Below are 116,561 nucleotides of genomic sequence, written 5' to 3'. Positions count from 1 at the left end.
TGTAAAGCCCTTTGAGACTATTAACAGTGATACTGGGGTGATGCCATAAAATTTGGTAAGGCCACTAAACACTCACTATTGAATACCACAGATAAGTTCCCGGTAGTTTTATCAGAATATTATTCTGATAAACTAACTTGCTATTACAAATACACTATAAGTTCCTGTCGGGATAGGCCTATGTGCAGAAATAAACAGGCAAAAATACCATGAAGTTTGACCTTTCAAGTTTTCAGTGGTCAGTTAGGTTGTTGACTGATGGAAGTTTCATGGAATGGCCTAGCAACCAGTTGGCTGAGAGAGACAGGAGTTTTATTTTGCAATGCAATATTTTGTTCCTAGTGTAAGTAAAGCTCATCTGTAGTCCTGATGCAGGATACATGCAAGGAAAACACATGAAAGTGGACTTCTTCAGTGGCTGCCACTGACAAAAAGCTGCACTGCACTGCATGTGATTTGCTATCAGTGATTTTATGGAGGTAAATCAGCATGGCTGATTGTGACTTACAAGCAGCACTGAGAATGATGCTGCATGTTATGTTCAAACATGAACAGAAACACCACGACTCTCTGACAGCCAAAGCCCTGGATGTCAAAACACAACAGGGCTGAAGCTAAAACTAACGCTAGCATCCCTAAAAATGCCGGCTATTTTGTCACTTTTTGTTGACACCACATCGCACCGTGAGTATATCCAATCAGCACCAAGTAGCCTAAACCCCAAGCCCCTCCCAGGAGTTTTTTGGGGCTGTTCTGAGTACTTACCCCGAGGCAGGGACTAACCCTAAACCTAACCCCTGTAAAGGTTCCTGAACTCTCTCCTTCGGGGTGGTTCCGGCATTGGAGACACGCAACAACGGCCACGGCCCCGTAAAATTACCCCGAAGTTCCTGTGGTGGCAATGGGCCTTTTGTCAATTCCAAATTTCAGAATAAAAGCTGCATGATGAAAAACTGCAAATGGTTGATGGAAGCAAGACCCATTTAGACTCTGCTGGCAAATATGTGGAACAAGTGGGGGAAATGATAATATCAGCAAGCTGGCCTGATGGTGAGAACCATGTTGACTCAACCATCCTATTTTGTGCTTATTTCACATGTGTCACTTGAGTCTACAGGGTCCTCACTTTGGTAATTTTGTTGAATGCCCCTTTAAAAGCAAGTAGTTTGCAGCATGTTCTCTCTTCCTTTTCTAACTGCATGGAAAAGATCACAGCTTACACAGTTACTGTTTGGAAAAAGGAACTCAGTCACTTTTACTGCCAGGACATTTGAAATAAGACATTTTTTACTTTTACTGCAGTAGATTTTTACAGCACAGCTTCGACTTACTTCTTCGGTACTTCCACTTGAGTGACAGTGTAAAGCACTCCTGTAGTACTCCTTCCATCACTGACTGACATAAATCTCTGCTGACTGGCTGGTATGAAGCTCAGTTGGATGGTTTCATTCAACACAATATATCCTTAAGAAAAACAAAAAACAAAAAGCTATTGTGAATATTTGGTAGACAAAGGCCTTAAAATAGCTCTTGAAAGAGGGATTTTTGACACACTCCCCCATGAAAGATTGCAGGCTGTCTCAAAAGGCAAAGACGAGCTGTCTCTGGTTTGGTCACCTTTTCCAGTTTATTCACCCTTTGACACGAAGACCTTATGTAAAAGGGGTGGGCACTTTTCTCAGCCTCAGTTACAGGACACGCAACATGATATGGCTTCTGACGACTGGTTACTCTAAAATTACATATACATACAGTGGACAAACAGTTATTTTACTTAATTTCATTTGATTTTTTAATATAATAAATAACAAATAACTTAATTAACATTTGATAACATATTCAGCATGATAGCATTTGATGTTTGTTTAGGCGTATATTTTGATCTTATTATTATTGTTATTGCTATTGTTATTATTTTATCCAAATACTAATCTGTGGTTATGCTATATAGCTGTTATCTATGTGCCAAAAAATTGGCAAACAGATATTATGAGTCTAACATAACACAGTTATATTTGTTGCAATACATTTTATTGGTTGCAACAAGACAAACTTGGTCTGTTAAGATTTAGGGTGATGGACTGCTTTTAGCCTTCATCACCTCCAATAAACTGTCCTCCTTTCTTTAGGGTATTTACACAGCCAACACACAAAATATAAGCACCATGGCTGGGGCCGCTGCACAGATTACAAACAATTGCTGTACAAAAAATGCGAATGCGACACTTTTCCACTGCGGGCGAAATTTCCTCCAAAGGTCACAAATCTTGGAGCGGACGCGTTTCCACAGGCTGCCCTGTTTCTGTTCGCCTTGCTCTTGCGGCATCCTCACATCCAGCCTTTCCTTGCAGCGGGTTGCCATGTCCAATATCACAACCAGACGCTTCATCAGCTGAAGTGTGTTTTCTGCATTCGTGTATTCTTGTGATATTATGTGTGCTAATGTAAGCGCACGGCCCATTACATTCTCAATGATTTCTGCCCACTTTTCTGCTTCTCTCTGCATGGCTGCGGCTCTGCAGCGGTCCGCGAACCATGTGTTTCTATAGGGGGGGTCGAGCTGGAAGATCCTAAACGCCGCCTTACGCATGAACATCTCAAGGACATACACTTGGTCTGCGAGTGTGTCCACGCTGGCGAATTGGATACAAGTGAGCATACTCATGCTGGCCTTAGTGACCAATTCTTCTTGTATGTCACGCTGTTTGTAGAGGATGCTTTCACGGCTGGGCACTGCGGCCTCTACTTTCACCGTGTTTTTACCGGGTGTCTCTTCTCGGTTTCCCCCGGGGTGAGGGCTTCGGGGCTGCGCCTCGGTGGGTGTGTTCACGGCCTCATCCGGAGGTATCTCCGGATGGACCATTCTGTTTCTCTTCAAGAAGGGAAGCTTAGAACAAAACCACTTCCAGTGCTTCATGTTGTTGATTTTGCCCCTAGGACAGAGAGCACCTCCCAATTTATAACCGCTGGCCTGTGACGTAACAATTGGCATCTTATTCTGCTCTGAACTTGAGCGGCCACCTACGTCACAGAAGCCAATTATGACGTAATTGGCCGCTCAAGTTAAGAGCAGAACATTGCAACCGGACCTTATTTGGGGGTAACAGACAAACTGAGCACAAAAGTATTTACAAGACAAGCCACAGGCAATCAGAAATAATTTGGTCACAGGTGTGTTCAGTTTGAAGTCACTTGTGCTCAGATTGTCTGGAAGCTTTGAGGAAGGCTCCACCAGAAACATTGGTTAAATATCTACATGTTTTTGACAAACGTTTACTTAAATAATTTCCTAAAGCCAAATGTGATAGAATATATAACAACCCCCTGATCCTTTACTGCTGTTTCTTTTATGAGACAGCTTTACAGACAGACCCACTTCATGCTGCAGCTTTCAGAAAGCAGACAGAGCTTCCCCCCGCACGATGAATCTCTCCTGATAATGAGATTCTGAGTGGCCCCGCATATAAAACATCCAACGGATAAACCCTATTTTGATTTGATTTGTGTTATATGTGTATATATGTACACATATGTGTGTGTGTGTGTGTGTGTGTATGTGTGTGTGTGTGTGTGTGTGTGTGTGTGTGTGTGTGTGTGTGTGTAAGACAAAAATTGAAAAATACAGTAGTTTACTATTTACAGTGTCATACTGTCTATTATGATTTTCTTTACAGTAATACTTTGACTACTGTGATTTTCTACAGTAATGCTTTTTTTTTTATTGTAAAATGTGAAAATTGGTCACAGTAATGTTACTGTGTTTAATACAGTAACTGTTGATTTCACAGCCATTTTTTTTTTTTTTTTTACAATGCATGTTCATAGTAGATTTGCGCTTGTGCATTGGTGGTTTTGGGAGAAAAAAGGGACGACATGGTGATGGCTATCCCTTTTGGAATAAAAATCAGTGTAAAAATGCTTTCAACTGTAATTTTCACATCATACAGCTAGCCAGCAGAGGGCGACAAATAACTGATACACCCTCGTAGAGACTCATGACCTGCAACTTCCTTTTGTCTTTTTTCATGTGACTCTTGTGGGTGACAGGGGCATCATATGCAGTGCCAAAAGACAACATCAGCCTTATCTTTCTATCTATCTATCTATCTATCTATCCTATGTTTCCCACTAAAATGACCTATATTACAGTCTAGAGTTAATAGCTCCAAACCACACAAAATCCTGAAGGCTGTCATAGTCAACCTCTTCACATTATGCATCCATTGGTTTGGTTATGTACTCCGTAGTTTCTGAGATCCAGTTATATGTATGCAAAAATGTGTTCTCAGCAAGGATGGCTGTCAGTGGATTCATGGCCTACATGCATCGGACAGATCATTTGCATGTGTCCTTATTCTGCTGCACAATAAGACAGCTTGGTTCTATAGGAATCAGTGAGCTCCACCACCCCTCACCCCCCTCCTAAACTCCCTCCCTTACCCCAAGGCTTCTGTCTGCCCGGCTGCCATGGCCTTGGCGTCACTATTAACATAATGACGCTATAGATGTTGTTTCTCAGTGCTGCAGTGAATGTGGACCATATGGTGCTGACATGAACAGGAGAAAGTGGTTTATATGAGCTTAGCCTTCTAAGAGCACTCTTCATGTAATGATTATTGGGCCAAGCAATGCCAGAAGGGTTCGCTTTGAAAGGCCGGTCAATATTTGAGTTTTCATCGAGAGAACTTGCACATTTCTCCCAGTGAGTGTTTTCATCTGTATCCTTTGTTGGAATAACAATCCCAGCCCTGTCCATGCTTCAATAGTTTAGTAAACTGCAATGTCTCGGCCTCAAACCACAAATCTCCCTCTCCTCTACTGGGGCTTTCCCAGCTCCTGCTGTCCCGACAGGCCTCTGCAGGGACAGACAGTACTGGGAGGTGGGAGGGTCCATGGGTGCTCTGTGGATAACAGGCCCTCTCATAAACAGACACCCCAGGGAGCAAGAGAGCTCAGCAGGCCACCCAGCCCACATGAGTCTGTGCTCCCAGAGAGTGTTTGTTTGAGGGCAGAGGGTTGATCCCTCAAAAGGTCAGAGCAGCCATAATAAACCTCCTCCGTCACAAGCTGAGGAGTGATGAATCTTTGCTGTTATTGGGTTTTGTTAATGTAGCTGATGGTTATCTTGTGACCACTGTGATTTTTTTTATAATTTGTGCCAGCCAACCAGTAGAGGTAAAATGAATTTGTGATAATGAGAGATGCTGAAAGAAGTAAACTTTCTCATCTTGGCGAATTTGAACAGATGATAGAATCATGAGACTTAAATTATGTTTTCTTAAGCCACATTAAAAAATACAACACAGGGAAACAGTTACAGCACAAATGTGATCTAAGACTTTCAGTATCTTCATGAGAAAGAGCAAAAGTGTTTCAGGAGCATGTTTTTGTTGTGCAATTAAACAATGTTAAGCTCTGGTAAATATGAACTCTTATCACAAGATGAAATGAAACTATTGCATTATTATATGTGTATTTATCTGAATCCTAAGATTCACCATCCTGCAAATCACAGGGTTTAATTTTTGTTATATTTTTTATCGTCCGTTTGATGTATGATTTAATTTCACTCCTGCAATAACAGTTATTGGCTGGAAGGATTTCTTTTTTAATCACCTGTAATGTAATCTTCAGCTGTGGGTCAGGGCCCATTTTGTTGCAGGCTTATTGCCAAATGGTCTCAACATGATACATGACAAGAATAGTAACATGTTTTATTGAACCTCTGATACTCAGGGTGAGGGAATAAATGTAATGTATTGGTCTCAGGTTTATGGAGGAACACTTTGCTGCACAGCCGGTCCACGGCACGTCTCTGCCCTCACATGTTGAAAGAAAATCCGTTTAGTTCTCCAGGTGGTGATGTGGTTCACTCTGCAGGAACAGCCAGTCTTTTCCCATCCTCATGCTTCTGCTGAAAAACAGCCCACATTTTCCATTTGGAGGCATTGCCAAAAGGTGTGGATTAAGGTTTAGTGGACCATCAGTTCCAAGCTGGAGATGCAATCCAGGCCACCAGCAGCAAGGTCAGAGCAGGCGGGCCTCTGTGTGTCGGGAGCAAATCCACTCTGTAAAAAGGAGATCACTCAAACGTTTTTCAACCAAAATATGTCATGCTTTGAGGCTTAGAATTTATATTTCTTGGTGATTATGCATGGATGAGTTACAGCTGTGTTGATATACATGAAAGATTCATTACTTTTTTTCTTTTCTGAAACATAGAGGACACTCATTTTTAGTTTTTCAGTGCAAAGAAGAATCTGTAAACATGTTAAAAATGTGATAATAGTATGCTGACCTATTGTAAAATGTATTCACATTATCATAACAAATGTGTTGATTTAGTTGTAATGAAGTGGTTTTAGGATGTTGTCACCCACCTCTAAAACTGATCACATGGAAGCATTTTGGTGTGCATTGCTGTCTACAAACAACTAATTTGTCAAATTTGACTTGACACCAGCATCATATTTGAACATTCAGAACACCACAACTTTATTAAACATTGCAACACAGAGCCCAGGGTGTTGGTCTCCCCTCTGGCCGAGGCAGAAGGCAAGCATTTCTTCGATACGGCTTGTTTTCTTCTTTAGAAATTGTCTGCCACTTTACTTTCCACTGCTCTGCCAGCATGTTTACCCAGTGTCGGCATGTTACAAGTAGGCGTGCGTACAGGCATGCTTACTTGTGTATCTAATGGCAGCGATGTTAGCTCAGAGGGTCAGCCCAATGAGGTAATGACTGCTATCAAAACAGAGACCTTCTGGTGGCCCAGCAGGGGTTTGGGCAAGAGGGGGTCATATGCTGGACCCCCATTCAGGCCTGTTTGGAGACTGTCAGTGGCACCCAAGCTGTTTTCCAGCAGCAAAAGCAGCATCAATGGACCAGGCCTGATGAGCTGAGCAGATGGCAGCTGTGATGTACAGGAGCCTGGATGAGTCTGGTAGATAAATGCCCTGATCCTCTGCCCTGTCAGCTCTGAACAGCAAGCCTCAACTGTGGGGCTGCGCTGGAGGCAGAGCCGGTTCTGGGTAAAAAAAAAAAAAAAGTGTAAAATGACCGTAAGATATCTTGACAGGAACCAGTGCCTCTGATTATTTCTGGCTTTCACATCTTGAAGGCCTATACACAGTTTATAGTACCTTCTCACATTTTCAGCAGGACGGCTTGATGAGCAAGACAATTCATCTGTGAGCAATAATAAACCTTGTCTTCAAGCAAAAAAAAAAAAAAAAAATCAAATGATAAACATTATTATTTTTCCTAAAGTATTTGGCATTGTGATATATTATATCTTCACTTCACATTTCTGCAGAATCTCAGCTCTTGTTAACTTGTTCAGTCAAGTCTGGCATGAAAATGTAAATTCAATTTTCACGTCAGTTACAAGCCAACAGAATCCGTGCCAGACTTGCTTAATGACCTTTTAATGTCAATCTTCCTCATGAAAGATGGACATGTTGTTGTCAGTAATGGCTTTGTTCTCGTTGGTGTTTTGCGATGCAGTAAAGTATGCAACTCTTGAAGGCATCAGTGTGCAGCAGCGCACTGCCGGGGTTCACAACAGGAACACAGCGGGCTCCGCTGGGGGTCGGCACACGGTCACTGTCCAACATCTGGACAAGCCATCAGCCCTCCAGATCTGCACACAGACATCCAGACTTCTTGGACCAAATCACTGTCTGCTGACTGATCGCATCTTTTTGAAAAACATGTTGCAACAAAACAAATGGTCAAACAAACCAAATGGTTGCGTGCATAACATGCAAACTGTACTTACACGTATTAAATGTGAGCCTCTTAGAGTCTGTGGCAGTAGATGGCAGGGCAGATAATTAGCATGTCATGATCTATTGCTTTAAGGTTAGAGGTGCTGGTCATGGTTATCAGTGTCTGATATCCACAATAGCACCGTGAGCTTCTTAACTGATTTTAAGTGATTTAACAGATGGGGTTGCTGCTCTTGCATTACACATTTTTTCCCTCATCTAAGTTTTTACTGCAGAAATGTGTCTGCCTCTAACAGACTGAATATTTCAGATTGCTAAAATAGTCATCTAGGAAAGCCCAAGTATTAGTTACTCACCCAGTAGAGATGTGAATCTTGGTCTAACGGAGGTTCTTTTTCTGAGATTTTTTTTATTGTTTAAACTGCATTTTGAACCCATACTGTAGCCTGGTAGCCTGAATTTTATCTATTAGATAAAAGTGCAGTGGTGTTAGACTGTAGTTTTTTGTGTGAAATGTGAACAAATGAGACAACACAAGTACTTTAACATTATTTATTCTATAAACTCATAGTAGACTGGGTATACAGAATTTTCTTTTTTTAAACTGTGGATGATTCAAATAAAATTGTGTCATATTAATTCACTTCAAAACCAATTCATTCTGGTTTTTTTTATTTTTAGCAGACTGATGCAGTTGAATTGGCTGAGTTTATAATCAAAGCATCAGTGCCATGAATGAATTATTACACAATTATTACACACTCAGTGACAATCATTTGGCTGGCAAAGTTTCCTAAATTTTGTTTGCTCTCAAACATTGGGTTGTGTCCTGTATAGCTCTGCATCAGTAAGAGTCCATTCCTAAACCTTGATTGATTGTTGTTCACCTGGCCTGGCTCGTAAGCTGAGAGCCGTTTCCACCACATCCTTACAGATTTCCACGACAGCCTCTAATTCAATATTCTCATGTTGTACCATTCCTGCCTGTCAGTCAGACTGGATGTCTGGCATTTGTGGGTGCGGCGGGCATCTCCAATTTTACACCATGTTGTCAGATCAAAGTGGCGCTGGTCGCCGGCAGGTCACAGGACACGGTGTTGCGTGCAGCAGCTCCCTTAGGTCATGTGTGAACCATCCAGCATGGCTGTCATCAGAGCATGTTCTCCGTGACTGATGGCCTCACACCGGAGCCCCGAAACCTACATGCTTCACAACGGACAGGATCTGCACCACATGTCTAACCAAGAGATGACAGGCACTATTTTCACTTCTTCATGGATGATACCAGGTGCCTTGGGGCGGTAGATGGAATACATCTGACACTCGTTGTGCAGTTTGACATGCTCTGTTATTCCTGCATAAAACATGCTTTTACAACTTCAGTGCACAACGAATAGAGCCAGAATGTAGTAAATATGTGCAATAGAGAGTATACTTAAAAAAACAACAACAACAAAGCTTTACTACACAAATACCAGAGATCTCACTCCTTTGTTGTCTGCAGAGGATTCATATTCATCTAAGGTTTCCTGTGTTTGCGCTTTAAACTGTAACAAAAGAGCTGAGAAGTGTAACAATTCTCTCTATAAAAGGTAACAGGAGAAACTCCAAGCGACGCCCCACAGCAACAGTTTGGGCTGCTATTGAGCGGCTCCTCTACAGCAGCAGCAGGAATTCTCCCTGGCAGATGGCGAGGCTGGGCCCTCGAGGCCCTGAGGCAATGCTACACCCTGGGACCCGGATACCTAATCATTCCCTGTTGAGCCTCTCACCTGCTGCTCTGCCGCTCACAATGTTATCTCATCTCCCTGACCTATTGTGGCTCCCATCGCTGATAATAAGAGTGGAGAGACCCACGCAGCGGAGCACCAGCTCTCTCCCTGGAGAGAGACAGGATCATGGGAACCTCAAAGTAATCGGTCTCTCCATCTTGCCTCCTCTGGTGTATCTCATTTCATATCACTACCTGCACATGGCTACTGTGTTGCTTGTATTTTAGGCTACTCACAGATTACTTAGATTTGTTGGGGCTCTAATCCTTTTGCGTTGCATGTGCTATGTTGTTTTTTGCATGTTGGTTCACTTCTTTACCCTGGTATATCATAGTGAAAGTGGAAAGGGGAAGTAACTAGCAGACGAAATTAAAAAAAGCATCGTTAGTTCCTGTATTATTTAGCTGCAATGAACATCTTATCAGATTGCAACAGTTTTGAACGCTGTGAAAATACAAGACAGTGATACAAGATAATTATTAGTATGAGCTATAACCTCATTAATTTTCTCAGACAACAAAACAATGTTTATCAAGGGCACACCAGTGCACAGTTTGGCTTATGTGCTATTAACTGCAGCAGTTCTTCAATTCCTGGAGTGGTATTCCACTTTCAGGGAACACATTAACTCTTTAGCATGCATCCACAAGTTCATAAACAGCCACTAAATGCGCTGCTGCGGGTAACCACAGCCGTATCTCCCAGCTGCTTTGGCTTCATTTTGTAACTTAGTTTTCATAACCTACTTCTAACAAATAAACCACAGTGTTTTGGAGAGTGATACTATTGATTTAATTTTCTCTGTCCACGGTATGAATTTTAATATTGCCCATTCTCAAAGTCCACCTCCATAGGGGGGCTCATGTGATATATGTGTGGTAAAATGTGACAACTTTTACTTTAATGAGAAAGCACCATCCAGCTCCTGTGTGACCTCGGTTCCCACCATGTGAATCAGATACTGTCACAGTGGCCCAGTTCTCACTGCCCTCCCTCCCATCATTAACTGGGCTTCCTTTGCTTTATCCAGAACAAGTAAAATCCCAGTTGGGAATAACTTGATGATGCCACAAGCTACTATACAACAGTAATAGCTTGGCAGCAGCCTACATGCTAGCATTGTGTAACAGTGTGTTGATATGTAGAGCGAGGGCTGTTGTGCATGCATGCAGCAAACAAAAGAAGGGAAGTGAAGGGAGCTGCACAATGGTCTGTTTCATTACCACTTTCTGCATGAAAAGAGGAAAAACAGATATGTTCTTGCAGAGTAAATTGTAGAGGGAGAGAGAACAAAAGAGATCAAATGTAAAGAGCACACCCAAGCACCGTTTGAGAGACTTTAATTATGTTCCCTTTGTAGGCACACAATCAACATGTAACCAAGAGCAAGGAAATGGATTTCTTTTGTCCCAGACAATGCGAAAAGAAACTGTGTCATGTTCTCACAGAGAATGGCAAGGCAACACAAGATGCAGGGTTTTTTCTAAGATTATTTTTATGGCATTTCTGCTTTATTTGACGGTCGAGAGAGACAGGAAACGTGGGAGAGAGAGAGGATGATATGCAGCAAACGGCCTGAGGTCAGATTTGAACCCAAGGCGCTGTGATCAGGACTCAGCCTTAACAAGTTGTACGCACGCTTACCTGGTGAACTGCAGGGCACTCACAGATGTAGATTTTCATACCAAATTGTACAACAGAGTGTTAAGGTTTTTGTTTTAGATTTATTACCTTGCCTTCAAACAATCAGCGAAATGACCTGGTGGAGTTTTTGGTTGGAATGAAACCCTGCAGCCTCTTAATCCTCCAAGGTTCGACTCCCAGAGGGAGGATATGATAAAACCACATGAGGTTTTAAGACTTGTTGAGGACGATCTAACTGGATTATCAGAGCCAAATCAAACCATCTCACACAATTTTAGAACATCAGCTCAAGATCTTGTATCACCAATTTTCTCTGTGCATTTTTCAACTTACACTGAACTTTAATGTGAACGGGAGCAGGAAATCTGCAGGAAATTTTGCCGTGTCTCACTAGTATACCCTCAATCCTTTTCCCAGCCGATCTCCAGGTTTTTTTTCTCTTGACCACAGATTCAAATCTTAGTTCTCTCATTTCTAGCTTTGGCAGAAACTTATTGATACGCTCATAGAAATAACATATGCCTGTTTTGAGGGGATTTTTTTGTTGCCGAGTTTTGTTTGTGAGGTTGGGAAACCAGTGCAAGCTCAGGTTTGACTTGAGGCCACAGATCTGCTTTTTAATGGCAGAACAAGATAGGATATTACCGCGAGTGGTGCAAAAAAATGATTAATAGTTTCCATGGCATGAAGATTTTGTCTAAGGCATGCTGCTCCTGTAGCCAAAACAAATTTGGGAGCAGGACCCCTTCACCAAGAGAGCGAGGGAGTTTCAGGACATGCGTGTCTGTTCAGATGGTCTCAAGAGAAGCCACAGCGACGCGGCTGATAACCCTGTGCCACTGTGTGCCTGGTTGCCACAACATCTGTCTTCCTCTGTATGTGTAAAACACGACAGAGTTAATCGCAAATCCCAGACATTCCCAAAAGAGCTAACAAATCTTACATTTTTCCCCCGCTAAAACAAACAGCAAATCCCCCTATCTTAAGACAGATTGGATCTCTGGGACCACCTCATTTCAAAGCAAGGGAAATTAGATGTTTTGTAACTGTTTTGCCTCCAGGGACAATTTGGCACGTTCTTATTTGCTGGTCGCAAGCTATATAAAAATATACATTCTTAAAAGAGGGAGCACTATGGCTATGTGTGTTTGTGTTTTTATCAAGCCCAAATATGGAAAACCCTGATGGTCCGTGGCATTGTAAATCCGCTATTTAGTTCTAATGCTCCATTAAAAAAAAAAAAAAAAAAAAACTCTCTGAAGAGTGAGAGGATAGTGTTATTTGCTGATTTGACATTTCCTGCAGAGAAATGCGGAGGGAAAAAAAATACATATCCTGTTATCAACACCTTGGCCACATTCCTCCTAAATAAACCCAGTAAAACAATCGACTTTCCCATGTGGTTTAGCTTTCCTCTTGAACTGTCACATATTTGAGCAATACATATACACTATATTACCAAAAGTATTCGCTCACCTGCCTTTACTCATACTATGAACTGAAGTGCCATCCCATTCCTAACCCATAGAGTTCAATATGATGTCGGTCCACCTTTTGCAGCTATTACAGCTTCAACTCTTCTGGGAAGACTGTCCACAAGGTTGAGGAGAGTGTTTATAGAAATTTTTGACCATTCTTCCAAAAGCGCATTGGTGAGGTCACACACTGATGTTGGTCGAGAAGGCCTGGCTCTCAGTCTCCGCTCTAATTCATCCCAAAGGTGTTCTGTCGGGTTCAGGTCAGGACTCTGTGCAGGCCAGTCAAGTTCATCCACACCAGACTCTGTCATCCATGTCTTTATGGACCTTGCTTTGTGCACTGGTGCACAGTCATGTTGGAAGAGGAAGGGGCCCGCTCCAAACTGTTCCCACAAGGTTGGGAGCATGGAATTGTCCAAAATGTTTTGGTATCCTGAAGCATTCAAAGTTCCTTTCACTGGAACTAAGGGGCCAAGCCCAGCTCCTGAAAAACAACCCCACACCATAATTCCTCCTCCACCAAATTTCACAGTCGGCACAATGCAGTCTGAAATGTACCGTTCTCCTGGCAACCTCCAAACCCAGACTCGTCCATCAGGTTGCCAGATGGAAAAGCGTGATTCATCACTCCAGAGAACGCATCTCCACTGCTCTAGAGGCCAGTGGCGGCGTGCTTTACACCATTGCATCCGACGCTTTGCATTGCACTTGGTGATGTGTGGCTTGGCTGCAGCTGCTCGGCCATGGAAACCCATTCCATGAAGCTCTCTGCGTACTGTACTTGGGCTAATCTGAAGGTCACATGAAGTTTGTAGCTCTGTAGCAATTGACTGTGCAGAAAGTCGGCGACCTCTTTGCACTATGCGCTTCAGCATCCGCTGACCCCTCTCCGTCACTTTACGTGGCCTACCACTTCGTGGCTGAGTTGCTGTTGTTCCCAAACGCTTCCATTTTGTTATAATAGAGCTGACAGTTGACTGTGGAATATTTAGGAGCGAGGAAATTTCACGACTGGATTTGTTGCACAGGTGGCATCCTATGACAGTTCCACGCTGGAATTCACTGAGCTCCTGAGAGCGGCCCATTCTTTCACAAATGTCTTGTTTCACAGTCTGCATGCCTGAGTGCTTGATTTTATACACCTGTGGCCAGGCCAAGTGATTAGGACACCTGATTCTGATCATTTGAATGGGTGAGCGAATACTTTTGGTAATATAGTGTATGTTAGAGCTCCACGGTGCATGCCATCCTCTCAGGGGAAGTTACAAAAGCCAGTTTCTTATCAATGCTGCAGAAAAAAATAATAAAATAGAAAAAAAAAGAAAATATGCAAAGGTTACATAGGCCTCCATTGCATACTACACTGATGCATTTTGGAGTATGGCTCATTGGTCACATGACCCAATATCTGATGAGATGACTGGCAGCAGAAATGTACTTCTCATGATCAGTGAAGTCACAAAAAGCTATTTCCCCATCTGACTTCACTTTCTGTGTGCATGAGGTCTCTTGGGTTTGTAGTTTTTGTTTTTTTTTGTCAGATTTGATCTGCATTTTACCAATTCTGCAAACCAAGCAGGTTCTCATAGTCTCACCTTTATGGTAAAAGGTCTCACCTACAGTTGAGACACAGAGATGATTTTAATTTTGGTATTTTGGTGCTAATCTTCTGGTCGGATTGACTCAGTATCAGTTTGGTTAGTGAGACGACATTGATAATTTCATTCCGTGAAATCCATCTCTTTGGTTTATGCACGAGTCACATCCTGTGCTCCATCGGCTATAACTGAATTAATTTGTTTTCTGTGCACTTATCATGTGGAAAATGTGACTCATTTAATGACACACACACGGGAAAAAAAAACCAACAGCAAATCAAAGCGGCTCTGCATCCTTGTGAGGCGGCCCCAACATAAACACTGATCTGTTGAGCAGCAGAGTAAACTTCCCCTGCTTGCACTGGTGCGCACACTTCCTGAGGGGATTGAGAGATGCATCAGATTGAACTTCATTCTCCATAAAGATCGGAACTGTTTCCCTCCACAGTTAAACACAGCAACCAGGAAAATTCAAGCCACATGCTGATCCCATTTGTCTCCTGTCCTCATCTCCGCTTGTCACTGTATGTGAACCTTTAATCTGTGCAAATCCTCCTAAAAGGAATAATGAGAGCATTAGTGATTTTAAAGTTGTTTTTATTACATAATGAAGCAAAAACTGATCATATCATCTCTAATTATATCAAGTATAAGCATAACATGTGTTGCATGTATTGGGAAAATTACAGTTTTCAACTTAAAATCACAGAATGAGATAAGCCAGATCTTAAATCTAATCACTTTTCTCTAAACAGCTCGTAATCCGTTCCATGTGTTGAAATTGCCGAGATTACAGCAGTTTTATGATAAGTCTAAACAGCAAAAGCTAGGTTTCGGACACTGTCATTTATATTAAACTTAATATGAACTTTGAGTGAACTTTAACCCTAACACTAACTGATACAAAGTTGTTACTATGTTACAAGTTAACTGATAGTCAGCTGATGGTGAGTTAGGCATTTACATGAGACTGGTTAATATGAAGTTAAGTGTCTTTGTCTCAGCTGATGCAAAGTTGAAAATTAACCCAATATAGAGTCAATATAATGTGACCAATGATTTGTGTCCTGCTATAAGATAATGGAAACAGATGATCTCTTTGCTAAGATGCATTTTGAGAAATTTCAAAGATGTCAGTGCTTTTTTTTTTTTCTTTTTTTGCAAGAACTGGATCTGTTTTCTATAAACAGCTTGTAATCTGTGCCATGTATCGAACTTGCTAAGATTATAATTGTTTTATCATGGGACAAAACGCAGCAAAACCTAGATTCATTACATAATATCTTTGTCTTAAGATCATTTGTTATCACTTTCTTCTGGCTGTCTACTGTAAATATCCAATATAGTACCAACTTTGTGTCAACATAGCATCAACCTAACAGGAGATCCTCTCTGATAACAAGTTGATATTGAAATCAACTGGTACAAAGTTGAGCGTTTACATTCGACAGATTGATATAAAGTTAAGTGACATTATCTAATTTGTGAAGCTCCACTGATACAACATTGACACTAAGTTAAAAATGAACATTGCACCGCCAAAACATAGTGTGATCATTTTCCATCTAGTGCAGTACAGTGAGCGAAGATGATATCGGTGCTAAGATGGGTTTTGAGAAACAAGGCTGCTCTGTTATTGTTATGAGGAAAGTGGATTAACTAGCTGTTTGCACTTATTTAATGTGTTCTACAGCTTATTTTTCATTTCCTGCTCCGTGACTGCGGATTAAAATCTCTCGTGGCAACAGCCCAACTGCAACAAACCCCCCACTCCTCCAGCCAGGCGGTTAATGTTATCGTCCCCAACACCAGCGGCCTGGGAAACACTGTGGCCAGTGAGGAGGCATAGCCGGCATAATTGGAGACATGATTGGGGAACAGTAGATATGTGTGAGTTTTAACGGCCTGTGGGAGGGCTGGGGGGTCCCACCCAGGGAGGCTGGAGAGGAAGCTGTGCAGATGGAGGTCAACGTTGGGCGGGTCACATCCTACTCACTATTTATCCTGTTATTCCCCTCTCCGCCAACACACAAGCAAGATGCCGTCAGGGGAACTGTCTCAAAAAGCCTGATTTTGTCTTCGGTTTTGGTCCCCAGGACACCTTTACAGTCAACAGTAACTGTCTTGTGAAAATGAAGGCATGTTCCTACCACCGAACTGTTAGGAAGAGTTGTGAAATGCGGTCATCAGGATAAGCCTGCCATGTAATCTTATAAAAGCCTTTTAAATCAGGATAATTTGCAAGAGTTTCAGGGCTGAGCCGGTATTAGTCATGTACAAAAGACCCAAGAGCAACGTGATGGCATGGTTGGGCTGGTGGAATGCCTTCAAAGGCTTTGAAGATCTTCCAGCTGATGCTCATCATTTCCATATATGAGCCTCTTTCTTTGATTTCCTCTTGGAAGTCTTGGTGGTATTATGTTTTTCTTGTTTCTTTCCAGACTGTTACTGAATTTGGCATGCGGATGCTGATACTGATGCTGGCTAATGTTATGTTTTTTTTTTTTTTTTTTTTAAATGACTAAAACAGGCAAAGACCATCCTCAGATGTTAAATATATCTGTGGAGTGAGACACACTTACATCCTCTGAAGTGATATCTTTAACAGTGCCTTCTTAGGACAGGCCAAGAATAGTCTGAGACTATGGTAAACATCATCTAGCAGCGTTCAAAAATCCTGCAACAGGAGACAGTGCTGCACAACAGGATGCATCAAACAATGAAATCATCTTTCACTGCAACAGGTTGGTGTTACCCCTGAAATTTTGTTCTTTACAAGCACTGACATCATATGACATTAACGCTCTCCACTGAAATGAGTGTAAATTAAATTATTTTTGGTAAATTTGCTGCTCATTGTGGCAAAGCGACACACAGGAGATACTTTGAAATGAATAATTGTGCAAAAAATATAATTAAAATGAAATTCAAGGTGCACTGTGCAAAACTGATGGTCGACAGCAGTGAGGACCATTAAGACTCAACTGAAACCAATGCAGAACAAGCATGAAATCCATCATCCGTCAGCTGAATCCAAACTGTCCTCACTTCAATCAGTCTGCAATTTTGCATAGTGCACCTTTAATTAATAAAATCTGTGAAGACGATTCAATTCCACTGTAGGAGGTTAGTTTTTATGGAGCTGTGATCAGGGACAAACCTCCTATCATATCAGCAGGGGTCAGCACCAACTGGCAAATACTGATATTTAATAAAAAGCCAATATTGGCTTCAAGGAATACTCCAAAGTTATGGGCAAAATACCCTTTTTCCAACTTACCCAGACTGAGACAAGATTTTGGATACCATCACCTCTGTACATGCAGTTCCTATGTCTATTGTTGCTATATTCCAGTCATTTCAGAAGAAATTAGGCGGTTGGAGCTTTTTTTCCTTCTGCCTGTTGCAGGGATCTGCACATCACTAAAGGTACAGGAAGATTGAGCACCAATGAAATTCTCCTAAAACAACTCTTGCTTTTTTCTTTTTAGATTCACATGATAAACTATGTAAATAAGACAGCCATGGAGTTGCTGTAAGGTTTATTTTTTCAATTTGATGAAGCTAGGCTAATGACTCCCATAGACTTCGAGTCTTTATGCTAAGCCATTAAGAAGTGCTATCCACAGGGACTGAACCACTGGCCATATAGAGGTGAAGATAGTATTAAACATCTTGTCTCAGCCTGGAAAAGTCAGAAAATGATATATTTTGCCCAAAACGTTGGACTATTCCTTTACTGTATCAGTCCAACTGATGAAAATCTGCATGTCTGTATTCAGGAGGATGTGTGAGCAGCCTGTACACACAGAGGTAAAAACAAAAGGCCACATTTCACAAAAATAAAATCACAGTGAGTGCTCTTCTCGGGAATGTGCCGGTGATCACATTGTGTCTCTGAGGTCGGGGCAGGACAGTGAGCCAGGTCAGACAGACTTTGGCCAAAACCAGCAAACCACCAGTCTGACCTGGGGAAGTAAACATCTTTTCCGTCAATACTGCAGACACAAAGGGATGTCAGGGGACGATGACCCTTTCCCGCTAATCAGAGGGAGACAGGCCGAGAGGAAAGGACTCCGCCTTCAACTCCTGGACACATAGTGATGAAGTTTCCATGTTTTTGCTGGCTCAAAGACAACGGGGAGATAGGTACCTGTATCCTTTCTGGCAGAAAACTACAGCTCCTGGCTTTGTCTGGAAAAGAGGGGCTCGTGAGGTCCAAGCTCAATCATTCAAACCTGTTTGTAATCCTCTACATTTTGAAGGAACTCTTTGTTCAAAACAGCATGAAATTACTTGCCTGCCCTTAAATGTGATCTTTCCCCTTTTCTGCAGCATTTTTGTGCAAAATGTCAAAGTATGAACCTTACAACTCTATTCATTTTGGTTTTTTTCTGCTAAATAACTTGCACCCATAAGGCGGTCAGTGTTTTCATGTTTACATTTAATTGACACCAAAAGCAAAAAGGGTGATTTCTCTGCAATTTTGAGAGTGGAATATGTGTGAAGTATAAATCATTTCATGGACATACTGTAGATATTAATGCATGAAAGCCAGTAAAACTCCCTGTGTCCTTCCAGGCAGCAGCTGCAGCTCTCTCAATAGGAGATGACCAAGAACTTTGAAGGAGAAAAAAAAAACGATTTTCAAACACAATGTGGCCAAGCCATGGGTAAAGATGCATATCTAAGTATTATTTGACCTGTGCTTTCTTCCTGCCGGCTGAAGTTCAAGATTTGTCCAGAGGCCTGACCCACTTTCTTTCTTCCACCCTGATCATTTTGACCCTGGGCTGTGACCCCTGTAATGTTATACAAATGTCATGTATCACGGGACTGACAGCTCCCCTATAAGAGGCAAGCTTTTGCCCTGTGAACATTGTCTGAGGGCTCTTTGTGGCAGGACAGAGACCCCTGGCAAAACGAACAATGGTGTTTTACCGACAGGGTCAGGCAGAAAAAAACAGCAGGACAGTGGAGCTATGTTCCCTGCTCACAACCTCCATTTCAATCTGCTTCAGCAGGGCTTTTCCTCTCTGTTCGTGCAGTCAGGCAATGTGTTTTAGAGGTAACCACTTCTGTGAGCGATTCCCTTTTTTTATAATGAGGGCAAAGTTAATTCATGCTTGTTGCAGTTTATGTTTTGGCATAGTACCGATATCCCATTTTTATAGTTATCCATTAGCTTTAATATTTATGGTCAGAGAGACAAAAAAATTCATGTAATATTGTATGCAATATACAATCCTCTGGCCTATGTATTGGCATTTGGCGTCAACACTGCAAACATCTCTGTTTTTAGAAGTTATTTCATCTCATACTGAGTCTTCAAAATTTTGTTTTTCTTCAAGCAAATGAAAAACTCTGGCACTGGGATGAAATAATCCCTCTTGTTTCCAAAACAGTTAAACTCGTGTTAGGAATTTTCTCTGCGAACAAGTATAAATATGTTGAAATAAGGCAGATCAGCTCACTAGTATCAAGAAAATGACACTTTAAAAAAAAAAAAAATCTGGGAACAGGTTGATTAACATTGGAAACATGTGGGATTACCTCTGCCAGTGAGATGAGATAAGATTTAAGAAAAACAACATTTTTAACACTGAATGTTAGACTAAATAACTTGTTAAGATGGAGATACTGTCTTTCAGTGCACTGGCTTGGCATTTGTAGATTCAGGCTTGGCAGCGGTTTCCTCTGATATGACAAGCCAAACCCTGTCAGAAAGGATTTCAGCTATGTTGAGCAATAACACCACTAAGTCTGCTCCTGGAGTTTTACTGCAATAAGGATATGATTTGCTTTGGTGTCTCACACATTCTAACTTTGCCAGAGAGAGTGGGCTATCTTTCAGACTATTGAAGTGAACGGTTTATTGCCCATTTATTGCATACTGAGATAACCTGATGAGGCCAAGGTTTGATCAAAGACAGTGACAGGGAGTCGCATTCCTCTGCAGCCATCACCTCAAAGGAAATGACTCGACTGCAGTAAACAGTCAGGACAACAAGCTGTGCTTTTAATCTCTCTTATGTCTGCTGCACCCTGTGGCTTTGAAGCTCCGCATCTCCGACTTGAAACTGTCCCGCGATGCTGCATTCCGCAGTCACTCTGTCCCCGTTTGTTGGTCAAGATTCAACTTTGTGTCTGTCTGGTCTTCAAACCACATTGTTGGCTGTAGCTTCTGGACGCCGCACGACACTGCAGGCAGGGAATGACAGGCACAAGGCAAACATATTGCTCTAGGAAGCAAAATAGTCTGCCACAATGAAGCACTTTGTTTCACGCATGCAGTATTTGTACAGACAGGCACATGGCTTGTTCGTGACAAGTCAGGCAATAAAATTACAGACACTGAATTTTGTTATTTTGTCTGAAATATCGATTTCATGTTTTAGTCATATGAAAGGTAAACATCGAGCTACTGTGAAGCTAAGCGAGAAATATAAGATTTCTCTGCAGCAGAAATAGATGTGTGCTAGCTGTAATAAAGGCACATTTTGTGAGCCATCCCAGGGTCCAAGTCCTATTTTATGTCCCACAGAACAGACGGCTTAGTGATGCCGGCGCAGCAACAGGCTGCCATGGAAACCAGAGTTGTCTGTTGTTGTGCGACTGTGTCACAGATCTGCCCTTTTGCTCTGCCCTCCTCCTTTAGTGGCGGCACACTTTCCCTGGGGGATTTCACATACAACATCTGTCCTATCTTCCCCCCTCTGCCCCCACCACTGACCCACCCACTCCAAAAGCCAGAGAGGGCGCCTCTTTCAGTGAAGGCCAGCCACACACACCTGCTGAGAGGGTTAGAGGTCACCATCCAAGCATGAACACATCACCATGATATGGCAGGACTCCAGCCTACATTGCGTCAGTGAGGGACTTTCCTATTTTCACATACCATAAGGCAAAGGCTACTTTTTGGTTCGCATGAGGTTTTTGAAATTTTAAGTAGAGATTCTCACACATGCACTGAGAAATAACACCATACAAAAGAACAATGGCTTTCTGATGAACTGTCTTCTGATCAGAAAACCTCCATTGTGCATCAATGAATGCTCTCTGGTGCAGCATAGGACTGCTTTATCAAATAGTATTTCCTTGTGTATGCATGATGGCTTAATTTCTGTTTCATCATGTCTGGGTTAAGAAGTCACCCCAGTGTAATGAATATTCCCAGCCAGGCTTAAAATAAAAAAACAAAAAAAGCATCTTCACCTCTAAGCGTTATGCACACAGAGTTTGACAGTGTTGGCTACTGAGAACACAAGTAGCCAGGATTTTGTGAGTGATTACTTCAGCCTCTCAAAACAAATGCACTTTCTGTTTTCCCAGGCTGTAGCGGCGAGCTGCTCCATCATGTCACCGGCAAATGTGGAGACAGAGGGAGAGGGAGTTCCCTGTGGTGTGCGTTCAGCCTGGTGGACTGCCTGCAGCCTCACAGAGCCCAAAAAGGAATCGCCCGGCCCTCATCAATCTGGCCGCACATTCCACAATAGCTGACAAAGGGACTCCACTCTCTCCGTGGCAGATGGCCTGCCTCGGGCTGTCCAAGCCAAGCTCCCATTGTTTGCACTCAGGGTTTTGATGCAGGGACCTTTGCTCCTCCTCCTTCAGAGTCACAGAGGGATGTTGGGGCATAGGATTTGAATTCAACCTCTCTGTATTTGGCTGAATAACACAAAGTGTTTTGCGCTTATTGTGATCTGAGTCACACTGTACAGGAAACCTCTGAACTCGTGTAAACAGGCCGTTGGCATAATGACTTGTCAGAGTTGTATTTGCATTTTCACAACAGTTGCGATGCCTGTGGATGAAGCTGGGCTTTTATTCCCACAGGAATATAGGAGGCAGGCTTGAACCGCGACAGGCTCTCACCATCCAGCATCACAGAGCGGTAGCCGTGTTATCTATTGTTGTCTGCAACCAAGACACATCAGGCCAAAACATAGCTATTTTTGGGAGGGGGACAGGAATACGCTCGAAAGCCTGATCCTGACTTTGTTGAAACAAGATATTATTGTAGCTTTGCACCCAAACAAAATTAGAAAGTACACAATAAATGCTTGGAAGCAGGCTGTGCAATGGGTTTTGAGGCCTTGTAACAGTTTTATGACGTTGGGGAATGCCTCTTCTGTGTACCATTCTTCACAGTCTGAAAGTGGAGGGAAGGGTGGCTACTCTCTTCTTTGTGACGCAGATTTCTTGAACGTGCACACCAAAAGCGCACAGGATAAAGCAGCTTTGACTAACTCTATTCAGCAATTAGCATAAAGCTGCCTCACCATTAGAGAGCATGCAAGCCCTCTCTCGGTGTTTTGTGAGAGAGCAGGCTATGTTTAACACATCTGTTGTCTCCCATGTCTGTGCAGCTCACAGACAGGTCTGTTCACAGTGATCCCTTTATTCGGCTTTGAAAAGACCTATAGGGGCTCCTGATAGATGGCCTTCATTCCTGTGAAAATTGCAACCCGGATAATGAGAAGAATGGAGAGCCACCACTCCAGCACACCCCCTGCTTCAAGCCCCTAAACATCCTTTTAAAAGGCTCCTCTTAAACAGTCTGATGCTGAGCCTAATCACGTTGAAAAAAGAAACCATGTCTAAGCAAGTTTTATATCCCGCCTCTATAGCTGGTGCTTTTTCCACTGACACCAACAATTTCAAAGAAAAAGGTTGAAGCAAAAGGAAGTGCCTATCTGAAGTGACTGATGCTATGAAAAGTGAAAAAAAGAGAAGCAAGAAGACCTGTGACACATCAAATTATTTTCAACTACACAAAATAATAGGCAAGGAAGCATTCTACCTATGATTTCATGTGTCAAAATACTGTGTTTAACTCTCAATTCACATGTCTGAGCTCTTTTTCATTTCTACATTCAGTGTTTCGGGGCCCTGGAAAAGAAAATTAAATTAATTAACCCTGGCTGTTCGTGATTATTCAAATTTGTATGACTAATATTTTCATGCCAAACAGCAATTCGAATCAAAAGTTTCCATGGAAAAAAGGAACAAGAAAATTGTGGCCTGGGTAGGATTAAGGTCAGGGAGGCCAGAGCTTCTTCCATGAGAGATGTAAATTATTAAGTTTAGAGGATGTTTACTGCTGTGCTTCAGCATCATGCGGTCAGGACAGTACCAGGATGGAGAGACAATTAGACAAAACAATGTCCTATTTATAGATGGGTCACTACTATTAATAAACCAGTGGAAAATCCCGCGAGCAGATGACACTCGAAGATATTTCAAGCTGTCTTGGCCATTGAAGATCTATCTTGTCCGTTCTCATTTCAGTCATTCTCCATATATATTAAATGTATTACAGCTAATGTGCATTTTTATGTGTTATATTGGGTCTGGGTGGCTCCGCTTACATGTGAGACATTCTTTCACTAATGACTTCTCTAATGCTGTTATCAGAGCAAAGCCAGGGATCCTGATGTGTCATCCATTTATCTTGCTAAGCTGTTACTCCAACATGTGTAAGAGGCACCACAGCGCCTGTTAACATCGGTTAAAATCAAAGATAATGTCAGCCTTTTCAAGCAACTGCAAAGGGAATCAATCTAAAGCTCAGCTGATGATAGCTTTATTTCTTTAAAATGTATATTATACTCATATACCAGCTGTGAAATGAATCTAAAAGGCCATGAGGTATATACACTGTTTCTTATCTTCCTTCTTGCTGAGAATCACATTGAAGTACTGTGTTCATTATTTTTCCATGTGCCATAACTGTCCTGAAAGTGGAGTGTGTTATTTCAGTCGTCGGTGATATTCCCTCTGCATTGTCCGTCTGTAGTTGGTGAGATCCCCCCTTAAATCAGAATGGACACTTCTGGATCGACACAATGGGGAGCATTGTTTCTCTGTGAAAGGGGAGCATGTGCTTTGCTAATGCCGCACTTGCAGCAGCCAACCTCCGGGACAACTTCTACATTCAGCCTTTGATAAAGGAGCACAGTTAGGCATGGATGACTTCCTCCAAGGTGCCTGGAGGTTGTGGGAAAGGGCCAGTGAGCGAGTGTGGCCTCAACTGGGGGCCGGCCGCGCCTTACTGAATGGGCTCCAAGGACCTTAATGATACGGGGCTACCTCCAGCTGAGCCCGTGGGTTCACTGGAGATCACATGACCAGGACTGTCGGGACATGAGGGAACCAGTGTGATGAGGATTGCTGGTGTGTGTGTGAGAGAGAGAGGTAGAAATATAAATAGAGATAGCAATGTCTGTGTTTTTTAACCTCTTCAGCTCCGCCTGTCCCATCAGTGGGTACGTCATTACAAATGCATGCTGCTTGGGTCAAACCCACAGAAATGTGTTTTCAATTCAAATGGAAATCCAAAGGTTTCCAAAGATACCAAATATGTCATGCTGAATTGCAGGGAGATGTGTATAAAATCACACACAAGACATCCAAATATTTTCTGTTTAATTTAATGGTACAGCCATAAAACAATGGCGTCTTGGGTTTGTGTTTGGGCAGCAGATCCAGAATATGTGTGTGACACTGTGCCAGCTGTGGGACCATTCTCTCAAATTTCTCTGTTTTCTCTTATTTTCCTGTTATGAGAAAAAATAAGAGAAGTCAGCTCCAGATTCACCAAATGTTTCTAACCATCCAAATCTGCTCTTACCCAGGTGTGCTGGATGAGGAATCCCACCTTTTTGTAAACTGGAGACGTGTGTCTGAGCATTTATTATTAGCATAAGGTAACGCCCCCTGAACACTATATAAGTGCAGCTGTCGTGCTGTGTGCAACATACTCTGGCACACGCCCAAGAATTGGAGAATTCACCAAAACAAGGCTGTAGGAAGGAAAAGAAGTTTGACAGCTGAAATGAAAATTCATTGTGATTGGTGGCTCTTGATGCACTGTACCATTCAAAACTACACTGCCTTTCCTGTCTCCCTCAACTGTGACAATTGGCAATAATACCCCAAAAATATTTTTTAAAAAATACTCTACAACATGAAATAATTTAAATATGGTTTGCTGAATGCGTTTTTTATGTTCTTCAATTTTAAAATGTATGTTTCCATGTGTTGATGAACCAGTTTTTCGGACTGTGACAATCAGAGATTATTTTCTTGGTAAAAGTGCTCCCAACCCCTGTGGGATTTTTTTCTCTTAGCTAAGATAGAAGCCCAAATAGAAAACACTGGTGGAATCAATAGATACTCACAGAAATCAATGGGTACTAAGACCTAAAATAAGAGCAAATTGTGGATACAAACAAAAAGAAGAAATTTGTTTGTACACCATTTCCTGCATCTGTCCCAATGTCACAAAATATGGAAAAAAAGGAACTTTGACCTCAGAAGCTACATCAGCTAAGGGGAAAATTTAAGGGAAATCAGAGCTTTAAGGGGTTAAAGAGTCATGCCCTTGCGTGCATGATCATGCACACAGACACACAGTCATAGACACAGGCAGCTTAATTATCTAAACTCTAAACAAAAAGAGAAATTTCCCATCTCGAGTCTTTTTCACCCTACTGTACAGTGCAGTTTCAGAAGGCTGCCATGTGTACTCAACCCGGTGAAGACAAGTTCCTGATAGCGTGTCCTTCACCATTTATGGATAGGAACTTTTTGCATACCTTATGGCTTTTCAGATTAATTTCTGGGCATGCTGTCAGGCCTAACACAGGGTTAACAGTGTGCCCAGACAAGGCCGGGGCCTGCAGCTGGGATGGGGACTGGGGGCAGCAGGGGCTGAGCCGAGGTCAGGGCTGTTTGTGCCCAGCCTGATCTTAGGCACATCTGTGGCGGTATGAGGGCCGGCCCACAGACGGCCTCCTATTAAACAGTGTGATTAGTGTGGCGCCCGTATGGAAGCCGGCGAGGGGTGAGGGATGGCTGCCTTCTGAGGGAGATTAATATAAGAGCACAGGCAGGGTGGAGCACCTGCCCTTCGTCTACTGAAAGCCTAGCAGAGCATGAGATCTAACACTATCTGATCTGTTTTTGGAGTGTGCCTCAGTGTCTGCTGCTCATACCAACCCATGGCTGTAAATGGTATCAAGTAACTCCTGAGAAATTCTCGGTCGAGGCATGTGATGTGCAAAACTAGTAGAGCAAAAACTGATTCTGAGGTAAAACCTCGTAAGAGCAGTGTTAGATCTACGGGAGGAGTGCCTTTCTGGTATGTAGCTGATGTTCAGGGTGAACCTTAGCTCATCATGTGATTTTTTTCTCTCCCTGAAATCTGTAACTTGATCTACTCTATCCCAGTCATATAATAAGCCATGCAGCAGTTGGGTCCTAACATAACCTGCTTCTCATGGATGTCTCCCGTGGGAAATCAAAAGGCTTGTAACCCGCGCTAATGCTACAGTTTCCCACGGATACTACAAGAGCTAAACAAGGGGGATACTCACAGAGGTCAACTCAGCATCATGTTTCTGACACTAGTCTGCTGAAACGCTTCTGCATAGGTGGAGAGATTTTAATGATTCACACATTTTTTGCACAAGCTAAGATTTTTTTTTACATGGAGATCCTGTTTTTTTTTTTTTTTTTTTTTTTTTTTTTTTGAAGTTTACAGTTAAAAAAACAAAACAAAACAAAAAAGAGAACATGCTAAATCCCTATTCTTTTCACCAGTCCCTGACAGTAGAACAAGGCATCTGCTAATCCATTTAATATGAGAGGATCAGCCCAGTTGGACCCACCACAAGGGATAGACTGCTGCTCTGTGGGATGGAAGCTGCTCTTATTCCCCAACTGGAGCCAGGCCAACGCTGGTGCCAGGAATTAATTCTGCTAACACACAGAACAGATTCCTTTAGCTGATCAGGTTGGCTGGTCTGGGAAGTAGGTGTGTGCGTGTGTGTGTGTGTGTGCGTGTGTGTGTGTGGCACTGACAAAGATGCAGGTTGCAGTCTTTCCCTGGCAGGTGGCATGCTCAGTGTATGCCATGTGGCAACCCCTGCTCTGTGTTATTATCCCTCATCCCTTAATACAAGGTTCTCATCCTTTTGCTCTCATTTAACACCAATCCCCTCTGCTGTTAATAGCATTTAACTAACGAGAAATTAAAGGATAGCAGGAAACCTGGAAATTTGCTTGACAAATTAGAAATTAAGAGACGACTGACAGAATTACAACATGGTGGTAAAATTAAGTCAGAAAGACAAGACTAATTGGTCAGTAATCTTGATAACATTTAGACAAATTGACTTCACTGAAAGGAACATAATTAAGAAAAAGAATCAAAATGTCCCTGCTTCAGCTGCTCATGTAAATTCAGCTTCCTATGTTTGCCCAATTACCAGATAGGCTTAGGCAATTAGCTATCATTCACTATCTTGTCTCTTAGTGTTTTCACAAGGCAATAAAGTAATTTACCCGCCTTACAGTCACATCTGCTTTACATTGTCAGGGCTTGGTTTGTCTGGCTGCCCATGTTTTTGTATATCACCCCACTCTTTGTTTGAGCTCACTCTTGCTAAACAATAAGCCATTGCAGAACTTTGCTACTCTTCATATATTTTATGAAAACACATATTTCACATTTGGACACAATATATGAACCAAAAAGTCAAAAGAGCCATAAAACAGCGACCACAAGAAAACAAATTGGAACTATTTACACTGTGGAGACAATTAACCTAGATCCTCTGGGGATAATTCATCTGTATGGAAGTAAAGTTGCTTGGTAACAGACCTCTGACAGAGAAAACATGCATTTAGTCACAACTACTAAGTTCCCAAATAGGTTGCAGATGCAATCTGATATTACTAATTGTGTGCATGATTGACCTTGAAGTCCTGGCCCATCTGTTAATGTTGTCGTCTGTGGGGTATCACAGTATCAGAGGAGAGTGCAGTGATAGAGCTCAGACCAGTTCAGGGGCCCACAGCACCACAAAAATGTTAGGGGCCCCTGCTGATGGGGGATGTTTTGCAGTAGTTTCCTTTCAGCCCGTTGGGAGCTACCAAAAGGCCCCGAGGCCAGGAAAGTGAGGAGGTCACAGAGGTTTGGTCATTTCTAAACAGATCGAGTGTCGGTGCACTCTGAAGTGCGAGACTCGAGGGAAACCTCTGTCCTTTTTACCTGCAGTCACGTGGAGACCAGTGGCAATCAGAAAGGACTTCTTTTTTTGGAGTTCACACACCTCATGCAACAGTGACTAATGAAGGAAAACTCTTACCTTCTTTTATTCTCAGTCATAAAGAATCTCAGGTTTCTAGGGATGTTTATTGTCACAATTTTCCCACTTGGTTAGTATTTTATGATGTAAAAAACATTATGAGGTATTTGCTTCTTGACACACCATCCTATTTTCTTTATTCTTTAAATTTGCAAAGTCACAGTCATTTGTACCCACGCTGTACTTTAGGGAGTATCCCACTTGTTTATATTTTGCTCTTGCCGAGATCGTGTTATTCATAGTTGTTATGTATTTTGGTATACATTCAGATTCAGTATAAAGCCAGGGGGCATCCGGATTTGAACCGGAGACCTCTTGATCTGCAGTCAAATGCTCTACCACTGAGCTATACCCCCACCTTGTCTTATCTTTTTTTGATTTGAAACATTTAAAGGAGTTGTAGAAAGGACAGGCTTCCGTGTGTTTTTCAGATAACCTAGTTTGAGGGAAAATGGGAAGCTTATGCAACAAGGGACCAGCCATAACATCTAATCCAAGTGATTTTCACATAGGCAGTTAACACTAAACCAACATTTCTACAGCTACTGTCGTCTCCCTGTGAAATAAAGACAGCCACACAATACACATACCACCCACATAACACACCCTAAACGTAACCTCAGCAGTTTCCCATCGGAGTCTCTCACACAACAGTAACACTCTGCTCGCCGTCCCGTGAGAGTCTGACACATCAGCATGCCCTGTCATTTACACAGTATCAGATCCCCGAGCCCTATTCTTCCACTATAATACATGGACAGATCAGATCTCTGCATCTCTGCATATTCCACATTACACACACACACTCACACACAAACACACACCAATATAAAGACCTCCCTGTAATACTGGTGAGAAAAAGGAAAACAAATAGGAAACTGCGCCAGTCTCCCTAGCATTTTTAATTGGTGCTGTCCCACTAATCACATTTGTGTTTTGCTCTTCCCAAGAGATGTATCTGTGAAGCTGTAAAGGCTAGACTACACTAGACTACAGTCCTCCCAATTTAACATGCCAGTCGTTTGATGTAACCAGAACAACAAGGGCCGACACAAAGGGACAGCGATGGGAAGCATTAGGCTGAAAGAGTGGAAGTAGGGCAGAGGCAGGGGGTGACTATTAGCTCTGAACAGTTATGCAAATAGCCCCTGTTTGCCTCTATTAGTTATGGAGAGGAGAGGAGAAAGAGACCAATTATGACAAGGGGCGAAAACACTGGGCCCACTTTAAAATAGGACATCACCACCGGCCACGATGTCGCCTTGAGTTTCCTGATATCTCTTGCTCAGCAGTCGCATGACTTTTTAAATGTTTTTAATCTCACATTTATATCTCTGCTACCTCAGAGTGTTGAGCTAGTGTATTGAAGTGAGGCATTCACAGCCACAGCTTTAATCTATGAGGATACATTCCCCCAAAATAAAACAGTCAAAACTGTGATGCAATGATGTGATGCAGTGATTTTAAAAGATATCAAACCTCTGGCCGAGGTGTACTGGCCAGCTCATTGTGCTGTGCTACATTTAAATGCAAAAAGCCCTTGTGACGGCACACAGTAGACAATGCTTTGGGTACTTGAACGACTCCAGTGTTACCCCTTTTGTCCGCTGGATTTCCCATTGTGTGTCCCAGTAAGGTAGCTACTGGCCACAGACAAAAGGAGACTGTATACTGGCTGAGTAAAAAACGTCATTTATCCCAACAGAGGAGACTTGTCCTCAGGCTTTTTCATGAGAAACAGAAACTGCCTATCACTTACCCATTTGCATAAACTGTAAATCAAGGTTGTCAACACATTTCACGAGTCCCTCGAGCTCAATATTTTGTGGAAACACAAATCGGAAGAGTCAACAATGGAATATTGTGTCTCCTGTAGCATTCCCTGGGTTTGTACAGCATACAGCCGACCACGCTGTTGTGAAACACAAGAAAGATGAGGATTGCTGATATGACAAATCATGTTTTGTATTATTATCGGGTTTTGCTTGGTTGTCACAACTCTGATGCTTGCAGGCAAATTGGAAATAAGAGAGGATTTATATGCAGTCCTTATTTTGGCAAAAGGAAAAAAAAAACATGCCCAGACTTGCCAGCATGTAATCTGACCGCTGCTGGTTCTAGTTTGACCATCAACCGTTTGACAAAATCAGTTTGTTTTGGTGGAAAAAAAGAACATGCATCACTTGCAAATGGCAACATTCTTATACTTACTTATACTTAAATATTCGCATTCTACTACAATTTGCTATTAGAGATGGAGAGTGGCCATAATGTCTAACCATATTTTTACAAAAAATAAGTTGCTACTAAGTGATAATATGGCATGGCTCTTCATTGATGAAAGGTTTGCTTTGACTCGTACTAATATAGCATTAGGTGCATTTGGCCACTTGATTATTCAAGAATATTTGAATTGGTATTGAGATCATTGATTACAGTAGATTTGTGAGTAGATGAATTGAAATGGGGCACAGTTAATAGGGAACAGACATTTTATATACACTGTATAATTGTGTTCATTTACATTAACTTTGTTATTACTTAAACATGTGTTATCCTTATTTCATTGTCTAAGTTCAGAAGCAGCACAGCTCAAAGCTCAGTTGGGCTTCAGTATTAGGGAGGTATGTATGTGTGTGTGTAGAAGTGTGTGTTTCAGACTTGCCCAGTGCCCTGCTTTGCCCTGTTTATGTGCAGGAAGTCCATAAAGGGAGCTTTATGTGCAGATCAATAAAAATGGTGTGTATTTATTTGTCTGTTGAGCGGCGCACCGTTTTGAGCTGTAGTCCTTGGAGAGCATCCTCTAACGCTGCACGGAGGGCGAGGGAAACTGAAACCAAGTTCTGAGGGGCCGACGGCTCCCTTGGCTCCCACTTCTGGTGTGACCTGTAATCCTATCAGAGCTGGTGTGTCCACGCAGGGAAAATAAACAGAACCAAAGACTGATTCCCCACCTCCCTGCACTCAATCACTGATCCTCAAGAGTGCAACCATGTCAGAGACGCAGGGATGAAGACATGATGAGCTTTAACGAGGAGCATCTCTGAGGCCTTTTTAACTTGATGTGGTCTTAGTGCATTTACACCTCTGTAACTTAGCAGTACTTGTCATTATATGACACTTAGAGAGTGGAGTACAGTGACAGCAGAATACCAGTCATCCGTATTACAATCAACCAGTATGTAATGGAGCAATGGAGCCTTAGCATTCTGCAGAATATTCCTGTGACCCTGGAATGAATGTGTAAAAGAAAAGCGGTAGGAATAGAAATAAAAATAAGAGCAAAGTAGAGAGTTTGAGTGGATTTTTAAGAGAAAATTAGAGCAAGTAAAGAAGGAAAATGTCTTATAATTCAGTGAGAGGAGTTTAGCCTGAGGTACCTCTGGGAGAGGCGAGTTTCCAGTCCACCAGGGGTGATGGGGAGTGACTTCACCTTTAGGAGGCCACGAGGGAGAGAGGTCCAGTTAGAGTTTAGTGAACTTTGGGTTGCTGCAGGGAAGGGAAAGCAAAGCCGACAGTCATGTCAGGGCTCACATGGAAAAATAGATCCAACTAGATACAGTCGAATGAGTCACAAACCTAATAAACTGTTTTTGTCAGTAAAGTTAATGTCGCTTTTCCAAAGGCAGAAAAAAGATTATGAAACCATCTGGTGGAATGTGAAACAGCTTGAAATCAAAAATAAATAGAAACATATTGACTTCAAAAGCAAAATGTAGCCTTGTGCTAATGCTTTCCATGTTTCTTTTATTTTAACCAGAGAGCGTGCTGGATCTATATGCATCACGCAGGGTATCCAGTTATAGCTGACATCCTTCAGGGCTGTATGCACGTGTTTTCAAGTTTCTGCGGCGTGTATCACTGAATAAATGACATACTCCGGGCTGTAATCATGTTTTCTGTACATTTTTCGGATAACCACAGATATACCGTACTTGTCCTCATGTAATACTCCTTCATGTCTGAGCTATACAGGGATTTTTTTTACCTGCTGTATGTGCATGCATGTGAGGTACAATATAAATCGCAGCTCTTTAATCATGGCCATCCTACTGAGGCTTCTCGGTCTTGCTCATATCCCTCAACATGCTGATATGATCAGGAGAAAATCAAGCACTCTGACGTGTATTTGTGGGTTTGTGGGCACTCTGTCGAGGAAGCGGGCTTCTCTGAATAAAAGGGATTTAATCTCACTGGAATTCAGCGGTAATGTTGTCTAGGGGGGATTCAGGGATGAGGTTGAGAGGAGGGGGTCGTTTTAACAGGGAACAGAGAGAGTTTTTTTTTTTCCCCTCCTATTACCGGTGTCAGTGGAGGGAACACAAGGATGAAAAGGAGAGGTGGGGGCATGTAGTTGATACAGAGGGGAGAACCTTACTCTTTACAATTCACCGCCATTTTTTTTTTTTAAACAACTGACATTAAGACGGCGTTTGACCAAAGGAGTTTCAAAGGTGGGACGAATGCCTTGCAAAGCCCAGCAGAAAGACCTCGTTGATCCAAGAAGAATGAAGGCCAGAGGGACAACCCCCTCTGCCTGGTTTCTTACACTCGTTTTCACCAGCCTCTCTTTGGACACTTTTAAAAGGTGAACAAAGAGTCTTGTCAGGACCAACAATGCTCCAAGCTAACTTATGTCCAAAATAAAAAAAAAAGAAGTTGATAGAAAGTTATTCTCTTGCAAATCCTTTGGAAAGATACCATTTCTGGTGCAACGGCAAACTAGTAAAGAAAGATGAGTTAACTTGTAAAGCAAAATGGATGTAAGGAGTCTTGAGCCTTTCTTTTGAATTTTATGCACTGTTTTCATATGTAATATTTTTACATACTGTGTTCTTTGTAGTTTTCTCTGTGTGGTGCATTATGCCATTGTAAAGCATAATGCGACCCATGTCTGTGAAAAAAGCACCATACAAATACATTTTACTTACTTACTTTATTTAACTTAAAGTACTACTACATATTGTTTGTTAAAGTGGCAGCAGGCACGTGGGGCAGAGTAATCTAATGGAAAAACACAGATGATTTTGCTGCCAATCCTCTTGTCACTCGCAAGGTGATTGATGAGCTAACATCCCAAAAAGTCAGGGTAGTTTTTGAAGGTCTAAGTTAAACCAGATAATTGCTTGGAACTGAACTGCCTAAATCTGGGCGTTGTTGGGTGTTGTGGTTATTTAGACTTCTCTTCACCAGCTGCACGCCGCGGTTTAAATGGAGCTCATGTCATGTCTTTGGTCAGGCTCCCAGCACCAGAAGGCTCTCTGAATAACAAGTGTTCAGGAATGACCGCCTGTTTAGAGCCCTCGCAAGGTCAACGAGGAACAATAGAGTTTGCCTCTCTGGTGAACACCCAGCCCACACTTGGATGAATTTAAATAGCCTCACCTTAGAAACCCAACAAAGAACCGCTGATTGGTGAAAAAAACCAACAAAAAACACTGGATTTCAGATTCAGATTATAGGGATAAAAGTTTAACCAGGAGATACAGTGTGGGGTAAAGGATGCAGAGTGTCACCAGGTGCGGTTTGAAGCAGCTCCTCCCTGGTTACCACCTGCAGCTTTGTTTGCTTTTGGCCAATCTTTCACTATGTTATCTGTAAGAGGCAAAATGAACTCTGTAAGGGATTTCCTTGTGGCACACACACACACACACACACACACACACACACACACACACACACACACACACACACACACACACACACACACACACACACACACACACACACACACACACACACTGGGTGCGTCTTCCAGTCCCCGCCCTGTGTGGCGGTCACTGGCTCGCGTGCAGCTCTCAGTGACCGCCCACGAGGCGTGGCCGGCATGGGAGCTTATATATTCTGCCTTGTGATATAGACAGTATTTGCTTCTCAGCTGTGCACCCTGATGGGACTACCACACAACTTCTTATGGTCTACTGAGAAACAATATACTGTATGGACTTTGCGTACGAATACGCCGCCGCGTAAAGCATAGATTTTAGGATTTTTATTTTTATTTTTTATTTTTTAAGATTTAATCATGTTGAAAAATAATGGGAAAAAGATAACTATCTCTATAGCCAGCACAGCATTTCTCTGCCTTCTGTTGGTCCTGGTTGCGGTGCAGCATCACCGGGTTCAGGTGAATGGGGGGCCGGGTGAGGAGGACACGGGGACGCGCTCTCTCCAGGGTCCGGACAGTGTCGCTGCGGACGGAGCGCAGGGGGACGCGCAGGTCAAGAAGGGATTCTCCGCGTATTTTACCAAACTGACCCGCGGGCGGAGAGAGGCGGACAGGCCCGCGCAGTCCTCGGTGTCCGCCACAGACGCGCCTCCAGCTGAGGACATCAGCGCCAGTGACATCTTCATCGCCGTGAAGACCACCAAGAAGTTTCACCAGTCCAGGCTCAACCTCCTTCTGGATACCTGGATCTCAAGAAACATGCAGCAGGTGAATAAAAAAAAAAATCCAATTCGTGAGCTACTGTATTTTCAAAAACAGTCTGAGTTCACTTTTTTGCCTCATCTTATTAATATTAAATAAATGCTTACACAAATGCACGATAAATGGAAAAGTCTTAGTGCCCCCTTTCTTCTCTATGATTGTTTATCTCTGAGCTGGTGTCATTGTTGCTGACCCTGTCCAACAATAAGCCAGTGTACGCTTGCAGGTGATGCCTGTGTGATAGCAGCCTACAGTGTTGTATTGTTTCCCTTGTCACTGGATGACACACTGAAATGGCCAAACAACCCTCTCCTCACTACGCTGAACTTCCTAGGCTCTGTCACTTTTTATTCCCCTTTGAGTGATGTCCCTGAGAACGGAGGGAGCAGTTGGAGGACTCCCTCTTCTCCCTCTCTCAGCCCCCCTCTCTCCCCTCTTTCTATTATCCCTCCTCTTTTGGGTGTCCCTGTGAATGCCCTGGTGCAATGGATGCTTCACAGCAGCGACTCCAGTGCTGTCCCCCTTCCAGGACTAACAAAGCGTCTTTCTGAAGGGGGAAGAAAAGCTTTCCCAGCCCCTTGTCTCACTCTCTCCATGGGAACGTGGGAGCTGAGTCTGGGTCAAGCTACCGAGGGATGGGAAAACGGGGGCTTCGTTCAGGGGATGCCTGGGACAAAGGGGTGCATCTATAGGCAAGTTTGTGCTGGGAATAGCACGCTGAGTAGGAAAATGTGGCCTTGAGAACCAAGCTCCTTTTTAGAAGGTGCACAAAGGCACGCACAGCTATAGTCCAGTGAAAAACAGTGTCACAGTGATTTTATCCAGCATCTACAGCTGTCACGCACAGTTTTCCAAAAGTCAATTTAATTTGCCTCGGGCATTATCACAGAATCTTTAGCCACAGTTTTAAAAAAAAACCTCGCTTCTGCATTCAATGCCAAACACCGCTGTCTCTGAGCTTTGGAATTTGCAAGCTTGGCGAGAGGAGCGCTTCTTCTCTTTGTTTGCTGATAAGGTTTAGAGGTGTGCTGATGCCATGAAAACTGGTGTAAACGGATACAAGACTGTCAGACTGTCACATACACTTGCCTTCATTCTCACTCAGGTCTTGGTGTTTGGGCAGGCAAGATTAAGATTATCCCTCAAATTAGACTCCAAAGTAGGCTCTAGAGCAACAGCAGAGAACTCTTATATTGAAGTTGTATTTGCTGTAGTGGATGATGATAGACTAGTTAACCCATCCTATAGAGTTAACAGCAGGGCTTAGGCAGGCAGCTGGTGGGAGGCTGGGCAAGCATAAAAGACAGACTGAGCCCACAATGCAAAAGGGAGTTCCTGGAGGAAGGGTGCCAGGTGGTCAGAAGAGACAGAACAAAAGATGGCCTTAATATCAGCCATATGATGCAGTGAATTCCCACCATCTACATATGGTCATCCTCCACATTCACAGCACCTGTGGAGATTAGATCACTGGCGACCAAGGGGCCACAAGTTTTATTTAACCTTCTGTCACAGCAGCCAGTGGGAACGGATAACTCCATGCTCTGGTCACTGGATAGAAAACCTGCTTTTGTTGTTGTTTGCCCGCTTTTACCTTTATTCAAATGTAGATAGACTTGCTGTCAGATGCTGTTTACACTTGAACACAGAGGCTAGATCATCTCCGTGATAACGGTGTTGACGTGAGACACAACAGCTCGGGGCCTCCCCCATCTGACTCCTTTTAAATGGGCCCATTCAGAGTAAAGATAGCAGACTTTAGACTTTTTTGATTCCCCAATTTGGTATGTTTTTGTAAGTGGTTACCCTTTGTGGCTGACAAAAGACAAACCCAATAATGTCAGTATGTGAACAGACTTTTTTTTTTTTTTTTTTTTTTTTTTTTTTGAGAAAGTCTAGTCTACATTGTATGCTCCTTTTCACCACTGGTCATTATGTAACTTTTTTTTTTTTTTACATACCTCTTCCTGTTTTCTAGTGTTTCACCAAATCATCCCCTGGAACAATGTAGCTTCTTAGTGAAAGGGGCCTCAAGACAATAGGAACAAAATGTACCAGAGCATTCCCTTCTCCGTGGCACCCAGGGTCTAGATCTGCAGCAAGGACAAACCACAGCTTCAGAAACATCACTTCAGTATCTCAATATTATGTAGAGCTAGAGGAGCTACACCGGTTCCCCCTCCCTCCTTTCACTGATTTTGTGTAAATGGCACATAACTACCTTTATCAGAGCTTTTATTTGATTTTGATGGTGTCTGGGCAGCTGGCACCAATGTCTTCATGGTGGTGTGCCATGCATTCCATTCCTAATTGAGAGTGCAATAATTAGCCAGCAGTCCAACAATGAGTGCCTGTATGGCTAGCAGTCGGAAAAAGCCTTGGCACCATAGTTGAGTTAATCAAATAGCTCCACTATGAAGGAGTCGATTTGTGTACAGCTGGCCAGAAAGCCCTCAAAGTGGAATCTGGCTAAGTCTTCAAGGAGGAAGACTGATGAATTACCGAGAGGCATCCAGAACAGTGAGGAATGGTTGAGTGTCCGTGTTATCAAACTTACTTTTGGTACAAGAAAATGCAATGATTGTAGCGAGTGTTATTTCCCAGATTTAGTCCACACTGCAGTCCACCTCACCTTATTTACTTAACCATGCTCTGTCCAGGTTGTAATGACTCCTGCTCTGCTATAGCAGTGCCAACAAATCCCCTGTCCTAATAAAAAGTGCTGTAAAAGTCATACTTTGGGAGCTGCATGTCAGGGACAGAAGGGGGAACAAGGCTGGGTGGAGGCAGTTGTTGATGGAGGGAGGGGAGGCCGTGCAGTGCCCTTCCTTCCCGTGGAGTTGGAGACAGTCAGCCAGGCACCACATTCAACTCAACAGGGCTGTGCCAGGCCTTCCTGCGGTCAGGAGTGCAGCCACCCCTCCAAACTCTCATCTCCTTCCCCTCCTCACCTCATGCCCTCTTGTCTCTCATCTCTGCCCCACACCGGCAGCATTTTGTTTAAATTCAAGCAGAGAGTACAAATTAATATTCCATGAAAGTTACTGTTCTTTTTAGTTTCAGTTTGGACACAAAGACAAAGACAAAAAAAAGCTTTTCCCTATGGAGGCGTCTCTTTAGTTAACTCCTGCAGCTGTATGCAAATGCTGGCAAACATATTTAAAATTTACCCAGTGGAGACTTTACCCAGCATGAAAACTCACAGCATTGTTCTATTGAAGAGGGCCTGGCTGGGTATGTGGCCGGGGGTGCTGGGGGTGGGGTAGGGGGGTGAAGTGGGAGTGAATGGCCACACACGGATTTCAATTTACTAATCAGCAGTGAGATCCCCCCACCCCCGCTCCCTGCCGCCTTCGTCTCCAGCCTCCCTCCCTCATTCTCTTTCTGTCAGTACCCTGGCAACTCTGGCAGCTGCCCCCATGATTAGGCTGTCTCTTCAACGGGCTTTAAAGCAAACAGCGCCAGCCTCTGATCCCTTTACCAGTGAAACCACTACCCTTCCTTAAACAAATACAGGCTCATGGCTCTTGCATCGCACAACATCTGCTTAAAGTTTGTTCCACAAACAATTCAAGCGGCCTTGCCTTGTGCAGAAATAGCAGGGAGGACTAGGGTGAACACAGAGAGTGATATGTCTTTTGATTCTGGTGTTGAATGAGCAGGCTGTTAAGATTCAAATCACAAATCGCTGTTGCTCGGCAGCAGGGTGATCAGGGAGCGGGAGCGTGGGTTAGTTGTCAAAAAGTCCTCCTAAATACACAAGCACAGGGAACTGTCAGTCAATTGCAGTGAGGACTGAGGTGCCATGAGCTGGCCTGTTGGGACACGTGGCGCAGATAAGGTAGCATGATGTTCGGCAGGTGCTGCCTCACCTGAGGTGAGGAGTAAACAGACCAGTGGCAGTTAAAGGCCCGGGGCCAGTGGCGTTTTTCATTAACCATTTTTCTGTCTGAGGCGCAGCACCTTGCACCTGCTCTGCCTGAGCCGCCATAAAGGGGCACCTAATCCTTATCTGTTCTTTAAAGTGTGTCGCCGCAAGGTGCCTTTTGTTCTGAACTCCTTTTATTCCCAGCTGTTACTGTTACTGCAATCTTGTGGGGGTTTTTTTTGAGCCTCATTATGTTACTGTCTCAAAATCAACTGTGTAGTCTGCGTCATATAGTACTGACAACATGGAAGATCATGTTGTTGGTTTTGATGCAACATTGGCATTCTAGCTGTGTGTTGAGGCATTAGCTGCATTCAACACACTGAAGCATGGCAGTTGGTGCAGGGGAATAAAAGTGGCTTAGCCAGGGGGTGGGATACAAGGGTGGGATGTGTGTGTGTATGTGTGCGTGTGTGTGTGTTTGTATGAGGGGGTGGATAGTCTTCCTCCCCCTTTGTTCTATGTCTGGGATGCTTTGTGGTGGGGGCTGCATAGTTGCCATGGAGAGAGTGAAACACAGGACAAAAGGCCTTTATTAGAGCAGGGGGTTGTTTAACTCAATGTGTTTTCCACTGCATAAAAGCCTGTTGATGGATGCTAATCACTCCGAGTTCGATGTAAGGAACAAGGACTTAGGACACAATGTGAAACTGGGTTAATCATGTGACCACTTCACACAATCAGCCGGGGAGGGTTTGATTTCAGGGACGTAATGAGCAAGTGGACTTACCTGTAATTTCCCATCTTTGTTTCCAGACTTACATCTTCACCGATGGAGAGGACGAGGAGCTGAAAAAGAAAATTGGTAAGTTTGAAGAGGGACCGTTCTATCCTAGAGGCAGAGGTGGGAGTCGTTTTAATTGTTTCAGGGGCAGTTTTGAAATAGTGAAAAACCACACCATATTTTAAAGGCCATAAAATTTGGTATTGAGTAAAATCCGGTAATCAGTGGTCTCTGTGGGAGATGTTATTGAAATACTTAGGGCCCATGGATGGTGCTAACTTCTAACTTGGTATTTCCTCTCATTCATGCCACAGGGAGTCATGCTATCAACACCAACTGTTCTGCGGCCCACAGCCGGCAAGCTCTATCCTGCAAGATGGCGGTGGAGTACGACAAGTTCATCGAGTCTGGGAAAAAGTAAGAGTTACCGTTCTTGTTTCACACAAGACACAAGTTCATTTTTTCAGTAGCAACCGTTTTATTAGTGTGATTCTCTAACAATGTTCCTGCTTCTCAGGTGGTTCTGTCACGTAGATGATGACAACTACGTGAACGTGCGCACTCTGGTGAAGCACCTGTCCCAGTACCCCCACACCCAGGACATGTACATCGGCAAACCCAGCCTGGACCGCCCCATCGAGGCCACGGAGAGGCTGGGGGACAACAAGATGGTGCGTGGATGAACGTTGGCTCTTGTTTACGTAATCTCAAGGTCATTAGTTGTTCCTGGATGTATATGAAATAATATGCTAACGAACTTTTCTCTATCCTCTTATAGAGACCAGTCAACTTCTGGTTTGCCACTGGAGGGGCAGGCTTCTGTGTGAGCCGCGGTCTAGCGTTGAAGATGAGCCCGTGGGCCAGGTAAGATCCAGTAAACATGCATCAGTAGCCATGAAAAAAAAATGCAATGTAATATGTAAATATGAATAGTTTAACAAAGCTAAACTAAGGTTTATTTCCAAATTTAGGTTACCGTGACACAGAGAGTTGTCCTGTCTGTGGTGCTAGTCCCTTTGTTACGAGTCACTACTACAAAACACTTCAAGTTATAGCTTTACAAGCACCAGTTAACCTCAAGAAGAGATTCATGAATTGTTAATAAACTGCCCCTAGATGTTACCCAAGTGGCAGATCTAACATGTTAACCTTAACAGCAGCCATGATGACATGAAACAGCGGGTAAACACAGACATTATCAGTGACTTTAATTATAGTTGTGCTCCATTCAGGGTTGACAGATCCTGGGGCCCTGATATTGTTCACTTAAAGGACCTTAGATAATGTCAGCAGTAACACCTGTGTTTACCCTGTCATTTCAAGTCAAAATAGCTGCTGTGCAAAAAACAAGTTATCTAAGCAGATACTATTGTTTAACTAATTAGGTGACATTATGTAAAAGCAGAATGAGCTGTATCAGAGGAGAGATGATCAGTTCAGTACATTGAGATATTCAGAAATGCAACCAGCTGTTCACTGTGTCACTGACCATGCGTATATCCTGTCTCCTCAGCGGTGGCCACTTCATGAACACGGCAGAGAAGATTCGCCTGCCCGACGACTGCACCATCGGCTACATCATTGAGTCGGTGCTGGGGGTTCCTCTGACCCGCAGCAACCTCTTCCACTCCCACCTGGAGAACCTGCAACAGGTGTCCCGATCTGAGATTCACAAGCAGGTGAGAGGCTCAGCTCCTATTCTGCAGCATCAGTGTCCTGTATGTCACATCCCTGCAGGGAAGCGTGAAGCTTTTTTTTTTTGTTGCACATTGCTCATGTGCTCTTCTTGTATTCTTCTTGTAGATCACATTGAGTTATGGGATGTTTGAAAACAAGAGGAATATCATCAATATGAAAGGGGCTTTTCCTGTGGAGGAGGATCCATCACGGTGAGAGATTATTCTGTAAATTTAATGCTGGATGTTGTGGACAAAATTAAATAAAACAATATTTTTGACCAAATGCCTCAGTATCCAAAATCCCAGATGATATTGATATCGCCCAGCCCTAGTTTTAACACCAGGACTGATTTGTTTGCAGCTTTGGCCCTGTGCCATAAATCTAAATCTAAGCCGCTCTTTGTGTTTGTCTTTCAGGTTCAAGTCTGTGCACTGTCTGCTGTATCCAGACACCCCATGGTGCCCCCCTCAGGTTGCCTTTTAGGGCGACCGCTCCTTTCTTATCCTCGTCCCCGTCAAGCCTCGGTATCTGAAAGGCTCGCGGGGACCAGTGTTTGGTATTAGACCACGTGGCTGCTGTATTTTTGCTGCAGTGGCACATGGTCTTTAATGGTTTTACTGGGCTGCTGTGCGGCCCGCCTTGGGACACTTCCTTCCTGTCCGGTGCCTGGACCTCGTCCCGTGTGGCAGGGCAAGAGGAGCCAAGCTGCTGGCAGGAAGTCGCTTTCAGCATTAAGCTTTGCAGGCAATCAGTTGAATTTTGTGATGTATATGTTGCTTGTAAATGTATTTGCAATTCTCATAGAATGTATTGTCATATATTCAAGCCTTTTTGCCAGCTTTACATAGTCATTTTGTTCATTTCTGGTTGTTTCCTTTTCAAGAGCTCAATTCAGGTCAGCCATTCAGGTCTATTTGTATAGGCTTTCTTGGCTTTTTATCACAAATTGGCATTTCCAGGATTGTGGGAGAATTAAGTTATCTTTGGGCATTTACGTTGTTTCTTTTGATCTTTTAACTCAAATGACTCCGGACAAATTCTCTAAATATGAAGATATTTTTCTGCCTTTAAGTTAAATGTAAGTGTCAGTGTTATTACTCTCACAACTTGAGCTGGCAATTGGCAGTTTTCCAAATGCATCCTTGGGAAATCTAATGTGAGGTATTCCAGGACAAAGCACTTTTTCTTTTTGATGTTTTAAATGAACTGACTGAATTTACGTCCATTGGTGAAATGCTTCAGATCTGTGTCAACACCAACTAATTCCCCCCCAGAAGTCAATATCTCTTCATTTTAATGTATTTAATAACGCTCCTTGCATTTGTTACAATCAGGGAAAAGTAATATTTGGCAGAGATATTGATTTGGGGTTACAATCGACTTTTGCCTTGCTTCAAAAAGTTTTTTTTCTTTGTTTGAAAATTGCACAGCTGGGTTTCAAATGAACTGATGTTTGCTCTTGTAAAGAAACTCACCTCAAGAGGCTCAACAGTAGAGGATTACTGACCTTTATATTAGATGCCATGTGAAGAGAACCCAAAACAACAAGTCCTGTTTGAATCAATGGCATCTCAGTAATAACCACATGTGTAATATGAACCACAGTCTGCAATAGTTTGCACAAGACAGACTGATGAGCTTCCTGATTGCTTTTGCTATTATCGACATGAATGTCCCTCAGTTCCACGTAATACTGGAGAGTTTTATTGCTGGTGGGAGCTTAACAAGAGCAACATCTGTGTTTCACAGAGGCTTTCCACCTCTGTTTTCTCCGACCCACATTGGGTAACTCTGTACATTTGATTACAGTATTGTGTACTGTGCCTCTGTTTAAATCTGTAGCAGCTGTATATCTTTAGAATGTTATTTCACCTTGAGGTTTACACATGCTTTTTGTCGACCTCGACCGTGATGTTGTACTGCTTTGAATTGTGCTGAATGACTGTGGATTATTCTCCAGTATCTGGGGGATTGACACAGTTCATTCCAATACTGGCTTCTCAGGGATTATGATCTGATCCTGGTATTGTTACCGTGGGAACCACAGTGGGACCTGAACTTTTGAATAAAACTGCATAACCACTGAGAAACATTATATATTTGTTCATCTCTTTATTTGACTCACTTTTGAGTGTATCAAGTCATTTTAAAGGTATTACAAATTTGCAATTCTCCTTACTTAACACTTTTTGCATGATTTAAAACAGGCTTTTTTTATATATATATATATATATATATAACAATTTCATTCTTTGATTTCACACCTTCCTTAACCCTATAAAGCCTGAAGTATGAAAGAATTGGCAGAAAATTCTATTTTTTTGAAACTGAAAACTTTATTTAGTCCTATAACAAAATGTAAAAAAAAAAAAAAAAAAAAAAAAAAAATTAAAAAATATGTTATTACATACGATTTTTCTGTTGTATCATATATGACAGTACTTGAAGTGTCAATGGTATGGTCCAGGGTGAACAGGGGAAGTGTCCAAAGGTATACAACAGCATTTTGGTCAAGTATTGATATAAACTGAAACTGAATGTGTTATTTGACAACGTGTATCATATATGATACAAATAGCTTTATAGGGTTAAACCTTTTCAGGGTGTAGTGGAAGACAAGAGAATATCCCAGCATACATTAGAAGAAAGCCAGGGAACCCGCCTAGGACAGGCTATCAGGGCATCACAGGGTTAACATGAGTAGAAAAGCTAATCCACCTGACTTGCATGTTTTCAGAGAGTGAGAGGAAACCAGAGTAAACCCACATTAACGCATAAACATATGCAAACTCCACACAGAAAGAGTCAGGATCAGGAACTGAACCCCGATCCTTCATTCTGACAGCCGACAATACCGGCCACTGAACCTCCGCACCGCCGGTTATGCCAGGGCAATCGTTGAAAAGTTGAATTTAAATAGTGTTGCCCAAGAACTTCCTCTTCTTTGTCAGAGCTCTAGCCTCTTACCAAGGCATTTGGTCAAACTCTGTGTGAGGCTGTAATCTTGGCCTAAACCCAGAGTGCAAATTGAAATGCTAATGGCACTCACTTACAAGTGCTGGCTCTCAGTCAGACGATATTTATTATTCTTGAACTGTGGGAATGGGAGCGGGCAAAGGTCCACCAATGAACAGTAATCATGTGGCTAACTGTCATTCAGCTGGAGTGGCACACAGGTGTGATAACTGAGTTTGCATGAAGGATTATGGATGAATTAGGATTAGCTCGATGTTACCAGAAATATTGCAAACTCACATGCATGACTTTGCTCCCCTTTATTGCAACACCATGCCAGTGTGATGTGAAATAGACTTCATAAAATTAAGTTGAATTAAAGATTACCGCAGCAAATACAAACACCACCACAACACAGTCCAAACAGTGAGAAATGTTCCCTTCAAGTTACGTCTCAAGACATGGTGAGCCGTTTTTCACAGAGGAGTGAAACTGTTAAGAGCCTAAGATAAGAATCAGATTATTCCAGTACGCTAATGTTATTTATGCAACACCTCTCCTTTTTTTTTGCAGTAAAGGAACACAACTGCTCCGACAGTGTACATCCACAGCCTGCCAATTTAATAATACAAGAGTTTTAGTCTTAAGCCGCACTTCTTCTTTTCCCATGGGTGCAGAGCCAGAGGAGGAATCTCCCTCTTCCTCTTGTTAACAAGCTGAATAAAGAGAGAAGACGATCAACCATTTCTCACTAAATACAAGGGTGAGGTTACCACTGGAATCCGCTGTGATAGTTTTGTTTCATAAAGTATAAGATATGAAGAAACCCTATACAGATTTATTGGAACCGTCTTATGAGGCACCAGAGGGAGAAGAAAGAGTGAAGAGGGGGCAGCAGATGATGACTGATGTCTGTTTGAACATGAGCTTTACACACATAAAAGCTCCCAGCTTTTCCCAGTATACATCACAGCGAGGCAGAGCTATGATTATGGCTTGTGGTGTGGCTGTTTGCTCGAGTAATTTGTCTCCCATGCAAGGCTTTTTGCTGATGGATATCGTTTCTGCACTCAACCGATATGGGCTTTTCAGGGCTGATACCAGCGCCGATATTTTTGGGCTGAAACTGCTTGACTAAAGTAGCTGATATTTTGTGCTGATAAGCCTTTTTCATGCCAAACAATACAAAACATTATAAGTATTTTGTTTCTCGCAGCAGTTCACTCTTGGTTGAGTGGAAAATCCTTTAAAACAGCATTTAGACAACTATCCACTACAACCCAAAATAGATAGATAGATAGACAGACAGACAAACAGCTGATCATCATTTCTAGACTTAATAAAAGTGCTTAATTAGATTCTAGTGTGTCAAGCCATCTCTGAATGAGTCTTCTGTCTATTGCATAAATCTGAACAGATGAGTGCTGTCTGGTACTTGTGTGTGTGTGTGTGTGTGTGTGTGTGACGGCAGGTGGGAGATGACAAGGCGCCACCTAACTGGAGAGATGTTATCTTGGCGGAGCGGCGGTGGGATGCTGCAGCCCCACGCGAGGGTTACACTCCTGTTCCAACACCTGCCAGTGGGCTGCACTGAAACAAGACCCGAGGCTGTTGCTGCTGCTGCCGATTATCTACCAAAGATCCCAGCACGCAAATGTCTATCACGCTCTGTTTACATAACATAAAAGTGGTGCATGATTTGCATCTGTCTGTCTCAGGGTGAGTCACACTGGTGGAGAAACCCCACTTCTCTCCATACTTATGCGTTTAAGAGAATACTTATGGGAGACAGCAAATGAGCAGTCTTTGGTGTCTTGTCTGTCACCCATGTAATGACAGCCAGTGGTAAACGCTGACATCAATTCACGAGCAGTAAAGGCTTTCATGATTGTTTTGACTGCTTCTCCTCTGTTTCTGAACGCAAACGCTTTAATTTAAGAGTCTTGTCCCAGCGAAGTATTCTGTATATCATGTAGTCATTACAGCTGTAAATCCGCCCTGTGATAAATGGGTAGTCGTACAGTCTATATACAAACAATAATTACTTCACTGTTTTGAGCATAACGTGACCAGTGGCAAAATGCTTGCCACACCAATGAACATATTGAGCGTCAGTTCCCTTCATGCAGCTAAATCTAAATTAAGCAGCGAAACATTTTTTTCCCATATTGTGTTCAGATACGACACATATTCTGTTCCTGCTGGTTGTAATGCTTCACTGATGATGCGTCATGCTTATGCTGAGTATAAATGTTAAAACTCAAGATGACACTATTTTAAGGCTGCACCATTACATCAAACAGACAATATCAAGGTGTCTAGTGCATCATTTTATACACATTTCCCCATAATTCAGCAGGACATGTTTGTTATCTTTGGAAACCTTTGGATTTCCACTTGAATGTAAAATAAACTTCTTTGGGTTTGAATCAAGAAGCATGCATTTGTAATGATGCTTAAACAAATTTAAGCTGAGGAGGTTAAAGGTGCTTATAAATAATTATTCTGACCTTGTTTTTGGTGCATAGAGTTTCCCCGTTGGTCATGACTTATTTGTGCTCTGCCACTATATTGTGTTTGGTAGTGAAAACAGCTTCAGGTGTGTACAGGCTAACATGCTTCGAGAGCTGGTCCTTTTCATGCACAGTTTGCATTTTTCACTCTGTGTTTATGTGGATTTCCTCCTCCAGTCCAAAGACACACAGGTCAAGTGAACTGGTGGTTCTAAATTGCCCGTAGGTGTATACGTGTGTGAGTGTGTTTGTCTTTGTGTTTGCCCCGTGATTTTGAACTTATCAAACGTGAGCTCTTTCTTATTATAACCAACAGCCGTTAGATTCATTTTCATATTTCAGCCTCTCTTCGCCCCGACGTCTTCCTGCTTCGACACGTTTGGATTTCAGGGGGTGGAAGTGGACGTGGGAGCTTTGGGAAAGCTGCATGATGACAGACACATCAGATGGGATCTAATGCACTTTGAGTCACATAAGACATGGGATAAAACAAGGCATGATGACCCATCACTTGAGAATACAGTGGATTCACTCCCATTTAAGTGAGAAACAGAATCTTAAAACCACAGACTGTTATTATGATGTGGAAACTCCATGTATTTTACCAAGCGGAGAAAATGCACTGGAAGTGGAAATCCATATTTGGACAAAGATGTAGTCAACGTTATGTTTGACCTATTGATTGTAAGATTAAAATGCGTCATTCATTTGGCTTGGAGGCCATGAAAGTAAGGCAATATTTTCATGTTTTTAAATGTTTCTGTGAAATCCCAAAAGCTTTTAAACTATGTGGGTCTGCCAGGTCTCCTTGAACTCCAGTGCCAATATGTATTCTCTCTTTGGTAAGCCTACAGAGGTGGACAGAGTGAGGAGACCCAGCCATACGATTCAGCAAGGACACAGAAAATAATCTTCACTGGAGCCGTAACAGAGTTTCCTTGCTAAAATCTGCAAAATAACATGGAATGACACTGCAAATCTATTTAGGTAGTGGTGAGATTTTAGGGTGGCATCTTGAAAGATTTCCAGTTAACACCCGCCTACTGTCTCAAGAAAGCCCCAAGCATTGTTTAAAGTAGAGATCCTATCTTGCACATACCTATTCAAATCTCTCACACCCCCGGTAAAATGCCTTTGCATATGCGATATTTGATGATGCATCGATTAAGCTCTGAAACTGCGAGTGAGATTTGAGTAATCCTCATTCATTTTGTGATGGTGCCTAAAGGTCTTGACTCCTCTCGTTTTCATTCTTACTCAAACAAGCAGCTGGACTCAATGATTTTCAGTTACACTACACTCGCTAATCTGCCTTCCTGTGAAATGACAGGAAACACTTGATCTGCGCTTGTCAGCCTGTCAACTGTCTGCACCCTGCTGATTGAAACACAAACACCTAGGTGTGCTTTCCTGCACCTCCCGCCACAGCAACGGATAGAATATGTGAAATTTCACAGCCGGTTAAGGTTGCTTCATTTGAATTTCTTTCGTTGCTGCTGCTCAAAAACAAATCGCCGTCTAACTGCCAGTGAATCTCAAAGCCCCAGAGAAGGAGATGTCACAATCCTGACACCAAGCCCAAATGTACTGACGTATGGACGGCTGCCAAAGTGGAGCAACTGCCAGAGAGGAACATTCCTCAGAGTGCCGGGGATTACAGAGACGGTGGCGACTTGCACATTGTCATCATGACTTTCCATGCTATATCAGCCAGTCTCCAATTAACAGCCTGCATTGTCGGCGGGATTAGGAGCGGTGGGACAATTCCCATTGCCCCACAGGGAGATCTCCCAACAACTGGCACAGGCCTTAATCCTCCTCAACATGTGCTCAAAAGGCTGAGGAAGTGGGAATTTACGCTAATCCAGGTATCACATATCCCTACAATAAAAGAGCTTGAACCTCATAGTTATCAGCACTTGAATCGTCTTAAAGTCTGTGACTCTAGGAATTCTGCAGGAGGACCAGCCTGGCTCAAGCTGACCTGCTCATTTTTTTTTTTCTCCTTTTGGAAGATGCACTGGGTATTAAATGGCGGATTTGCCTCAGTTCTTTTCACACAGGGTGATTTTGTTGCAGCCCTGCTAAAATCGAACCCATTTAAACTGCCTGTCTCAATAGTGACTAAGCAAAAATTTACTGGTCACATGTTATTCAGATGATCTGACGCAGATTCTCAACTTAGCAACTACAGTGTGTCCCTTCAAAGTTTCAAGTAATTCCCATAACAGTGTGAAAAGCAGCCTATTGGTATTGAATGTTATCTACAGTGTGTTAAAGGAAAACTCCAGCGTTTTGGGCAAAACACCCTTTTTTCTGACTTACCCAGATGGAGACAAGACATTAGATACCATTTTCACCTCTGTGCATCCAGTGATCCCGTTCCTATGGTTGGCATTCCATGTTAGCTTAGCATAAAGACTTGAAGTCTATGAGAGTCATTAGCCTAGCTCCAATCAAAGTGGAAAAATAAACCTTATAGGAACTCTGAAGCTGTCTTCTTTACACAATGTGTCATGTGTGTTTATAATACATGTCTTTGACGGAAAGATTTAATGTTATCCCATCTTACTTCTCCTGAAATAACGACAAATATTTGTGTTGAATCCCAAGGTTTTGTACCCCTCATCTTCCTGGTTATGATGGTTATTGGTGCTTGCTGGAGAAATCCACAGGAAGCAGATGTGACGAAGGCACAAACATGACTGACTGACTTCAGAACCATTTAAAAAAAAAAAAAAAAAAAAAAAAACTGAAACAGGTAATAAAGAAATGTAAAAGAAAAGAAATATTGATCATTTGTTTAACCTAGACAGTGTTAGACGTTGAAACTGGCACACCACTAACATTTAGCATGTGCTCTCCTGACTGGATTTGAATACCGTTACTTGATTATAAATACAACAGAGTTAAATTTGTGTGTGAAAAATGTACATCATCAGACATAGCCGAGTCATCATGGCGCTGCACAAAATGCAAAGCAGGATGCAAATGACTTCAGCTGGCAGAGCTGTCCGGGCCTCGCCTCAGCTCAGAGTCGACCTCAGGCAGTGGCCTCTCATCGCTGTAATTATAAGTAAAACTTTTCCAGCCACCTGTCAGCAAGGAGATTTTGGGTTTAATCACGTATACCATATGGACACAGTTATATCAGGAGATTTATAGGATACATAATCCACGCAGTTGGTCCAAAGGCATGATGGATTGAAATGGTCTTGAGGAAACTTTGGATTACCCTTATCGCAATATTTTTGCACCACCACTAATAAGACAGCTTGGCTGTGTCTTGATGCAAATGACCTCAACTGTCTCCCTCTTGTAAATTCTGTTTTTGGCAGCTGCTGTGACGTTGGTAACATGGAAACATCAACGTCCTGGCAGAGTGCTGAGATAATGCGGTTAAACCTCTAATGTGGTTAATGGTGGAGGTGGCGGTGAACCACTGGATCGTGACGCACGCCTCACAAAGGAGAAGACTTAAGATGACCTTCAAAGAACAGGAAGGAAAGGGATACGCTTTGAACAGATGAGAAAATCTTTGAGCGGAGAGCGAGAGAAGGCCTGAAGCATCGCAGCGAGCGGGAGGAGGGGAGTTGGGCAGAAGTTAACTGCCATGAACGAGCACGCCGGTTTGCTCTGAAACGACTCGCTTTCCACACGGCGGAGGAGTTAAAAAGGTGAGGGTGGGGCCAACCAGACAGCTCCATAAATCCTTCATTGGGATGCATGCTCCCTCTGACTGGTCTGGAGCGATGCGCACAAAGGAGGAGCCGAGGTGTGAATAACGTGGGCACTGACTCCCCGCATACAGCTGCCTCTCTTTTGAGCCACGCCACAAAGTAGTCAAGAAAGGCAGCCTGTTCTTTGACTCCCACTCCTCTGTAAACTCATCTGTCCCAGGATGTCGAGGCAATGTGCAGAAAAGGGGCAATTAAAGTGGATTCTAACATTTTTTGGGCATTTTCAGGCCACTTTGCATACTGGCACAAAGGATGCCAAACAGATGAGAAAGCTTACTTGCTGCTGTTTAGGAGGCAGTATGAACTTTAGGTGCACGATGCAGAATTACAGAGAGACGACTGAAGTGAGGAGCCCTTAGGTTCAACTGACAAAAAATGTGGAATGTGTGTATAATTTGATGGGTGAGACTACACGCATAGTTGGTCCGACTCAATAAGAGATCACATGCTTATTCCAGGTTTTTTTTTTTTTTTTTGTCAGTTACTTCTATGCAATTTTGCACAGTGCACCTTCTTTCGGATACAGAGGAGACAATATCCAACATTTGGGCAACCATGATTAATCTGTGAGAATCTAAACTAGCGGGGTTGCTCTTGTTTATTGCAGTCCTGCTGTGTGATTAATGTTGGTAAACAGATGCATTTGACATTAAAGTCTTGCCTAGTGCAGCTTTAAATCTCGCATGGGGAATGGAGCGTCTTCTGACTGTCTTGCAGCTGCTTGGCATCGAACAGATAGACGGGTTTAGGAGAAGAGCTGTGGTACTTCCACCTGGCAGCGAGCCCAGCCAGACTCAGGAAGTGTCTGTGGGGGGGTCAGAGGGCGCGAGCAGCCCGCTCCCCTCCATTCAGCTCTTCACCTCAAAGAATTAGTGATGCATTCCTCCAGGCCAGCAACGAGCAGGGTAATTCAATTTCCTCAGCAGTAAGACCGTGTGAAATTTCATTTGCACCTCTTCTCTCCGTACAAGTCGGGTTGTTAAGACCCGGCCGCCTCCGCGATGCTTTGTTTGTTTACTGCCTAGTTTAGCTCAGCCTCGCCAATAAACAGCAGGGAACCCAGGAGATGATGTAATGTCCATATTCATCTCACTAGAGACACAAAATAGCTCAGAGAGAAGGGTTAGATAAGAGGATCGCTTTTACTGCCCAACAGTATAAGAGGCCAGAATATTTTGGATTGCAATTGAGCTGAGGCCCGAATTAAAACACAAATAACATTAATCAAAGGCAGGGATGCTAATCAAGAGAGATTAGCATTAGTTATCACCCAGCTTAAAAACTAAAAATTCGTCTTAGCAATTTGCAAGACATAGTTGAAGTCCCTGATGCGAGATTCTTTTCAGTTTATTTATCTCAACTTTTTTGTACGCAACATATTTTGAATGCATGTGTTCTGGCAGCTGCTTATAGGAACACTGAACATAACATCGTATTGATATGGGATATAAATTTTAAAACATATTACAGATATCCCTTGATTCTTTGTATGGGAGACAAGGGTAAAGCTCACTGTGGCACTAATAGTTCAAACTTCACTTTGACCTTATTCAAAACAGTGAAGCGTTAGCTGTTAAGTGTATGCAAATCATATTAAACTATGACTAAAGATTCTCCTATATGATAGCTTCACAAGGCGTCTCCCTTTCCATCCTCTTTCATATTCCAGTTCACCCCCAGCTTCCAGATGAGATGCAGGTCTGTGGGCAACAGCAGCTGGCTGGCAGGACACAGGAAGCAAAACCACAAAAAACAGACTTGTGGCCTGGTGATGACACTGACCTCACGCTGGCAGGCTGCCCAGAGAGGTCAAAAAGCACAAAACTGCCTTTCTCCTCCAGTCAAAGGGACATACATCCAGGCCTGTGGTCTTTCCTCTCACATCACTGCATCAGATGGAAATAAATAGCAATATACATTTACCCTCTCAGGCGGGAACATCATTTAACTCTTACGGCAGCATATTTATCAACCCAAAAGGAAAATAACCAGCATCTCTCAGGCATATGGAGGCAACAGTGAAACTGGCTGTGCGAGGCAGTGAAGTTATGCTGCTACCTAGTGTCTCTAGTCAGGATGTCAGCTGAGAAACGCAGCACAGACATCCACCGAGAGATTTGTCCATGAAAGTTATCAAAACTCAAGAGACCGAAGAAGCGAGTGCAGTACAGTTAAGATCTGTTTAATTTCGAAACACAGCATTCAAGCTCAATTTAACCACAGGTTTTACATGTACACATTTTAGTGATCGCAAAAAATGATATGTAAAAAAAACAAGATTAAATCTACAGTGATCTTTTTTTTTCCTGAAAAACAAAAACAAAAACAAATCAAAGGTCAAATGCAAATGCAAAATGAATTCTATTTACCATATTCACATGAATAAAACAATACATCGTGCTTGCTACAGATTCTAAAATGCAATAAAAAAAAAAACTAAGCAAACCAAAGGAAAAAAAAGCATAATCACAAATAGTGAAATAATATTGCTTAAAATGAAATTAAAAAGAAAATGTCAATGTCACCATTTTTTCTTCATTTTGCAAATGTTTATAATCTGTACAACAGCCTTGCATAACAATTAACAAAGAGAATATGACCACTACTCAAAAACAGTAAGATTGCATCAGTATAATAAACAATGTTTTACAGAGCATAAATGTGTATCAGTTCAAAAAGTCAGGCTCATTTTATTGTGTGATTGCATGGGCAATCAAACAGGGCTGTGAACTTTACAAACAGGCCTAAGGAAAGACATTTAAAAAGATAAGATAGGAAAAGGGGTTGTGCTTCGTCGCCTCAATAAACACCTCTTGTACTGATCACAACGCACAGCTAAGAAGCAAGTTGAAGCAGCAGTAGTACAAACATTTCACTCCACATTTGAAGGATCGTCATGCTTCAGGAGGGAAATAAGCCCAACAACAGCCTCCAAGATTAGGTGGCACTCTAGGAAGGGAGGAGTGGCAAAAGAGAATGCTACTAAGAAAGCATCCTCTGGATTTTTTTTTTTTTTTTTTAAATCTAAATGCTAAAACACATTTGTGAAACATCACTGCCAATGCATAAAGTTTCTCTTTGAATTTCTCCTTGAAGTTGTGACATGCATAATTTTGAATAACAAATCAAACCTACTTGAAGACGTCTGATGTAAGCGGCCCACACAGGGACATTTAGTGGGAGTATTTCTCGTGCTAAATCATTGGATTCAGCGGAGAAGTTCAAAGCCAGGCAGCGTCTCAGAGGGTGTGGACGCTTCCCAATCCTGCGGAGAGACACGAGGCTGGCAAACGAATACAGTGACCACTTTATAAACAGGAACATGGGCACGACAACAAGAGATCTGGCAGAGAGGACATTGTAAATGAGCTTAGAGAAAGTCTATAAATTTGCAGATGACAACATAAATGGACTCCTCTGTCCTTCTGTGCTTCACTGTTGTCTTCAGTGGGCTGTAGAAAACTTCGTGCTTTCAGTAGTATAAAAACTTCTCCTCTGTGACAACCTCAGTGCGGTCTCGTTTGTTCTGGTGAAAACTCTTGTCCTGCTGAGAGATTTGTTGTCCGTCAAACAAATGCAATCCCGTCATGCAGCTCGTCTTTGTCCATATCAAAATCGTCCCAGAGCGTGCGCCACAATGTTGTTCCGAGTTCACAGCTTCACAGCACACTTCAGTTCAAACTGTTGCAGTCACTGATGTGGAACAGCGGCTTATCAGTTCATTGTAAATAAAAAAAAATAAAAAAAAAAAAGCCACAGGAAATAAGAACTTGTACCCAAAGTTGACAAAAGATCAATAACAGATCAGTAAAACATGTGCAATAATGCAGGATTGCTGGTCCCAGACACAGTCAGATTTAAGACAAAATGGAATGACGAGCCAATGTCAAAGTAGCCTAAACTTGCTGTGCGCATGTAATGATATGTCAACATTTTCTGGATAGTGACCCAAATTCTCATGTTTAAGATTAATGTAGCAGATTTGGGTTCCAAGTCCCTCTGATGGAAGGAGCTGAGATGTTGCGGTGTCGAAAAAAAATGAACGCCATTTAGACAGACTGGACAAGCCGTCTTCCTTGAGATTCACATTATGGACTGAACCCCACCAACTGTGATCCGTGAGAAATTATGTCTACATTGTACGTGTGGTTGGGGAGGTGGGGTCAAGGGATTTCTTATATACTTATGTATAAGGCATTTCTCTTGCTCTCCTACAGCAATGAGAGAGAGAGTGCAGTACAGCTTTGTACAAAAACATTAAAAAAACAAAACAAAACAAAAACAACCAGTAGTATCCATGTTAGCGTATGAGCACTTCCAGAGTCCTCACAGCAATGCCTTGGTTAGATGTGATATTTTAAATGCCACGATGCATTGATGTTAAAAATAAAAACAACATCACGAAATGACACAAAAATGGTCTGAAACTCAGTCCAGGCTCCCTCACATACCAGAGTTAGAACATAACAGTATATGATTCTTGAGTCCTTCAGTGAATTACAAGCACCAGGAATGATTTTTGTCGTGGTAAACATCAGCCTGGACACTGTAAAACAACTGTAAATCTGTGGGAGGCCCAAGAAGAATCTGGCAATGATAAAAAGACATATATGCTGACACTGCTCAGGATGAGATTTGATGGACTCTAGGGGGTCATTTGGCCGTGACTCAGCCACCCAGAAAAAAAAAAATCAAAAACATATTTGGTTTTCCATCTTAAGCTGAGGGAGTGAGCCGGTAGCAGAGTGGGAAGCAGAGTGCATGGTGGATGCCTGGAAAAACGTCTAAAGGACAAGATGAATTATCACTGGGGAGGAGACTCCTGCGGTTAAGTGGCTTCAGACCGGTCGATGCTCAAGAGAGGACAATCCAGTGTTTCCTATTGTGCCGGAGGGGTGTTGGTCTCTGGTCGGCTGTTGGCCAGGTACTTGGCTCGCATGCTCGAGGTGTACTGTGGAGAGAAAAACAAAATGAACAGACTCAGGATTCCTGTCGATCTACACTTAAAGATTTAAATTAGATGTAGCACAAAAGAGAGGGAAAACTACCTGTTTCTTTCCCCCCTACAGAAATATTTGTAAAATACTTTCCAAAAATTCTGTGCTGGATTTTCTCTTTAATAAGACTGAATTTAAAAGAGAAGGTTTTTCAGGACAAGGGAAAAATAAGACTGTTGCAGTTGCCACTAGTATTTTCAAAGCTTCATGCTTTTGTTTGGCTCAGTTTGAGACGAGTTGGGCTCAACGCCGGCGAAAAAAGGAAGAGAACTCTTCTGGATGAATGGGAAACACATCAAAGCAGCAGGAGGGGAAGAAAATAAAAGTAATACGGATAAAACGCAGATCATGAAGTGCTGCAGAACATAGGCTTATGTTTTTTATTTTAATTCATTTAACAGATAGGAGAAAATCCCACACAGATGAACTTAAGTTATATGGTTGTCTCCAAATTGCATTTATCTACAGAAACCACAGAGAAAAGTGATTCAAACAAAAAAGAACATCACAGCAACAGCTATGGTGTTTAATTTTTTTTTTTCTTTTCTTTTCCCCACAGTGTGTGTGTAACCTTCATGCACGGTGGCAGGGCCAATCATTCATACACATTTAGGATGCACCCATGCATACTGCAATACAAGCAATTCAAGCACATAGAGTTTGCAGTCCAACCTGTTGTGGAAGTAATTTTGCATCACTGCTTTCATTTCCGTAGTATACAATAGTGTACAATACTACATTTATATCACCCCTGAGAGCCATTTGGACAGCCTGTGAACATCAAGCATCAGTAGTAGGATGAAGCATGACTTACCTTGGGTGGAGATGTGCATTAAGACTTTTACCAAAAACTAATTACATGCTCAACCGGTTTTTGCAAAGTAACACACTGAGCACAGAGCCAAGCCAAGTTCCTATTCCTTTGACACTGTATTGTTTTTGTATTGTAATAATTTCCTGTAGTCAAAGAGGAAAACTTTGCTCCATAGTGATACCAATGCGATCTAACACCAACTATATTGGCAACAGAGCTCTATCACAAAGTACAAAGATATGATTTGAAAATATCCTCGAGGAGATCCACTTTACCTACTTTCTCTATTAATAATGACAACCATGCCAGCGCCAACAACAAACAGCCCAACGGCTTCTAATAGCAAACACTTTTGTTTAATCTTTCAGTCCTCAGTGAGTTCTCCCTCAAAACCAATGAAGACAAAGAAAATCCACACGATCACTGAAAAGGTTCAGCAGCAGGGCTTCTTAACTTGATGCTGAATTGTTGTTCACTTATTGGTCATGGTGAGCTCATGGGCAGATTTACAGCTTCACATGTTCCTCCCGATACAGCTGTGATGCAGAGTGGGGGTTGGGAAACATGCAGCCTGGGGCCACAGGGAACACACAGGAGGTGAGAGGTCAGGTGGCACACGTAGCAGGAGTCAAGACAGAGGGGGAGTGAGAGATCCAGCAACTCTGCTTGCACGTGGACGACAGGGTGCATAAAGGGCTGAGTTTGGGCAGCAGCACAGAGGGGGGACAGGCCAGCGGGTGGGGGAGGTGGGCATGTTTTGTACCTGTTAGCATAGCAGACTTCAGGTTACCAAAACGATCTCGAACTCTCCGAGGGCTTTAACTGCCAGCTGTGACGGCTGTTATTGTCCGTGGCAGTCAAATACAACTGTGTGGATTCGCAGAAAAGAAAACGACAAGAGAGAGTATAGAGAAGATACACAAAGCAGCGTCTAGGTCGAGGCAGACAAACAAGACACCAGGAAGGGGCGGGATCTCCGGAAGAGGATCAGGTCGGGAGCGGAGGGGAGCAGGATGGAATGATTGAGGTTGCCTCCTAACACACAACCTGGCAACAGTTATGAAAATGTTGATATCTTTGCAACCAGTGTCGACTTATTTCAGGTTAAAACACTGCCACCAAAAATGAGCTATTATGAAATGTGCCAATATGACACTTTATTGATCCCCATATAGAAGTTAGCTTTACTCTTGCCGCCATTCACATTGTGGTCAGGGGTCAGGTCAGTTGCAGAGCAGCAGCCCCGGAGCTGATGGAGATTCAGCGTCTTGGTCTAGGGACACTTCAGGACGGCAGATGCTTGCAGACACAAAGGCCCCGGGTCCTCTCATGGATCTGGCTGGCCAATGGCCACTGGCCACCGTAATGCTCAATAGTACTGTGATAATGGTACACACTGCTGTAAGCATGCCATGCAGAATGCTATCTTAAATAAGATGGTTATTGCGATGTTCATCTGTGTCTCTAAATTCATATTTCTAAGGCACCAATGTATAAATTTTAAAATTTCCCTGCGCTCTACATTGATTAAAGATCAATCTTGAGTTTTTGCTATGGAAACCCTGTAAGTCTAAGGTTATACGGCATTAAATGGAGGATTATTAAGAATAAAAAACTGAAACCTTGTTGGCGTTTACATTTTTCTGGGTGGTACAGTAATACAAAGAGTGGGCCTCTATATCCTTGTTTCAACTGCAGGGGCTTTACCCCGGGACTAGGAACCTTTTGAGGAACTCACTGTTTCCACCACAGGGACCAGAGTCTAAATAAAGTTTCAGAGACATTTTACCCTCCAAAAAGGCGCTGCTCAAGGGGTAGCACTTTCCAAAAATACACAAACTTTGGGCGTGGGGCTTTCAGTGCTGAAGATTTCTGATTGGTCGTATATATGCAACATTTTATTTCAACCGCCATTTTCCTGCAGCCACAAAGTTTTTTTTTTTTCACCTTAACACGTTAACATGGCGTTACAGAGGAAGTCAAATGACAGAAGGACTAATGTGCCTAATCATTGCAGGTCGTCAGACCGTGGGGGAAACGCAAACAACAACAGGCTAAAGGAACCTTTCAGTTCCTTGAAAAACTGTCCCTGGAACTAAAAGTTCTGAGGACTTTTGGTGAAAACACAAGTTAAGTTATTATAATCCTTTCCTCACAAAGACTGCCAAATAACCCAGAGGCGGCCTGTGGATCAGTGTTTTTTTTTTCACTTACCGAGGGGGGAGGAGACTCTCGTCCTATCAGTGGCGTGTTTTCACAGCGTGGGTTTGGGAAGTTGGCATTCTGAGCCCTGTGAAATGAAAGACGCACACATTGACATCACAATGTGGCAAGGAAAGAACCACACAACCCCTTGCCTTAAGTGGCACTGTGGAAACTACATAATTCATGCGCATACACCCACACACTGCCTTACAGATATCTAACAATCCATACATGCAACCTGCTAAGTCACAGTCCTCAGCCTTACATTCCACACCAGTCCAGTCCAGCAGAGCCAGAGACAGATTGAGCCCTTCCTCCACTTTCCCTAATCCTGAGCTTCATTTGTTAGGCGGATGGCCTTGGGTTTCAAAAGGCACCACAGCTGGAGAGCAACAGCTGCATCTGCCAGCCACCACTTGACTTTCTATGGGAGAGCTAAGCTCTTCTCTGGGGACTCTTAAACTGGAGCCTAAATACATGAGGTATCTCATATTCCTCAAGGCACTGCCTGCTCTGAACATAGTGCTGAGAACACAAATTTCATCTAGCACTTACTGCTGCTCTCCACACAAATTTACAGTAGTTTGAAACTGTTCTGTCTTACATGTACTCTGTGACAGGTGCGTTGCTGACGGTGTGGGCTGCAGCGGGGATGCTGGTCTCGCTGCCATAGCTGCTGCCACAGCTGTACAGGCTGGGCATGTGGACCCTGTAGAGGTTATCGTGGTTCTGCCTGCCTCCGTGGCTCAGCAACTCATCCTCACTGTCCTCCTCGCATCTGCAAAGCCCACATGAAACAGTTAACCACCACCAGAGGGACCCCCTCTCCTACTTTACTGATGACAGAGCAACACAAAAGTGCCACGTGGTCACGTTTTGTGTTTATTCTCAGTCACGTTTTGATTCAGTTTTGTCACTGCCCAAGGGAGGAAAAAAAGATGAATTCTCGGCTGTTTGAAGTAGGGAAGATGCAGTTTTCCAGCAAGCTTAATGGAATAGAACAAAGACTGTAAAAATAGCCTCATGTAATTTGTTCTGTTCCTACAAGAAATTTAAAGGTCTTAATTTTGCATTGGCACAATACATGTATTTGTCCACTTTGACATGTAAAAGCTACCCCCTAGGGTTGCATAATTCATGTAATTCCACTCTTTTCCTTTCAAACAATAACAACATTACTGTGAGTGAGATAACAATAATGCACATAACAAAAGGCTGTCAAAGTAGAGCAGCACATGGTGCAGTGAGGCTGACATCATGGAGCCTGTCTCCCCCTTGTGTTCATGGCACCCTCAGGGTATTTTCCTGCATAACTAATCCATGACATCATAGAATTATATCCAGTGCAGCTTACAATACATTTACCCAGCTGTGCACTATAAGAGAAGATAATTTGACATGTAACATTAATCCCTTCATCTATAATAATAATAATAATCTAGAAATTCTCACCTTGAGCAAACAATTAAATGTTCATAACAACCTCCTGACTGGAAATGGAAATCCAGATGGGGTAGAAAAAATTAGCGTGCCTGGGTCACTACAACACTAAAAACATAACAAGCTTAGTGATGAGTACTTAGAGAAATACACTGGTTGCGTGTAAGCTTTCGCTTTATGAAGGGAAGCTCCAGCTGAGATCAAACTGAGGAACATCCCCCCTGATGGTTAGGAGGGCTCTGTTAATTAAATGGTGCAGCTGAGCTGAGCTGAAGGCTGTGCCTGGGAAACACTTTCCTTATAGCCATCTTTTGCAAAGCTCATCTGCTACTGATAGGACAAGGAAATCAGATTGATTTCACCCCTATGCTGCAGAAAATGACACTGGTGCAGGCAGTGGTTATGACAGATTTAGGCAGGCTCTGCACAATTGAGGGGGGGTAACAGGAAGCGATCTATTTGAGGAAGCAGATGGAGCCTTTTGGCCGTGTCCCAGTTGCAAACACCGTCTGTCTTCGAACAGCAAGGAAACACAAGTCTGACGCTGCTCCGTATACTCATCAAGGATGCAAAAATCATCATGTTACCCTGTTTCTATAGAATTATCCCATCTTCCAGTGTGTGTTGTTCCATGTCATGTAAAACCGAAGAATGTTGTTCAGAGCTTGACAATTATGGCTGCAAGGTTGGCATTTGCAACCATATTGAGAAAATAGCAACCAATTCTTGACCTTTGGTTGTCATCAGTGGCACCCAAAATAAATACATTTTTAATATTTGTTGCATTAGTATTATAAAAATATTAAAGTTGGAAGTGGAACCAGACAAAACTGCCTATGTGTTAGTACATTTCCTCGTGTGCACACAGGCATCTGTTTTAGAGACAAGGGCGAAGCAAATAAGTTGTTTGACTGCGGGGTGAAAACTTCACTAACCTGTCCAACATCACAAATGAATGTGCAAACTGATTGAACTGATAACGAACGAGATGACCATGAACAAAAACTGAAAAGGAAATTTGTGAAGTCTTGGGAGGTGAAGTATCCCAGCATCTTTGAGCTGGAGGGAAAATTATTTTGCAAAGCATGTACAGCATACACCTTGATAAGTGACACATCAAGTTCACTAGTTCATGTACCGCATCCAACAGAACCACAGGGCTAGACAAGCACCAGAGCCTGAAGCAACATGAGTGGGCAGCTCAACAACTTAATGAGGTGGAGGCTCCAAGAGCTTTTTATATATGAGGAATTGAGGGTGGACATGTTAACTGATAACACACACACACACACACACACACACACAAAATAACAGATAAAATATAGACTACTAAGAACTTTGTTTGGTTACTGTAATAAAGCTTTGAACACTGTTCTATGGAACATTTTCATTATTAAGCCAATGTATCACTGCGATGCATCTTAATGACTCAAAATATAAGGTGACAAAAAACGGCAACCATATTTTCAGTTTTGGCAACCAAGAGCTGATGCCTGGTTGCCAGCCTGGTAACTACATTAAACAATAAAAGCTAGGGTTGAATGTCAGTGTTGTGTTGAGCCCTGTTGTTAAATTAGAAACTGTAAAACTACATGTAATTGATTGGTTTATCCCCTGAATCCCCCTTACTATAAGTACTGCAAATAATTGAATTTTACAGGCTTTCTGAATGGATCCTGTGTGTTGTGGTGACAGAGTCTCTGATGGTGAGTGCACAGCGGCAATTAGCTGCTTTACCTCTTGCCCTGCCAGGTGTGGGGCACACTGCAGACAATGGAGCTGAACATGAGAGCAGTGACAAAGGAGAAGAGCACCAGGTAGATGAGGCCCTCCAGTCCATCATAACACAGTCCCGTCATGGCCTGGACGTAGTCCTGCAACAAAAACAGGAAGGCACCGCTTTTATTATGACAAGTATTAAAAGATCATACCCAATTCAACAATTCAACATCTCTTTCAATATATGATTTACACAATGCACTGGTTACTATGCTGCAGCAGCCTGCATGCCACAAGAGGAAAGAGAGCTCAACATTCTGGGAAAACCATTATCATGGATTTAATAGAAATCCAGAGTTGCTTACTGCTATAAAATTTTGGTGTATGGCTTTTGAGTGGATTTCTAAAATGCATTCACTGTGGTTTCTCTTATTAAAACTAGGTCAAACCAATGGGTTCACAGTTGCTATACTAGGAGGAAGAAATTTGCACATGGGCTTGACTGGACTACACAGATAATCTCACACTACGGACATTTTTACTCTTTTCTGCATGTCCCCTGATAAAAACACATATAGGAGATACTGCATTAATAAATAAATAAATGTATCTTGGCAGTGTAACAGGCTGGAAGGGAGGGCAGAGCAGACAGCAACAAAAAAAGAAGTCCACAGATGCGCATGTGTGCGAGTTTGAAGGCACTGCAGGACAATCCACAAAGGCATAGTGTTAGCCAACTACTTGTCACGCAACCATCTCCGACTGGATGCACAGGAAAGCAAATATTATCCAAGCTGTGGTTGCAGCTGACTGCATTCTAGGGTTGCACAATTAATCAAAACTATATCGACATCACAATATGGATAAGTGCAGTATCCAAATTGCAGCAGCAGCAATTTTTTGATTAAGGTTAAATGTGACTGTGCACCATTGTAAATGAAGTATTTGTGGAGCTACAGAGATGCCCTAGCCAAGAAATAATATTTTCCAGACCTACAAAAACATGATCATTTGGTGCAGACCCCAGGAAAAAAAAAGATCATCACATCATCCTCATTTTACAAGCTTTTTCCAAGTTAAAATGAAAATTATGATGAAAATCGCAAATATTATCACAATCCCAATATCGTGCAGCTCTACTGCATTCACACAATTGGGGAATCTCTTCATATACTTAAACTGTACCAATTCCCAGACCCTCTTTCGTCACCAGACACAGAGCCACCCCTGAAGTCAGGATGTCTCAGTTGGCAGGTCGTCTCGTTCCAGCTCACCATGTGCAGGCTGCGGCAGTCCACCAGGGCAGTGAGTTGATGCAGGCTGATCTCTGTAGTGTTCAGAACCCCCTGGATCTGTTCCAGATTCCCCTAGAAGAGACAGGCATAAAATTTGCAAAGCTGAAACAGGCTTCAGGCTCTTTAATGTGATCTATGAGGCTATGTGCTTTTGTGTCAATTCTCTTTGATTCTATGACAGGATACCTCTCTCTCATCTCCCCTCTGTACTTTATTCTGTGTATCTAATCACATGTGACATAAATGGCTTGGAGACAGAATTCTATATTGATATATTGCTGGTTTGCCTGTTGTATATGAAAGCCTTCAACACCAATCAATCAGTATCCCATTTTCAGCCGGGATAATGGTCAACTGTAGGAATTTAAACACAATTCAGACAAACAAGAGGCAACAGAAAATGATGCAATTCAGCCATGGCAGCCTTGATAATGATGATACATGGCACTGTCAGTCATGACAACGAAGATGGAAAAAAAATGACTGCAGCTCTCACCATCTATTTTATATAAACTACCTACAGTGTATGCATGGGTGCTATGGGCAAAATCAAATATCAAGATGTTGTTGACACGCTACCTTAATATTTATATTAGGCTGCTATTGATATTGCTTTCATAAAAACTTTAGACACAGGGGATTTCTGTTAGCCAATTACTGGCCATCATTAGTGATGTTGATATGATGACCACAGAGGTTAGTAAGTAAAGTAAGTAAGTAAAATTTTATTTGTATAGCGCCCTTCACAGTACGAATACACAGAGTGCAGTAAAAATAGATAAAACAAAACATTAAGGTGACCGTCAACATCATTATCAACATCAACATCATCATCAACATCAAAAACATCATCAATAACATTGCCATAGCTGTGTGAGAGAGGCAGTGCGACATAAGGTAAACAACAGAACAGATTAGTCTAATAAGTTCAGAAAATTGTGTTCCTTTACTGTAACGCAGCCTTTTAAACCAGGAAAAGACGTTTATGCAAATGCCATAGCATGATATTATGATATCCAACATACCACATGCTATCTAGTTCGATATCATGATACCAATATAATCCTGACATTTTGCCCAGCCCTACTAAGTGTTAGTTCTTAATGATCTCAACTATTAAACTCCTGCCTGGCTACAGTGCGTACAGGCAAAAATTAGATAAAGTGAAGGGTGCTTTCAGCTGAATTAATCGTATGGAAACATTTTACAAACATTTGGAAAAGGGCAGCAAGAGGAGGCTACAGTGAGCAGTGAGCCACTATTTATTCATTTTTTTTATATTTTTAATAGTGAATAAGTCATAAATTATGCATTCCATGACTGAAATTTTAACTAGGATTTGCCTTTCATCAAAATATAACTTTACACACCAGTTCCAGCTGAAGCAAAGCAAACTTTAACGATACATTTTACAGAGGTGACTTTAACCCCATCTTCCCTTCTTCCTCTGCTTATCATCATCATCACAGCTGAATTGGAAAACGTATCTGATTGCCTGATATGGATGTTTCCACAAACTCAGCACATTTCTCTCTGGGGGTATGTGAAGTGAAGTATGCCTCTCTGTATTCCAAATGTCAGCTCTCATTTGTCCCTCGCTCAACACAGTGGAAGGATCGGGGCTGGACAATAGCACCGTGCTGTATTGACAAGGGCCAGTGAAAGCATAATGCAGTTAAATGCACATAATACATGTCCTAGGTGGGTTGTCAGCAGACCTTTATGTGGACAGGTGCACTTCACCTCTCTGCAAGTCAGTAATTTGTTCCCATTCACTAGGGTATTCTGTCATCACAAATATTACAATACAGTACGGGACAGCTTGCAGACTCGGGTAGGAGCGTATGTGTAGCGACCGCTTCATTATAATGTGGCATTTCTGGTAGGCGGTGGGGGAACGAGGAAAACACACACACCTTAGTTTGTGCATATTCTCTAGTGGCAGAGCGCAGTAGTTCAGACACGTCGTCCTGCATCTCCACTAATGCTTTGTGGCTCCCGGAAAGCTTCTGAAACAGAGTGAATACACAGCACTTAATCAGCCGAGCACATCTCAACTGAGTACTTCATTGCTTTTCATTTCTTTTTTTTTTTTTTAAATCAGCAGAAAGTCCCATCAGTCACTTGTCCCCCTTTGTAGTCAAACCAGCACAAGCACACACACATTCTCTAGTTGTGAGCTGAATGACTTACATTATACATAGCCTCCTTTTCTTAACAGATTTACAAGGAATAGATGGGCTGAACTTCAGCACCACTCACACTGTTAACTTTATTTATGTCAAATGAAAGAGAAAATATAGACGAACTATGAAAGCAATTTTGTGTTAAAGCCATATTCTATATTGTCGGAACATCTCTACCCTCTAACGTGCACTGGCAACATATGCGCTGATGGAATACTGGCTTTCCTGTGTGTCTGCAGTGATAGCATCTGCTTGCATCTGTCTTCCTGCTGGCAGAATGGCAAGTATTGTGCTGCTGCCTGAAAAAGCTTTTTTGCTGCCAATAAGAGTGAGTCATCTTGCTCGCTGCCATTTGTCGAACCCATTACAAGGTCATAATTCAGCCATAGAATTTGTTCATATATTGTGTCTGTCTGTTTTTGAGATGTTCGAGCTCTTAGCTAGACAAAGTCAGTTTGGTGCAAATGGTTTGAGGGAACTTGCTAAACAGTGACACATGCAGAAACCGATTTAGTTTCAAACAAACCTGCTGGAAGGGGTTGGTTTGATCCAAACTGCATCTCAGATAGTACTGCAGGATATCTGTGAAGAAAAAAGGACAGTGGGAGGAGAACAGATATTGTTAACAGAATGACTAGAAACCACATGAAAGAGTGACCCATCAATACATCATTTCAACATCAGAAGCTGAGCTGGAGCTCTCACTGTCACTGTGCTGGCCTGACATATCATTGTTATGACATTTCAAAGAGTTCACCTTGACATCCCATCACTCTTACTACAACTACTACTTGATTAGACTAGAAAATTGAGGTCTGAAGCCAGCCTGCCAGTCCAGTAACCTGGGCATCAAGGCAGGATGATGCTGTGGCATTATAGCCTGGCTGTCCCTCAGCATGGAGGTTATTTTGGCTCAGTTCCTATAAACACTGGTCTGGGACTGGAAAGTAACCAGTGCTCGCTCATTAGCCTCTTAACAAGGTGAAACACAGGGTGAGCGGGGAGAGGCCAGAGCTTTGCAAACACTGTTTATGGGCCGGAAGGAACATGAGCACAAATGAAGTTCATTTTATTGTGCTCGGTGATGATTGCTGCCACTGATAGTTACGGAAATTAAGTTGATTATCTCTTGTTTTTGGCGTGTACAGGCATCTGATACCTGCATTGTGCAAAATTTTCCCCAAGCCACTGTTGAATCCAGTACTTTTCCCCCATTATTTTTCTGATATACAAACAGTCAAATCAGAGACCTAAGCAGACACCCCCCTTTTGTTTTTATTATGTGTTTAGCTCCGTCTGCTCTTGTTCCCTACTGCCACATTGGAGCTTGAATGCTTGTACTGTGGTGCACCTTCTGCACAAATCCTGTGCTTTGAGCTGAAATGTTCCAATAGATTAAAGTTAAGTGCAGAATTGCTCATTGCTAAAACTAAATGGCTTTCCCCTTTTACACAGCCTCAGTGTTGAGCAACAACACAAACGGGATACTCTCACCTTTGAGGAAAAACAAAACAAAACTCATGAGAAACAGCACAAAGGTCTTGTGATACTGGTACAAAACTACATGTCCAAACTTATATGCTTGTATGCACAATAAACCCTGAACCTAAAGCAGATTGTAGACACCACTCAGTTATCCTCAGTGGACCTCACTGCAGTGTGTGAGGAGGAGTTGATGAGAAACCCTTCTTACGTGTGTGTGACTAAAAAGCTACAGCAATGTCCCCAAACGCAAGCTGTGAGAACACCGCCACCAACCTAACACATGGTGTAGTGACGTCCACACACATTGCTGTGTCGTGAACTGCCTTCCCACATGGACACGTGAACCCATAAGACGAAAATTCCCAGTGGATAGGAGTATAATGTCATGCAGTGGCTGTGTCGATCCCACTCTCAAATACGCCCACCCAGACATGCACACAGATAAATACTGGGAGCAACAGATTTCTTCCTGTCTGACATGATCATGGATGGCACAGTTTGCGTCTGACATAGTGCTTGGTTCCTGCCCCGTGCCTCGTAGTATCAACATGGCATCGACACAAGAAATAAACTTGGCTGGCAAAAATTTAAGGGATTGAATGGAAGACTCTTTTACTGCTTGTGAGTTTAAGGCCACAAATTTATCTTTTGTCCTAATACAGGCTGATTTCTATTAGCTGCCATTCAACACTGTACCATTCAGACAAAAATTAATTTGTTCTGACCATGATTCAGCAATGATTCACCAAAGAGCAGTTCCACCTGAATGAATCAGAGAACTTGGAAGAGATGGATATCGTTTGGTTTTCACATTCAGATTAATTATCATGTCTATGAGAATATTAATTAGGGTGTAAAAAATCTTATACTTTATACCTACATAGCGCTGGCTGATATATCAATATAATACTGATACTGTGATATGAGACTAAATGTCGCCTGGGGTTTTAGATTAGAAAACTGTGTTTTCCTGGTTTTAAAGGCTGCATTACATTAATGAGGTGCAATTTTTCTGAACTTGTTAGACTGTTCAAGCTGTTTTGTTATTTGTCTATCCGCTTGATCATCATATCTATATTACTAATGACCGTTTAACAAAAATATCTTGTATGGAATATCTCATGGAAGCACCATTAATCATCCCTATAATATTGTACCAGTACCAATATCAACGTATTTCGTAGAAAATATTGTGATTTTGTTAGTATTATACAGTTCAGTTCAGACTTCAGTGTATAGAAAAAGGATAAAAGAAAATCACATGGGGGTGCGGAGGGTTGGTTCTGATACCTGCAGTTGGCTACTATTAGCGTTTATTAGCCTGATAGCGGGAGGAATTAATGAATTTGAGTAGCGATTTGTTTTCCGTATGATGGCACATTAATAGTGCCAACATGAAAAGTTCTACAATGACTGTTTTCTATTTCTCGGGCTTTGAAAGTGTTTGGACTTGCAATGACATGGATACAGGTAAAGTTCCTAGAAGCTAATTTAGTCCCTGCTCAGGCGGTGGTACTAAAATCGGAGCGTTTGTGACTTGGCAACACTTCCGTGAATATGAGCTATCAGAGGACTACAGCACTACCCTGAATTCCTCATGTGCACAGTTTAACAAACAGCATACTGGTAATGTCAGAGTGCTGCCACTGTCCCACAGCGTGCAGGTTGTAACGGGAAAACGTCTCCTCACCGCGGCTGTACCTACAAAGCAGCGGGTGGAGGTGGTGGCCGGCCTCTGCTCACAGGAGAAAAACACTGTAAATAGTGTCAGACGCTGTTATAATCTGACAACAAGCGGGGATTAGAATGGGTTAGTTAAACAGCCTGACATGTGACTGTTTTGATGTGATTGACTAGGCTTTTAATTTAAGTTTTACAGTATGCAGTGGCACCATGACTCGGCTGTTAGAAACACTGTTCCACACAAAAAACCTTATAGATCCATAAAAAACATACTGTAGATCTGTGGTTAGAAAAGAAAGAAAAATGTATGTAAAAAGTTCACTGCATTTGAGAGAGCTGGACCTCCAGTGCACAGCCAAACAGTGGGGAAAAATAAATGAAGACTACAAAAAATATTGAGCTTGAAACACCTCCTATCCTCCACAATGAACTTCACAGGACTTCAAGTCTCAGGTTAAGGAAAGTTTCAGATTTTCTCTTGACAGTGGGAAAAGGGCCAATAGAGTCTCCGGTAGCTTGTTTATTGAACAGAGGTTCGGTAACTTATCATACTGTCAGCTTAGAAATTCTTGCATTGGGAGATGCCAAAACAAATAAACTAACAGGTGCTGATATAAGATGATGATATCAGCACCATGATATCATTGCTTTTATGGTCTGTAGCGTCGACAGGGACATATTCAGGTTTACAAATTTGAATTCAGCAGTGTTTGGTTTGGAAAACTAATATAACAACATAAATCAGAAATATTGGTTGTAGTGTGAGGGATTGCAGTTATCAACTATACCTTTCTGTTTGGATCAAAACAGGCCGATGAACATGCTGAGATAATTGGGCAGTAGGGAGCAAGCAGAGACGAATGAAAAATAAAAATGATGGTTATTAAAATTATTCATTTCTAAGGAAATGTACTGGCCGCAGGGCAGAGCGGGATGGGACAGCACAATAAATTCAGTTTGGCAATAACATGCTTCCAGAGAATTTGCAATTGCAAGTTCCAGCAGGTGTGAAACAGACCAAAAAAAAAATATACCAAGTACTGAGCGAGGACACTCCTTACTTACTGTACCTTTTCAAGCCTGCTATCTGTAGACAAAAGTAACCTAAATATCTTAGGGACCTAATCATGTGCCGTCTTTTATGAGAGCAATTATTTGTCACACTACCGAAATGGCAGCATAATAGATTCATTCATCAAAATCTTTCCATTGCTGAGTAGTTAACAAGGGAATCTGAGGAAAAAATAGAACAGGGAAAGACCCTCACACTGCATCAACCCTGAGGGAGTGGGGGGATGAACAGCACAGTGTAAATCACACAGGATTAGATGGTGTTCATGGGTCCACTGAACCAAACACCATACATCTGCAGCTGATGCACCCTTTCCTAGAATGGCAGAAAGCTTGCCTAACGTGTTTGCAAATCACAAAGACAATTAAGATAAGCATATCTTGAAAAAAGGACAGCAAGAGTGGAGGGAGGGAGCCACTGGTGACTTCTTTTCCTGGCGCCATCTTCTTATGTCTTTCAAGGACTGAAGAGAGCTGGAACAAGCGCATTGTGTCTCTGATCCTCTCCTCCACTGCTCTTATCTCCTTCACACACCCTGCCTCACGCACATGCACATGAGTCTCTATCGTTTTTCCACTCACACACACACACACACACACACACACCAACTCCCATCAGGGGACCAGATTGGGCATTTACTAAAATGAGGCATATTGGGAGAGGCTTGTGTGATGCTTAAAATGCAGCCCATTGCCCTGCCGACCCCGTCACAGATGTAGCAGTAATTTTTAGAGGCCTTTTATGCGCCACGGAGAAGGCCAAGCGCCGCTCCATAAAACAATGTCGTTTTTACTGCCGCCCATGAATTAGGGTATTAGGAGGTTTCAGTGAAACGTGTCCTCCACATGATCAGTATTCATCATTTGCAATAATTGTCTGAGTGCATGTGAAAGGAATTCAGATAAATTAGCCACATTATTATTAAGGTTACTCTTCATTGAGACTGGGCAATAATTCACTGTCATTGTTTATTGTGCTCCAATAAAATTAGGTGTAATTATTATGTGTTTTAATAATGATAGACTTATTACAATGCCTGATTTTGTAGTGGTCATTTATTTGAGTATTTGACTGAGTTTTAGACTGATCACAGTGCTTACAGTGTTTAGACACGGTCGTACCACGGGGTGCTGAGGTTTATTTTAAATTGTAAAGCTGTTGCCCATCATTGCTCCCTTTAAACTCATGTTGGTTGGCCTGCATTAACTTTGAGGACACTGTGCCACTGGAACATCTTTATTTATAAGGCTCTCTTAGGTCTGCTTCCATCCTATTTGATCTCTTGCATTTCACAGTAAAGTAACCCTAACCCGAGGCCATGTTAACAAAACTTACTTTTACTTGAATTACCTGAGGTTGGAGCTGAGATGGGTAAGTGAGCTTTTAGCCTCTGTGCCCCTTTTAAATGAAAAATGCTCCAAAATGAACTGAAACTTAAAGTCCTTGTCACTCTGGGTGAATTTAAAGCCCTTATAAATGAATTAGGAGCAGACTCCATTCGCAGGTGTTCATGTTTTTCTTAAAGTCTGTGACATGGCTGACTCTCACACTGTAAATCTGTTTTAAACTTTGAAACACATTTCTTTTCCATGTTTTGTTTGAATGGTTTGTTGGTAACCTCTGTGTTTAATCTTAGTGCTGCTGACTCTTGGCTAGCTCACACTTGAAAAAGAGATTTTGAATCTCAATATGTACTCACCTGGTTTGGTTAAATAAAGGCTTCATAACAATATGATTTTGCTTTAAACCTTCCGAGCACCAAGTCTCATGATGTGTATGCTGTAACCCCATGGTTTACACAGTCCTCTATGGGTTCAGAATATTTTACAATCGCTTAAAGGCCCTAAAAATTCACTGAATTAAAAAAAAAAAAAAAATCATGGTGCTTAAACTAAAAACAAACCTTAAGCTCCTTAAAAGTTGATATTTGAGCAATATAAGGCTTCCAACCAATTTGTTGATATTGCCAAATTGTACTTTTCACAGAAATTTATGCTGTAATTCAACTTATTACTTTGAAAACGTAAGATATATTTACTGTTCTGCCATCAAAATGTAAAGATCAACCTGTATTTACCCCTTTTTTGATGAAACCAAGGTCTCTGATACTTGGAAACTGATCTAGCTAATCAGAATGAGTCAAAACAAACAAAAGGGAATTGCTTATTGACTGATTTCAGTCGATACCATGTAAATGTGCCCTGTCAATATTTTACTTGTTGGATGCAATTCGTACCCTGATTGATGACTCCATACTGGTCTGCCACTTTGGTCACATACATGTCAGGAGCAACACAGAAGTCACTGGCAGTCTGCAACAGGAAGAAAACTCAATTTCAAAATGATTTACTGGCTTAACTGTCATAACTTAATATAGAAGAGTTTATTTATTTATTTTTTTAAATCTAAAACACTGCAATACATAATAATGATACTAAAACATACAGATAAATGCATGTTAATTGTGATTTAGCACACAATAGTTGGTTAAATGGTAACACTTGCAATAAGATTGCAGAAAATTAGCTGAAAACTCCTCACTCATTTCTACTGTCACTGTGCCTCAGGCTGGGGCAACAAACTTTAGGAGCTTTTGAAAACAGTCTTTAGCCCAGGCTGACTCAGTCGATGACGACATCTTTGTTGAAAGCAAACATAAACACTAAATCAAGCACGAAGGTGTGAAAAATCTGATTCATTTGCAGGGGAGGACACTCAACCACGTACATGCAATTCGTATAAATAGACCTCATGAATAATGCACTCAGATGTGCCCATTTGAATCAAGTTGTATGCAAAACAACATACAAATCATCTCTGACTAGTCTTATGCTGCAGCACTCTGGACTAAAGGCAACTGCCAGTATTCAAGCTGACAGTGATGAGGTTAGCTTTAGGAAGCAGGTCTCCATGACTGTGGCTAAAATGACAACCCCGATTATTTTGTTTGATATTGTGTTCACGGGTTTTAATCACAATCATTTTGTCTTGAGGAATGGGCAAACAAAATTAGTTTACTAAACTTTTGCATCTTGACTCTTTTCAGCTACAGTGGGCACTCTAAGCAAAATAAAAGCAGATGTTTCTTAAAAGCCAAATTCTATGCTTATTAGCTACAGAGGCTAAAACTGTGTTACAAAATTAGACACGATGAACTGTGCAGCTCTTCCTGGAAAACAGGATCATGCTCTGATGGAGACACTTACCACAGAGACTGCCAACTCCAGCCCCAGGGAGGCCCAGCTTATTACAAGAGTCAATACGCCAAACAAGCACACTCTGGAGAGAAGAGAAGAGGAGCTTAACCTGCAGTTATACTTACATTCCAATTACACTTCCTAACACTGCAGAGGATAAAATGTTTATCATAAATGAGTAGATCCCCTAGAATCTATAAGGCCCTGAGATACATGAGAATGGACCAGAGAACCTGAAGTGAACTGTTGTTGGTCCTGCAGAGGTCAGAAGGACACAATACTCAACACTATTGAGGCTAATTACAACCAAATAGAGAACCTATTTGGAAAATCTAGTGGGCCAAAAAATCTGGTTCACCAAACTGCTAGTTATGTTCCTGTGACAGTGTATGAACTGCCACATTAGTCACTGTTAGAAGAATAAAGCATATGGCAAACATAAGCAAGACAAATGAAGTCGAAGTAGCTTAGCTAGAGCCAACCTATTTCCATTGTGGTGTGTGTAACAAGGCATGCTCTAATTAATTGAGTGTTTGCATATCCGGCATGGAAACATGTTTTTCTCTCAAGCTGTCTTTAAAGGAAGAAAATGGATCTATGTTAATGAGTAAATTTCTTTGAGAGAGCATCTTGCATTTTCTGGATTTCATCTTACTGCCTGTGATATGCAAATTGCCCATTTCTAGCTGCCTTTGTAAAAACTAAAACAATAGGGGAATAAACAAACAGAATGGGAGGAAAACCTGTGGAATAAAGTGTGATTTATAAAAAAAAATAATAGTAATAAAATTGTCAGCATACTGATTATATTTCAAGGTTATACTACTGCCAAATGCAATATGATTGGGTCAGCATCTGATGAAGCCTGAATTCTCGACTAAACTGTGATGACCAGGTGGTTTTGATGAGTGGGGGGTGGGGGGGATTTCATATAATTGCCAATCATTCTGCAACAACAGCTAAAACGATTTCCCCGGGCAGAACTGTTTTCCCTCAAGTGCTCTTGTGCACATGGTCTTGTGATGAGGCTCACCCTATGAGTGTTCCCTTGGAGTTCCGAATGAGGCCAAACAGCACCAGAAGGCAGATGAGGACATCGAACAGTAGCAGGGCTAAGTAACCCAGCCACCTGTGAAGACAAACATCTTTAACAAATGGCACTGAGGTAAAAAGCACACAATCTCTCGCTGAAAAAGAAAAAAAAATTAGTCTTAAAGCATGCACAACAATTTAAACATATGTCAATAAGCAACAGATTTTTAACTACACAGAAAAGTATCCAGACAAATACATAACAGATAAATTGGTCCTCTAACGCTACAAAACACTGCTTTATAATTTATTTGTGATTAGGAACAGGCCTTTAATCTGTTAGGCACAAAGTACATCTCAAGTCACTGATGCTGTAAATTACTGTTAGTCTGTGAAAAGCCATAATGGTATAATGAGTGATATGGAGAGGAATCTTGATTTATTGTCTCACATCCACACTGATAACCCTCATCATAAACGTGAGGAAGCTCAATAAAACAGGCAACACCCTGCCTTCAACCCAACTGGGAAAGGCAAGTTTGAAATTCTTGGCTAGTCAGCAGCTGAATTTTAAAAGACACTGAAAAACAAAGACTCATTCCTTGTTGACTATTCTCATCTGTACTTCCTACCTCTAATTCAAATTCAGAAATTTATCCAGTGAATAATGCTGTCTCATGAGGGAAGAGACCAACATCCAAACTATGCACCCAAACGTAGCGCACAGGTAAGACTTGTGTCACAATGGTAGGAGTTGCTGATGTGCTGTATGTGTGTGTGTGTGTGTGTGTGTCTGCTACATGAATCGTTAAATTTATACTTTTGTCAACACCCCTGTGGCTGAGCTCAAGTGAGAGTGATGTGCTAATTTACACTTCTGTTGCTGCCACTGCTGGCTCTGCAGCATCTGTGTTAGAATGGACGCGATCACATTTTTACTGTGTAACTTCATGTGTCAGTGCAGATGCCTGGCAGCTTCACAGCTATGTAAATAAGGCAGCAAATACAATATGTGCAAGAGCCATTGTGCTATTGCTTCAAAGGCATGACAGAGGTAAAAGACCAATTTGAAACCACATCAGTGGAACAGAGGGACAACAGGAGTTTTATTTTAGTTGTAGCTTGTTGTATGGCACTCTTTATCTTAACTCTGGTGCACTTGGTTTCTTTTCAGCGTCTCACCTGTACCAGTCATAGAGCTCAATCTTGACAGCCAGGTCCTCCAGGGAAATGTTAGCTTTGTCCCAGAAGGGAATCTCCGCCATCTGTCTGACCAGCTCGCCCAGCTGGCCCTGCAGCTTCTGGATGATGGACAAGAAGTCTGTGTGCTTTGCATACTGACCCTCAAGCTGTTGCAGATTCTTGTCCACTGTGTTGTTCAAGGAGGACGTGCTGTCATATACCTGGAACCAGCAGGGGCACAAACAGGGTCATAAGAGTGCTCACAGGAGCGACAGGGATTAACTGCACAGCTCTCCTGATCTGGACAAACAGGAATGCCCCTGGCAGTAATGACAGGTGTATTTTTAAAACGTGTTGGACTTTTTTATTTTTTTTGAGCATCTCACCAGCTTCTGCACTCCTGTGATTGTGCGGTTCGCATGGCGCAGAGAGTACGTCAGCCGGTTCACTCCATCACAAGTCTCGCCGTTCCCATAGAAACCAACAGCTATGCCAGCGCTGAGGGGAGACAAAAGGAAGGGAGGGGAGAGAGGGCTGGTGAGGAGGAGGGCTTAGCTAAAAAGAAACAGAGAGGAGACAGAGAGAGAGCGGGGGAGATAGAGAGATGCAGAGAGAGGCGTGTGAACTCTACATTAACCCCGTCAGCTCAGACGCCAGTGAACGGGCAGCATTGAGCTTCGGCAGAAAGCCTCCATACAGAGCCATAGCAACCTAGAGGAATGGGCCAGCTATGCACCGATCCCCACACTATGACTGACAAAGGAGCTCTCACATTGTAGGAAGCTCTTCCGGCAACCACAAAGACATAACCAGTAATGTTACATATATCTATATCTATAGATTTGTGGAAAGAACAACACAAGTAACAAGGCTTATCAGCTGCAAAGAGGTCCAAAACTATACTGTCTGTTTTTAGCTATTTCATGATCTTGTGTACAGATAATCAACATTAAGACAATGAGACCTAAAAACTTGGTGGCATTGGTGATATTTGTCCTTAAAACCCATGAACTATTTAGCTACATAAATTTGTTGATAAATAAGCTAGATCACGCAGGACAGAAGATTTCAAGATTTTCTAAACTGTGTGCTGATGTGGGTTGTATGTCCTTATGGAGAACATGCAAACACCATTACATCGAATTCCTCTAACACCTGAACAATCAAGACAACCTTCACTTTTCTCTCTGTCCCTCTCTCTCTCTCCACTTTAACTATCCACAAAAGCAGAAATGCCAAAAAATATCTACAAAAACAAAACAAAACAAAACAAAACAGAACAAATAAACACATAACTAAACAAATCAACCACCACCCTCATCAACCCCACCACCAAGGGTCACCAGAGAACATCTCTCCATCTCTTACTGTCTGCATTGTCACTGAAGACAACACAAACAGACTGTACAGAGGAACCTAATTTACTAAATAATGGAAATCCAAACTGACGGCTTAGCAGGCATAATAGAAATGACCTGCTATGAGGGAAGATATTTTCAAAATACTACAAAAAAAATATGACAATTGCATTGTGTGTAATTGTTAGAATTTCTTTCCTGATATAATGAAGGATTTTCAACAGCAAACTAGTCTGTACTGCATTTTGAAACACGAGTTGACACTTTATTTTTGTCACTGAATTAACCTCAAATATGAGTGCACTTTAGTCAATTTTGAGAAGTGAGAATGGAAAAAAAAAAATCCTTTTCTGGCCAGCACCCATGATTCAGTTGAAATACCTCTTCCTGTGGCGCAGCTACAGCTCTTTCTGCAAGCCCCATTGAAAAAAAAAGATAAAGAAAAAAAAAACATGGGACCATCCTATGTCAGAGAGGATTTTATCACACAGCACGTTGATAAGCGAAGCACTTTAAGCCAGGCGAATCTCACGCTCTTCATCCAGCAGCATTCAGTGAGTGAATGTTTTCCATTTCCTGCACTGGAGTGCTGCTAATCTCTTCCTCTCACACTCAGAGGAGCGAAAAAGGTGAACTGGAGCAGCGGCTAAACAGTGGAAAAATGAAGTCTGCCTCCCTACTGGGATGGTGAACTTTTGGAAACTTGGTGGTCCTGTCCTGGAACAAAACGCAAGTGTTTAGAGGCCTAAGAAAAATACTGTATGTCACCACAAACACAACACAACTGAGCAATAATTTCACAATAATCTCCAGTGGCTCATTGGCAGTGCTGTAATTGTAGCTCTTTGCCTATTTAAAAGGATAGTGTCTTGTGAAATGAGGCCAAGCACCTCAAGTGCTGATTTTTTTTTTGAAACATACTAGTCTCTCTAATCTCTCCAACTCAGTTTTTCCAGCTTTCACAAAAACACATTTGTGCGTGGGTACAAGCACACACACATACACGGTGATTGTAATGCAATCCTTGTACTCGTCAAGTCTCTGCTTTTTTGTGCGACTGTGAATCAACCGTGATGGCTCTCCGGTGGCTCATCAACAGCACAGGAAGCATAACAGGAAACAAATGCAGTGTTCAAGGATAGATAAAAAAAAACAAAACAAAAAAACAAAACAGATGGTATAGTTACAGCAACTGTTACAATTAAGGTCCTGACTGGTTAAAAAATAATAAACTACAGTCATAATGGGACACCAATTCACATCTCCATCCTAAGACTCAAATAAGCTTTTTAAATGCCTCTTAACAGCCTTTAATATTTGTAGGGCATCACAGCTTCCTGTATATAGAGCTGTTCCTTCTCTATTCCTTACATTCATTCATTGGTAACTAATATCTTGCAGAACAACTCCATTTCAGAGGACTGAACTCATAATAGATATACGCAAACACCATTTCCCTCAGCACTCCTGCAAGGAAACACAAGATTAGCTGTTGGCTGGTAACGTTTTCATCCTTCAAGCCTTTGGTTAAGCCAGTGGGAAAAAGAGACCTTAAGCAGGACTATTATAAACCAGACCACTGTGAATGCTTTCTCCATAATTACACTTGGGCAACTGCTGCTTTCCGGACTCTTTTCAATTTTCTGACAAGCAATCAAAACAAGCATTCATGTCGAGTAGCCTGAGCTGTTATAACCACTTACAGAGAATGAATGATGAGATATTACAGGTGCACGCATGAGCAGAGAGCACAAGTGCAAATGTGAGTGAATAGAGGAGACAGACAGGCAGTGGTGGAACGGCAGGAACTGAGATCTTCAGAAAGCTGCACAGGAGGAGGAGAGACAAGTTATGTACAGTATGATCACTCTTGTCTTGCTCTTCTCAGTTGCTGCTGCGGTGGAGGCGTAGTGCTGGTCAACCTCAAACAAGTCCAAAATTAGGGAGACCATTTTGAAAAAGACGTCCACAAAACCCGTAAGACAACACATTCAAACGCCTCTCAGGGAAAAGGAGGCATGAGATGGGTGATAATGAGCCAGGCTAGCAGCTGCACTGAGGGATCACAAAGCAGTTATTGAGGAGTTTGGCGGGTCAAATGCACCTAATTATCACCGTTGTGAACCTGGTTTACACTCACCTGCAGACAAGCGTGGCGATGATGACACACCAGGCCGTGCAGCAGCAGTCGGCGTTGGGCTGCTCCTCGTTTTTATTCCGCCGGCAGCACAGCCAGAAGGAGTAGAAGAGCAGAAACAGAAGGTCCAGGGCCAGACAGGCAAGCGCCACGCCTCCCAGCAACAGGATGGACTGGTGGGGACAAGAGCAGGAGGAGGGGGTTACAAAAACCTCACAGCTGATACCCCTTTTAGCCTTGGAATATTATAGTCCTGACCCAGGTCCATAATGTGTTGGAGACAATCCTCACCAACTACTAATCATCACTTAGCCTATCTCTGGGCTGTCACCTTTGACCCTAATCGGAAGCAGATTTGTTTATGCTCTGCGTTCAATATGGCATACCAGTGAACAATTTTCTGTGATCCAGCTTCTCTAATGTCAACTCTATAAAACCTGTGTCCTGAGGAAGACCTCACAGATCTAAATGTTGTCCATATTGGGAAAATACAGGGCAGACTTGATTTCTTTGGACTAACTTTGTAAACACCTCCATTGCACAGTGTGCTTTTTTTCCCAAACCAAACTTGTGGTGGAAACATCACGGGTTAGACGCTAATTTTTCACACCAAGCAGAGCAGAGTTTCACGCTGGTCTCGTCACTGATCTTATCCAGGATCGTTTAATGGGGTGACTTACCTGGGGCTGACCCCTTTTATATTATTGACTGAAGTGCTCATTTCCTGAGTTACTAGTTCAGTGTTTCAAATACACTCCTGTACACTGCGCCCTTCCGTTGCTAATGAAGATATATTGATGTTCATGTTAAAGCCTTCATAAAATGAATCAATACATTTTCACTTGCATTGACAGAGTGCTGTGCATGGGAGTTTGAGGTTTTGAGCTTATTGTCTCCCACGGGTACCTGCACAAAGATAACAACATACACAAGGGATTCAATTTTTCAGTGTGAAAGTGGTGTAAGTAATTTGTAGCGTCTTTTCAAGGAGACATTATATTATTTCAAGATGAGCTGGAATATATTTCTGCTGAGTCACAGAGCAGGAATGATAGGGATCATATTATCTGGTGCAATGATGACTTACATTTGTATAGACCTATTTCAGAATACAGTGAAGTAGAGCACGTAACTGCATTGCGTACCTCACCTGATCTCTACTGTCACTTTTGAATAAAATAGAAATGCCAGGAAAAAAATCTTTAAAAAACAAAAACATCTCTCAAATTAACAAATCTGAATGATGGAATTTTATAGTTGGGGAACATAACATTTTAGAGGAATTGCCATGTCTAAGAACCAAAGCACACTTTTTCAACTAGCAGGGAGGAAACTAAATCTGGCATGCCTGAAACAAGGATATTACAATATTCAGGTGAAATGTTATCATCCCCAAAGGGGAAATTTGAGGAAAGGATATATAGTGTATTGTCATATTTGTGCTGCAATATCGAGGTGACTTTTTTTATTACAAGGCACTCATGCATGATAAGAAAGATCCTATCAAAATACAAAAACTCTTGTATTCTACATATGGTTCAGAGGAAACTGGGATGACAATGCAAGGCTGTGATGCAAGCTGTAACTGAAATCCCTATTGTAAACATCTGTCCAGTGCTCCAACACTCTCTGGGGTGCTTATGTTTTTTGGCATAAAGTGATTTGTTTTCAAAGCTTCAAAGATGTCCCATCAAAATACCATCACCATGAGCAGCATCTGTTTAATCACTCAATTGGCTAAATGTCTGTTTACTGGAAGATCTAGAATAGTTCTTGTTCCCATTCCTCAACCACACATGGTATTCATAATTTTTGACACCACCCACAGGCACATACATTTATTTCCTCAATTCCCAGGCTGAAATAAGCGCAGAAAAATCATGTTTTCTACTATTTTACCCCAAATTCATCCTAATTTGGTGTCATTCTATGTTTATGGCTCAGTTTTTTTGCCCTTCACCCGAGTCAAACTGAAGGATACTTTCTTCAAAGTGGGCACATACACCGTAAACATAGCAACTAACCTCTAAAATACACTGTCCCCATCTTTTCCTGTCATTCTAAAAGCTGTGTGAAAGTATTACTAGCCTGATTTTTTCTCTCAACAACAGTTCTGTTGGATCTTGAGACACAGAAAGCTGAAAATGACTAACAGAATGCACAAGCCCGTTCATTTGGGCACACTAAATATGGAGCTAATTTTAGATGCTGGACTCCAGTCTTCTGATCTCCTAGACAACAAGTGAAAAAAGCGAAAGCTCTCTTTTAAGTGAGAAAAAAAAAGTATTACCAAAATCCTCAGAGTGAAAGGGGAGAGGGAGATGAACAGCACCTGAACAGCTTCAGAAGTATAAACAAAAAAAAAAAAAAATCAGGTATCAGCTACATGCAATTCTCATTATTATTCACTGAGAGCATTTCAAAGCTAGCAGTAGAGAGATATAACGTGATATAAGTTAAACCTCTCAGCTGACAGCACTTCATATGTAGGTCACATAAAGAGCCTCTCTATATCTTGACATTAAATTCACAGGGATTTGAGGGCAGATTTCCATTAAGTCACTTTTTTGTGTGAAAAGACACAGTTGCTGTGTTTCTTCAAATTTCTCACTGCCATATCACTCTAATGTACTGCCACCCCACTGCTGGCAATTAAATGGTCAGTCTTGGAGGAATTCCTGAGAGCACAACATTAAACTAGAAAATAAAGTGTAATTACAAGGTAAATCATCGCTGTGAGAGTGAAGTAAACAACACAAACTGGTTAATCAGGTGTAGCTACAGTAAAATGCCTTGGCTTGTATATTTCCCCTATATTATTCAGCCAAAGACTGCTTACTGGCTGTGACACCGATTGAGGAGTTGAGATGCCCCCGTGACAGACAGTGTGTGTTTACTTTGAGTACAGCACTTTCATTTCCCCTATTCCTGAGGCGAGGGCTGCAAATTCAAAAGCATCATGGGGCCATTCATTATGGAAGCCTACAGCCTTTTCTAGCAGGACTGCTGCTAGGAGTAATGACCGCTGAGCGTGCCAATATCCCCGCTTTTTTCTCTAACATATGCTGTTTTCAATCATTTGAAGATATAAAAATAGCACAAAATTAACAGGCTACTTGAAGTAGTTTGCCTTGGTCAAGTCTAATAACAAGAAAAATTGTCCCTGAACACTCATGCCACCACCCTGTCTAAACTAGCACTGACAGGTGAATCTAAACCAGGTGCAAGCAGCATGGACCCTTTAGTTGCTGTACAAGAATCTCTCTCTGCTGTGACAGCAGAGGTAAAGCAGGTCAATGACCTTGTTGTAGTTTCAGGCTCAGAAATATCAGAAGTCAAGAGGGCCCTGACTCTGCAGTTGCGGAAATTACACAGAAATTCAATGAGTAGCGGAACTGGAAAAAGAGGAAATCACAAATCCTTAAGAAAAAAAAAAAAATCAGACACAAAGAAGTAATGAACTTAGAAATGATGTACTACAGCGAGTACACTGTACCCACAGCTGGAGAAGGGAGAATCTCCTTGACACATTCACACTGACACACCTCTACTTCCTGAGGGACTGTGAGAGAGAAAAGGTTCTGTCTACAGCTGGGAAGGCATACAGAGACTGTGTGCATTGTTGGTGCCTTTTCCTTCTCTTATAATACATGTTCACTGCATTTGGGATGATATTAAAACGACATAATGCACAGGCCTGAGAGATTCTTAAAAATCTCACTATGGCACATGACGTATTGAAAGTGATTACATGGAATATAAATGGTTCTAATAGCCCAGTGAAACAAAGGAGGTGTCTGGCATGTTTAAAAGGGGGAAATGTGGATATAGCCTTTATAAAAGCCTTTATACATTTGACAGAATTAGAAGTAATGAAATGGAAAAGAAACTGGTTAGGAAACACAGTGCATATGTCTTGGTGTGGTTATTTTATTGAAGCAACATTTGAATATTAATCTTTTGAAACAATATAAGGATGAAAAGGGGAGAGATGTGCTGAAACCATATTGTATGGGGTGAAAATTAATCTTTGTAATATCTATGCTCCTAATGTTCATCACCTAGGACCCTGAGGACACTGCTTTCTTTTGTAAATTAAATGACAATATTTCTAATATGGCAGAAGGCTATATCATCATGGCAGGAGAATTTAATCAAGTGCTGGATGGGTGCATGTATAAGACAAAATTTACAAGAGCCATACTGCAAGGTGCACAAGCTATATCTTTGTTAATGAGAGATCTGGGGTTAATTGATATATGGCGATAAATTAATCCAAAGGAAAGAGTGTATTGCTTTCTTTCTCACTGCCATGGCACTCAGTCTACAATTGATTACTTTTTAATTTCAACTTTTTTTAATCAACTTAGTTAAAGCTTATTAAACTGTGATGCTACGACTATTTCATTAATAGACCATGCAATGGTCGACTTGCAATTGGAGATTCAAGAATAGAAAGTTTCCAGAGGATATGGATGTTGTCTTAAGTCATTAATATTACAGAAAAAACAAGTTAAAAATTCAATTGTAGAAGACCTTTGTTTTTTCTTTTGAGAGGAGGTAGAAAAGAGCTAGGTTGATTTGACTCTCCTCTAAAGAGAAAAGAGAAAATACAGGTTAAGTGGAGAAATTGGAGTATCAGACACTACAATTGGAGAAAAAATGCTTACAGAACATTCAAGCTTCAACAAATATGTAAATTTAAAAGTCAGCTTTACAAGTTTTATAATGCTAAAGTGAAAGAGAATGAATAATTAGGCTATAAAAGAAGGGGATAGAATTGGGAAACTTTTGGCCAATCAAATAAAAAAAGATAAAATAATAGTAATATTCCATGTGTTTTAAATGGACAAAGTAAACTTAACATTTTTTTATGATTTCTATAAAAGTTTTATATCAGTCTGAGGATAATTCAGGAGAGGAGGACCACAGAGCTTTTTTTGGAGGAACCCGATTACCTTAACTTTTCAAAGAACACACAGAAAGTTTAGCAGCCCCAATAACATGGACAAAGGTTAGAAAGACCCTCTAAATTAAATGATTGAAATCCGTGGGTTTAGGTGGTTTGTCCATAGAGTGCTATAAAGCTTTCTTTGACACGCAAGCCCTAGGATTATCAAATTAAGTCAAATCAAAAGATTACCTGAGTCCTTTAAGGAGGCCCTGATAAGTCTTATCCCCAAGAAAGGACAGAGACTTAACGGATCTTGTTAATTATCGTCCTTTTTCATTGAGTAATGCTGATGGAAAAGTGCTATAAAAGATCCTAGTCGCCAGATTAGAAAGAGTTCTCCCAAGTATTATTCATAATGACCAAGTGGGCTTTATGAAGAGTAGGAGCTCAATCAATGGTATCGGCACCTTCTGCGTCTTATTATACGCCACTGCGGTTTCTCTGCATGCAGAGAAAGCCTTTGACAGGGAAGAATGGAAATATTTGTTGATTGTTGTTGGTAAATCTGGGTCCAGAATTATGCAAGTGGATTTATGTCCTGTACACCGTCCTCAAGGCTACTGTTTTGGCTTACAGAATGATTTCCCTTCTTTTTACATTATCAAGGTCCGCCAAGCTGGGATCGCTGCTGTTATTTCTTTTAGCTTTATAACCATGAGATAGATATAATATCTATTTGGAAAAAATGCAGAGAGTCATTAGCATAAGCTTTATTTTATAAGCTGCTGATATTTTGTTGTTGCTAAGTGGCCATGTTTCCTCAAATCCTTCTCTCACAGCATCACCAGAGCAAGATATCAGCATACAGGGTCAAGTGGCATAAATCAGAAGCAATGCCTTTATCTGGGAGCTGTACATACAATATGAATACCTCTTTCAATTTTAAATGCTTCCAAACTGGTTAGAAATACCTTGGCATATCAGTAATGCCAGATTGAAAATCTGCAGACCACTGGGCCTATCAGTCCAATATTTTTGTGCACAGTTATGACTGTATGATCAAACCTTTGAAAATGAGCAACTGAGAAGGGGAGATACACCGCATTTTCCTGTCTCCCACTGGAGGAAAAAAGGTGCTTTTTTTTGTTTTGTTTTGTTTTGTTTTTGTTTAAATCCAACCATTGGATAAGGGGAGAAATGCCTGGCACAGATCTGCACTCTACTGAGTGCACTCCTCTAGTGGAGTTAACAGTTAACAGTGTTTTCAGTGTTACAATGTTTTCTGAATTTGTTCTAGTTGTAGATGAGAGGCTTCAAGCACATACAGTTGCTGCCATTATCCAGCCAATGAACCCTTTCAATGCCCTACCATGAGAGTGCCCAGAATCACACCTCTGGGAGATTTTCATTGAACCATGCAGCAACTGTGAGCAGTAGTTTGATGATCATCTGTTTTACAGCAGAAGCACTCCAGCACCATTCACAGCTCTACGACACATTCCTTGTGATGGTCATGTTGTCTGAATTAGAGACCACAATACATAATAAAATCACTACAGACCAATATATCTGTAGTATGTCTAAAGCATGTCTTCCCTGGCAGACCTTTAGAAATTATGACTCATTTTTACCAGTTATCAACTTCCGTTTTCCACAGAAAAAAGAAGCTGCTCCCATGTTGCGCCTCCATGAACAACCTCAGTGACTCACTTGCTCTACTCCTGTTCCACTCCTTAATGCTTTGTAACTTTGTGGTAATATCCAGCTCATTGGGCAACCTGGAAGTTAATAAACTGCTGTGGAAAAAAGCATGCTATCTTACCAAGTAAAGTCTGCGGTTTTCAGTGACTTCAGCAGTCAGTGAAACTAGCATGCTGTGCACTCATTGCACAAAACCTTTTTAAAACCTCAATGCCACGGAAGACTTGGAACTACAGCAAATTAAAAAGAAACCAGGGCAAAGTCCATCAATAAATAACTTAGGGACAACAGATATTGCTTGAGGGTTGAGTGAAACCCCTTAAGTGATAAGTAACTCTGATACACTTTATTCCACACCATGCCCACTGCAACATGACTGTCTGAACAGCTATCCAATGTTCAGTGAACAGCTGAGTTTTGTGACATGCTACCTTTTAAAGGACACTTACAACAGTGAAAACTAAGCATGCTGACATGCTTACACCTTAGTTTTCTTACTGTTCAACAGTCCCCAATTGTGACTACAGTATTATTATTCCATAGCTGCTTTGGACTGGAATATTACTGTCTTGGAAGCACCTCACAACTGCTGAATTACTTTTCTGTTGAACCTTAAACCCCAAAATAAGTTGTAATTTGCAAAAACAGGCAAGGGATTTTTTTTATTATTATTATTATTATTATCACTGTGTTCATTTGATGCATTAAAGTATACCATCTTTCCACCAGTATCAAACTGCACACCCACAGGGATGTTGCTCAGGATCCTGTGGGTCAGCTGTAATGGGTGAGGGGGGCATATGCAGGCTGCCAGTGTCAATCGCTGAACTAAGAAGTATAACCCACACACAAATTGAAACTAATTAAAAACAAATGGCATCACCATAGGCAAGGGCAGAGCCTGTGCTAAGTGGGCGCCAAGAACGAATGTGCTCACTAAATAAAGTATCACTCTAATTAAATTTACACAGTTCAGTTTTAGTATTGACCATGTGAACAAATGCCATGCTTCTTGGAGTAAAGGAGGCTGTCCCCTCCCCCAGTATTAGCTGTTCCTCATGCTGTGCACTCTCCTCACCCTTGCTGCCTGCTAGCTTAACCTCATTAAATCCGTGGGTTAAGGAGTAGATGACAAGTCGTTTGCTGGGGCAGTTCAAAATCCATATAGCCCTGGAATGCAATATAATCACTGCTGATAATGAATATAACTCAAGTAGACCAACAACTGGGGAACTTCCTCTTCTGAAACACTGTATACTGCAAGTTGGCTGATGTCCTGAAGGCAAGTCAAGACATTATAGCCACAGATGGTGCATGGATCAAATGGTGTTGAGGAAGAACAGACGCAAATGTGCAGATCTCGGGTCAGTGAGAAAAGCTGATAATGTGTCTCTTAAAGTTGCACACGGCATCACCATCTCTGCCTTCGTGACGCTGAACATACTGACCAAACTGATACTGAAAGAAAAAACATGGGGACTTAAGGTGTACTAGTGTTGACATCCCTCCAGGCATCTCGGCTGCCTTTGAATCACTGCTGCTAGTGTCACCTGATTCAAGGGAAAATCCAGCCACCAGTAAGGAGATTTTTACCTGTTGATATGTCCAGTTCTCAGGTCGGAAATCACTGCTCGTCTGCTCGAACTGAAGGTTGAAATGAGGAAGTCTGTGCAGGAGGTTCACCCACCATGGTGGAGAGTAGTTCACCACGGCTGCCATAGCGAATGAACGTCAAAAACCGTCTCAGCGAACAAGACAGGGCTGATGATGCTCGGAATGGAAACCAGTCAACTGAGTCCGCTTCATAAAGTCTCTATCCAAAGTGTCACAAAAAATCCCTAAAGATGTATTACTCATCCAAACGACACGACGTCAGCCAGCTAACTTAGTAAACATCCTACCGCCCAGCATCAGAAGTTAAAGGCGTTATTTAGATTGTGCCTGTGCCTCAAAAATCACATTAGAATTCATCCAATTGGTGCGCAGGTTTAATTTAGAGACACTTGTCCTAATTTCAGTACAGTACTGGTACTAACACAACAACAACGCAAGGAGCAACAGCTCGCTAACTTGACAAACGTTTTACTCGCTAACTAGTAGCTAACGACCGGCTTAACTGTTAGTCGGTAGCGAGGCGAGCTAGCTAGCTTTCTTAACTAGACAACCCAGTCCCAAACGTAAACATGACCCGGTGAACTAGCTAACGGTGGCTACTTTTGGCTGCGATTTGATCATGCATCACTTTCCATTAAAATTATTTGATATCATCAATCCTCTGACGTTAGCTAGCAAACAGCTAGTTAAGAACGTTAGCTAGTAGCGTTAGCTAATTTAGCTGCCGGGGCTGGTTAATTCAGTCCACTCTGACGGGTGCCAGCGCGAATAACAACAAGTATCTTTTGTTCCACTTCTCTCCTTGGTCTCCGCTGACATCCTGTTTATCAAGTGAGTAATCCCTCGGCTCGTCTCATGCGGTGCTCCATCGTGTAGTATCAAACAGCAGCTCAGACAAGCCGCTCTGTGCAAAAAAAAAAACTGCAAATGCAAATGTCGAGTTGGAGTAGGACTGGGTAGGACAGGGCTACACGGCGCACGGCATCCCGTCTATTAGCTGACAGCCACCCTGACTGGAGCAACACAGTGAAACTAGCCCAGCAGCGCCATCCAGCGGCGACCCGTAGTTCCTGGCAGTGTAAAATGTATGTTAATGAGGCCTTCATGTAGTGTCGGAAAAATGGCCATCGCTGTAGCGCACACGTGGGCCTATTCTGTAAAACCACGACATAAGAAAATAAAGCCAACTCAACAACTGGTGGCTAAAGTGATGTACACCAAAACTTTTGTGCTGTAAATTAAAATGTCTAATGCACACTTTGTAACTCCCACTTACAAAAATGTCACATAATCCAACACGCACCAAAACAGTGTTTTCTTGTTGGTTGAATTCATTATCATTTATGATTAAATACCCTTCAGTGTTACACATGCCATATATTTTCAAACCCAACCCCGGAAGAAGGAGCTTATAAAGTGAACCTCACACCTAGAAATCGCCTATTTCACATAACAGCTAGGAGAACTTGAAGGCAGCATTACTTCTGGTGGCGAGTTTGTGGAACGCAATCAAAATAACAAGAACACGCTTTAAAAAACGAAATCAAATTATAATTATTAGTGATCAGATTATTTGGAAGAATGACTAATCATAGCTGGCAATTCTACTGCTATCAGTCTTGAGATATGAATGAAGCAGGGGGAGAAGCGCAGCCATCAGTGGCATCGTCAAAAAACGTAATAATGTACAAATTATTGCACCATTTAAACTATAACACCTATTCAGCAGTACTAAAGCACCTAAGTACCATTTTATATCGCTCTACTCCGGGCATGGACTTTGCTCAACTCTCACTACAACTTTAAGAGGTAAATTCCTTCTTTTTTTATTTTCTTCAGGAAATCACATGGAGGTGCTCTTGTGCTCACATGACAATCTGAGCCATGGCAGGAGAGATCACTGAAGGTAATGTGTTTAAAAAAAAACTTCTTAGTATTCTTACCAAAATATTGCCTTAAAGTAACCTAATTGCTTTGGTGTTGCAATTTTGTCAGGTTGCTTAACATGTTTGATTTGGCGCTTTTAATTAAGAGGGAAATCAGTGCTTGGTGATGTGTCGATGTGATGTACCAGCGGCTTGGGAACTTTTGGTACTTTACCATCGGATCAATTGCTCCATCTTAAAGCCCACCGCCAGTGATTGATCCGTCCTCGATTCACCTGCCATGAGGATTTATTTGTACCTCAAGAGCAATTCTATCAATGAATATCGTATTATCGCCCATTATTACCATGTCAAAAAGTCAAGGGGGTTATGTACGTTTTGATGCCGTTTCCCTGCCGTCTGAAAAAACTGACTACTTTGCATTCAAGCAGCAGGCCAGCTGGTGTCCTGTCTTTATTCTGTTTCCAACACTCCTTAAAGCTGTGATAAGGTAAACGATGCGCTGATGTCTGGCTCTGTGCGTTTGGATTTCATATGCAAATGATGGATCGATGTTTGATTTGATGAAACAAATGAAACAACCCGCTCTTATGAGAAGGACGATATTATTAGAATTACATGTAAATATGAATGCAAAACTGTAACCGCATAGCACAGTGTACAGATGGGGTGTCAAAACTCAATTACTTAAGGGGTCGTGTATTTCCTGTAAAGCCCTTTGCGACAAATTTGTAAGTTGTGATTTTGGGCTATATAAATAAATAAAACTGAATTGAATTGAATTGTGTTAGAAAATCGACTAATTCGAGGGCCAAACAGGACCTATATATTTACTGAGCGTGGTCATGAAAAGCGGTCATTCTTAAGATCAAAATATGTCCTATATATAAATAAAAGAAAAGAAAAGAAAAGAAAACACGGATATCTAAAAAAAAAAAAAAAAAAAAAAAAAAAAAAAAAGATTAGAGTGGAAAATGACATGAAAAGAATCAACTGTATCATTTTGTTTTTCTTGCATATTATATCCGCAAGCCGACCCTGAATCCTTTCAAGTGTTATTTATCTTGTGAAATCAAAATTAACCAGATAAATATCTTTTACTTATGAGAAATCAAACATGATTTTATGCATACATACACACCACTGACGCTCAAATACAAGTAGAAATAAAACCAATATTTTCGTGTAATTTGGTCACAATATAAAGTATCTCAAAAGCAAACAACAAAATTTAGACCTGGGCCAGCTGACTTATGATTACAAAAAACAAATGCCTAAACAACATATCAGTAACATAATGTCTCATAATGTCTCCTGAGGTTAGATTCTTTCATTAAGGCCACATTAGCTCCACATATTGATCGTTTTTATCCTCACTGCAAGCAAACAGGTGCCTGTCCTGTTGCAGGTGATCTGCTGATCTGCCCGTCACGTGGAGGAGGGGGCGGGGTCACGCAGGGGTTTTTTTGGGTTGGTAAGGCAGGACGTTGAAGTGCACGTTGGGGTTTGGTGAACCGTGTTATGGGCAATATGGAACCAGCATGTGTTAATAGAAAAATGTAAAAAATCATCTTGTGGGCTGGATAAAATTGTGCCAGAGGCCTGTAGTTTGACATATATGCAGTACAGTGTCCTAAAGTGAAAAGATAGGAGATAAAAATGACATTAAGTGTGGTTAAGGTAATTGAAAACCTAGTACTAAACAGCACAGACAGACTAAAAGCTCCTGTGCATAATATAGAGATATTATTTTTCATCAGGATGACACTGCTGAGGGGAGTCCTAGTCGCTCATCGGATAAGAGCTTGTATCATGTGTTAAGGCTGAGTCCTGATTGCAGCATCCTGGGTTTGAATCTGTCCAATAAGTGTTGTTCCTATTTCAGGTTCAGTTCCCCCATACTACAGGGAAGTATATGAGGCCATCCGCTGCAGGACAGATGAGCGAGTGCAGGTTGAGGTGTTCCAGCGGCTGCTTCAAAGGACTGATCTGAACAAGGCTGTTGTAGACCAGGTGAGGGCTGCACGCTGTAAAGAAAAACATAATTTTACTATAAATAAATAAAACCTGGTGTTATAAATGAGAAAGTAAGTAGACTATGACCATCATAAGGGAACAGAAAAGCATCACTTTGTACTTTTTCTCTTAAAAGTTCCTAATCTTTTATAACTTACAGTAGTTTACATTTAGGTGGCCCAGTGGTGTAGTAGAGGTTATTTGTTTGAGGTTATACAGACTTCACCCACCTCTTTTTCTTGCAATGTAAAATATATCACCTATCATCCAAAAAGCCATTGCGAGTATACCCACTTGCTCCTTAGTGATCAACCCATCTAAACAGTGTATTCACCTCATCAACTATCACTAAAGCCCTGTGTTGGTCTAAGAATTGGATTGCTACTCTGCAAATCATAAGGAAGTCACCAAATTTTGGTGCACTCTCCAAAAGGTATGCTGTTTGTCTATCTGCATGGCTGCCAGAGTACTACCATGAGATAATGCTGAAATGTAGGTTAATGGTAAAGGGCAGCAGTCTCAGCAAACTGTAGTGTGTGTATTAAATTGTCTGTGTAATGTTTCAGCAGTGGCTGGCTCACGGTTAACTTGGATTCTGTGTTTGCTGAGTGACATCTTACCATACTGTTACTGTTATGTCCACTGTGCACTTTTTTGCATTGTGGAATGTGAACCACAGTTGAATTTAGATCTTGGATTGGGAAACTGTGACCTTTGTGTCATACTATGTCCTCTTCATCCTTCCCAGATTTCTGAGCATGTTGACTGCGCAGATGGATCCCTGAGCAAGTTGTCCCTCTATAAAGCACTGGCTTTGATTGCTCTTGCTCAGCAGGGAAAGCAACCAAGCCCCAAACTTTTGGAGAATTGCATACAGGGTAAGTGTCAGTATTTCAGGGACAGGACTGCAGACCTTGAGGTCCTGCTTAATGAGTAGCTCAGTAACACTCCAGGCTGTTTATGGGCAACCTGAGCTATCCTTGTAGTGTTACGTATTACATTTGTACAAACCAAGTGTCACTCTTTTACTGACTCAGCATCTCATTCATGATGAGGTACATGTGACATTTTGCTTATAATAATGTTTTAGTGGTTTATGGGATAGACCCATCTTTCAAGCTGAACAGGAAATGTTGCATAGTTGTGGCACAGTTGTAAGGTATGAGTGAGACTGTTGGGATGTTAACATTGGATTAATTAGTACAAAAAACTCTGTCTTTTTTAGAGAAATTTCTTTATTCCACATATTTTTCTTTCACAAAAGTGACAGGTTTGTTTGTTTTCTGGACTGAAGCTTTGGCCATATGTATTGCAGACTTTGACTTGCACCATAGTGGGGAAGATGATAGGGAGGAGTTTTATGGTTTTCATAGAGGTAGCCATTATACTGGCCTGAGTTAGCTCCATTTCCAACTTCTGTGATTATTTAAGGCCATGTCTGTTATTTCAGGTGCTGCCAGTATGGTAGCTGGTTCCATGCAAGTGAAACTGAAGTGTCACATTTCCTCATCTCTGTGAGAGAGCAAGTTTCCGCATTTGTTGCAGTACATTAGAGTCTTCTCATGACTTCTTTGGAATGCCACTGGTGGTGAATAGGAGGTCACATGGATTCACACACAATGCAGTTCCTGCCAGAGATAAATATGTTAGGGTAACAAATGCAGTCTGGTGGACACAGAGAAGTGACTTCAATACAGGCATTCCACAATGTTGGGCAATTGCTTCATTTCATTTGAGATGTATTGATTTCAACATGAAAAACAAATATTAGAGGTTGGTGGTGGTTGTGTGCTCGATAGAGTTACCGAAGCCCCAGCTCGGTGAGCCGAAGGACTTGTGTTCGTTAAGGATGCAGCCGGCTCAGGAGGACGCGCTGACAGTGTCCCAGACCCTGGACAAGCTGCTGGCCAAGGACACAGTCCAGGTGGAGCTCATACCTGAGAAGAAGGGCCTGTTCCTCAAACATGTGGAGTACCAAGTCACCAGCCAGGCAAGTGGTCCATTGAAATCTGCTTTGTTTTAAACTAGTGAGTTATGAGATAGAATACAATAATAAAAAAAGGAACAGGGGAATCGAAGTTTCAAAAAACTGTGCAGTTTGTTCCTACCATTTTCGTGCTTCTGCTCAATTAACTTCTGACTTCTCAATTATCTGTGCATTCAAGTGGTTTTGGTGAAGAAATTTGGCTGTACTGACAGTTGCATAAAGTTTTAGAAATGAATGTACATGTAGCGGGCTCTGCATGATTTACTGTGGGACTCCCTTGCAGAGGAGAGCCAGTGGTTTTTGTCAAGTAAACATTCGCAAGCATGAAGGAAAGCACGGCCCTGATTTGAAACCTCTCATTGTCAGTACCATAACTAAATTGACAGAACACTTTGTCCCACATACGTTTCCCATTCACATTGTCTGATTGTTTTTTTTTTTTTTTTTTTTTTTTTGCAGCATTTCAAGATATCAGTTTATAGAAGATACAGTGATTTTGATGTCTTCCATGAGCTTTTACTGCAGAGATTTGCCTACAGAATGGTGCCGGCATTGCCACCTAAAAGAATGTTAAAAGGAGGTATGGTGCTCTGTTGATATTTGTTGTGGTTGTTGTATTTCCCTCACCATATGCATCCACATTATTATCCTAAGGACATTTCATGATGGATAGCTCTGTGAGGGTTTACATCCCTGTAATGAAAGGTCATGTGATGCTCAGTCGTGTGTGTCAAGCATGTGTATGTGTATAGCTGTCAATTCTAGGGAAAATGACTGTTGCTGCAGGGTGTATTGATTCACAAACTGTCACTGTTAATCATCAAAGTTATTGTGAAAGACTGAAAGAAAGACGAAACAAGGAGAATAGTCTTGCAAAAAAAAAATAAATAAAAAATAAAAAATTTGCATTGCTCAATTTACGATGACAAAGAGGTTGGGAAAGCTGAAGAGGATGTCAGCGCTGTTTGTGACTGCATGTCAAAGTGATTCTAAAGACGATAGAAAACAATAGAACCTGCAATGACATGTTTTTCTACCCATTCTATCATCTTACTAACAGTAGACTTTATATGTAGGTTTGAGATTAGTTTATGCTATCCCTCCTGCCATATTCTAGTTTACAGCCTCCTACTGTATTTTTCCATCTATGAGCCAAAACACCGATGACACGCTTGCCCAGTGGTGGAAAGAGTACTACAAATTGCTACTCAAGCAGAAGTAAAAGTACTACTGCTGCGTAAGTGTAGCTACACTGGTCCAGTGAAACAATGGCCATGCATCATACAGATGTACTTTGAAGTTTTATTCTCTCTGTCTCTCCCTCTCTCTCTCTCGTCAGCAGACACCGTGAAAACTACATGAAAGTAAAAGACAAAAGGTTTAACATATACTTTTCTCGGTCATTTTAAAGTCTTTCAAGCTAGGGTCCATTGATAAGCATTGATAAAATTACTGAAACACATTGTCACATTGTCCATGTAAGGATACGTTAACAAACATCATACACAAATATAAAACAAATGAAATACAATGACTGTGTGCGCCTCTTGGACCATGTGTGCAGTAAGGTTACTTTGGGGCTTTACGGCGATGTCTTTCTCCACTCACCATTATTTTACCGTAGTATATTTTAGATACATTTTTAATCAACATTACCCTTTTACTATTTACTTCTTTTATTCTTATTTATGTCACATTTTTAATCATTTTTTAATGGCTGAATGCACTCAAATAACCATGAATTTATGACAGAACCACATGTAATAAACATCTCAATGAAGCATGTCTCTGAGACAGTTACATCAAATAAAAGTGAAAAGTAACTCATTTGAAATAAGAGTAAAAAGCTACTTTTTAGAAACAATAACTTTCGTAAATGCCATCTTTACCAATGAAATTTTGCAAGAACAAAAGCATAAAGTTCACATTAGATTTTTTTTTTTTTTTTAAATCAGAAATGTGGAAATTTCAAAGACGGCTTCTTCTTCTTCTCTGCTAATTAATCATTTACCATGAAAGGCCCCACAATCTTTAAATTTATGACGGTCTAGTTTCTGAGAGAGCATGTAGAATTAGTACTCTGGAGTGGAGGCGATTTAAAATGTAGCCAAGTACATACTTAAGCAAAAATGCACTTAAGTAAAATGACTAACTTTTAAATACTCAAACGTACAAGTACACGAAACGATGCCTAGTAACAGTAATATAACTAAATGTAACTAGTTACTCCTGCACTTGCCACACATGCCCCAATAGCTATTACTTCCCCACTGATGCAAAATGATTGAAGAGGCTTTTGTTGTGCTCTGGTGTCTGTCCACAGTCCTGACCTCCGTCTCAGAACGCGAGTTCATTGAAGGAAGGCGACGCGCTCTTTGCAGATTTATTAATTTGGTGGCACGGCACCCCTTCTTCTCCGCAGATGAGCTGGTCAAGACCTTCCTAACCTTCAATGGCTCTGTACGTGGCCCCTTCTCAACTCGCTGTCTTGTTCTGTGTCCCGGGCTATTGCACAATAAGCATTATCACGATGACTTGTCAGTGAAATACATCCTGTCCTGGTGGCGCTTTATCTCTTACCCAACCCCTCCCCTTGCTGTCCAAACAGGATGTGCAGACGAAAATGCGTGATGCTCACAAGAAAATGGGTGACGAGTTCATGACCAACAGACTTGCAACCCAGGCAAAGGTTTGTCACATGCTTAAAAAGAAAAATCAAGCTTCCTCTCCGTTAAATGTTCTGCTTTTCGAATATCAAAGTCACGAAAGAGATTTGTCGCGTCTGTTTTTGTAGGAGTATCTCCCCACCGACATTCAGGTCCAGTTCTCCACAAGCAGGGAGCTCATTAGAAATATCCACAACAGCTTCCACAAGCTGCGGGACAGAGCCGAGAAAATGGCAGAGCGCTCGAAGGAGAACGCAGCTGATCTCCTCATGTTTGGCAGAGAGCTCAGGTATTTCATTAGTTTGGGTATACGCTGAAAACCTGACTACAGTGTCCAGAGTTTATGGATCATGCAATCTAAGTTTTTCTTTGTAAGACCTCTACTCTGTGGTGTTTTATTATGTACGGCTGTGTGCTTGAAATGGGGTTTGGCAGCTAAGGCACAACAATATTACATCCTGCTCCTCTAAAAACCCTGCTTGTTGCAGTACGCTGGGCTCAGATACTTTGCCCATTCCTTCCTTGGCCTCTTCACAAGGCGCCTGGGGGACGCTGCGCCAGTCGCTCAAAGGTCTGTCTGTGGAGTTTGCTGTGCTGTCTGACAAAGCCGCTCAACAGGTACAGACCAGAAGCCTTTGTGACTGTTACCTGCACTTCTAGCCTTTCCAGCACCGGCCCTGGGAACTAAATGTCATTGTGCCAATGTCCTTAGGGCAGAAGGGAGGAGGATGACGTGGTGGAAAAACTGAATCTTTTCCTGGATTTGTTGCAGTCCTACAGAGTGAGTTCAGTCTTTCAAATATTTGTTTTGTCCATTTAACCTCAGTGTGATTACATTTTAGTGTCACATGAAGAGGTCACACAGAGAGAGAGAGCCCACAACCTTTTTTTTGGCAGGTGATTTCATGTGGCACAGAGCAGTAAAATCATTTTAAGCTGCACATGCACAAGGCAGGTTGTAAGTTGTTTACTTTTTCTGTGGCTTTACAGTGGCTAGTTTCACTTCCTGTCAGTAACTGAATTCAAAACAGCATCTTGATATTATCAGGGCGCGATTAAATGGAGAACAAAAGGAGATGGGATTCCCCTCTAACTATAAATAAAAACTGAACTTGTTCACCACATACTTTAAGTGTTAACAATAAGGTCTGACAAGCCTGTTTCACTTTGAAATGTAGCCGTCAGTAGCAGGTGTGTCATTTAAATTTAACAAGCAGGCTGCTGGGCCGGTAAATTGTCCCGTTCCCTCACTTCAACACTAAAATCTGTCTTTACCAATTTCATAATTTGCTCTAACAAGGCTCACAAAATTCCCCGTAGTTATTATTTTACCATACAGCTAACTGTCAAGTTCTGTGTGGTGCTGCTGCCTAGGATCTGTGTGAGCGGCATGAGAAGGGCGTGCTCCACGAGCATCAGAGAGCTCTGCAGAAGTACAGCATGATGAAGAGGCAGATGATGAGCGCCACGGTGCAGCCGAAAGAGCCAGCGTCTGTGGAGCAGCTGGAGTCGCGCATCGTTCAGGTGGTCACTCCCTTTCACTCATTTCCTCTCTGTCAGGGCCTGATCATGTCTGCATCTGGGACGCTTCAGCTCACATAACATGTTGTTTTGATTGATAGATTTCAACTAAATATTGAGTGCTATGCAGAGTATGGATGAATAAAAGGATAAATTGGGTCAGTAAAGCCCCTTTGAGGCTATCAATGATTAAGAACTCTATATACTCACTACTCTTAGACTCATATAGAAAAATGATTTTTTTTGTACACATATAAAGTGTATACTGAAAATATACATGCCTCAGTTTTCCAGTTTCGAGGTGTAAAAAAACAAACATTAAAAAAGAAGTTATTTACTTATTTTACTGTGATTTAGATACATTAATTTGGAGTTTGCGATACTTAAACAGGCAAGGTGTTTAAGAGACACTGTCAAATACATGCAGCCTTTTGGTTTTATGTTAATTTTTTTTTTATCCAAATGAAAGCTGAAAAAAAAAGTGTTTAAGTCTGCTTTAGTGGTCTTATAATTTCAGCCTCAGTGCTGTAGAAATGATATAAAAAAAACTAATGTGTGTATGCACACTTTATGTTCCACCTTTGCCCAGTAACCATGTGCCCCAAGATTGCAGCAATGATGGACAAGAAAAGTAATTTTCCACGACTTTGTGCTAACGCCGTATTTTTATGATTGCTTTTATGATGGTATAATTGTGTGATTTTATGGTTGTGTCCATGTTGTCTCCACGTTATTGGGGATATTAGCGGAGCTGTATCAGCCCTAACTCGGCTCTGCTAACTTAATTTTGCAGTCGCTATTTCAAAACTTGAGAGTGCAGAAAAAAGTCTCCACAATAAATGATGAGTTCTGATTATTATCATCACATGATCAGTGTTGACAATTTAATATTGTGTGTGTGTGTGTGTGTGTGTCTGTGTCCTCCTCCCATTAATAGCAAGAAAATGCAATTCAGACCATGGAGCTGCGGAACTACTTCTCTCTGTTCTGCCTTCATCAAGAGACACAGCTTATCTTTGCCTACCTCCCTATCACATCTCATATTCTGGGGGCTTTTGTTAAATCCCAGGTCCAAGGACACAAAGAGGTGAGACTATTGCTCTGAAAGTATTTCTGCTTCTGAACCCTCTGTACCACAGTGCAGCACCACTCAGAACTGGAAAAAGGAGAAGGGGGGTTAATGAATTTTAAATTGCCTTTTGAAATCCAGTAAAAGAACCAACAACTGACTTCTCATCTAGGATTTGAGTTGGCTTACATCTCTGATCAGTACAACTCTTTTAAGTGAATCTCCTGTGTGCTCAGCCCTTAATTCTTGGCTTAGATACCATTATCAAAGTTTCAGTCAAAAAAAATCCCAACACTTTAGGAAGGTTTCTGGGGATTGGGGAAGTCCTTGATGATAATTTTATTAATCATGTTTTTCTATTCTCACATCAAAGGGCTGTGAATGACTCGCCGCATAGCCCTAAAAGATGGCACCACTGAGGATGGTTTTGTTGGAGATGTTCTAATTTATAATTGAGTTGAGTTCATTTAAGAAATAACTGGCCTTTTTTTTTTTTTGCCTCTTTATCCAGATGGGTGCAGTGTGGAACGATCTCCAACCAAAACTTGGATGTCTCTTTGGTGGCAATAATGGAACGCAGCCCTCCATCTAAAACCCAAATTCACACGGGGTCCAAGAGGGAGAAACTGCTCTCCCTCCGCTGCTGCTGATGAAGATCACAAACTGACAAATGTTTTGCTCTGTGAGCTACTGGAAAAATACACAAAAAGTTTATTTTTCTCCCGCAAAATCTTCCACTCCATGATATATATACATCGTGCCTTCAATAAGAGGATTTTTTTTTTAAATGTAAGCGGTCTGCCTTATGTGATTCGTAACTTTTTGCTGTTTTTGCTTCAGTGGGCTTAATGAGTCACTAAATGGAAGAGATGGCGCTCAGAGGAAGAGCGTGCTCATAAATCTGTCACACGGAGCTCATCTTGATGGGAACATCAACCTCAGAGTCCAGCTTGGAAACAGCCGATACTGCCAATGAGGAAGGAAATTCCTCTTAACTTGCCATGTGATAAGGGACTTCAACAACAACAGCGAATTCACGTCTTCATCTCATTCCTGAACCAGAAGTGTTTATACCTTAAACTTGTGAGAAATTAAATACACTAAGATAGTTGAAGAGAAAATGTGACAAGAGGAGACAAAAGGGTTTTCCCACATTAAGGGATAGATTCTTTAATTATTAGTCATGAAGGTATTAGGATCCTGCCTCTGAATAACTATAGACCAATATATTTTTGATACATTTTTAGATGATAAGGAAGTGTACTGGCATACTTAGCTTTTTTTTTTTGGAGAACAACTGTGCTATTACTCTGAACTGTTATAGTCTTGGTAACTTTAATTATATTTACATTTATACGTGGCAATAATTTTGCCTTCTCTGGTTAAATTCTCTGCAGGTTGAAAAAAAAAATAAGCTAATTTGAAAAGCCTAAGATTGTACAGTACAATACAAACGGCATAGGAATCACTGATAAGACGATCAACTCTGGCAACAGTGGCCTAAATTATCGCACTAATAACACTATTATCTATTGATTTATGTACCAAAGATACAGGCTATAAATGTGCAGTAACCCATGTCACAGTTTCCAATTTTTTAAAATACTTTGGTTTTGTTTTTTTAACATTTTGGAGTGCAGTATGATTTATGCAGTACTAAGCATCATCACTCTATTAGTGAAGGTTATTCTTCACAGCAGCAAATATCAGAATATGTGTAGTTGTGTGTGTATATCCGGACAGAACAATAGTTTAACATATTTTTTTTCTGTGATTTCCAAATGTAGCAAGACTTAATATAAAATTATTTTTTTTCCATTCATTTCCAGGCCTGTGCTGGAACCCTGATTGAAGTTTCTGTGATTGACTATTATTCTCTATCGATGCTTCTCAGATACTTGGCATGAACATGACTGCTCCTTTCTATCTTTATGCATATAGGTTTACAGAACACACATATTTTTCTACAAAAAAAAATTAAAAATTAAAGGGAGTTTGCCAAATATTAAACATATTTTGTGCATTACCTCACAAAATTGGCACAGACTGATGTCACAACCTTCGCCTGTGTCTGAGTGGATGATGCTCAGATGCAAACATGATATTGTCTTTTATTGACAAAAAAAATTATTAAGTAATATATACACAGAAAACAATTCTCGAAACGTATTTGTTTTGACAAAAATGTATTTGAAATCAAATGAAGTGAATGTGCTCAAATACAATATGAAATACAGCTACATTGTAGATGTTATGTAAATATTGTCATGATAAAAAGGTCAAAAAGACCTTGCTGATTTGTGCATTGCAACAAAATAAACTGACAAAAAACTGCTGCTTTGATTTTTTTGGATAACACAAAGTCATTTGACATTAAGAAAAAAAAAAAAAAAGAACCGTCGTCATTTTTTCTGAGGAATTAAAAAAGGAACTGTTTTCATGGTTTTGCTGAATCCTCGGGGACTTTCCACGTCCTCCCGCAAATGAAACTGAACAGAGAACTCAAACTGTTGGGCATGCAAAGAACAAATCTTTTTTTTTTGTGTCTCATCACCGGTAACGCGGGCCTGCCACGTTATCTCAGAGCTCCTCCACCTCCTCCAGCTCGTGGCTGAGGATCACGTCATGGCCCTGGAACTTGAAATAGCCTCTGAATTTCTTCTTCTGAAGCATCAGAGGAAACCACATGATGTCATCTGCCCACATTTGACTGAAGGGTATTTTGTCACACTCAAACCACTGAGGCCTCATCTCTAGAAAAAAAAAAGAAGAAAATGATTAGTAAACCTCACAAAAACGACACTGAGCCTTTATCATCTATGAATCTGCTTTTACAGAAAATGTCGGGATCATAGTTTAACACCCATCTCCACTTTTTATTCATGGTGTTTCAAGGTGTATCCACCAATGCAAATGTAACTGCACCCATTTATTTGTACTAATAAATAATTCCTTGCATCTTTATCTGGTATTGTGTAAAATAGAGATGTTTCTTAAGTGCAAAAACACATTTCAGTTTTAGATTAGTTACAATTTTACAGGAAATATTATATATAGTTTGTGTCTTTAATGGAGGAAATGATGTTCGTCCCGAAAATGTTATGACTTGTTTTGTACACTGGAGAGCCACAATTGCATATGGAAATCCATTTTTCCTCATAATTGGGAGTCACTGACTCATAATGTTGAGCTTTTCCTCACGTTTTTATCATCATGATGCAAAATTATGAGATTCTGACACAGTTGTGACTTAAGAAGCCAGAGTTGTGATTTTTTTTCCCTGCTCACAATTGCAACTTGAGTTGTGAGATTCATAAAAAACAAACAAAGCTAAATTTTGAGTTAAGTCACAACTGAAAAACAGAAAGATTTCTGAGATATATGGTCACAATTACAAGATAAAAACATAATTATTAAGTCAATTGTGAGGGATTTTAAAAAAAATGGCCTTTTTCTCCCATGCGATGAGAGTGGACTAAACGCATAATTCTTACATGAAACTTCATCTTTCCAAGGGGAAGAAAACCCTAACCATATTCAACTTTGGAATCATTTTCTGTATTTCTCTGAAAAATGTGTAATTACAAAGACAATTTATGTTTAACCAAAATAGACCTATATATTTATCAACAAATTCTGCCTTTCCTATAAATGGGAACATTTGATGTATCGCTTGGAAATATGATAAGAGATCCCATTTATATTGAAAATGTATGCAGTACATTTGTAAAATTGAAAATTCATGATTTCCAATGGGACAAAATGATCATTCGTCTAGACTTCTTTGGTTCTGACACTATCCTCTCGATTTCTAGTGAACTCTAGACCCTCCACTTCATTGTCGGATAATATCTCCCACATTTATTCTAAACTGTTCCCTCAAGTGTGTCTGGCACTATTTTGAAGTCGAAGTTAACAGATTTCTATTCTCTGTCCATTTCACTCAGGCTTTCTTCCCACTGATCTTCCCTGCTTGACCTCTCTGCCCTCCAGACTCTGCTGATGTCTGTCTCCTCGCTCAGCCGGACTTTTCTACCTGTATTAGCCTGGACTTCACCCATTTGACTTGACTGACTCCTCAAGAAAGTACTGATCAATTCAGGGTCTCTGCATTCCCTCCACCTCTTCTCTCCTCGGAGTATTTTAAGGCAACTCAAGGTCTGTACTTTGCGCCAGCCTCAAGGACAAGCCTGGAGCCTCTTTTCCCTCTGCTGCTGTTCCCTCAGGTTCCTGTAATGTGCTCTCCTCGCTCGCAGTCACGTCTGTGCAAACGTTCGGGGACGAGTGTTTCAGTCGATGTGCTCAAAGGGAACAATATGGTCTATTTTGTTTTAAAACAGATAAATTTAAGCATCGCCTTGGACATATTACTACTAAAAAGCAGCTCATTTGGCCATCACTCCTAGAAGTAAAAGGCAATAATCAATATCAGAAGCACCATACCTCTGGGTAATGTAAAAGAGGTGTTACACTTTGCAGCATTACTGAGTGAGTGCACACTCACTACATCTTCAGTGGCTAGAGATTCAGTTATATTTACACCCACAAACCACAAACTTGGTGCTTTCATAAGACAGATACAGACAATAGATTTTTGATAAACAATCATTAGCAATATGGATATGATGATAAAGCAGATAAGAGGCAAATACCAGGACAGGACAGTCTAAGTAGTTCAGATGATTGCAACCCTTTTCTGTAATGCCATACTACAATATTATGACACCCAAAACCCCACAATATCTAGTCTGATATCATAATATCAACATATAATCAATATACTGTCCATAGCCTACATTCAGACAGCTGGTGGCCTAGATGTGAGTTTTCCTAAACTGTGGTAGAGATCTGATTTTTTTATACAAGTGTGAGCAGCAAAAAAATGACACTGAATCTGACTATTTCAATGCTTATTTGAGCCGCTTTCATATGGCGTCCTGTATCAGATATGTCTATGATTCCTGCTGTGTGAACGGTCAGATCAGAGTTCATGTGACTTTCTCCCACTGAGCATGCTCACATCACTGTCAGAGCATCATTATTCACATTGTCAGCCAAACAAAACATGGAGGATGACAGTAACAGCAACAGGGAGACATGAGTTTACTAAGTTTTTGCCTTCTTGACCTCAGCCTGAACAGCTGACAGACTGCCATCACACCTCTTTTACCACAGCAAACAATCCAATAAATGAATGCCTGCTTGTATTAACTGTGATGATGGGCTGTCGTGCAAATCAGTAAGTAAGAAGTCATGGTGCACATCTGTCCACGCTGATGTCAGATATGGGTCACATGCAAAGATCAATGTGAAGATCAGATATGAGGAAAAAAATCTGAATTGGGTAACTTTCACCTGCTGTGTGAAAGCAGCCATAGCGTCTTCAAAGTGCATCATAAAAACACATCGATCATGGTGGTAATTGTTGCCTCTATCAGTTCTCACTTGGGAAATTGTCAAAAGTGCCCCATAGGTGGTGCATACAGCCTCCTACCTGAGGAAGTTTTCCACTCATGGTGCATTACTTTCAACTGTGATGTGAATGTGACCCTTCAGGTTATCACAAGCTGAAACTAAAACAGGCCTGTTTGAATAGTTAGGATGTAAACACAAGGTGTCTATGCAAGGAGACAGACCAACAGAAGATGAGAGAAAAAAAACTCCTTTATGATGCCAGTATGCCTCTTTTAAGACAACCATCTTGCACGGTCTGCATAGTTTAATGCGGAACAATGGAAAACATACCATCTGATTCTGTGGGCTCGCCGTTGTAAGTGTCAACTCGGAAAATATGGACATCAAGCAGCTCCGTCTCTCCGACAAATTCAAACTTTATATTGCCGATCTTCTCAAGGGCATCCACGGTGAGGCCGCTTTCTTCTAGCAGCTCTCTGAAAAATACAGATACGATGACAAATACAGGTTCACAAGAGAGGATTGTGTCCAGGATGGACTGATTAAGTGGATTTTTTAAAGTAAGTGTCCCTGTACACTTGACACAGACTTTGTAAAGACTATAAAAGCAAGCAAGAGATTAAAGCAGTAATATTCAATGTGGATACATGTATGCCTATTTAAAAGTCTATTCTGACATCAGCTCGAGTACCAAGGGGTAAAAAATTGAATCCTGTACCTCAGACATCAAATACCGGTTTTTGTCTGAATGCAGACAAAAACAAAAAGCTCATTTTACACTATAGCAAATAACTCTTATCAGACCTCTGTCTACCCCAAAGGGTTCTGTCAGAATAACAAGTCCACCAACACCGTCCTGAAACACACACACACACACACACACACACTGCAGGACTCCTTGTCATTCCTCACATTTGAGAGGAAACAGCGTGAGGCAGAGTTGTTTTTCTACAGGATGGCCTTCCTGCTGGTGACTAGGAATCAGACGCTGTCTATCTTTAAGAAACATTTATATGTAAAGCTTACAAACCATTGCCACTGCCATTTCTTTCACTGAGTTCCGCTTCCCTGCAGTGTGCCATATACAGACAAGTGACAAATTAAAGTAACAACCAACATGAGTGACTTAGTAAGGTGTTGGACCACCATGAGCCGCCACAACAGCGTCAGTGCTCACAGGCTTAGATTCTCCAAGTCTCTGAAAAGATATTCCCTCATTTGGTTGTTTGATGATGGTGGTGGAGAGCACTGTTGGTCCTACCATAGGTGTTCAGTTGGGTTGAGATGTGGTGACTGAAGGCCACAGCATCATGATTTACACCATTTTAATCCTCACCTAACCATTCAGTGAGCCCTCCTGCCCTGTGGAAGGGAGGCATCATCATCCTGGAAGAGACCGAAATGTTTTCTCACAGGATAAAGGTGATCACTCAGAGTAATTTGTCTTGATTTGCAGTGAATCTTCCCTCTACGGAGGACAACTCAAATTGTACCAGGAAAATGCCCCCCCACAGTGTAACAGAGTCTGTGGACGCCCTCTCTGAAGGGGTCCAGCGTTCAGGTCTGTATCAGTCTCTCGGTGAACACACCACACAGATACTTGTTCACCTGTCCAGAGAATACAGTGAAGGATGACTCATCTGACAACATCCTCCACATCTCTGTAGACCAGTTACTATGGATTTAGCACCGCTGAACTCTCAAATGTGCATTTTTATTCAACAACCTTACTGTAATATCTCTCTCTATGTACAATAACTTTTGGAAGAATGGAGCTCCATCGCTCCAGTGGAGCTCCAGAGACTTGGAGACTCACACCAAGGCATTTCTAAGTTGTTCTGGCGGCTCATGGTGACCCAACACCTTACTAAAACACTTATGTTGGTTGTTATTTTAATTTGCCACCTGTCTGTATATGGCACACTGTAGGGAACCAGAACCAGTGAAACAAATGACTGATAAATTGGGGGGTTGGTAAGCCATTTAAGCTGTTCTGGTAGCTGCTGGTGGCCCAAAACTTTTTACTAAGACACTTTATGTAGGCTAAGTTTTTCCTTTAATTTTATCACACACCTGTACTTCTCCTGTGCAGTAGAGCTGTAATGCCCAAACTGTCCAATGCACACTGACTTTTCAAGCTTTACCCCCTCTGCGCACTGTTGTGATGAATCTGTTCATTAAAACAGGCACTATGACTTACATAACATTATACCCATAATAAAAATCATACTGATGCTTAATCTGCTGGTTTTCTTCAGTGAATTCACACAGCATCTCAGCAGAGTCTTTAACCAAGAACAAGACAATCATCTCGACTTTAACAACATAAAACATGAAAAAAAGTGCTCGTCTCAGGGAAATGACAGGAGGCGGCTCCAGGATGAACCGACCTCCTTGCAGCATCTTCAATGCTTTCTCCAGGCTGAACTTTGCCCCCGAAGCCATTCCATTTCCCGACTCCAAAGCCTCTCTTCTTCATGCCCAGCAGCACCCTGCCCGGCCGGACCACCAGCACCAGGGTCAGCAGCTTGGAGCTCAGCATCTCACCTGCCTGCGGGGAGGAGAAGCCATGAAGCCATGAAGCCTGCATCAAAACTCTGACACTGATTTAAGCAGGAACTCAGCTGCAGTGCTAAACTCATTACAACACTCAATACTGCATTACCTGCAGGTTTCACGCAATGAGAGGCCAAAGACGGGTGTTTTCAAACTGCAATGGAGGCTATCCTGAGTTTGTTGTGGATGGTTACCGCGTAAAGTATCACATGGCACATTGCGCGGCTGCATTATTTTGAAGGTTCAGTGGAAATGCGTTACTTTGAAATGTGCTCGACTGGAAACAGCTTTCATGAAACCATGTAGAAATAGGCTGAGCATAAAACCCATTAAGAAGAGGCTGGGGTGAAGGCAATAGTTGGTAGGTTGAATTTGACCCACCTGGACGGACTTTGCACGCAATTTTATAGGCAGATGTAGGCTGACATAAAGCTTGATGTAAATTGTAATTTAACTTTGGCATATGTGCAGGGCGCACATATGCCAAAGTCGTATCAAACTGATCAGGCATATGGGGATAATAAATGGGATGTTTTAAGGGACACAAGCATAATTATTTATTCGTAACGTATTAATTTATTTGTTGAATTTTGGTTTTAATTAGTGTAACTGTTGTTATGTTTATTGTTTATGTATTTATTTGTTTGCTTGTTACTAATTCTCTCATATTTTATTATTCTTATTGATCTCTGATTTTACCCTCTTTTTACTTTTACTTATATATTTTACAAACTACTGTCTTTAGTGTCATATTTTATTGTCTTTCTAATTTGCCTTTGTCTTCCTGTTTGCCCCTGGTGTGTATTTAATGTTGTATTTAATGATGGTTGCTTACTGTAGCCTATTTCACAACAGTAATATAATGTACTACGCATTTCAGACCGAAAATATACAGTTACTGAGTTGATGTTGAAATGGAATTACCGCTCATACATTTTAATTCAACAACGTGCAAAATGAAACACACACACACACACACACACACACACACACACACACACACACACACACACACACACACACACACACACACACACACACACCAAAAGTAGTCTAATTTTTCCTCGTAACCACACACTTCACATTTTATCAAAACAATTGAGGAAATGTGTGCATTTGTGCGAGTCAAAGGAAACCTGTAGCAGGAACTTTTATTTCAGTGTTTTGCAGGCAGGGGAAGCACAGGAAGTACACACAGAGTCCCCCCTCGACCAATGGCAAGTTGTCTTCAGAGACAGACCAGGCGCAGTGGACACCCGGCTGCTGTCTGAGGATAATGTGGGGTGTGTGTGTACAGAGGAGGTGTGTGCACTCCTCCCTGAGCCTCCTGAAGAAAACTCCTATCAGGCTGAAGGGCAGGAGCCCGGCGGAGCAGCGCTGGCTGCAGCGGCAGATCAGCGACCCGTTCGTCAAAGCGGCTCACGTCCACAGTTTTCGGTGCAGAAGCGCCTTCAAGCTGCTGGAGATCGACGACAAACACAAGATCCTGCAGCCCGGACTGAGCGTGGTGGACTGCGGAGCCGCGCCGGGCGCCTGGAGCCAGGTCGCCCTGCAGAGGGTCAACGCAGCCGGGGCAGGTGAGTGGAGGAGAGTGGCTTTAGAAACAAGTCCCACATGGTGTACAGCAAAATTAATACCAGCATGATCATGAGAAACTTTAGCCTATGGTTTATATAATTATGCTCTGTCAAATCAAATGATCAAACTGATGCGCATCACATTGAAATGCGTGGTAACAGGCAACAGGAGAAAAAAAAAAAAATCATTAAAAAAAAAAAAAAACTTAATATTTGATGTTTATCAGTAATTTAGATCACAGAGTTGCACATCATGATAACTCAAATCCACGATTTCTTCACAGTGTTTGTTTACTGAAAGACAGTAAATGATTATATTTAATTGGTGCATATGGTTAAATTATACTTTATTGTATCCTTGTTCTAATCATTTTGTTTGAAAAAGCTGTCAATCTGTGAAAAGTGTTTTTATTGTGTCATTATACAGTTATTAAGTTGCAAGCAATTGCATGTATTCAAACACCATTATGAAAAGGTAATTTTACTGTTAATTTTAAAGTAAACTGTCAGGCATTTGTTGGGAATCAAATGAGCAACATTTTGTCAGGCATCAAATAAGTAAAGACACATTATGGTGTGTATTTAGGGACTGTCAGACAAGCAATCACATGAGTTCACAGTCACAGGAGCTCCCTGTTAAGATGGTCAATAACAGGAGACATATTACATCTATGGGCAACGGTAGACCGGGTCTCCATAATGAGTGTGCCTGGTAAGACAAGCAATCACTAATAACATGCAAAAATCCTCAAACCAAATGACAAATCAATAAAAGGTACAGAATATCAATATATAGACATGGAAAATATGGTTTAGCTGAAGATCACAGAAGAGCTAAATAACTGGTGAGCTCCTTACCAAAAAGTATTAAATTTATAAGAGTTTTTTTCTACAAAGAAACTCCATACTAATATTAAACAAGAAAATTACACTACAGTGACAAGAGATAACGGCAAGTGGTCCTATTACAAATTTAATGAAGAGGAGACAAGATATAGAATGGGACTAAACCAAGGCCAGCCAATGTCAAAACATTCAATAACAGTTCATTAATGAGGAGCTACACAGCTTTGTGTCTGCATGGCTTTGATGACGATGTAAAATGAACGCTCAAATACAGAGCAGAAAATGTCAGCTTTTGGGATGTGTGGGCTTGTAAAAATGAAGGGTGCCTTTGTCCCACTGTGCATCAGAGAGAGACTAATCACAACGCATTGCTAGCCTCGAGTTTGATCCCACATCTTTGAGGGATCAGTCTTTACTGAGGCCGTTGATCTGATATTATAAGTGGCGGTATTGATCAGACTGTATTGACAAGGCCTACAGGATGGATTTGAGTGGATCCTGCTTGTCATTATACCTTTTAACATGAAAAAAGTAAGTCTTTCAGTTACCTATGTGACAGCATTCTCCCTCGATTCACATGCGATCTGACCAAGAACCATTTTCTACACTTAAAACCTCCTTCTTTTTATGTTAAAAATGGTTTAGACACCCAAGAGATTTGTTGGTCCCTGCTAATTTACAATCCAGTACAAATGAAGTAACCCCCTCCCAAATGCTAATTAGTCCTATTACTAGTGGGAACTATCAGTGTGTAAACTCCACACATTAACCGCACATGTAAATTCTCATTTTTGTCACTCTCATACAGACAAGAAATTCCCTATAGAGAGCATTATCACATGTGGCTCTACTTGTGTCATACATCTTTGTTTGATTTGATTTGTTGTCCATGTGGTTTAGTTTATGCAGACAAGACCTCTAGACAAGTCAAACAACAGATCAGTGAGCAAAAGACTTAAATTTGTAGGAAAGATCTCGATTATCCTGTTGTGGCCCATTTCAATAATGCTCATTGTATTTCTACCCTTTGTGTTAAGCCTGGCAAACATTTTGATGGCAGGAAATTGAACTTAAAAATTCAAAGTAAGTGCTTTCTTTCCACCCCAGATCCAGAATTGCGCCGTGGTACAGTCATTGGGATCGACCTGCTCAATATAGCGCCTCTCGATGGCGTCCAGTTCCTGTCCAACCATGACATCACTGACCCCGCGACACACGCCCGGCTGCTGGATCTGCTCCCGAACGGCGAAGCGCACGTCATCCTGAGTGACATGGCGCCCAACGCCAGCGGTTACAAAGACATGGACCATGAGAAACTCATCAATATGTGTCTCACTCTACTGGACTTGGCTGAGAAGATTTTACAGCCAGGGGGCGCTCTGGTTTGTAAATACTGGGACGGGATCCTTGCACATAAACTCCAGGAGAAGCTGTCCAGTGTCTTTGGCAGTGTCAAGATTTTAAAGCCAAAAGCCAGCAGAAAGGACTCGGCTGAGCTGTATTTTCTTGCTAGAATGTATAAAAAGCCAATAAAATGACTGCAGTGTAATTTTCTGATGTACATGCTCCTAATTTCCTTCACCCCAATGAATAATCTGGTCAGAAACTGTCTTGAATTTCACCAAAGTGTTAAATGCTATATCATCAACAGTAGTGAGGAGAACTTGGGAAAAGAAAAAGGCTCACATGTTGGTACAGACGTTCACCAGAAGGTGGCAGTCTTGAGGCATCAATAAGGCTCAGCAGTGAACGCAGATATCCACAACAATAATGAGGGCCTCTTTCTCTGTGTAGGTTTTTTTATTTATTTATTTATTTATTTTTTATCCCTACAAAGTTCAACACTAAACGGGTAATAAAACCTATGCAAGAATCATCAGTGTGATATTCCTCAAGAGCAAAATGTAGCGTTTTCCCTGACGTTATTGTTTGCCTCACAGTGTTTATTCCACAAAGTCAGTGTGGTATTTGTTTTGTTCCAGAAAGTCATTTACCAGTGGTGCCTATGCTAATAATTTGCACTGCCAGCCATGTAGAAATATGTAATCATTCTCTCATTAAGAGCTTATAAAGGGAAAATCTAATACATAAAAAGTCATACACAGCATGACTAATGAAAAAGAGTGATGATATTGAAGCCTGGCACACTACAAGCGTTGCTGGGCTTGCTCTCTGATAGCAGAGAGATGTCCATTTCCTTCGGACTATCTGCAGATTCCCCTCGTAGATTTCCCTTGAAATGATTGTGCTGAGTACTTTGGGAATTGTTTGTTCTATTTTTTTTTTTTCGTCTTTTATGCTTCATCTGATTCTATTCTGACCAGAGTTGGAAGCTGCTGCAGGTTATGAAATTGAATATCTACCAGAGCTGCCTAGTGTTAGTGTGAGGCACATATATGATTTATATTACAAAATGCAGTGGTAGTTAATGTCACATAAGCCTCGCAAAGGTAGTGTTGCCGTGTCTTCGCCGTGTTATGTACACATTGCTCTTCTGTGACTTCAAAGACAGTGACTCCTTTTGCAGTTTTAATAATGGCCCTCATAACCAAGCAACATTTCGAGGATGTTATGTGTAATATGTTTTATGAATGCTGTGCATATCATGGATAAAAAAAAAAAAAACACCCTGTTCAATCTCCAAGTGAGAAGAGGTGCTTTACAAATGCTAATCTGCAATCCTCTTATGCTCAAGAAGTGCATTAGATCTAGCTAGAATCAAGCCTCAAACCAGACAGAAGTATATATAAATGGAAGTAATTTAGTCAAACTGTCACAAAATATCTTCTAATGTAGTGTTTTTACATTTCTCCTGAATAGACGGTCTTGAGTTTTATGCAGTTATTCAGCTGCTCAGGTCTGACTGGAATAACATTTTTTTTTTTTCATTGGGCAAATGTCTTTCAAATTACCAGTGTATTAATATTGTTACTGAAATCAGATTAGTCTTACAATGATTTTTTTTTTTTTTTTTTTTTTTTAAAGCCTGATCATCCCATTAAATGAAAAATTGAAACCTAATCATGACAGCATTTGCATTTACGGCAGCAGAGAAAAGAGATGGTTCACATGAACAGATGACTAAAGCCTGCTATTTGGCCTTTCCTGATGAGTGATATGTACTGAAACATTCATGCTTCTGGTGAAATTAACTTAATAGAAGGGGAACTGAGCTCTAAAGATGATTGTTTGGAGTGAATAGAAAGGGCCATGCCTGTTGATGAAGCGGATAGAGAAAGACGTGAACAGATGACCAATTTTACCTCTCATTACTTGTTGATTATTCAGCTCTTTGCCATTTAGATTAAAATTATTCCAGAATTACTGTGGGATTTATGTAAATTCCACTGGAGCTGAACACTCGGGGCTTGGGATGAATGATGATTCATTCGCAGGTTAATTCATTCTTATATGGCCAGCTGCTGGTTCAAATGTAAATATTGGTAAATTAGGAGAGTGGGAAGCAGTTGGAGAGCGGCACATTTTAAATTCAGATATGATCCAGAGATGTTGTAATATCACCTGTGTTTTGAAAATAAACCTGTATTTTGAAAATAAACTTTATTTTCTGCTACATTAGAATTCATTTTTCAGTATCCGAATCAGAAGTACTTTATTAACACCTGAGGAGAAATTTAGTATTTGAGCATTAGAAGGGTCAACACTCAGGATGTACATCATATCCCATTTACAATCTACTGGATAACATCATGCTGATTAAAAAAGACTATAATACGATTATAAAATTTTAACAAGGATATTAGCCCGTAAAGCCTTATCCCATTTACTGGTGGTCATTGTGCTCAGCGTACGTCCGTTCTCCATAGGAGTTTTTGAAATATTCTGTCAATTTATGTGTGAGGGGATATTCACGACGGGGATATGAGGATGCATATAAACAGCTAATACTGACTATGACCTTAATCGGGGTATGAGCCACTATCTGGAATATTCAGTGCATTTAAACACATTCTGTGAGGAAGGGGGTTCTGACAAGAGGGTTTCATGAATAGAAATGCATTCACTTGTGAGCTCTTAATAAATATACCTGCTTCCTCCTGCATTGTCTGGCTTTATTTGCTCTTGTGCCGAAACCCTGTCGACTTAGAATTGGAAAGCCCTTAACTGGTTGGAAATCAGGATTAGTTCTATCTATCTATCTATCTATCTATCTATCTATCTATCTATCTATCTATCTATCTGTCTGTCTATTTGTTTGTCTGTCTGTCTGTCTGCCTGCCTGCCTGTCTGTTGTCTGTCCGAGTTTATAAAGTTGGTGAATATCGAAAGAAGGAATGTTTTTTCATCTATTTATTTTTTCCGTTCAGCTCTGTCTCCATAACAAAAACAAAGTATTTTCTAATATCAAGCCCCTCCAGAAGTCTTAAATTGACAGGAAATTAAAGAAATGGTAATATCTCTAACCATCTTGCCTTTCATTCCCTTGGCTGACCTGTGCTGCCAAAATGAATTGCTCGACTGACAACATTCATCATTCCCCAAGCATACCCTCAGATGTTAGTCAGCGGAGCCAAGAAGGCATTCATGGACACAAGGCAATGATTACCATTATCATGATAATTTCATACCATCTTTAGATAAATGAACCTGAAATCTCGGGACTCTGCGGCTGCACCTCTCTCTATTGGCACCACTTTCAGTTATGCTGATGTTTTCACAAGCTATTTGGTACAAATGACAAATTTCTCTGTAAACAACGGAGCTTCGGGGATTTGGGAGGGTAAAATGAAGCATGCAATTAAATATCCATACCTGTTCAAACATGACGTTGCCAAGTTACAGCCACAGCGCTCCAGTCCATTTCACACCATGAAGCATCTTGGAATCAGCCAAAGGCTTCCAGGAAATGTTGTAACTTGCCTTGCATTATCATACAAAAGGACACGCCAGTGAATATTGTGAATATTTAAGGGATCTCCTCTTGATCTTTCTGCTCTTAAGGTTTTCTACAGGTCAGCTCATGCACGAGTATGAATCTGATGCCTTTTTGCTATACAACCTATTTCTTTGTGAAAAGACTGACCACATGTAATTTGGGTGAATCTAGAAATCTGCTTGGTTTGCCCAAACACTGGTGTCTTTACACGCTTGGGTTGCATTTCGATGGCAGTGGGAAAGAGACAATGAAGGTTCTAGATAGGGTCAACTCCACAACATAGTTTTTGGCCAGAGAGGCTAATCTCCTAGACAAGGACTGCGCCAGGTTATTAGCATCAAGCCCTGTGCAGTGTCATTCTGATTATGCAATTTTATCTCAGTATGAGGCTCTATCTGTGGTGGTGGAAAAGAAGCTTGAGGCATTTTAGAACAAACCAGTCCGGGTCATATTAGGACTTGGCCCCATGGCTGGTGTCAGCAGGAGCCACTTCAAAGAGCTGGACTGGCTACTGGTGGAGGGTCTACTGGCTCAAATGAAGTTTAATTTGCTTCACAGAACTGGCAACAGCTGGGCTCCCATCTATCGACTTGCATCGGATCACGTCTATACACTTCATTCAAGCAGGAATGGGTCACAAGCACAGCACCAAATCTAGCCTTTCCAATCTGAATAACAAGAGATTTAACACCAAAAAGTGGCCAATTCTGTTTGGCCAGTTGCTGTTTGACAGCGAGCCCAAGCAAAATGTGTTGTGTTAGCTGAGCTACATGGCATTGGTTTGGAATAGTAATTTGTATATTTTCAGGAAAAAATGCTAATGAAGACTGTCCATGTTCTCAAAATTAACATACAATCACGCAGCAAAACACTCTCAAAACACTATACATAAATGGTAATGTATTTAGTAATATATATACTTAGTGTCCACTTTATTAGGTCCACCTGTGCAATCTAATGCAGTTCAGTGCAACAGCTCTGCCATAAATTCTACCTTTTAAGAAAGTTTATAATGTTTTAGTTTTTGTTGACAAAGTCGAGAATGTGTCAATTTAATTCTATGTTTATTACTGAGGTTGTGGTTTGCAGAGGTCTTGTACTGGACTACATTATATTGAGAGGTGTTTCTAATTTTTTCTCCTGTGTATTTATATAAATGAGGGGGACAGAATAGTGGAAACACCTCTCAATAAAATGCAGTCCTGTACAATAGCAGCACTAACTATGAGCTCAATGCCAAACATAGAATTGTATGAACACCTCTATTACTGTGGCAAAAAGAAAACCTGAGCATTACAGGCATCATACAAGTAAACTTTATGGCAGAACAGTTTTATTGGATTGTATTGGATTGTATAGGTGGACCTGGTAAAGTGGCCACTGTAGTATATATATATATATATATATATATATATATATATATAGGCTAGGTTAGTCTCTTTATGCTGTGTACCATGGTTGTGGTTGATTAGTAAAAATCTGTAAAGCTAAGAGTAAAACCTTTGCATGTCAGTAACATTTAAGGTACTTTTGACTCATAACCACAGCACATTTTATCATATCAGCCTTAGTGTAAATGCAGTGGTGGGATGAATCACTCAAAGAAGCTCCTAAAGTCTGTCTAAGTTATCAGACATGACAAACTTTGGACAAACAAATGGACTACCATTTGGGTCATCAGTGTAATTTTCTGAATGTCAGAACTCAGTGGTGAGAACCATTATCCCAAGTTTGGTCAAAATTGGACCAGTGGTGTCCAATATAATAGGCTCAAAATGAACACACAAACCTTTTCATCAAGAGTGCCATATCAAAAGGGCACACAGTTTTGTCATAGTGACCTCAGGGGGAATCCAACCCCAAACCCTGACACTGTCAGTACTAAGTGCTTCCTTCCCAGCATTATTTATTCACTGGCAAGCTGCAACAAACATCTCAAAATAACATGAAGGGCTGTGTTTCAAATGTTTCCACTTGAGTTTAGCAATGCTCACAAGTTTTTGTACTAGGTCAGAGATAGGACAAAGCAAGGATAACTTTGATTTTGTTTTTGATGGACCATCATCATTACACAGGAACTGAGGCTGTAGCAGGAGCACATATTTCCCAGTATGAGCGCTCTGTGTAAAGAGCAGAGCAGAGACTAGACATATGAAATATAAGATTTAATTGGATTTTTGTTTTCTTTCCCATTTAATTAACTTGTCATGGGACAGGTGGGTAGCTATCTTCTGGGGATTGTGGAGCCGATCTGCTAGCTGGTGGGTAGATAAATCAGGAGCTACAACTGGGAATGAGCACTGGGCAGAAGACAGATGGTGCAAGGGCTAATTGTATGACATCTTACTTCATTTAACCCTTTGCATGTTGGCCAGAAGAAATTACATTATATGCAATACACTGCAGGCAAAATGCTAATATGTTGTATGCTGATTATGCTTTTGTAAAATAAAATCAATAACATGCTCTGGGTGTGAAACACATGTACGATCCAGCCCAGAAATCTTGCATGTTTGATGCTGAAAATCTTTATATATCCTTAGGGTAAAATTATACCTGTGCTGTTAATTTTTCAAGGCGTAACATTTCATTTTCTGGAAGTAGATACAGATTTGCTGCCTTTATGCTGCTATGCTATGATTTAATTTCTATAAATTATCCATGTTTATCAAATCCAAGACTTTGAAGTAAATCTCACCCACTTAGCATCCCAGGTAATGACTGGAAGCCCCCCTGGATTACTTAGAAAGCCAGAGTGGAAGCAAGGGAGTCTTTTGGAGTACATACGCTCATTAATCTCTCTAAAGATGCTGAAGGCAGAATTTGACACCGTTCTACAGTAGGTGCCCCTAGGGTTCATGTCAGCAGTGTGCGGAGTGCTGGTTGTACAACCACAGGCACTGTGTTGGGTTTTATTTTCCTCATCCAGAATAGTAGACCGATCAGACCGTCTGTCTGAGGGCTCCCACAGTGCCCTACTGGTTGTTATGGTTGACTTGCTTCATTTCTGGAAGGTGCAAAGCTTCACCTATTGGGGGAGTTGTCATTCTACCAGCAGGAGAGAAAGACAACACGTTTGGCACGACATCGAACATTCTCTCAGAATGCAAAGCAGCAGGAGGTTGATGAATGAACGGAGATGAGAAAAAAAAACAAAACAAAACAAAACAAAAAAAAGCAATATCTTCATTATGCAAGACGTTTAAATTATATTTGCACTGGCTTGGAGTTTTGGCCTAGTCAAGCTGTGATTTTAAATATTCATATAATCTGAGGATCTTGTGTTAACATGGAGCACTTTTCAGTTTCAGTATAGCGTGGATTACTGTTATCAGTGGTGCCATACAGTGCACTATCAGCACAGACAACATATCACTCATATGCTGAAAGACAAAACGATAAAACGATAAACGACTGAAACCAGCAAAGATTATCATTACTTCTTTTTTTTTTCAATTTTTTTTAAGCCACTTTATGTTTATCTGTCTCTGCAGCAGTGTAAAATAAAATACGCAATGAGATTCAAACCAGTGTTACCCCTTGGGGCATATAATCAGCTGGGATTTAAGAAAATATTCTGAAAGTGTGTGTGCAGAAGCACAACTCGCTTTGGGATGTTTCTTGTTTTGCGTTATTGCCACAGGAACCTGCAAAATGGCTTTGAAGTTGACTTGATAAGAATCTCAGACATGATTCGCCATTAATGAAACTCCTCAGAATGGAAGTTTTTACGATATAGTAGGGCTCTTTATAGCAACGCCTTGCA

The 116,561-nt window shown here is 41.4% G+C and overlaps 5 protein-coding genes, 1 long non-coding RNA gene and 1 other non-coding gene across 11 annotated transcripts; 3 read left to right on the top strand and 4 right to left on the bottom strand.

Moving 5' to 3' along the window:
• Window positions 1-28,662: 28,662 nt before the first annotated feature.
• Window positions 28,663-28,734, bottom strand: trnac-gca (transfer RNA cysteine (anticodon GCA)). The gene has a single exon. It is a non-coding gene; the product is annotated as a tRNA-Cys (tRNA).
• A 5,510-nt stretch (window positions 28,735-34,244) lies between these two features.
• On the bottom strand, window positions 34,245-38,062 carry LOC115364453 (uncharacterized). 3 transcript variants are annotated; one of them, XR_003928681.1, is made up of 4 exons: window positions 38,012-38,062; window positions 37,030-37,114; window positions 36,770-36,901; window positions 34,245-34,795 (listed from the first exon to the last, which is right to left on the bottom strand). It is a non-coding gene; the product is annotated as an uncharacterized LOC115364453 (long non-coding RNA). The 3 variants fall into 3 exon arrangements; XR_003928683.1 differs by having other exon boundaries at window positions 34,245-34,789; XR_003928682.1 differs by lacking the exon at window positions 38,012-38,062 and adding an exon at window positions 37,441-37,726.
• On the top strand, window positions 34,371-43,235 carry lfng (LFNG O-fucosylpeptide 3-beta-N-acetylglucosaminyltransferase). Its single transcript, XM_030059024.1, has 8 exons — window positions 34,371-34,814; window positions 39,493-39,541; window positions 39,775-39,877; window positions 39,978-40,131; window positions 40,239-40,324; window positions 40,974-41,139; window positions 41,264-41,349; window positions 41,557-43,235. The coding sequence occupies exons 1-8, from the start codon at window positions 34,404-34,406 to the stop codon at window positions 41,621-41,623; spliced, it is 1,122 nt and encodes a 373-aa protein (XP_029914884.1). The 5' UTR covers window positions 34,371-34,403; the 3' UTR covers window positions 41,624-43,235.
• A 9,279-nt stretch (window positions 43,236-52,514) lies between these two features.
• ttyh3a (tweety family member 3a) lies at window positions 52,515-87,373 on the bottom strand. Its single transcript, XM_030059023.1, has 14 exons — window positions 86,339-87,373; window positions 78,154-78,323; window positions 75,042-75,153; window positions 74,656-74,876; window positions 73,475-73,570; window positions 72,451-72,523; window positions 71,481-71,556; window positions 65,531-65,586; window positions 64,735-64,827; window positions 62,798-62,890; window positions 61,542-61,678; window positions 58,969-59,142; window positions 58,374-58,449; window positions 52,515-55,299 (listed from the first exon to the last, which is right to left on the bottom strand). Exons 1-14 carry the CDS (start codon window positions 86,462-86,464, stop codon window positions 55,228-55,230), a joined length of 1,575 nt encoding a protein of 524 aa, XP_029914883.1. The 5' UTR covers window positions 86,465-87,373; the 3' UTR covers window positions 52,515-55,227.
• A 434-nt stretch (window positions 87,374-87,807) lies between these two features.
• snx8a (sorting nexin 8a) lies at window positions 87,808-99,480 on the top strand. Of its 3 annotated transcripts, none has more exons than XM_030059020.1 (14): window positions 87,808-88,036; window positions 88,199-88,265; window positions 90,131-90,258; window positions 91,010-91,139; window positions 92,061-92,251; window positions 92,708-92,828; window positions 94,572-94,708; window positions 94,857-94,937; window positions 95,043-95,203; window positions 95,403-95,532; window positions 95,627-95,695; window positions 96,289-96,438; window positions 97,373-97,522; window positions 98,016-99,480. In XM_030059020.1, exons 2-14 carry the CDS (start codon window positions 88,244-88,246, stop codon window positions 98,094-98,096), a joined length of 1,551 nt encoding a protein of 516 aa, XP_029914880.1. In that variant the 5' UTR covers window positions 87,808-88,036; window positions 88,199-88,243; the 3' UTR covers window positions 98,097-99,480. The 3 variants fall into 3 exon arrangements, with proteins under 3 accessions (XP_029914880.1, XP_029914881.1, XP_029914882.1); XM_030059021.1 differs by having other exon boundaries at window positions 87,808-88,044; XM_030059022.1 differs by lacking the exon at window positions 87,808-88,036 and having other exon boundaries at window positions 88,103-88,265.
• A 193-nt stretch (window positions 99,481-99,673) lies between these two features.
• nudt1 (nudix (nucleoside diphosphate linked moiety X)-type motif 1) lies at window positions 99,674-105,722 on the bottom strand. Its single transcript, XM_030059025.1, has 4 exons — window positions 105,585-105,722; window positions 105,310-105,470; window positions 103,250-103,395; window positions 99,674-100,257 (listed from the first exon to the last, which is right to left on the bottom strand). Exons 2-4 carry the CDS (start codon window positions 105,459-105,461, stop codon window positions 100,085-100,087), a joined length of 471 nt encoding a protein of 156 aa, XP_029914885.1. The 5' UTR covers window positions 105,462-105,470; window positions 105,585-105,722; the 3' UTR covers window positions 99,674-100,084.
• Window positions 105,723-106,645: 923 nt separating this feature from the next.
• mrm2 (mitochondrial rRNA methyltransferase 2) lies at window positions 106,646-110,574 on the top strand. The gene is made up of 2 exons (XM_030059095.1): window positions 106,646-107,052; window positions 109,006-110,574. The coding sequence occupies exons 1-2, from the start codon at window positions 106,752-106,754 to the stop codon at window positions 109,434-109,436; spliced, it is 732 nt and encodes a 243-aa protein (XP_029914955.1). The 5' UTR covers window positions 106,646-106,751; the 3' UTR covers window positions 109,437-110,574.
• Window positions 110,575-116,561: the final 5,987 nt, after the last annotated feature.

This window comes from Myripristis murdjan, chromosome 8 (genome assembly GCF_902150065.1).
Source record: "Myripristis murdjan chromosome 8, fMyrMur1.1, whole genome shotgun sequence".
NCBI lineage: Eukaryota > Metazoa > Chordata > Actinopteri > Holocentriformes > Holocentridae > Myripristis > Myripristis murdjan.
Note: the sequence above shows the minus strand (reverse complement) of the source record. Positions and strands in the feature narration are given on the sequence as shown.

Coding starts and splice junctions, on each gene's coding strand:
- mrm2 (XM_030059095.1), top strand. CDS start 106,752: ATGTGGGGTGTGTGTGTACAGAGGAGGTGTGTGCACTCCTCCCTGAGC. Junction 107,053..109,005: donor GGTCAACGCAGCCGGGGCAG/GTGAGTGGAGGA, acceptor TTTCCACCCCAG/ATCCAGAATTGCGCCGTGGT.
- nudt1 (XM_030059025.1), bottom strand. CDS start 105,461: ATGCTGAGCTCCAAGCTGCTGACCCTGGTGCTGGTGGTCCGGCCGGGC. Junction 103,396..105,309: donor ATTGAAGATGCTGCAAGGAG/GTCGGTTCATCC, acceptor TGTATTTTTCAG/AGAGCTGCTAGAAGAAAGCG. Junction 100,258..103,249: donor CGAGCCCACAGAATCAGATG/GTATGTTTTCCA, acceptor TTTTTTTTCTAG/AGATGAGGCCTCAGTGGTTT.
- lfng (XM_030059024.1), top strand. CDS start 34,404: ATGTTGAAAAATAATGGGAAAAAGATAACTATCTCTATAGCCAGCACA. Junction 34,815..39,492: donor TCTCAAGAAACATGCAGCAG/GTGAATAAAAAA, acceptor CTTTGTTTCCAG/ACTTACATCTTCACCGATGG. Junction 39,878..39,977: donor TTCATCGAGTCTGGGAAAAA/GTAAGAGTTACC, acceptor CCTGCTTCTCAG/GTGGTTCTGTCACGTAGATG.
- ttyh3a (XM_030059023.1), bottom strand. CDS start 86,464: ATGGCAGCCGTGGTGAACTACTCTCCACCATGGTGGGTGAACCTCCTG. Junction 72,524..73,474: donor TCCAAGGGAACACTCATAGG/GTGAGCCTCATC, acceptor TCTTCTCTCCAG/AGTGTGCTTGTTTGGCGTAT. Junction 61,679..62,797: donor ACTGCCGCAGCCTGCACATG/GTGAGCTGGAAC, acceptor TTTTTGTTGCAG/GACTACGTCCAGGCCATGAC.
- snx8a (XM_030059020.1), top strand. CDS start 88,244: ATGGCAGGAGAGATCACTGAAG. Junction 92,252..92,707: donor AGTACCAAGTCACCAGCCAG/GCAAGTGGTCCA, acceptor TTTTTTTTGCAG/CATTTCAAGATATCAGTTTA. Junction 97,523..98,015: donor AGGTCCAAGGACACAAAGAG/GTGAGACTATTG, acceptor CTCTTTATCCAG/ATGGGTGCAGTGTGGAACGA.